General features: G+C 52.4%; 6 protein-coding genes across 15 annotated transcripts; 2 read left to right on the top strand and 4 right to left on the bottom strand.

The window, feature by feature from the left end:
• Positions 1-2,425: 2,425 nt before the first annotated feature.
• LOC122373708 lies at positions 2,426-9,766 on the bottom strand. 5 transcript variants are annotated; one of them, XR_006255095.1, is made up of 3 exons: positions 9,545-9,766; positions 4,806-7,360; positions 2,426-3,523 (listed from the first exon to the last, which is right to left on the bottom strand). XR_006255095.1 is itself a non-coding variant. In XM_043352025.1 (2 exons), the coding sequence occupies exons 1-2, from the start codon at positions 6,347-6,349 to the stop codon at positions 3,376-3,378; spliced, it is 1,692 nt and encodes a 563-aa protein (XP_043207960.1). In that variant the 5' UTR covers positions 6,350-9,766; the 3' UTR covers positions 2,426-3,375. The 5 variants fall into 5 exon arrangements, 4 of the variants coding, with proteins under 4 accessions (XP_043207960.1, XP_043207958.1, XP_043207961.1 ...); XM_043352025.1 differs by having other exon boundaries at positions 4,806-9,766; XM_043352023.1 differs by having other exon boundaries at positions 2,426-8,001.
• A 5,620-nt stretch (positions 9,767-15,386) lies between these two features.
• Positions 15,387-21,196, top strand: LOC122373707 (TWiK family of potassium channels protein 7-like). Its single transcript, XM_043352022.1, has 4 exons — positions 15,387-15,414; positions 16,573-16,962; positions 17,790-17,926; positions 19,873-21,196. The coding sequence occupies exons 1-4, from the start codon at positions 15,387-15,389 to the stop codon at positions 20,089-20,091; spliced, it is 774 nt and encodes a 257-aa protein (XP_043207957.1). The 3' UTR covers positions 20,092-21,196.
• A 43,370-nt stretch (positions 21,197-64,566) lies between these two features.
• Positions 64,567-65,487, bottom strand: LOC122373706. Its single transcript, XM_043352021.1, has one exon. It carries the CDS (start codon positions 65,485-65,487, stop codon positions 64,567-64,569), a length of 921 nt encoding a protein of 306 aa, XP_043207956.1.
• An 8,148-nt stretch (positions 65,488-73,635) lies between these two features.
• LOC122373710 (pre-rRNA-processing protein TSR2 homolog) lies at positions 73,636-78,737 on the top strand. 6 transcript variants are annotated; one of them, XM_043352030.1, is made up of 5 exons: positions 73,636-73,651; positions 74,642-74,763; positions 75,077-75,167; positions 75,496-75,701; positions 78,123-78,737. In XM_043352030.1, exons 2-5 carry the CDS (start codon positions 74,686-74,688, stop codon positions 78,270-78,272), a joined length of 525 nt encoding a protein of 174 aa, XP_043207965.1. In that variant the 5' UTR covers positions 73,636-73,651; positions 74,642-74,685; the 3' UTR covers positions 78,273-78,737. The 6 variants fall into 6 exon arrangements, with proteins under 6 accessions (XP_043207965.1, XP_043207967.1, XP_043207963.1 ...); XM_043352032.1 differs by having other exon boundaries at positions 73,640-73,655; XM_043352028.1 differs by having other exon boundaries at positions 73,640-73,763.
• A 2,600-nt stretch (positions 78,738-81,337) lies between these two features.
• On the bottom strand, positions 81,338-88,853 carry LOC122373704. Its single transcript, XM_043352018.1, has 7 exons — positions 88,252-88,853; positions 87,159-87,216; positions 86,664-86,773; positions 84,714-84,818; positions 84,326-84,420; positions 83,601-83,656; positions 81,338-83,050 (listed from the first exon to the last, which is right to left on the bottom strand). The coding sequence occupies exons 1-6, from the start codon at positions 88,310-88,312 to the stop codon at positions 83,642-83,644; spliced, it is 444 nt and encodes a 147-aa protein (XP_043207953.1). The 5' UTR covers positions 88,313-88,853; the 3' UTR covers positions 81,338-83,050; positions 83,601-83,641.
• Positions 88,854-94,462: 5,609 nt separating this feature from the next.
• On the bottom strand, positions 94,463-138,802 carry LOC122373705 (mucin-5AC-like). The gene is made up of 4 exons (XM_043352020.1): positions 138,678-138,802; positions 118,422-118,609; positions 96,471-102,345; positions 94,463-95,658 (listed from the first exon to the last, which is right to left on the bottom strand). Exons 3-4 carry the CDS (start codon positions 102,310-102,312, stop codon positions 95,342-95,344), a joined length of 6,159 nt encoding a protein of 2,052 aa, XP_043207955.1. The 5' UTR covers positions 102,313-102,345; positions 118,422-118,609; positions 138,678-138,802; the 3' UTR covers positions 94,463-95,341.
• Positions 138,803-142,591: the final 3,789 nt, after the last annotated feature.

The raw sequence follows: 142,591 nt of genomic DNA, 5'->3' as shown, positions 1-142,591 counted from the left end.
GCATCATATTGTGTACAGTAACGGGTAATTTATCAGCTTTATATTAAAGAAATTCACATTTTAAAAATGTCCACTAGTATTGAGGGAAATTGCTGATTTTCCACTCACGGCGCATTTTGGTCAGTATAAGCGCACTTAAAAACATGAGCGAATTTCGACGCTGTGTTTGCTCAAATTTAATGCATTTAAGTCATATTATTACTTTGCCATGTTCCTGAGCATAATACATGCATATTTCATTCAGTGGCATCGAGCGTTTGAAGATTATGCGGCATTTTACTTTCTTTCCAGTCCAGGCGCATTTTCCTGTGCAAAAACGCAGGAAAAGCGCAGTCCAATCTAAGCGCACCGTGTACATCGGCGGCGCACTCGTTTCCTCGTAAAGCGCAATCCGATTCCCGGCCGGCCGGCCGGCCGGCCGGCCGCTCATACTCAGAAATTTCCGTTAATCTAAGGAAAGACTACGCTCGCTTCGCTCGCTCCGTAATAAAAGCTTTGTTTAAAACTCACCAAACACAAGGATCAATGCAAGCGATTCTGAGGCAATACATTTTCTAGATGATTTCATATGCCAATGGTAGTTTGACACCTTTTGAAGTCATCTTCCATGTGAAATCGATGCCTTTGATGATGTGCATAGATAACGGAAGTGCTGCCTAAATAGTGAAGGCTTCCTATTATCTGTGTTGTGATATGTTTTATGTTCAGCATTCATGAATTCGAGACGTCATTATCTTAATCCACTACCACGCAATGCATGGAATTTGGCAACATGATCTATTTTGAACATCACAAGATGCCTTCAGCGTGCGTTTGGGGAGTCGATTGAGGTCTATGGCTGGTATTATGCAAATTTGATACGACTGAATAGAAGCTCCTAATTATGATCACAGGGCTGAGCCTGACATGCGTGGCACCGTCAGTATCCTATTCAGAAATCCAATAGCGATTTGACCGCCATAACCTTCTGATCATATCATCCCGGACGCAGAGATTGCTGATGATTTCATTTAAATTCATGATAATTTCTTTGGAACGTATGGGAGCCATGTTTGATTGCTGCAGGTGATGGTCAGGGAAATGAATGAGAGGAGAGAGAGAGAAAGAGAGAAAGAGAGAGAGAGGGAGGAAGGAGGAGGAGAGAGAGAGGGATGAGAGGTTCACTATTTTCTCTGGGCCGAGAGCGTGACTGGCTTTGGGGCGTTATTGTATCGTACGTGGGCCATGCGACACCCGACAGCCGCGCGCTGTAGCGCTCACCAGCTCCGCCTCTCGGTTCAGTCATCCATCGACACTGTGCCGCCATCGTTTACAGCATCCCAGCCCGGCTGTTGAGCTTATAAAACGCCGGCGTTCCATGCATCTCTGGCTGCTGTCCACCGGCACAGTCTACCGCGCAGACGCGCGGCGCCGCGGTCCCCTGATTGGTAGGCCACCCGCCGTACGTCAGTGTGCTGCGGCACAGCCTACCCAGCGCCGCCGCCACGACTCTGGGCTCTCGGCAAACAGTTTGTGCTGGTTGAGAGGTCTGGCGGGGGCGGAACGGTGTGGCTGCGGCAGCGGTGGCACGACAGGCACCCCGCGGCCGAGTGATAAACACTGGCACCGGGGAATAAACAGCGTGAGGCCGCGGCCAGCTGGCCGGCCGCCGACCGCCGCTTGGGTTACACCTGAGTGCGCGGTCCGACGGGGGACGACCGAACGAGAGCGGCGCGAGCCTCGCAGACCTGTGACGTCATCCGGGGGTGACGTGGGCGGGGTGCTCGGTGGCCGACTACAGCTATCTGTGTTCGTATTAGGAACGTCGTGGTTGCTATGGGTGATCAGGTATAGGGCTTATGAAGTAGAGAACTTTAATTACTGCAGTGCAATGTCAGTTAATTATAATTCATTCCAGCCAGATTTCTAAAGCAGATCCTTTCTTATAAGGCAGATTTCCGTCGCATTGACTCATAATACCTTGTAACTCGACATTTATGACAGATTTTGCGTGGAAATGTCTTTGTCTTGGTTTTCAGGTTTAATCTGATTGAGGCGTGGCTTTCGTGACTAAGGACTAGTTTGGTGGACATTTGCGGTTATTTATGGCGTGTTAATAGCGCCAGTTTGTCTGCACACTCGTGCGATAAGCCACAGATCAGCAAACGTCGCTGCATGCCCTTTCATCAAATCCGTGATGAGTAAAATGTTTCGAGAGCTTTCGTAGATGGATTAAAAGTAAGCTGTCTTCCCTAATGTTGTCGGTTATTAAAAGTTGAACAATATTAATGCAAACAAATGACGAAGCACTCTGGTGAACACTCAGCATTATATGTAATATATTTAATGGAATAGCCTTCTGCTCAAAATTCTAAAAATTGCCAAAAGTTACCAAAAACACTTGAATATATTTATCCGTCGAGCTCGCGCTTGCAACAAAACCAGATGCAGTGTGACAATGGGACTGTATTCACGTCCATCTGGTTTTTTGGTGAGGTGACCACATGGCACACAGGAATACAATCCGGTAGGCGACGCATAATAAACACTCAATACCTAACACCTTAATTAACGGCAGGGCGCATGGGGCCGGTGGTGGGAGAAACCACTCGTGTCCGCTGCGGTTGAGCTCTGAAGCGACAATGGCGGCTAGGCGATGCGCTCGTACGGCGCATGCGCCAACTACGCCTGTCTCCGGTACGGTAGATTTCACTTTACGGTACGGTTAATATATATCGCACTGTACTACGTTGCCGCACGGCTGACCGATAAATGCTTTCCAGGTGCCAGGGCCCCTGAAAGACCATTTATCCGTCGAGCTCGCGCTTGCAACAAAACCAGATGCAGTGTGACAATGGGACTGTATTCACGTCCATCTGGTTTTTTGGTGAGGTGACCACGCCCATACCCCCACCGAACCGCGAGAAGACGTACGGGAGACTGACGTTATTTATGTTGATGATGCTGCGCGAATTGTGTGATGTGATGTGTATTAAAAGGCGCCACACACATTGACAACGCAGGAAAATGCTGAGATACAATGGCACGGAATACGGTGCGACCACGCTCCCGCGGCCGGAGAACAAGAACTATCCGCCGTGTCGGGAACGCGGTTTACATCACGCATGTGGCGCGACCACGCCCCCCGCAGCCGGGTGGCGAACTCAGCGCACCCGCTGTGTCGGGGAAGCGCGGGCAAACGCGCGACTCTTGGATAACATATGAACACAGTGACGACCGCGCAACTATTGCGCGACCACGCCCCTTGTCGTTCCTCCGCGGCCGGATGACTGAGGCCACCCGCCGTGTCGGAGGACGCTCAAGGAAACAGGTCGATGTGAATAAACATAACACAGGAACCAGCGGCAGTAGAACATAAGCACGCAAATGTGGCGACTACGCCACCCGCGGCCGGGGGACGCAAGCCACCCGCCGTGTCGGGGGACGAGGCCAACAACGAAACACAAAACAAAAAACGGAACGCGGCGCTTGGCTAACCATAAACCGCCACACGAAAACCCTGGGACCCGGCGGTGAGCACTGGATGGGTGACGCCAGCTCGCGCGATACGCTGTGCGCGGCTGAGCTTGTGCGGCTGACATACCCGTCTCCGCGGCCGGGCCCGTCCCGGACGCCGCCGTGTCGGAAGGACGGAAATGTCTGTGCGAAGCGGAACTGGCACGACCTCAGTGGGGATGCTGACGAGCGGGGGGAGCGGCCAGCTGCGATAGTGAGACGGGGAGCCGCAGATACCGCCGAACGGCCGATGACGCCCATCGGCCGGCCTCCTTGAGCTGCAACTCGGTCATGCCGAGCTGAGCGCCGTATGAAGCGCCGCCTATGCGGAAGCAATGCCCGGCAAGTCGCCGAACATCTAGCCCCGCCAGGCGCCCCGCCTGTCTCACGACTTGGGTGAGCTGTCGGGTAGTAATGGGACGGCCGCTGCCCGAGAGGAACAGGAAATCGCTGTGGCGGCCGACCGGGCGCACGCTCAGAAATTCCTGCACCGCACGCACAGGGCAACAGGCCAGATCAGGGCGAGCCACAAGCTCGGTAGTGAACGGCACCGGCGACGTTTTGGATGAGGGAATGGTGAGCGACAAGCCGTCCCGGTGCACACTTACGTGGTGCACACGGACGGTGTGGGCGGGGTTGGCACCCAACACGACTTCTCCGGGCCGCAGCATGCCGAAAAAAGCCAGGGAGCATATGGCACGAAAGGCGGCCCTGTCGACAGCGGGCAGCGGCAGTCGGCTCACCGCCGCGCACAGGCGGCCGAGCTCGTCGAGGGTGACGGCAGTACGCGTGTCTCGTGATGGACGCAACCGCCGAGCCCCGGCGAGCAATTTGCGCACCCGAAAATCGGCGGTGGGATCAGCCAAGCCACGGATGCGGTGGCCGTAAGCGATCGCCGAACAATGGCTGGCTAATGCTGAGGCCCCACTGCCAGCCCGGAAACAGGCCCCGATGAAGTCGACCACCGTCGCAGTGGCGATTGGGAAGAGGGGAATGGCCGGGCCGATGCCGATAAAATGGCGGACGCGGTCCCACGTCCCGCGGTAAGCACGCGCTGTTGCCGGTGCCAAGGCCGCTGCCTCCAGTGCAGTCACGTCTGCAGCATAGCGAAGTCGGCCCAGTCCCATGATGTCGGCTCCGCGTCGGCCGACGGCCGCACTTCCCGGAACACCTGCGTGAGACCCCGGGAGAGAGCGTCAGGAGCGACGTTCCGAATACCGGGGACATGGTTAGCACGCACTAGAATATTGTACCGCATGGTGATGAGAAAGAGGTGGCGGAGCCAGCGCATTGCGGCAGGGGACCGCGATGACTGCGAGTTAATGGCCGCGACGACGCCGCTGTTGTCCGATCGGACTATGACGCAGCGGCGGGTCAAGTCTGATGCCCACACGTGCATAGCAACGACGACGGCGACGAGCTCTAGCACTCCGATATCGGCGCCTTGAAGCCATTCGGGCCACGTCCCGAGCAGCCAGCGTGAGCCGCAGATGGCCCCGAGACCCACCCCGGCAGAGGCGTCGGTCTCCAGACACACCGCGGCCGCCTGCGTCCAGCGCCGCTCATCGAGCAGCGAACGCCCGTTGAAGTGCTGCAGGAATAGAAGCCAGGCTGACATGTCGAGGCGCGACGCCCTGGTGAGGGAGACGCGGTGGTGCGGCCGACGGACACCGGCGCAGAGATCGGAGAGACGACGAAGGAACGGCCGGCCGAGCGGCACTGCGAGGCACGCAAAGTTCAACAGCCCAATGCAGGTCTGAACTTGCCGTAGGGGTGCTTTCCGCCGCCGGCTGAGGTCGGCCACGGCATCCCTTGCTCGCTCCACTTTATCGGTGGGCAGGCGCAAAACCCGTTCTGCGACGTCCAGCTCCACCCCTAAAAATGTGAGCCGCTGGCAGGGCAGCACCGTCTTGTCGGGATGGAGGGGGACGTTGAGGAGGTGGCACATGGCCGTGAAGCCCCGCAGGGACGACGCACATGCCGACTTCGACGCGCCGATAAAAAGAAAATCGTCCAGCACGGCGACGATGTGGCCGGCGCCGAAGTGGCGCTGCGCTATCCATACCAGCGCGTCGCTGAAAGTCTGAAAAATCTGAGCACTGCTTGCACACCCCATGGGCAGCGCACGGTCGGCGTAGATCAGCCCGCGCCAGCGGAAGCCGAGTAGCGCAGAATCACGTTCGGTCGTGGGCAGTAGGCGGAAGGCTTGCACGATGTCAGATTTAGCCAAAAATGCGTGGTCAAAATGGGAGATGTACTCCACCGCCTCGTCCAAGGAACCGTATTGCACGGCCGTGAACTCGCGTGGTATGTAGTCATTGATAGACTCACCGGCCGGGAAAGATAGGTGATGGATCACGCGGAAGGAGCCCGGCGACTTTTTTGGCACCAGACCGATGGGTGAGATACGCTTAACCGGGGAGGGCCCGTCAGCGGCAAACGGACCGGCGAGGCGGCCGGCCTTCAGCTCCGAAGATACGTAATCGTCAATAATTTGAGGTGCGAGATCACAGGAAGGAAGGTTGTGTGTTGACCCCCCTGTCCCGGTTATGGCAGAGCCAGTGGAAAATCCAGAGCGAAACCCCGACACTAGATAGTGGCGCAACTCTTCATTGTAGCCGGACAGAAGCTGGTGGAGCGTGTCGGCCGGCACCATCGGCGAAAAGGCGACGGCAGATGTACAAGATGGTTTAGCGGGAGCCGGCTGCACCGGCGGCGGCGCTGCCGGGGCCGGCGCGTCTGTGCACCGGCCGGGCAGGTCGAGTGGCACACTGATGTGCCGGGTGACTGCCGCGGCATGTACGGCAGGCATGAGTGAACCGACAGACGCGGGCCGAGCAGCCCTGTTGGCCATTGTATGCGAAGCATGGCCGAAATCGAGATCCAGCGGCCGCTTGTCGCTGCGGAACCGGAGCGGCTCTGGCCACGCCGCCAACACCCCTGGCTATGGCCATGAGCCATAAGGGGGACGTAGCGGCGGTGGCACCCCAAGGGTGACGAGCGGGGTCTGATTCGCGTGCCCGCCGAAAGGTCTCATCAAAGTCGCGCCATGCGACGCCCAGACCGCTCACGGACAGGGAGCCAACCTGCCGCATGTAAGCGAGAAGGCCCACCGCCGCGTCTGGGTGCGCCTCGGCGTAGATGCCGGCAAACCGCGTAAATGCGATGCTCCACGCACCGAACGAGGTAATTGGGCGTGTCACGCGAGGAGCGGCGCGCAAGGTGCCGTCGACCAGCTGGAAGGAGGGTGGACGCTCGGTAGCGGACCGGTCATAGGAATCGAGTAGTAGAGCTAGATCGACGAATTTGTCCGCCTGGATCCTGCTCCGCAATGCCGGCGCCACCGCCGAGGTATCTTCACACAGCTCTAGCCCCAGCCCGGCGCTTGTACCTGGCAGATGTGGCGGAGAGCCGGTCGGAGGTGTCGCCGATGGTGGTGGTAGAGGCGGCGGCGGCGGTGCCATTGGCGGCGGCAGCGCCGGCGGCGGCGATGGCGAACGTGTAGTGGTCGGCGGCGTATCCTGCTGTGCTGAGGGTCCGGCGGCGTCGCGGCAGCCCGCGAGCCCGGTAGAGCCACAGGCAGCGGTCGGGCCGACGGTCAGCAGCGCGTCCCGCACGACGTCTGCGACGACGGCCCGCAACTGAGCGGCGTCGAGCACGACCGCCTGCCCGGCGACAGCGGGCCGCTGCGTAGCGGCTGGCTCCGACGGCTGTCTGCCGCGGGGCGGCGCGGCTGCTCGCCGCCGGGGCCCGGCGGGGACTGACGCGCCGGACTGGCGCCGCGTGGATTGGCGGCGGGCGCGCGCAGCGCCGTCCGGCTGGCTCACTGCGCGGCCGCGCACCGGCGCGCGCGCCTTCGGCATGGCTCGGTAGTCATGAAACGAGAAACACACGACGGTTAGACGGTCCTGTATTGACATCACAGTGCACACGTGTTATGCCGAACACACCAGTCAGTGGGGCGCCCTCAGATGAGGAGGGTAGAGGCGGCGGTCGCATTTATCAGATCGATGAGGCATGCCCAGCCCTCCCCGGAAGGGTGGACCCCATCGGCGCCCACAAAGCCCATCGCTGGTTGGAAGGGCAGAGGGTCACTGGGAAGTCCTCGCGGTGTTTCCCGCATAGCCGCCGGAGGAGGAGGTTCATCAGCCGCCGCCGACGACGAAACGCCGCCACCGAGACCGGCCCACGCCGGCAGACTGCTCGCGGCGGAATCGGCAGCAGGTGTAACTGACGGGCGCCAGCGGCAAAGATCCCGAGCGCCAGCTCCCGAAAGAGCTGCACGAGCACGCGAGGGCTAAACGGATTGGAGGCGACGTCGTTGCCGCCAGCAACCAGCAGGACCTGCGTGGGACGGAGCTGCCGGACGGTCGCAATTGCCCACCGCCGAAACCCGTCGTCGGCAATACGGGCCCCGCGCCAGCCCGCCGTGCGGACCCGCCCGTGCAGCCCTCTTCGGCGGCCCGCCCAATACGCGAAACTGACGCCGACTACTATTAGCATGACCTGGAACAACAGGGCGAGGACAGCCAAGTCATAGCGTTGTCACGGCTCGGGTAGTTAACACGTAATGTTGCGACATGCGAAGCATGGCCAGTACAAATATATTCGAAAACATACATATGCCGATCCCCGTTACTTTCCGGGACATAATGGAATAACTGAGCCCGTCGGTGCGCCGAGCCGGGTCAAGGGAGCGAAATCCGGGAGCGCTAAGGGCGATGCATGCAACGAATCCCGTGGAGCAGAACCTGCCGTGACGTGCCCCAGGCAGAGACTCCGAACACCTCGCCAGACGAAGTAACAGAGCCGGGACGGATAGCGCTAACCCCGTTTGTATGGGCCAGGAAATCACGGAACAAACGCTGGCCCATTGGTAGTGCACGGGGCCTACCGAGCAGGACCAGGGGAGCGACACGGCGAATAGCCGGGTCAAGCTCACGGATCATCCCAATGAAAGTGACCCACAGGTCACACCGGCGGGAGCGGCGGTCATGTGTTCCGCTGTAGGGTCTCATGCAACACCCCGACGGGTTCCACCTGGCGATGGAAACATAGCTGGCAACAGGCCAGCACGTGCCCCTGGCAGGGACTCCGAACACCGCGCCGGACGGTGGACCGGAGCCAGGACAGACAGCGCATCCCAACCTGCGGGCTGGACACCCCGGCTGCCAGTGCAGCCCACCGGCAGACCGCGCACCGGTGCAACAGCGTCATCACAGACGGCTGCAAACTGCAGGGGTTCGACCACAACATAGAACGGGCCAACAGGCAATGATACACGCCGAGAACATAACGGGAATTGGAGGCTGAAAGTACGACGAAAACCGCCCACACGCGCCAAAGCGGCAATAGAGAATCTGTGAAAAAACTTTGCCATTAACGAGGCTCAAACCAAGCCCTATAAAAGTTTAGGTCCAACCGGGAATCGAACCCGAAATCCCCGCGCTGAACGCGACGACGCTAACCACTACACCACCGGACCGTAGACTAATATGCCGGCGCGCGGGACCTTTCCGCTGCGCGAACGAAAGCTACCCGACCCTATGAAAGACAATGGAAAGCGGCCGGATCATAGGTGGCGCGAGCGGCGCGGGAAGTGCGATGACGTAGCCCCCGAGCCGACCAATCCCGTCCCGTGGAACCACGCCGCCCCGCGGCTGTCCCACCGATGATACCCGCCGCCGTGGAAGGGAAGGGAAGATGCGCCATGTTGGAACCATCTGGCCAGGAAATGGGGGTCGGCCCAGAACAAGCACCATAGAGCACGTTGGGGCCGGACGCCACACGGAACAGACACGGGGCCGGAACGGTGCCGGCAAAAATATATACCATACATAGAGCAGGGGCAGAGCATCTAGCATAGCGCTTGTAAGCAACGGCAACCGCCGATTGACGGACACGATCCGGAAAAATACGGCAGGCGAGGCGTAACTGATACTGTGATTTACTGCCGCAGCCTGGACACGCACCCAACACAGGGAATTCACCGGGCTATAGCTGCTTGTGCTCTCAAGCGTGGCTCATAACGCCCGTAATGTGTACTCACGACAGAAGAAATCACTCGCAGAAACCACTCGTGTCCGCTGCGGTTGAGCTCTGAAGCGACAATGGCGGCTAGGCGATGCGCTCGTACGGCGCATGCGCCAACTACGCCTGTCTCCGGTACGGTAGATTTCACTTTACGGTACGGTTAATATATATCGCACTGTACTACGTTGCCGCACGGCTGACCGATAAATGCTTTCCAGGTGCCAGGGCCCCTGAAAGACCATTTCGGGGGCGTTCCTTCATCGGTTCAAGTGACATGGATGAACTTGATGGATGAACATGGATGAACTTGAACCGATGAAGGAACGCCTCCGAAATATATTCAAGTGTTTTTGGTAACTTTTGGCAATTTTTAGAATTTTGAACAGAAGGTTATTCCATTAAAAATATTAATGCAAATACAAAGTGGTGATCGTGATCTATTTTTGTCTAAGTCTCAAAGAGTATGAGTAAGTGATGAATAATAATTGATTTGTGATTATATTCATTGAACTGTTCATACAAACATTTGATTGAGCAAAGGTTCATTAAAACCACTGGTCACATACATTCTACCAGGGGCGGCGCCACGGGTTTTCGATAGGGGGGGACGGGGACGGGGGCTTGCCTGACTGAGAATCCCAAAAGTAGATACTGATCGTGTATGCAAAAAAAAACGAGGCACGTAACGCCGCGAAACTTGGCAAAGCCCAAAACACATCGAATGGTGCATCCCGTTTCCAAACTTATCATAGGACAACTATAAGATCGATCACCTTTTCAAGCATCCTTGCCTCTAAATCAAAATTTGCAGTCTTGCCAACTCAAAGCTGGTTTCCTACAAGCTGCGAATTGCTTAGGTATGAGTAGCAGTGCCAACTACTTACGTTTCGTACTTTCAAATTTTCGATCTTGCGTCTGGTCAGCTTCATGGCTTCATCATCATATAGTCATGGAGGAAAAGTGGGAATGTTTTCTGCTCTGACAAGTGCGCCAAAACTGCAATATAATTTCAGAATCATGACATCACCACCTGATCCATATGCAACGGGCAGGGTGCAGCTAATGGCTAGCCGTCAGTGGTCATGTCATCGGTGGTCACTCAAAAGGTCATGCTAGGTCATGGAAGGTCACCAGCCGTTATTTGATCACACTTTCTGATGGATTTTACTTACCAAGAGCTTCAAGGGAAAAACGAGCGCATGCCGCATGCACCGTTGAAAAAATTGAGTGAAAGGGTCTCAGGTCCGGCGACCTCTGCAGGTGAAGTGCCCCAGGGTAGGATTCCGGTCCTTGTTGATTAACTTCGTCAAAAATTGCGGTACATAGAGCTGTGATGTCGGCACCATTGTGTTCGTCATGATCGAGCTGTCACGACCTGCATCGTTCTCATATTCACCCTCCAATCGTAACAACTACAGCAGGGATTGGCAAATGGCGTGGCACCCCTTTGGGAGGTAATGAAGGTCTCTTGAAACCTCATCCCTCATCTCTTTAGCATCAGTGGCTCTCCTTATGGAACAGGTTTCTTGACTGGTCTGTTTCACCCCAGAATTCAAAGACTAGTCAAGGTAAAACCGAGCGCACCACAGTGAGCACAATTTGATAAGCTGGTGTATCTCAATTTCATGTAGAACCTTTCACGTATCACGTACCTAAAACCCTTTCGTGCACTCATGCAAAAGCAACTGCCATGTTTCAACAGCTGGTAATGGCATTTTCACAGCCGCTGACGTAAGAAGGGGAGGGAAGGGGGCTTGATTAGACCCCCAGCCGTTCGGCCGCCGACCGAACTTAGTTTTGCAGAAAAAAAAACGAGTGCTATCGAACCCCTTGACGAGAGGGTGCCGATGCTACCCAATTATAAGATCTTGGGCTACGGCGTGCTTTTTTGGTCCTGCCTGTGATCTATCCGAACACTTCTGCCCACAAGTGCTGGGTTAAATGGCATATATTTCAAATGGTTCCTGTGGTAGAGCTGCCATGCTTGAATTTGACTAATTAGGAATGGAAAATATCCATATAGTAACGGAAATCTATGGAATTTCAGTAAACTTGGTTTTGTCGGCAATGTGGTCTGGCAGTGGGGTGGGGGAGGTAATAAACCCTGTCTGGCGCCCCAAAAAGGGGGGGGGGGCACGATCCCCGAGGCCCTGCCGATCACCTTATGACTACAGGCATCACAGCTCCACACCTTTTGCAGATGGCCAGGACCCCCTGCGATACATCCCAACAGCAATTTTTATTCAGAACCTGTCTGGATTAACCAACGATGCATTAAATGCGACGGATAACTCTACAATGCATTATTATCAACTATTGAACGGACCTCGCCGATAGGGGGGTACTGTACCCCCCTAACTTTCGATAGCGGGGGACCTGTCCCCCCCGTCCCCCCCGGTGGCGCCGCCCATGCATTCTACGAGTCAACAATAGCAAACAGAGCTACAACCAAGATATCACAGCTTCTGCCGCTTCTGCATAAGATCACCCTTCCCTTACAGCGATTTTACTTCAGCGACGGAAAGCATCAAACTAACGATGGCAGGTGCATTGTTGACCTTAGACTAGCGAATGTTTCATTACACCCATTCCTGTTGACAGAGCACACATCCGAGCAGCTGGTGGTGACTCATTTCCGCTCAGAAACTGATAAAACTAAACGTCTAGAAACTAGAGATTATAAAAAAAACTAGAGACAACTAACTATGCGTGAACTTGCGTGCATCGTTCAACTGTATTCAGCTTACATATGGAACCCGCAGGACCGTTGGCCGTCTCCCAGAAGCGGGTCCGTCCTCTCCACTCCCTCCCGGCGCTCCCAGACGAGCCCCTCCCCTCCCCAGGACAGCCGTGGTATAGGGATGACATTCTGATGAGTTATAACGACGGCTGAGCCCAATGAAATGCAATGGCCTATCCGCATGCGATTGGGAGATCAGCGTTATGCTCACACAAATCGATACGGCTGGGTCAGGGCCGGTCGAGGACGACCACAGATAGAAGACTGCAGGGTTGTTATAAGCCGTTCGTGGCTGTGATACGACAAACATTCGGCAAATGCATTTAGATCAGTGCACATGTTTTTATTGCTGGCAAGGTCCATGAGCTTTTATTTTCTAAACATTTTTTTAGGAAGATTCAGGATTGACTGAGATGATGCAGCTAATGTTCTGAAGCTGACCACATTCACATTCATCCGTCCAAGCGGTTTTCTGTAGTCAATAAGATATGTTTGATGAAATGAGCACCGACCCTATACCCATAGATAAACAGGTACAGCCAATAGTTTCATTTGTCAACTGCCACGTGATTATCCACACAAATATCCCAACGAATGATCTAACGAATTTGATATGGGTTTGAATACCGTAACCATAGCGAGCTTGAATGGTGATCTGTTACTCGCATCAGTTCAAATATTTGAAGGAGCATGTTTTGCTTATATGCTGGTGACTCATGGTGAGTTCGTTTTTTTATAGATTCATTGTAGTAAGAAGGTCTCGATGCCTGCTCATCTATCTGTTTACAAAGAAAACCAACAGCGTTCGGTCAAGCATAAGCGTACAAAGATATGCTCATCTTAAGGCCGCCCCACACTGGAACTCGCATACGGGTTGCGAGTTTGCGGGTTTTGAGTTTGCGGGCATAATACTAATTCATAGAGTGATTAGACCGCTCCCTTATGGTAAATTCATGAATGCAGTGAAGCCGGTACACCTTCAGAAACTTACATATAGTCGCAATACCAGCACAACGAACCAAAATTCGACTCCAAAGAAAAACCCGCAAACCTCGCAGAACTCGCAGACCTCGCAGCGAGGAAAATCGAAAGTTGACTCAAAATCAACTCTTGGAATGCGATGCAAGGTCGCTCGCAAGCTAAAAATATGCAGACTCGCTTGTTAGACGGTAGTGTGGGTCACTCAGCTTAGATTGTATCATTTGATTTCGAAGAAACCCGAAAATCCAAAAGCTCGCAACCCGCATGCGAGGTCCAGTGTGGGGCGGCCTTTAGCCTAGCAACTGGAAGGGCAGCCTCAAAACTCGGATCAAAGTTTACCGCTTTCTGACGTTGGATCGTGAGTCACGTGATTGCTGACGTCATTCGTTCTGTTTATCGCCCGCGCTGCCGATCAAAGAGCGTCTTGACGTTACAGCAAGATGGCGGCATTCATTCCGAAGATATCGATTAGAATTAACTGTTTTAGCGAGTGCTCTGAGGTTTGTGTTTACAGCCCCCTCCCCCCCCCCCCCAGCAATAAAGACACTTTTAGGATTGAAAGTGAGCTCCATCGACCGAAAGAAAGTCAGGATGCCTCGTCATTGTTAAATATCCCCGCACCTGCAATGGCATAAATAATGAAACCGTGACACACCGGTTAAATTTGTAACTCTCATTTAACACATCGGGCATAATATTAAAACCTCTCCTCCGGGCTCCGCTTAACAAGAACCAGAAACTAGGAAACAGCGGTGTTCTGTTAATGCGTCCAGAGATTTACGTTATCTGTGCGTGACAGTTGACAGCCTCCGTCGTCACGCAACGTTGAAAATATACACTTTACAACGTACTTTAGAGACGCAACCTATATGATGAGCGGGCCACTGACCGTAACGGCACATGACAGACGAAACGCTCCATGGTGAATGCTGCTCCTTCGGCACGCCATCTTAATGGATTTCATGTCAAATGATGGTCGCCGGCGCTCGTCTCCGTGCCGTTTCCAAGCCCGTTTAATTGACGGTTTCTTTGGTGACACAGCTCGAACTGGATCCATTCCGCCTTCAGTCCTCAGCAGTTCCGGGTCATTTAACGACGGTATAGCCCATTTATAACTTGAATAACGACGAGAAATCGGTTAACACTATTATGAGGGTATCAAGACTCCGTGACGTACGTACGCCCCCTGTCAAAAAGTGTAAAACCACGGGTTATGTTGATATTCTACTACGAGTACGAGCACAATGATGTCCTACATACATAGAGTTAAATACATTTGAAGCCATCCCTGCTAACATGTGCCTATATAAACATTAATAATGAAATTTTGACCGAAGCATGCGGTTCTTGCACTGAACTCTAATATATACTGGAAGGAGCATTGGTGACTTGTTTTTGTCTATCGATTTCCGCCATGTTGTGTATACCAGAAATATAAATTGCATGTACGGTAGCAGAGGTGCAGTTTAGTGAGAGGTACACAACTCAAAAGTGCTGCTGCTTCATGCTTGCAGTTTGATTGCAGTGATCAACTTTTCAAGACTTTGGTATACACAACATGGCGGAAATCGTTAGACATTCTGGCCCATATACGGCCAAGGTGAGTGCCTCCCCCTGGGTTCTTGTCATAGTGCTAATACAGCGCCTACATTCGTTACATGATCTGTGTTATGAGGTTATCGGTGGAGCCAACAAATAACTAAAAGTGCACTTATGTACATTTGTTGGCTCCACCGATAACCTCATAACACAAATATGTCCCTAAAAAGAAGTTACATGATCTGTTTATCTTCTCAGTAGAAGTTGATCTTTTCCCAGCTTTGATCACTATCCTCATTGTCTTTAAAACCCATTAGCCCATTATCCTCATTTCATTTTATCATCTTGAATATCCGCACCTTCTCTGTAGTTGGCTATCTTCCTGGTCTTCCTCGTGGGTAAACGTCTAGCCAGCGTGCTTTTCCTAGCGATATGGATGATTGGAGTGGGCCTGCGATCGCTCATCGTTGCCTGGCTATTTTCCTATGACGGATAGGTCCCACGGTAGTGGCCTAATTATATGAGCTGAAGAACAGGCGTCGGCCGAAACCATTACTCTGTTGGCTGCCACCACGTGTCGGTATGCGTCGGACCGAATATGCGTCGTCTCGTCGACATCTGGTGTGGTGCGTCCATTCGGTGCGTCTGCCCATGCGGCCGCCGTTACGTGCGTTCCATATCGGTGTGGCTTGTGTGCTCCGTCTGTGTGTTCGTCTCTATGCGTTCTGTCTTTTTGTATGGATGTGCGTCTGTCTGTGCGTTCCATCCCAATGCGTCTCGTTTCTGTGCGCTCCGTCCATGTGCGTTTGTTCGTTCCGTCTTTATGTGTTGCCGTGCGTCTCTATGGGCGTCCAATTTTTGCGTGTTCCATCTATGTGTGTCCCGTCGTCGGTGCGGTCGGGCGGGGTGCGTCCAATCGCGTAGGTGTGCGGGTCGCATCCAACCAACCTTGTCACCGGTGCCAAACGAACAAACTATAGTGCACAGCCGCATCGACTGACAACTGCAAACAATCGTAAATTGCCCTCCGTGTGCCAGTCTTTCGCCGCCCGGGGCGGATTTTACTGCTTTTGAATGTTGCAGGGCAACTTCTGCAGTGCACTGGAATGTGCTACCGCCACTTAATTCAACAAAACTTTATGCACGTTTTTACTGCTACGGTTGCCGTTCGGTGCAGGTGTTGCAGTTCGCCTGCTGTTATGGTCGGTATACCACGACCGCTGAGCTCCCTCTAGCAGGGACATTGCCGATGCATATTGCCCATATCCAGGAGCCAGCTGGCGCCCTCCCCTGGGGCACCGGGGGTCAGCCGGTATCCCCCGGGTACCGACCGGCGGCTGACCAGGATCGCCACCCTGATGACCTGTCCAAACTATAACCGGAGTGATCCATAACGGCTAGGCCTGGCTGTAGGCCATAAGTTAGTATTTCTGTTGACAGGTGATGATCTTTCACCTGAAACCGTAATGTAAGAAGTGTGTAGGTTTTTACGACTAAAATCAAATGCATCGTGTCCTATAGATCACACACACCTGACATTTCTATCATTTTTATTGGCATCTATGCAGCAATCACTACTTCAATAATAGTCTTGTTTGCATCTTGATGCTCTTTATATAGCAATGCAAACAAACTTTATATTTAAAAACCTCACTCACATGTAAAGCTCGCCTTTCCTTATCTCAGGCACACTATTTGGACCAGCCCGTGGGCTCAGCAACCCACAGTGCTGAAGTTTATCTCCTGTAATACTGACTGACCCCTCGTCCGCCATTGTGCCGCAGGGTACGGCAACATGGCGCCCCGCACGGTGGGCGGCCGCATCTTCTGCATGCTGTTCGCCATGATCGGGATCCCGCTGACGGTGACGGTGATCGCCGACCTGGGCGCCATGTTCGCCAACTCGGTGTCAGCTCTGTACGAGCGCGTCAAGCGCAGCTGGCTGGCGCGCAGAGGCGGCGGCGGCGGCGGCGCAGAGGAGGAGGCCGCCGGTTTTCAGCTCTCGGAGAGGATGGAGCGGGCGCTGACGGTGGTGGTGTCGGTCATCTTCCTGGTGCTGTACATCGCCATCGGCGGCGGGCTGTTTCTGCTGTGGGAGAGCTGGAGCTTCCTCGAGTCGTTCTACTTCTGCTTCATCACCATGACAACCATCGGCTTCGGCGACTTTGTGCCAGGTAGGAACAGCTGGACGGTTGGGGTTGGTGTGTTCTAAGCCCCGTTCTGAGTTGCAACCGTGGTTCAATTTTGCAGGAAGACTGGAAGATGACTTTGTAAAGGTCTGTGTTATGCCTTTCCTGGGAGAGTTGTCCCATCCTCCTTTATTAAAAGTCACTAATAGTGAGACTGAACAAAGTTTCCTTACTGCTTGAGAATCGATTCATGATCGTCTGGTGTCATTGCTGATCTCGAACGCTCCGTTACACGGCTTCCACCAAAATGACAGAGTCCGACTGGTGTCGTTAGATAAAGTTGACCTGTCTCATGACCATTGCTGGCTTTATTTGGCCACATTGCGGGGTCATACAGTAAACGTATACTGTGTCGACAAAGACCGACTGGAGAAATCCAATATCAGGGAGAGCGGTGCTCCGGCAGCCCGTTTGTGTAACACGCTACAGCTCTAATTGTCTGACCAGTCGACTCTAATTTGGCCGCTCCACTTCACTGAGAGTGAGCTCCAATCCCACCTTCCTGCGGGTAACTCCCCAGACGGCATTTCCTCCCATCACCACACTCCGCACCTTTTCCTAAGTGGTATGACGTAGCTTTACAAAAAAATGACTTCTTTGTCTCCTCTGAGTATTTCAGTATGTGCAAAACATTATGATTGATTTCACGTATTCAAACAGAACCTAATTTTTCCTCTAAATTGACCTGACCGTGACCTAGCGCCATCACCTGACCAAGTGACCTGACAGGCTGACCTGACACCATAACCTGACGCTATGACCTGACTCTGTGACCTAGCTCCATGACCTGACCTGGGGTGACCTGCCGACAGCCAACGCCGAGTACATGCTGGTGTGTACCGTGTACATTCTGGTGGGGCTGGCGCTGACCACCACCATCATCGAGATCGTTCGTCGCCAATACGCCCAGTCCTGGCAGCAGATGAAAATGCTGACAGCACGGCTACAGGTCAGTAATTCATATTTGTGGGCTAAGAAGCTTCCATGAGCTCGGAGTGTTTCCCAATCCAGCTACATCCAAGGTATGTAAGATGAATATTTCAAATCATTATTCGTTGGGTGGTGAAGATGATGGATGACTGCCTAATTGCAGATGACTTTATGTTGTCACTTTGCAGAGCAGACCGCAGACTGTGACAAATTATGCATTTAGCGAAATGGCTTTGTGGGGGTGCGGGGGGGATAGCAGAAGGTAATTTTTTAGAAGAATTCATATGCTTGCTCGGGACAAACATTATCGTTGCATTCTACATACTCCAAATTCCAGGAATAGAGCTTTGAAGCTGTCGTCGATTTTGATAATTCATAGACAGCAGTGATAGTATCAGCAGACTGGCCGTTAGCAATTCACTGTGATGTCTCAAGAATGTGACGAAAGGTGCAAACATGGACAATCAACTAAAATATTGCGGTGATGTTGAACAATGAACATATTAATTATTAGTAGCCTTTGGACGTAATTTAATCTCTTTCTTCTATACCTTCAGTTCTTGGTACAGAGAAACAATGGTCATAACTCATAAGTTGCTTTAATTTTGCATTCATGATGTTGAATGATAAGCACATAGATTACTTATCACGGTAGAGTTCATAATTTTCTGACAGGTTCCATGGTCACACATACCTAATCTTACAATAACTTTCACGGAACCTTATGGTGAGCAGCTGGTCACTCTATCACACGAGAACAGAAGTGCCACAACTAAACTGCCCTCCTCTGACCGTGTCGCCGCGCCTGAAATAATAGCTAACTCGGCCGCTGAGCCACCTTATGACGGCCGAGTTAATGTGGTAAACAGTAGTATCCCTAAACTCTGACAGCTGAGGGGCGTCCCGTCACACTATCTGGGACAGATGGACACCGGGTGTGATATCGTGTGAGACTCCGACAGAGGCCACGTGCCGACTCGCAGCTGACCCGTCGTCCCTGACGGAGAGCCAGATAAGCGAGTTATTTGTGAGACTGTATGTTCAGCTCATGATCATTCACTAGACAGATGTATGCGGTCATATTTTCAGCTGTGGTACTATGGGTGCTTGGAGCAGAACGCTACTTTTCATGGTCGTAACCCAAACAAGACATTCAAGGCCATGGGTACGGGCAGATTTTGTTTTGTTTTGCATTTTTGACTGAAGAAAATTGGGCTGTTTTCCGTTTATATGTTTCAAATATGAAATGATTGGTATTATAACGTGACATTTTTTTCTGGGATTTGTGAGGAAAACTCGGCGAACATGTTCACGGCTCAGCTCCGATGTCCATCCTTTGCTCGGATGCAGACATTTTACCGTGATTGCATGTCGAGAATTGGGCTGTTGCGAGAGTTATCAAAGTCGTTTGCGAGAATTAGGCCGCGGCATCATATCATGATGGAGAGTTGTAGCTACCTGTGTGGGTCGCATGTTATCCAAAACTTCGGATTACAAACATAATCTCTGTTAAGTAGCGGTGTTGGTCTGATATTTACTGCTTTTAATCAGCTAAATGGAATCATTATGATTTTAAAAGGGCCTGAGCTACAGATATTTGTAATGATCATCAAATAGGCTACCAATCTGTTTTGCCGAAATACTTCAACTTTATATAACAATATATTTTAGTCATAAGTCTCAGCATCGCTTCGAGAATTTGACGATGTACGATTGAGTCATGTGAACATTTTGTTATTCACTGTCTCACAGCTATAGTAGCTGTGCCTCCTGAAGATAAAGGTGTACTCGTATTTGGCTTGAGAATCTCCTGATCCAGGTCCCTCCCCCCAAAACAAACACGCCCCTGTATTTTCAGGGTGCTACCCCCTCGAAAATGTCAGTCGACACTACATATTTGTATCAGAATTCCCTCTCACCAACAGGCAACAGCGCTAACCGCTGTACTTGCTGCCCTCCTTGCAGAGTTTGTCGGGCCCGCTGACCGACCACCTGAAGAAGCTCGGTGAGCACGGGCACGGCGTCACCATGGACGTCGACCTGCTCCGGGAGATCCGCGAACTCCGCAAAACCATGGCCAACACGAAGATGAAGGACGGCTTCGCCTGGGACGACGCCGAGCTGGACGCGCTGACGCCCCGGCCACCCGTCCTGCAAATCGTCATCTACGAGAGCAATGTGTGATGGTTCGGTGATAGTGAGCGTTATCGCGTCATCTGAGCGTCATCATCGGATGGCGGGCGACGAGACTGAGCCCCTCGAGGACCCAGTCCAGAGCCGGTCCGGACACAGTCCATCGAGAGCCGCGATAGAGGGGAGGACGGACAGTGGTCTGTGTTGGAGACACTGCTTCTCACTGCCTGATGCGTGTATGTGAACTGTTGAATGTGGAAGCGTTGTGGTGGAAGGAGTTTAGTGAGATGCGTCGTTGAGTATTAGTCTGCCGAATAGAGCACGAGATGAGTGAATGTTACCTCAAAGAGACGACACGCTAGGTTGTTGCGCGAAATGGGACGCCAGTCGACAGCGACACTGTACCGTAAAATATCACAAATGTTTTGTTGTGGTTACAAGCGACAACAACTGCTATAAAGAATGCTATACATTTAGCATGCTGTACTTTATACATTAGGAATATGTACATTGTCGCCGTTTGAGAATATCATGAAATGTTAGTTATAGCGTGCATAGTGTACGTTGCACATTGCACAATCCTGCTCGCAAAATGACAATGGTGACAGATATTGTCTGAATGTTGAATGTCACTCACGCTGTTCATATAAGCGCACTGTGCACCGATGGGCTGTCTAATAGCTGGTCACATGCGTCCTGTGTTAGGAATGCGAGGCAGAGTGACATGATTGTGTCATGGTCTAGAGATGACTTCCTCAGTGTTAGAAGTGACAAAATGGCGGTGTCTCCTGTGTCAGAATATGTGTCACGCGCCTGCCTTCACTCACCGCGAGTTGTGTCAGCCGTGTGTCAGGAACGTCACCCGCGTATCACCAGCGTATCAGTTGTGTGTGGGCAGTGCAATGTCTAGCGGTCCTTGGCGCGCGAGAGGTGGTGTTTAGGAGAGGGGTGTCCGTTCCTCATTCTCACATAGCGAGAGTAGCGGACGTGGGTCGGTCGTTCCAACTGCTCTGTTGTCTCGGCGCGACTGTGATCAGACCGTGTCGGATCGGCTGGCGCCCCAAATCACCCAGCACAGCCCTTGTGTGGTAGAAGTGCTTTCAGTGAATGAACTCACACAAATGCGCAATGCATTCAAATACACATTCACTCGTCCTGTATTCATGTCGAGTTTAGCACACGATTCTCTTAGTCCAGGGAACATACTTTGCAGTTAGTTTATTCACAAATCTACAGACTTACCGTCTAAAATCCGAAGAATGGACAAATATGTTCATCTGCCTTTCTTGGAAGTACGACTTGGTTGATCTCACGCCGATTTGCAATGACATGTGCGTTCCAGTGTAAAATGGCGATAAGACCGCGCACTGAACTGAACACACGAATTCGTGGGATCGTCAATAGCACATGGCAGCACGACTCGTGTATGGATGTATGTCGCACGGGTAAGACGTGTATGGGACTTGTATGGTGTGTTCGTATAGCTAAACAACGGAACACGCTAACGAGGTAGATAAAAAGGCACAGAAGTAGAAGAAGTACCTACAGAAGCTAGATTTTGCACAATCTTCAAACTAACTCCTAAGCAACACTGTCAACCAGCTGGGTTTTGCAAACCACTGATTGGAAGTCACCCCAGCATACATCATTGGAAAAACTAAGAAGCGTCAAATTAAGCTCTAAGGTAGGTAGTAATTTGCTGAACTTTGCATTTTTGGCTACCAAAGTTTCTACAGCAACTTCTGAACCTTTACTTGGCACGTGACTGACAGCATCACCTGGCTCTACTTAACAGCCACAGGATAAACATGTATACCTTCTTCTCACTCCATCGGCATGTGTTCGGCGGCAGGCCTGTGCCCAAGTTAGCGCGACGAAAAACAAGCTGCAGTCAGTGCAGCGTCCCGGTGTGGCCCGCGGGGCGTCTGGGGACGGGCCTCCGAGCTCCTGCTAGTCCGATACACGACCGGAGTAAATGGCTACTAACTGGATTAGTGGGAAGATGCCATTAGACAGCGGGGTTAGTAGCCGTTCGGCGCTGCACGGGGCGCATGCCGGAGTGGGAAAAAGCTCCGCCAGCTCAGCCAGCCTCGGTCGTGAGCTGGGTGTTACACAGGGGGGTTTATAAAAAAAAAAAAAAAAACGGAGCGAACCCCACACTTCCTCCTGCAGTTGAGGATGTATGTAGGTCAATGTGCGGCAATCCATTGTGCTCTGAGAAGCTACCAATGAGATAGTGAGGGCAATTCGAATTAGTAATCGCTGGGATCCATATAAAAATTATTTGCAATAGGGCTGCCAATATAATCTAATTTAAAAAGCCATTGATTGCTTAAGCGAAGATCAGTCGTCAAAAAGTTTATGATAGGCACCCGCTCGACTGCTTATAACATCACGCAGCTTCGTTACGGCCTTGTTAGTGCATGCGGTGGAAGTTAGTGGCTCCTTGTTGCGGCTTATTAGCTGATTGGAATAGTTTGTTAGAACCCTTCTAATAAAACAAAAAAGGTTGATCTAGTCTCTAATTTGGCTTGAAATTGATGTCTAACAATAAGCAAATAAAAGGTATCATGAATTGATTCAGTGAAATTATTTTCCCGGTGAGGAACTTTCCTGATTCTGCGTTGCAAGTTTCATCCGCATTATTGGCTGTTTTCTCCCTATCCCCCTTTCACAGTATTTCTAGAATGCATTCTGTGCCAAGTTATATCGCATACCTACATTCAGAGAGCCTCGCTTTTGTGGACCGCTTTCATGCTCGTCAGGCGAAATAATTAGATCAAATCACTTCAGCGTTGTGCTGTGCTCACTTCCAAGGCCCTCACTTCAGAGCCGTGTTATTTGGCTGTCAATACGACAGTGCCGTGACCAGCAGGGTCTGTTTGAGCCTCTGGCGCTGACTGTAATCCCCTGTGCTCCTGTCAGAGAGGGGAGGACGGGTCCGCCCCCACGCTCACCTCAGCGGACACGCGACCCTCCCCGCCCTGCGGACGGGCCGGGCGGAGATGGGCTAATGTGTCCGTCAGTGCGGTCGCCGGCGGGTCGGGGGGCGGGGCGCCGGACCGCCGATCAATCGGTATTCACGGACGGTGTGACCGGAGCGCCGCGACACCACCGAGCCGCTCTAATTAATGGCGCCCCGGCCGGATTCGCGCGCGACTCGGGCGTGCCGGTAAGTGGCGCGGCGCGCCGTATACACCGCCCGTGATGGACGGCCGCCCGGTGCGGCTAATTCGGCGCGGCTCGCCCACTAATTCGCCGCGACTGCGAGTGAGTTGGGCCGCGTCAGTCGTGACGTGCCGCCATCATTACTGAGCTGTTCACCCGCCCGCCGCATCATTAATGTCGCGGAACACCGCGCCGTCTGCCGCAGACCGACGCCCTATTTTGGCACATCTATGGGTCCTGGCGGCACCTTATCTTGGAAATTGGCTGATGCTACCTCATGGCTCATAGTCGCATCACAGCAGACAAAACTTATTTGCCAGTGATTTCTTCTTCTTTTAACACATAAGAGAATGCGATGAATTTCATTTTACTCACCAGTATAGCGCCTTTTGGGGCGACTAACGGAGCGAGCGAGAGGGTGAGCCTTGCACGTGCGAAATTTCGAGAGGGTACCTCCAGCTGACTTGTGCACGGCACCCTACTAACCGGTCTCTAGCGATGTGCCAAATTTGAGCACAATCGGCCCAGCCGTTCTCGAGATCTGGAAGCGGCACCCTGCACGTGCGCACGTGCAAAATGGGTCCCAACTGACTTTTGCACGGCACCCTACTAACCGGTCCCTAACCATGTACCAAATTTGAGCGCCATCGGTCCAGCCGTTCTCGAGATCTGGAAACGACCCCTGCACGTGCGCACGTGCAGCAGCACCCCAACCCTGGCACATGGATATGCAGTGCCTAGTGGGTGCCTACCTACATGCCAACTTTCAGCGCAATCGGCCAAGTAGTTACCGAGATATTGCAACAATTACAAAAGTGACACCTCTTCGTTTTGCACGTGGCACGTGCATAAGGGGTCACCCACATGCATCGAGAATAGTCCAATACTTGGTAGAAGGAATGAAGCTACCCCACAAAAATTACCGCATGTAAATCGGTCAAGTGGTTGCTGAGATATAAGCCTCGCAAAAGCGTGACCACGGCCGGCCGGCCGGCCGCTCATACTCAGAAATTTCCGTTATTCTACGTAAGACTCCGCTCGCTTCGCTCGCTCCGTAAAAAACTTCAAACGGAGGGGTTTCAAAGCGTAGGACAAGCTGCATGCCTGTCCTCATAAACACAGCCTTTTGCATGTCTTTAGTAACTTCAGATGACGGACAGGCATACAAAGCTTCTAATTGACTGACCTAGGCTGGAAAAAGACGCTTCAGACGTAAACATAAAAATACGAGACATTTATTTTGAACAATACCTATTAATTTGAACAATATTGAATGTAACAATGTAAATTGAACAATCTTAATTGGAAGCTCAATTAGTCCTCTGACTCAGACCGCCCTTTCAACATTCAACGATGATTGAGATTCTGCATTGAGAGCATTGAGCATTCTGCATCTGCTGCATTGAGATTTAGGAACTGTAGGTATGTACTTACGTACAGCCCTCAGCAGACTGCGTGGTAGGTATTCTTTTTTTTCGACAAAACCGATAATTACTCAAAGGCTTTGTCAACAGTCGGTCGGAACTCACTTCAAATAACTAGATGCGCCATGCTCCACTCCTTCGATTGGGTCTATCACTAAACAAAGTGTACGGCTTGTGTGGCAACAAAATGCAAAAGTTTGTTTTGGGGGCAAATATAAACTTTTGGGTTTTGTTGCCAAACTGGATGGAAAATGAATAAGGTGATAATGTCAATCTAGGGTGCGGAGTCTCGCGCGTCTTTCTGCTACGATTTCTGAGTGACCGATAGCATAGCATTCGCGTTATTCTCGGTTTTGTCAAAAAAAAGAATACCTACCACGCAGTTTGCAGAGGGCTGTACACCTACGGTGAAATACCTTGTCGGCAAACTACTGACTGGACGAAAGCGATTAATGGTTCACGCCTACACAGCCTTGACATGCTTTTGCTATCCTGAGCGGTTGGAAAATCACTACGTAACGTACGAATGACGGCAGTACATTATACATACACCACCTAATCGCTTTCTGAATGATCCAAAACGTACCAATGCGCCTCGTTGGGTTGTATTAAATGCTGCAATGACAAATCGGATAAACACATGCAACTACCATGTATGTCGTAAATCATGGCAGGCCCGCATTTGGTGCACAGACCAATTGTGCACGACACTTGGCGTGCCAAGGGTCTGACCGCTACCGTCAGGAGTGGACAAAAGTAGGTCAAAATGGAGAGTTTAACCCTCGCCGGCACAGGCCATTTTGCGTCCTTCGACGGCACAAGGGGGGGGGGATCGTTCGCGTTTGGCCCCTGATCGAGCTAGAGCTTCGCAGAAAAATCGAGCGTGTTGCCCGTCACGAGAGGAAGCCGATGGTACCCAATTTTAAGGTCCTAGGTCATCGGGTGACCTTCCAGGTCAGGTCAATGACCCGAAAACCGGGAAAATCGGGACCTGTTAGAAAGTCGTTAACCCGCGCCCCAGTGGCGGTCTCACCCAACTTCGCCCTAGTGAGGGGGGACATATGTTACCACCCACCTCTAACTCAAAAACTAAGAGGGCTAGAAAGACGCGGTAAAAAGCAGTCGATAGCTCTCAATGCGTACGTTTGAAAGTATTTCAGTCATTTTTCACCTTAGAGCAAAATTGGGGTCACCAGAGGTCATCAAAGGTCAAAATTTGCCAATTGTCATTATATTTTTCAGAAAACATGCCGCTATCTCAGGAACTATGGTAGCTAGAAAAACGCATGGAAGAGCAATCGATAGCTTTTGAACTCTTCTTTTGAAAAGGTCATTATCAATATTGACCTCAGGTCAACGGTTTAGCCTCCAGAGGGCAAAAACTCCAAAAATAGCTGTGTTTACGAAAAGTGTTTTTCGACAATAACTTTCGACTACAAAAAGCCACGACATTTTTATTGCCAGAATCGTGTTCCCCTTGGCGAGACGCGTCGAATGAACTATAATTTGACTTTGAAAGGTCAAGTTGAAAATTTGACCTCAGGTCAAGGTCATGACCTGACCGGAATAGGTCATGTTGCATATCAGTCGATGCGTCTCAACAAGACAAACACAATGAGACCATCCCCAGCGTTCTATCTCTTTCCAATCGCGAGTTATTGGCAAAAAACTGTTTGTAGCCTCAAATGACCTCGGATGACCTTTCTAGAGGCTATCAGCAAAAATGACACCTAGGTCATCACGAGTGGAATAAATCATTGTGATTCTGAAATATTTGGACTGTTCCTATGCGTACACACGGATCTAGAGGCATTTTCATTTTTCTCCATTGACTTGTAATGAAAAGGTCACGCCACTGACCTGAACTTAGGTCACGGATATAAAAAATCCGAGATATACAAATTGTAGGCGCTTATAACAGCATGCAATCCACCAAGTTTCAAACCTTTCTGACAAACACTGCAGGCTGGAGAGGATTGCAAACTTTTTTTAGGCTTGGTCAGTTAACTTGACCTGGTGACCTGACCTGACATGACCTGGGGTCAAAAATTTCACACATTGTCCAAAATTAATGTACCAAAAGCTATCCCAAGCGGCGCGGCGCTACGCGCCGCGGTTTTTTATTCACACGCAAAAAACGCGACAGGGTGGTAACATATGCCCCCCCCACTGGGGCGAAGGTTAAGTGTGGCTGTTATGTGGTTTTCCGGGATGCTGCTCACGAATATCGCGTTAGTTTTGATCAGAGATGATGTCTTTAAGCATTCAGACCAGGTCGGGTCAGGTCAGGTCAGGTCAACCGGTAGGAGTTGTGACGGGTATTCGTAATACGTGTCAACCGCCTCTGACAGCTTCGTAACATGTTACGAAGGCACCAAAACTACTTCGTAAATGTTCAGATGGTTGCTAAATTCAAATTCAGCTCCAAAAACTAGCATAGAAACATGTAAAACTCGAAAAAGTGAACTGAGGTCACCCGAGGTCACCAAAGGTCAGTGACCTGACCTGACCTTCATTTGACCTTGACACCCACCCTAATGTATGGGAGCAACATCAAATCACATGTTTGAACGTTTGAAACCACGAAAAGCTTGCAAACGCGCGGCTAATGCGAGCCGACATACGCCGAATCGCGATTCCGGCCAAACATGGTCTCCGAAAAGAGGTCACAGGTCACAGGTCATTTGGGTCAGGGTCATGAAATTTTCAGGGTAGGTGTAAAATTGATCAATGCGAGGGTACTGAAAGTTTCGTCGCAATCGGCCGCTTTTTACGCGAGTTATTCGCGAAAAAAATCTTAGGGGGTTGCATCAACCCCCCCCCCCCCTGTGCCGGCGAGGGTTAACACGCGCAGTGGAAGGGGGGGCGGATTTCGCCCACCCCTCCTGTTTTTCGCCAATAACTCGCGCCGCAAACATAATATTAATGTGAAATTTCGGCTACCTGTCCAGAATTGAATTGCGGATCTTCTCGTGCAAGAAATAAGAAAATGGGTTCACAACTTTTCTAGTAATAGCGTTGTAAAGTCAAACATCCTGCCGCCGCGGCGGCCGGCGCTAGCCGTTACGCGCCGCCTGAATTGTATGTAGACTGTGCCGGGGTGGGACGGTTCCGTCTTTACATCGCGCTCCTTACCGCTGATTATATTAGATTCGCGTCAAATTCGGTGAGAAGACTGAGAAATGTACAGGCAATCATATGGTTAAAGAATTTTGAAAATCGGCCGGTAACAACTTGAGTTATGAGTGTATAAACACAAAATTGTGATTGCGGGTTTTCCCGCGTCGGCCGATCCCGCTTCAGCCGGCGACATCTTACCCTTAGCAGGCTTCTAACTGCCATATTTATTGTTGGATTATCTAGAAATTCACTAAACATACTCACAAATGTTTGTTCTTTTGTATAGTGAAAGAAAAAAGAAAATCGGCCGGTAACTTTTTGAGTTATCGGCGTGTAAACGCAAAAAGTCGCTCATATGGCAGATTTGACCACATTTGACCTCATTTGACCTTGAAGACATTGACCTAGGGTCATGAAATTCACACACAACAGAGTTACCCATTAGGGGTACCCATTTTTCCCGATTTTGGAAATTTGTGGGTGGGGGTGGTTTTTCCCATTATTTCGCGACTTGTGATTCCAATGATGCCAAAAATATTAAAATCAAAGGTGATTTAGGGGTCGCGAATTGAGATTGAAATTTGCGTATTTATCTAGAAATATGCCTATTTGACGCTGATAATAAATCGCACTAAAGGCAAAGTTTTTGTTTTGAAAGTCGGGTAGAGGGGTCATTGAGCGCTCATTTCCTCATCCCGATCGATGTGCTCCATCACGTGGTTCCGGTTAAATGCTTTACTAGCGATCATTACGATGTCGATATTTGTAACATTCGGTGAAAAGCGTCGGGAATCCCGGCGACCAACAACAGGAGCAAAACATCCCGGCCCGGGATGTTTTGCCCCTGTTCTTGGTATCATTCTGGTCAGTGTGCAATCATTTTTGAAAACTTCTGCCTCTTGAAGGTCATGAGTTGTAATGGTGACCTTTGATGACCTGTGAGGTCAAATTAAAATGTGACCTTTCAGTTGCCACGTCTCTGTTCATGACAGGCTCTTTGTGTCCATTTAATTAAAGTTTGTGCAAATGAGCTCAGGATACATCTCACAGATCATGGCTTCGAATGGATTTCAAATCATGTAATTAAAAAACGATCGAACCATTTTGACCGTATGCTTCCACAAGAAACTCCGTCCTGATCGCTCACGGCTACGATGTAATACACGTATAAGACAAGGTAGAATAACTCTGGGTGTTCTACCCAAAAATATCAACTTCTAATCCAAAAACATAAACTCCAAAGCGTCGATTCTTTCCGTGCCTACCAACCATGTACCTACTATTCCATTTCTTCAGTGAGGATACGAGTACACGTCTTAAGTGTAAGAGGTTCCGATACAATGCACATTGCACATCATTTACGACTTTGCATTTTCGACCACGGGCGACTAGTCATGCGCTGATACGTGCATAGCTGATAAGTGACGAAGACCTTTCACTGCTCCTTGCACAGATCACTTGTGATCTGAGGTGATTGGCGTATGAATCTGAAGAACCTACGAGGGGGTATCGAAAAGTTCTGATCATCACCATGAATTAGATGTGATAGAAATTTGATTTTTTTACATGATGTTCATTACTCCTTTACAAGTCACCACACACGACCGCAAACTTATTGCATCGTTTCTTGAGCTGCCTCAGGCGGTCATTGTAGGACCTTCGCACTGTCCCGTAAATCACTGCTCCACCTCATCAATGACGTCATTTCTGTCCTTAAATCACCGGCCATACTGTGGATTCTTCATCTCCCGTAACAATCAAAAGTCAGTTAATACCCGGTCAGGTGAATTTCTTAGATGCGGTAGGATTTAATGTCCACATCATGTTGTTTCTTCAATCGCAGCTCAGGACGAATGGGCGGGGGCGCTGTCGGTGCGGATAAAACATCTTTCTTGGGCTTTTTGGCGGCGATTCTGCTTGAGGCCATCTCGCAACTTCTTCAAAAGTGTGCAGTAGTGCTTGCTTATCATTATCCGACCATAATCAAGACAGTCGGTAATGACTATCCTACGCCAGATCCAGAACACTGATAGCATTTACCTTCCATATCGGCTTCTGCATCTTCGCCTTTTAAGAACAGATGTGCCGTGCTTAAACTTCTTAAGATCGTCTTTTTGTCTCTGGATCATACACATAGACCCAGCATTCGTTACAAGTCATCAAATGATCGAAGATGTCTTACATTTTCTAAAAAAAAAGCCTAAATTTCATTTCGAAAGGCCAAGACGCATTTTTCTCTTGAACAAAGTAGGCACACGAACTTCTAAGCGGCCTGACTCTTTTATCGTACGTAGTTCTTCGCTGATAATATTTTCAGGCACTGCCAGCATTGCGACCTTTCTGTTGCACAATCATCTGAAAGGTCAGACGACGATCTGTAAGGATGAGGTCCTCCACTTCCTTCACAGTCACCACCTTGTCAGTCACTGGTAGTCACCCACTTCTTGAGTCCCCTGCAAGTGCCATGCAACCAAGTTGAAAATTATTTCTTCATTTTCGGTAAGTGCATGAGATGGGCTTTCCTCGACATAAACTAATTTCACGTTTTTGATGTATTGTGTCAGTGTGATACCGTTTCAAATGCGTTAGTTGGATGACGATTCGGTCCTCAATGGGCCCAATACTCATCTTTTTTACTTCTAAGTCTCTCCTACATAAGATAAAACCACTTCTCAGGACTCTCTTTGCGGGAGCATTGTTCTTAAGAACCAAATATAATACCAACCAAAAATCATCAAAATCGGTCTATATCTTCTATGTGATGATCAGGACTTTTCGATACCCCCTCGTAATGAAGCAGAAGATTTTCATCCTGCATGGGCCGTATATGGTGGTAACCAGGACGCGGCGTCATATAAAAGAGTGTGCGTGCAGAGGCTGAAGACGACGAGAACCAGGTCCGCCACCTAAGGTCAATGGCCCACCCACTGTGTCGGCCCCCAGGCAATGCCAGGACTCAGTAAACGGTTCTACCTCGGAGTTGGCTGAGCCGTCTAGACTTTGGCACCTTCCTAATTTCTAGCTTTAGGCAATGACATCTTCATCTTCATCTTCATCTTCGTTTTGCTTCTGTATATCTATACCGAGATAAAAACAACACTAAGCTATGCCGGTATGCCTGAATGATGACCTTTGCCAATTTGCTAGCCGACCTCCCCGAGTCCCGGAGTTGCAGAGACGGTTGACGGATGAGGGAGACGGATGGCATTCGTCGACTTCAGTTCAACATCAGCTGAGGGTTTGGACTGAGCCTGTAGAGTGCAGCGTGCAGTGTAAGGTCCGTTATCTTGAAAGGATACTGCTGGCAGCGGCCGTCACCAGGCACTGGTTCCATGACATGCTATCTGCACCCGTCTCAAGTCATCAGCTGGTATAGAACTGACACATGCCTTGAATTGGAGTCACGAGCAGTCGTGCACGCGTTCGGCCAGGCCAGTGCTGTCCGTCATAAGAAAAATTGCAAACATATTTCTTTCATAATGGGGTGAGGATGGAGTTTCGGTGTTACTGTCCTGTGATGTTCTTGGCCAGCTTCCTTTCCATATGCTCAAACGCACATGCTGTGTGCGGGTTTGGGTGTTTGTGGGGCAGGGGCAAAGCTAAACTCATACAGCAGCCACCCGACGGTGGTGTAAAGCTTGCGCTCCTCCCTCATCCGTCTCTGCAACTCCGGGACTCGGGGAGGTCGGCTAGCAAATTGGCAAAGGTCATCATTCATGCATACCGGCATAGCTTAGTGCTGTTTTATCTCGGTATAGATATACAGAAGCAATTGATAACTTCTTTATCTACTTCATGCCATATTTCTGTTAAAATACGGCATGCGAGTTATATGGTTATACCGTAACGGTTTTTAATGCCCCTTCCACCCAAATTGTATCGATAGGTCAATGTTCATGTCCTGGGGATTGGTCATTTCCTTTGCTGAATGAGACGATTCATTGAAAATTAGGTGGTTCCAATGAGAAAGCCTCGATCGCCGATTTTAACCCCCTGACTACATAGCCATTCGTTCTAAGAGTTGCGGTCTTGTGTAGGTGCTAATGACGGTCTAAGCCAGGGTGAGTGTAAATGAGCATATGCTGTTCATTGACCAAAATGATATTTTTGGTGCTCTGTTTTACCGCTGCACGTCGAATATACCTTCTGGCTACAACTAAAGCAATGTTGCACGGTGTCTAACAACCATTAATACCACTGGAACACGTTGGCTTTGCATATTTATAGTCGTTCAAATGAAGTCATTTTTCCACTAAAATTAAAACTCCAATGCAAGCTTGCAACCCATAAAAGTGATCTAATATCGTTACTTCTGCCACTGCTATAGATCCAGAACAGAGCAAATAATGATAGAATCGACCCCGACCTAGTTAGCATGGTAACCTTGTCCCAACATAAAATAATGGTAATTTGGTCGATTTTCTGCTAAAATTGACATGTTCATTTTGAATTCGTGACCCCCAAAAATCGTTTGCCTTCGTTATTTTTGGCACAGATGGAATCAGAATAGACCAAATAATGGGAAAATTGACCCCAACTTGTTGGCATGGTAACCTTGTTCCAAAATTAAATAGTATTAATATGGCCGATTTCTCGCTAAAATTGGCATTTTCAATTTGAATTCGCGACCCCTAAAAATGGTTTGATTTCGGTATTTTTGGCACAGATGGAATCAGAATAGACCAAATAATGGGAAAATCCACCCCCACCTAAAATTTGAAAAATTGACCCAAAAATGGGTACCCCTATTACCCATGACCATCACCTACCCTCCAAATTTCGTCTTTCTAGCTCCAGTGGGAGCTGAGATCTTAGGGGGGGCGACATCCGCCCCCCCCCCTTCCACTGGGCGTAGTACTCGCAACCCTTCCACTGCGCGTGTTAAGTTTATATTTGATTGCTTTCATTCCTCAATTAACCCTCGCATGTGTAGGGGGGGGGGTCGGATGGACCCCCCCCCATGGTTTTTCGCGAATAACTCGCGTAAAAAGCGGCCGATCGCGACGAAACTTTCAGTACCCTCGCATTGATCAATTTTACACCTACTCTGAAAATTTCATGACCCTGACCCAAATGACCTTTGACCTGTGACCTCTTTTCCGAGACCATGTTTGGCCGGAATCGCGATTTCGCGTATGTCGGCTCGCACTAGCCGCGTGTTTGCAAGCTTTTCGTGGTTTCAAACGTTCAAACATGTGATTTGATGTTACTCCCGTGTGTGTCAAGGTCACCTGAAGGTCAGGTCAGGTCATTGACCTTTGGTGACCTCGGGTGACCTCGGGTCACTTTTTCGAGTTTTACATGTTTCTAGGCTAGTTTTTGGAGCTGAATTCGAATTAAGCAACCATTTGAACATTTACGAAGTAGTTTTGGTGACTTCGTAACATGTTACGAAGCTGTCAGAGGCGGTTGACACGTACTACGAATACCCGTCACGACGCCTACTGGTTGACCTGACCTGACCTGACCCGACCTGGTCTAAATGCTTCAAGACATCATCTGTGATCAAAACTAACACGATATTCGTGATCAGCACCCCGAAAAACCCCTTAGCGGCCACACTTTACGACTTTCTAACAGGTCCCGATTTTCCCGACTTTGGGTCATTGACCTGACCTGGAAGGTCACGCAATGACCTAGGACCTTAAAATTGGGTATCATCGGCTTCCTCTCGTCACGGGCAACACGCTCGTTTTTTCCGCGAAGCTCTAGCTCGATCAGGGGCCAAACGGCAAGGGGGGGGGGTCCAACCGACCCCCCCCCCCCCTACACATTAGAAGCTGGCAAACGCCGCACACATGCGAGGGTTAAACTCTTCAGCCACTATTTCAAACCAAATGTACCACTCCAAGTGAAAGGAATTTCGGCCATTCAGGACCATGCCTTCCGAGTCTTCATAAATAACGTGACGTCTCCCCTTCAGCTGAGTTAGGAAATCGCGACCGTATAGTTATTCTCCGATCGAAGCACGTCAGGACCTTCGTATCGGACCCAATTAAATTCTTTTATCGCTAAACTATGCGCCATATATTTTGGCCCCGTTCGTCTAGTGGACAAAGTCTGATTTAGGCGGCTTGGAATTATCGGGAGTGTTCATTGAGGGCGATAAATCGGAAATAACGAACCGGTCGCTCGCGATGTGTCAATGCTTTTCACTCGGCGCATCGTCACCGAGCGTGAAAGGGGTCCACCAAATGGTGCGCTGTGTCGCAGTTCATCATCGTTACGGGTCCCCGGCCGGCGCGTGGTGTCCATTTGGAGCGCGGTCTGGCTGATGGGACGACGGTCCTGTGTGAGTTACGGGATGGAAAGGCTCAGACCTCTGTCACTCACCTGACCGTATCGTCAGACAAGGACAGGATATACAGCAAAATGGTAGGGCGACGCCACAGTACCCAATCGAAATCGCAACCAACTGATAGATTGACAAAAAGTTTTCATGATTCTTGCTTTAGAAAAATTAGCATGTAGCGTTACACTGCATTGGGACTGGGATACGATGCCAATGCGATATCATTCAAATATTTACACACCAATACAGACGTGCTTGACGATCCAAGTCAGTTGCATGTCAAACCAAGAGCAGCGCACACAGGCTATTAGTTATTTCAGTCACTGGACTGTAACATGTTGTCAAATAAAGCTGTCAGCGAGCGGGCAATGACTGTCAGCGCTACGCCGTGCCAGCTGTGTGAGACATGAAACTCCTCCGCAAGTCTCGGAACTGAGTAGACGGTCGGAATGCTGAAGTGCTGAGCCTGCACCAGGTCTCCCAGCGATTTCTGCTGCACCCGCAGTTCAGTTTGGCGGAATGACTCCCCGGTAAGCACCGCATAGCCGCTTTGAGAGGGCTCCTGCCTCCACTTCGCGACTGGTCGTGACCGCGGGACAATAAACATGCCCGCAGCCGGGCAGTAAAACCACCCCCTCAGAATAATAAACACCCACCAATCTGCAATCAGCCCCCGAGCTCGAAAAAATGGGCCCCCTGTACACCACCCATAGCGTGATCGTATACAGTGTCTTGAAGAAGCCGTCAACAAACATGATAGGAGCTCTATTCTCAGGGGAGCTCTAACAATCGTCTGTCGTAATTATTTTGGGCCTCGTTTCGTGTGGCAGACAGCGCCGGGGGAAGCGCCGGAACTTGGCTGCACAATAACTCACTCAGCCGACCAGCTCGTGATCGACGGCATGCTAATTCGATCGACTAGCCGTTTATTGATAACCTAACGATACACCCAGTCCAGGCGCTGGGAGTTGATTGGCGAAGAAGTGGAAACACTGAGTAATTATCGCCATCGCGTGACGTAATCGGGCCGGCAGTCGCGCTGAAACATGCGTGATTAACCTAACCGGTAATTATCGCCGAAAGTCACCGCAACAGTCGCCGCCCCAGTGTCACATTCTCGTCCGATTCTCGTCACCGGCGCACCTCAGCTGCCGCTCCCCTGATTGGCCCTGTCAGAGTGACGTGGTTGGGACGCGTCTCCTGTCATTCACCCCATCGCACACTGGCCGGAAACGCTCCAGCGAGAGGCCAGCGGCCTTTCCGCAAAAGTTTTTTGCTTGTTATTCCACAACTAGTCAAGCAAACTTCATAAAACTTTGCATACCTTCTCTGTCATATTTAAGCTATCATTTGGATGTCAAGCACTAAATATATGACGTGAATCTGTTAAGTTATGACGTCATAATTGAGTATAATACAGGATCTAGCACCACTTTAAGTCAACAAGGGAAATTGGGAGCTGCTATTCGGGCACCGGGAATGGTTTCATGCACTCCTTGCAAGGTCCAGTGCTTGACTTTAGCATTGTTGACTTTGCGTGACGTCATTTATGACGTCACTAAGGCCATGTAAGTTTTTCGTCAATAACTCCTGATCAGATGGAGCTAGAGAGTCGGGAAAGCCACCATTGGACTCAGGAAGACCTGCCGAATCGAATGATATGCGATATGACCTCCTTCAACCATTTTCGTGACCTGAGGGGCTCCGACCTGACCTTGACCCGAGATTAACACCTTAACCCTCGTCGGCACAGGGGGGGGGGGGGGTTCGCAAATAACTCGCGTAAAAAGCGGCCGATCGCGACGAAACTTTCAGTACCCTCGCATTGATCAATTTTACACCTACCCTGAAAATTTCATGACCCTGACCCCAATGACCTTTGACCTGTGACCTCTTTTCCGTGACCATGTTTGGCCGAAATCTCGATTCGGCGTATGTCGGCTCGCATTAGCCGCGCGTTTGCAAGCTTTTCGTGGTTTCAAACGTTCAAACATGTGATTTGATGTTGCTCTCATACATTAGGATGGGTGTCAAGGTCACCTGAAGGTCAGGTCAGGTCATTGACCTTTGGTGACCTCGGGTGACCTCGGTTCACTTTTTCGAGTTTTACATGTTTCTAGGCTAGTTTTTGGAGCTGAAGTCTAATTTAGCAACCATTTGAACATTTACGAAGTAGTTTTGGTGCCTTCGTAACATGTTACGAAGCTGCCAGAGGCGGTTGACACGTATTACGAATACCCGTCACAACCCCTACCGGTTGACCTGACCTGACCTGAGCCGACCTGGTCTAAATGCTTAAAGACATCATCTCTGATCAAAACTATTACGATATTCGTGATCAGCACCCCGGAAAACCACATAGCAGCCACAATTTACGACTTTCTAACAGGTCCCGATTTTCCCGGTTTTCGGGTCATTGACCTGACCTGGAAGGTCACCCGATGACCTAGGATCTTAAAATTGGGTATCATCGGCTTTCTCTCGTGACGGGCAACACGCTCGTTTTTTCCGCGAGGCTCTAGCTCGATCAGGGGCCAAACGCGAGGGGGGTCGTACCAACCCCCCCCCCCCTTGTGCCGTCGAAGGACGCAAAATGGCCTGTGCCGGCGAGGGTTAAGTTGACTTCACCCGAACACCAAGTGTAGCATTTAACGCGCCTGAGCTAGACAAACACGATTATGCCAAAATCGCGGCAGTGCGACCATTTTTGGCAAAGTAATTAACCTAAAACCGAGCCCGTGCCTTGTGGCACTTACCTGACCTAAGAGGTCACTGGCTGACCTAAGACCTTAAAATCGGGTAGTACCTAATTTTTGCGTCTTATAACGGCACACAAGCTTGTTTTTTCCGCGAGGCTCTAGCTCAATTAGAGGCGAAACGGCGAGGGAGTTGTACCAACCCTCCCCGGTCAATGTAGAAAACCAATCGGTCCGGCCAGGGTTAAATACCGGAATTATGATCTAATGTAAAAAGACGGCCCAAGGTAACCCGACGTCAGTGACAGGTGTCCTATATTTGCAGCGTCTTATATTCACGAAGGTTTCAATTTCCACTTTCTTCAGCCGAGTGATGGTTGTCAATAGCAAGGCTCTTTAAATGCAAGCCGTAATCGCCACGCAATATGTGGAAGGCTTTCGATGTCAATACATACATAAATGCATATATAAAACGCGCTTTTCACAAAATTCATAAACTCAAGTGCATCTGTTTTTAATGACCAGTCAGCTACGCATGGATGCGTGCAGGCCACACAGGTCAGCGTAAGCCGGGCGCGGCGGCCGAGCCGAAACTGGGGCGGGGCGGGCGGTAGTTGGGTAGGAAGAACGGCTCCTGCAAATTTTGCGCAAATATGCGCAGTTAGCTTTTATGTTGCCCTGATGTAAATTTAAATCCTACTTCATCTCACAAAAATCAGAGTGGAACTAGATGGGACTACCTGTTGTTTCCTTACCTAAACTTTGCAGTTATATTCCAGAATCACTGTAGGAGAGCCTTCATAAAAAAGCTATAGTACATCTTAGTTAGGGAAAAAGTATACCAAAAATTTTGCACTGACCAGTCGGCAACTTCATAACGAACATTTTGATGCATAATATGTGGGAATTCAATTTGGTGTCTATCAGTAATAAGACTCTGAATATCTGGCTCAAGAAACCTCTTGCTCCGCGTCAGTTTCCGAGTTCTGGGATACCCCATCTTCGGGGGCTGATTACAGCTATTTTTGGTCACCCGGATTAGCTTTTTTGGCCTAAGTATAATAATTTGACCAATTTCAAATCGATCTATATAAAAAATAATCCGAAACTCCGGAATCGCCCGTGGCCTCTCGTGAGGGCGTTTCCGACCAGTGTGCATCGTGCCGATGTGATTACAACTCGCTGTCAGCGGATTTCACGCGACAACACTCAGACGCTCATTAGCGTCCCAATCGGAGCGGCACGCGCACCTGGGACCGTGAGGGACCCGGTGAGGGGGCGGGTGACAGACGAAATCATACGGCGGTTCGAATTAGAGCCACGGACAGCTCTGACACTCACCTTCATAAACAGCTCACTGGCACAAGTAGATGAGGTGGTTGTTTGGTGTCATTGAATCTCAACCATAGCCCTCGACTGCAGAGCGGAGCAGGAGAAAGAAAAAAGTGTGCATAATTGCATGATGAAGTGCTTAACCCTCGCGGGCCCGGGGGGCGTTTATCGCCCCCCCCCCCCCCTGGCGAATATTTGCGATAGCTCCCGAACGCTTAAGGCTAGGAAAGCGAAACTTTCAGTACCTTTTTTCCTATCAATTTGACATCTTCTGAAGTAAAAAATTTGGACCTAGCCCCCTTGATGACGTCACAAGGTCCATTTTTCTAGACCCCTGCACGGCAAACTTCGGCGTCACAGACGCAAACTTCAAATAGCTGCTAAAATAGAGTTTTAGAGATAAAGACAAATCACGAGCACAGTTGTGTAGCGTTTGACCTAGAGAAAAATAGAAAAATAGTTTTGGTGACCTGAGCCTGAGGTTAGAGGTCAGGTCAACGACCCCGAAATGTGGTTTTAGTTTTTCGCAAATAACTTCGACAAAAATGGTCCTAGAGATACGGCAGTGGTACCATTGCATTTGCCTTGTCAAGCCGCGTCGAATGATATATATTTTGTTCGGAAAAGTTCAAGTTTTATGTTGACCTCATGTGACCTCGAATGACCTCTGGTTGACCTTGACACATGAAAGGTCGTTTATGATGGATTTGTACCCGCTGATCACGAATCTGGCATCAATTTTCCTCTAAGCCTTCATTTAGAGCTTCCGGATGGCAAAATTGTCTTATTTATTATTACTAACTTGAATCAGTGAAATAGCCTCTAGCAGGGATACTCTTCTGTGACCTTGACCTTTGAGCAGCCTTGTGTCGCAAGATGAACCACAAATAGGGAACTGATAAGCCTCAAAACATTTCAAAACATCTTGGAAGTTAGCAGGCAAGATGTGCGAAAAAGTGCCAAGTTTGAGGTCAATTTTGAGCGTTACCTTGACCTTGACCTTTGCTTTGGAGCACATTTTCGGAATCCTCAGATTATCTTCTTTCGTTTGACACCCATTTTTGCCGGTTTGATGCAGTCTGCCGTCCTCTAGAAGGCTTACTTTGAGATCACTACACATGTGCCGTTTTTTGCCTTCGACCTTGACCTCTGACCTTGAAAATTGACCTGAGGTCAAAAATTTTAGGTGCTTTAGAATTGTCTCGTAAGGTACTTTCGTTTGGTATTGCTTTTGTTTCCGTAGCTCCCTGATTTACGGAGTTAGACAGGGGGGGGGGGGGCGAAAAACGCCCCCCGGGCTGCGATGGTTGGGATTACCCCCCCCCCCCCGGGCCCGGCCGGGTTAATCAAGTTCTGCTCTTTCACTTATTCCTCACGATTTGGGAGCGCTTTTAATATTTTTCAAATATTTTCTTAGGTAATCTGTCATTGTTTGTTTTATCGACCGTAGCTGATCGGTACGATTTTTAACTTCCCAAAAGGGAAATGAGAAATTATCAAAAATGCACGTCATAGCGTTCTCCACAAGAAATATTACAGCCTGACATAAGGAATCGTTTCACTCCATGATGTCACGTGTTTCGAGATCTCAAACTCCTGGAGGTCCAGACTCCAGACAGTAACCACTGAGCAGAGGTGGCCGAGATGGTCCCGCCGCGGCCGGTCAGCCGGGCGCGGTCCCCGTCGGTCCGGCCAGAGTCCAGCGGCCGCCTATCGACAAAGCCGGCCGGCCGCGGCGCGCCAGGATGGATGACCGGTCATCGGACGTCCCAAACGCCGTCGATGGCGACGACAATCGGCGCGGCCGCTGTGCGGGGTGTACCCATGGTACGGACCGAACGAGTGGTCGCCAACTGACCGGGATGGACGGGGCTGATCGGGTGGGTCGGCTGTCTGACGGACCGGTCGACCGAGCGATCGGCCAGCCGGCACGTTAGATCATACAATCTCTGTCTATTTTAAAAGCACTCAGGTGTGTGTGTATCCGTTCGCTACAAAGAAGAATAATGGATCTCATAAGCAGATGCTCCCGCTCCAGAAAACCTTTGCCCGGAACCCATATCATGCTATATTTCACTGGATAGAGTTCAATAAGGCACTTCAAAGGGTTCAAAGCACTGTGTCCGTTAATCCCTGGAAGTCCATTTTACTGCGTGCGTAAAATATCTTTTCGTAGATGGCCAATGCTGAACAATGTTCAATTCTTTGGCATCCGGAATCATAAGACGCATCACATTGCATTGGCAGATATAGTTAGGATCTTGTGAGGAGGTTTTGTTCGCCAGCTTCAGAAGTTTGTTGATAAGTAGATTGGAAAAAAATGAATACATAAATTGTTTATCCTTATCTTTAAAACTGCATTGGCTCGGGGACAGAATAAACTGCTGCAGATATCCAGTTGCCTTTCTTGGTTTGGTACAACTGCTGTGCAGTTTCAACGCCATACATTTTCTCAGCTGTTCTGTTCTGTTCTGAGACGGTTGGCTTCCCTGCACGGGTCGCCATTAGCGTCTGGGTTAGTTTTTAGGGCACCTCAGAGCCGCTACAAATGGCTGCAGAGCAAAGGCCAGAGGTTAGACTGAAAGCGGCACCCACTTTCACTGTGTTGTGTCCAAACTACGAGTACCTCAACGAATAAGACTGTGTTGCACTTCATATGTGTTAAGCAAGGCATTGAAACACTCAACTGTTCTCGCATCACATTTATGTACAGTTCTATTGAAAGCAACGCGCCACGGTGCGGCGGTGGCATCAAGCTTGACTATATAGGAAAGTCTGTTAAGTTTGAGAGTCATCGAACCACTTGACCTGCGGGATGGATGAGGATGTCGGAGAGGAAGGGGGAGAGGGAGAGAGAGCCGAACCGATTGAAGCCAATGACAAATTTTGGCTTATCTGGTACTTACATATGTTGCATTGTACACTATATTGCATTGATATGATTACCTATGTATATTGCATCGTATGCTTTATTTCTATTGGTGCCAATCGGAATTTCTTTTCTTGGAATTCCAATTTTTGTCCAATTCCAATTTGGAATTTGGACGGAATTCTTAACATTTTTTGGAAATTAATCGGAACACAAGGCCTTTAAAATTTAAAATTTAAAACGGAGGCCTTTAAAACGCTTTTAAACACTTTTAAAATTTACGCAAAAAATGCAAAAATCGTTAAAAATTGGAATAGCCCCCCGCTTTGGACAAAATTGGAAATTTACTTGGCAATTTCTTGGAATGGGATCGGAATTGGAATTGAAATTTCATGAAATTGGCACCACTATTTATTTCAATGAATCGTAAACAAATGTACAAAGTGAATAATGAGTTTTTACTCAAAACAATTTAATAATAAACAACCCAATTTCCTCCTGTGCAATACTATTGATTGCGCTACTAGCTTACTGCACACTCTAACTCTTAGGTTTGCTCGAAGATGTCCGATAAATGTTTCCATAATGAGTTTAGGACTTCGGTCAGAGGTCATTTAGGGCATTTAAATTTAAGTTGTTCCTATTCAGTGAAAATTTCATTTTCTATTCACAGCTCAGGAGATATTGTGAATATGATTCTGTGGGCGAGTCATTTCTGACTTGGGTCAATAAACGTAAGTCGTATTTCTGGAGGAGATTCAGTATTAACGAAAGTTCAGCGACAGACAAATAGAAGAGGAGCGGCCGGAGCAGGACATTTTCAGTTCTCTGCTATTTCAATTTCGGTGAATACTGAGGAGGTATTTGTCGTCATTGGGCCGCCAGCGACTTTAGTTGGGTGTTGAATTTCAATGGCCTAGAAGTTTCACCGTTGAGTGGTGTCAATACGCTAATCAGAACTTTGCTGAGATACTGTAATTTCTTATACCTAGTCCGTAACCAAGGGCTAGGGAATGAGGTAGAGTTGACAAAACAATCATCCGAAGTTAGAACAAGAAGTTAGAGGAAGCAACTATCACGACCGAACAGGTGCAGCGATGGGTTATTAGTGCTGACAGTGACCAGAGCAGCTCAAACCCATTTCTGACCTTATGCCATCACAGCACCATCGAAAGAGGAAATTTCTACCCAGACACAATTGTCTGCACCACACGAATCGGTGTCTCGCATGCCCGACAGTCGGGGACCGGCCGGAATTATTCAAATGGCCGCGGCGCCTGGGAAATCGGTCCGTATTGATACCGCGGCGACCAGAAGCGGCGGCGCTGGCCGCGTCTCTGCCGGTGCGTCACGAGACCGGCGCCAGTGCCGTGACGAGAGGACCGACCGTGACGCGGCCCCAGCACGCGCTGGCTCGGCGGCCCGCTTATGTTTCTGCCAGTTCCCAATAGTTGAATGGAATCAGGGTTAATTGTATTTCCCGGGCTTAATGCGGGCTAATGTAACGGTGGGTCTGCCGAAAGTCAAAGTTGTTGCAGTGTTCCCGGCTATTTCATGGTAATTGAAATATCAATGATTGAAAACTAGTATGTAGAAGGCAGCAATTCAATTTTAAGTTGGTAAAAACAATCCAAGTTTCGATAAAGGATCCCAAAGACAGCAATGTCATGGTTGACATCACCAGTCATCAGCCCTTATAAAAAACTTTTATTCAGGCTAGTACATACATGGATTGACCAGTGAATGTCGAGTTATTTATCATATGCTGAATTTCATGCGCTTATTGGACAGGGACACGCAATTGATCAGTGATTCTTTGACACACGGCTAAATGATATTTTTCTGCTCCACACTAACACGAGGCAGAATCCCAAATAGCAGAGGCATTATTTTCTGTACATACAGGCTATGCCATCATTAGATCAGTCAGTCGTACTCGTGACACGTCATAATACCAGTAAAACGCCTTTTGGGCGAAGAACGAGCGAGCGAGATAGTGAGCCCTGCACGTGCGGAAGGGCGAAAGGTACTTCCAACGGGCTTGTGCAAAGCACTCTTCTAACCGGTTGCTAGCGGTGTGCCAAATTTGAACGCAATTGGCCCAGCCGTTTCTGAGATCTGGAAGCGGCATTCTGCACGTGCGCACGTGCAAACGGGTCCAAACTGACTTTTGCACGGCACCCTACTAACTGGTCCCCAACCGTGTACCAAATTTGAGCGCAATCGGCCCAGCCGTTTTCGAGATCTGGAAACGCCCCCTGCACGTGCGCACGTGCAGTAGCACCCAAGCCGCAACGCATGGGAATGCATTGCCTGGTGGGTGCCTACCTGTATGCCAAGTTTCAGCTAAATCGCCCCAGTAATTACCGAGTTATTAAAATGGGAACAAATTCGACACCTCTTATTGTTGTATTTTGCACGTGCACTGGGGGTGACCCATATGCATCGAGAGTATCCTATTTTTGGTAGAAGGGATGCATCTACCCTACAAAAATTACCGCAAGACAATCGCCCAAGCGGCTGCTGAGATATGAGCAGGGGCGCCGCCACGGATTTTTGACTGGGGGGGACGGACTGACCGACTGAAACCCCCAAAAGTATACATTCTTACCGTGGCTTTTTCGGTCGGATGCATTCAACGTTCAAAGCAAATATGCCACTTTTAACATAAGGTTTTGAACTGAAGTAACAGTTTTGTAGCTTGAGCTGAGACGAGAACAAATCAGGAGCTTTTATAGCCCAACGATCACCCTAGCCAAATATATCGGTATCGATTTTAGGTTTGAAGACTGAAGTCATTCCCATAGATTACACTTTGTCATTCAAGTAGTCAAGTCGCCTCAAAGTTTTGTGGTCCTGTCAACCGTATAGCTTATTTCTTAGAAGCTGGAAATTTAGTGTAGCTTGACTGCAGAAGTGTGGGGTCGGAGCCGGAATCAGTCGGAGTTGACTGTTTTGGCCAGTTTTGGCCAGAGTCGGAGTTGAAGTCTTCGAAAATATTCGGATTTTGACTTCGAGGTCGGATTCATGGTGTAAAGTCATGCTCTTGGCTGGTTAGACGAAATATACTAGGCCCGTGTTCGGCCAGCCGTGTTATACGACACACGTTGATCACGATATCAAAAATCGGCAGTTCCGCGATGACAGGTCGGATAAGAGCTGGAGATTTTGTTGGCCGAGGTGGCGGGGGTCAGACCAATGCATGTAGGCCCACACCCCATATACTGAGTATCTAAACCTCCTGGACCCTCTCAGATTCGGCACCGGCCGTTCCATCTCTTCCATCCTCAGGACAGTCAAATCCTTCTCCTCCACGCCGCAACCCCCTGCTCCGGGCTGGACGGGCAACTCTATCCCATGCGGGAATGGCTCCACTGGAGCGTCCTTTGCCGGGTGCAGTGAGTGCCAGTGGGCTGGGCTGCCTGTTAAATTGGTCGGGTTCATCCCAAGTGTCTCACTGGGGTGGCTGCCCCGACCAATGTCTCCCACTAATTCTTTCATACTTGCGGCTTTGAAATGGTCTCATTGGACCTAAGGACCTAATCAAATTTCGAGTGGGATAACAACCAGTAAAACGCCTCTTGGGGCGACCAACGGAGCGAGCGAGAGGGTGGGGTGGGCCTTGCACGTGCGAAATTTTCTTTCTTTCTTTCTTTTGTTGGTTAGGTGCTTCGGTCTTTTAGACCATTTCGCAACGTGTGCGAAATTGCGAGGGAATACCTCCAACTAACTTGTGCACTGCACCCTTCTAACCGGTCCCTAACGATGTGCCAAATTTGAGCGCAATCGGCCCCGCCGTTCTCGAGATCTGGAAGCGGCACCCTGCACGTGCGCACGTGCAAAATGGGTCCCATGACTTTTGCACGGCACCCTACTAACCGGTCCCTAACCATGTATCAGATTTCAGCACAATCGGTTCAGCCGTTCTCGAGATCTGGAATCGACCCCTGCATGTGCGCACGTGCAGCAGCACCCCAACTGTGGCACACGGATATGCATTGCCTAGTGGGTATACCTACCTACATGCCAACTTCCAGCGCAATCGGCCCAGTAGTTACCGAGATATTGAAATTGCTACAAAACTGTCACCTCTTCGTTTTTCACGTGGCACGTGCATATGGGGTCACTCACATGCATCGGGAATAGTCCGATGCTCGTTGAAGGAATGAATCTAGTGCTACCCTACAAAAATTACCGCATGTAAATCGGTCAAGTGGTTGCTGAGATATAAGCCTAGCAAAAGCGTGACCACGGCATACTCAGAAAGAAACGAAAGACTACGCTCGCTTCGCTCGCTCCGTAATGAGTTTGGGGGGGACGTCCCCCTTCCATTCTGAGAGTGGGGGGACGCGTCCCCCCCGTCCCCCCGGTGGCGGCGCCCATGGATATGAGCCTCTCAAAATCACTACTTTTGCAAAACAGCTTGAACACCCTTGACTTTTCACGTGGCACGTGCAACGACGGTCACTGAGATGTATCAAAAGTAGTCAATTACGGGGTAGAAGGGATGGGGCTACCCAACAAAAAAGACCGCAGGTCAATCGGTCCAGCGGTTGCTGAGATATAAGCCTCTCAAAAGCGTTACAGGCCGGGCCGGGCCGGGCTGGGCCGGGCCGGGCCGGGCCGGGCCGCTCATACTGAGATTTTTCCGTTATATTGAAAAGACTTCGCTTCGCTCGCTGCGCTCGCTCGCTCGTAATTATGCGTGGCAAATATACGACGTGGCCCAATGATGCACCTGCGACTGGTCTTTAATAGCCAGGGGGCCGTTTTATCGGATGCCACCTATTTGTCACTGGTTATGGTCTGTCAAGACGTCGCAGCAGCTACCACGGCAGTCACCATTTGTCAGCAGTTCAGCGGGTCAAGATGGACAGCAATTAGAGATGTGGTCACGGGGGTGTCCTGCATTGATTGTCATTCTGATTCCCGCCGTGCATCCGAATGGCCCTACTTTCCTGGCATTATGTAGGGTAGTTAAGGCTTTGATAGGAATTCATTACGACTTGCCAGGCGGTGTTAACGGACTAAAGGTGCGCTAAGTAAACAGTCAGGGTACCTATGTTAATTACTTCACCAACACAAGGCGGCCGGCGAATCTTTACCACGCTAAGATAACAACGCACTCTACTGTTTGTGACTAGCGCCTCGTAATTCCCGTGAAAATACAACTATTTAAGGCAATATGATGTGTGCAAAAATATGTATGTTTGACAACTATCAAATTGCATAATCCCCAACTGAAAATAAATAGATAAATGCTACGAGTTAGCTAGCGCAAATGGCGAATCGATATTTTTTCAATGCCACTGAAGGCATGGATTGACTTGCGGTCTTTTTTTTAGTAGCCCCATTCCTTCTACTCCAATATTGACTATTCTTGATGCATCTAAGTGACGGTCGCGTAGCGGCACTTATCGCTTCGAACGTTATTGCCTTTCTTGGGACAAGCCCATCGCCATTCGCACTCCACCTCACGTTTCCTTTCCCAGGCTGGCGGTCATCTCCACGAACCAGACAACTACGGTGGTGAGGCCAGCCTCGTTGGATTTCGCCCTTATCCGGAGCGGGCTTTTGGGCGGCAGGGCGGACTCCGGCTGTCCCATCGGGTCTCGAGACATTCACAACCCATTGCATCGGTCAGCGGAATTTCTCCATAGGATAGGCCATATAGTGTAGCCTTTTGAACAGTCAACCCGGAAGGACATGTTCACACCATGGAACTATCCACATTCCGTTATTCATCCTGTTTCCTGGGTAGTGGATAGATAGATGGGGCCTGGGGAAGGGTGACCGTAGCACGCCTGCGAATGCGTCAGCGCTGAGCAGAAAAGTGAGAAAAAGGATAAGGATGAAATGGTGCTGGTCCGGCCTTGACTCTGAGGGCAAGGAAGAATGAAAACCGTTTGATGTGAAGGTATTATGCAAATTATTAACTCTCGCCGGTCGAGGCGGGGGGAGAGGGGGCGGGTGCCACCCCCATTGTTTTTGTTTTTTTAGCTCCGAACACGCCAGCGATATAGAGAGCTGAAGCTTGACATACCTGGCCTTTGATTCAAGCCAGATCTTGTGATACCAACCGCATCTTCAGGCCAACTCAGGTCGCTGACCTATTGGGTATGTAGTATGTACGTCATAATTGAACCTCTGCAAGGTCTTAAGATGTTGCAGCTTCGCAACGTTCTCTGTGCCACAGGAACTTTTACATGTGGAGATGAAGCTTATAGGATGTAGTACCCATAGCAGGGCCTCCTCTAACATGTTAACTGGGGGGGGCCGCCCCCCCCCCCCCAGTGATGCCGCTGCCCCCCCCCCCCCAGTGGAGCTGAAATCGCGTCACTGGGGGGGGGGGGGGGCACACAGTTAAACCAATAATGTAGAAAAATGAGGAAATTTCACTAAAAGCGTACCACACAAACAATCCAGATTCCAGACTATCTCCACGATCACCACGTTACTAATTTTAGTTTTCTTATACCTACCGTTGTTTTTTATCTACAAAGAACATTTCACATCCGCATGTTGCCTAAGATGAGCCACGGAATGAGGTCAGACAATGCAGTTTTTATAATCGAACACCGACTGAAGCCCGAACGGGGCATGGCCATTGATGAATTCCTTTGAGAAGGAAGCGTCCCGGAAGGTCGCCCTCTCAATCAGTCAAACGCTCACGCTTCTACACGGAGAAGGACTATTTTATTCGGGAGACGGGTTCATTCTTGAAGAGGAAATCTTGCTACGGTCAAATGAGAACGCGGCGGAGCACGGGAAAAGTTTTTATTCCCCGGTGTTTGGGACTGGAAGCAATAAGCCCTCACACTTATTGAGGGGTTAGCCGTTAGATAGACCCACCCCTAGGGTTTTCGTAAATAACTCACGTAAAAAGTGGCCCAGCGTGGCAAAACTTTTAGTATTCTTGTGATTATCAATTGGCTGCACATTTCCTGAAATGACCCTGGTCCCTAGCCTTCATTACCTACTATTGACCTGTGGCCTGTTTCTTAAGTCATTTTCAGGCAGGTAGCTTTTTAGGATAGTGAGCTGTTTTCAGGCAGGTAGCTGTTGGTTAATGGATTCCATGTGTTAGTGGGAAAGATTGACCCTCACACTTTTAGCGGTTGGTTAGATTCCTGACGCACTACGTGCCGTTTAATAGGGGAGAGTGGGGCAATGGCGACACCATAAGCATTTTGCTCAATAGCTTAGCTATTTGAAGCTATTTTATTGTGATTTTGACTGTGGTTATAGCCAAAGGAATAGGCTTTCAGCTAGCACCCAGTTTTAGTATCTCAGATCACTGATGACAGATTCAGAGCCTACGCAAAAATGTGGTGAAAAATGGAGGTGCAAAAAAGCGAGGGGTAATGCCGGCCACTAAGTGCAATAGCACAAAAGTCGAAATATCGTCACTGGTATTCATCCTTAAACCGTTCTTTCGATCAGTGGCGGCGCCACGAATTTTCGCCAGTGGGGGCAAGCTTGAGACTGACCCGACTGTTGTCTGATAACGCCGATCTGCAAAATCCATGAGCACCTTGTCCCTAGATGCTGTCATTCAAAATTATTTTGGTTTCAGGTTTCATGCATAGGCGTATTGAGTTTAACCATTAACCCTCGCGGGGGCGTTTTTCGCCTCCCCCTGGCGAATATTTGCGATACCTCACGAACGCTTAGGGATAGAAAAACGAAACTTGCTGTACCTTATCCCCCATTAATTTGACATCTTTGGAAGCAAAAAATTTGGACCTAGCCTCCTTGACAACGTCTCAGGGACGATTTTTCTAGACTCCTGCACGGCAAACTTCGGCGTCACAGACGTTAACTTCAACCAGCTGCCAAAAATTGAGTTTTAGAGATAAAGACAAATGACGAGCACGGTTGCGTAGCATTTGACCTAGAAAAAAATACTTAAGTAACTTTGGTGACCTGAGGTCAGAGGTCAGGACAACGTCCCCGAGCTGGGGCTTTAGTTTCTTTTTTTTCGCAAATAACTTCAACAAAAATGGACCTGGAGCTACGGCAGTGGTACATACATTCGCATTACTCTTGTCGAGACGCGTCGTATGACATACATATTGTTTGGAAAAGGTTAAGTTTTATGTTGACCTCATGTGACCTCGAATGACATTTGGTTGATTTTTTACACATGGAAGGTCATTTGTGATGATTTCGTAGCCGCTGATCACGATTCTGGGCCTCTGGCATCCATTTTGCTGTAAGCATTCATTTAGAGCCTCAGTATGGCAAAACATGTCTTAATTATTAGGTATGCCTGACTTGAATAGTGAAATAGCCTCTAGCAAGGATACTCTCTTGTGACTTTGACCTTGTAGCAGCCTTGTATCGTAAGCTAAAGCACAAATAGGGGTCCGCTAAGCTTGAAAACATATCAAAACATCTCGGAATTTAGTATACAAGATATAAGAAAAAGTGCAAAGTTTGTGGTCAATTTTGAGCTTGATCGTGACCTTGAATTTGAATGTTATGCACATCATCGGAATCCACGGATTCTCTTCTTTTGTTCAACATACCTTTTAGCCGATTTTATGCACCATGCCGTCCTCTGGAACACGTACTTTGAGACCACTACAAAAATGCCGGTTTTTGCCTTTGACCTTGAATTCTGACCTTGAAAACTGACCTGAGGTCAAAAAGTTTAGGTGCTTTAGAATCTTCTCATAGATACTTTTCGTTTGGTACCATTCTTGTTACCGTAGCTGCTTTATTAACGGAGTTAAAGAGGGGGAGGGCTACCCCCGGGCTGCGGTAGTTAGGATTACCCCCGGGCCCGGCCGAAATAAAACTATAAAACTAGATTGCGAGACACAAACCTGTGAAAACGTTATGCTGTTCGTTGAGATGTAAAATGGTGTGTTCCTCAAAACTATAGTCAGTACCCATTTCTCCTTTTCCCCGTAGTACGTGTATATGTGCGATTCTCTCACATACGATTGATGTAGGTACGAGAATAAGCTCCATTAGGGCGACCCACATGCAATTCCAGGGAACCCGGGATATACCTACATACCTATCACATTTTTGTCATACCTCTCTGAGCTCTGTCTCAGTCTAAGGGTTCCCAAAAGAGGGTGATCTCTTCTCTGGCCGACTTTTGATAAACTGCTTCTCAACCTCCTCGAGATCAAGCTCGAGGGCAGCCTTCTGGTGAATGAAAATGAATAGGAGAATGAGTGGGAGTAGGAGATATGCGACAGACGGTCCGAGAACGAACGTTCTGCTGACGCACTTGATACGAGGACCGTCAAAAACAGGCGTACTATTATAACCGCCTATAATATGAATGTTGCACCGGTCTTCTGTTCCCATACATCAGCCAAATTTTGTGGGGGCAAAAACATAGTATCGCCCAGGGGGGTTCGCTCCCGTGCCTTCAGCATTACGAAAAATGGCAACAGCCCGTGAGCAGCATCAGCGCTCACGCACATGTTCAAGGAAAACAGCGTGTAATTAGCTGCTGACGACGGCCCTCTCCACCAATCAGCGCTCGGTAACTCGAGCGCTGATTGACTGGTAGCAAACGCGTCATATGTGGGTCTCTTTTTTTTGCTATCAGTGAACGCGTTATTTAACCCTCGCCCGTAAACGGCGATCTGCCACCTTCGCCCATGCAAGGGGGGGGTTGGTGCGACCCCCCCCCTTGGCGTTTGAAAACGGAGCGTCGTAGAGCTTAGCGGAAAAGACCAACGGATTGCTCTCGCCGAGATCTCGCGATTGGTGGTATATTTTTTGGTCCTAGGTCAACATTTGACCTACTTTTGACCGGTCAAAGGTCAAATTTTCGGAAAAATAGACTTTTTCAACTTTCCGCGGCGATTGCGGCAAAACGGTGGGAGATATCGACTTGAAACCTTCACTATCGTGTTCCTTGATCAATTCTCTATCGTTTGGTATGTATTTCGTTTCCCTAGCTCTAAAAATGGCGCGTTGGGAGCGCCGGAAGTCGGCAAGGTCACAGTCGGCGGCAGAAATTCGAAAAATCAAAATTTAAATTTTTGAAATCTGATTGTATTTTTAGATTTGGAAGGTCCATTTGCTTCCTATAGAAGCTAATATTGCTGCATATTCCCATTGAGGTGACAAGAATTAGCAAAATAGTGGTTCGGGCGCTTTTCAAAAATAGTACCGGACGCTGTTCCTCTTGTGACGTCATAGCTCCGTGACCTGACCTGACCCGGTCAAGTTTCTTATACCATATGATAGCCAATACTTGCCCCAACATGCATGGGAAGTTTCATCACGATCCATCAACCGATGTCCGTACCACCGGCAGGAAACCTCGGGCGTTGGCACTCAGTTTGTGAAAATCCGGCCGGAGGCTGTTCCCTTTGTGACGTCATAACTCCGTGACCTGACATGACCCGGTCAAATTTTTTTATCAAAAGATGTGCAAGGTTTGCCCCATAAGGTACCCAAAATTTGGCGGCGCTGCGCGCCGCCGTTTTTGCACTATTTCCGAAAAACCTCAGGGGGGGTTGCACCAACCCCCCCCCCCTACATGGGCGAGGGTTAATGCACAGTGGCCTATGGAGAATGGCACGCGGAATTGAAGGTCAGTGTTTTATTGCTTCGTACATGCGAATGGGGGTATTTGAGTGGCATTTGACACCATTGATTTTCGAAATCTACAGTGAATTTCTGATCGACTCATGTATATATTTTTATGAATTTGACAGTAGGTATTAGTGCTACATAGTGACAGTCGGTGTTTTATGTTGGTGTTGTTTCTCTCGACCTTTGTCTTGGACTTTAATCATATCTTTTCTCGAAAGTGCTTGCCATAACCAGGTCTAAACTGTATCTGTACCAGTATAACGCCTTTTGAGGCGACTAACGGAGCGAGCGAGAGGGTGGGCCTTGCACGTGCGAAATTTCGAGGGGGTACCTCCAGCTGACTTGTGCACGGCACCCTACTAATCGGTCTCTAGCGATGTGCCAAATTTGAGCACAATCGGCCCAGCCGTTCTCGAGATCTGGAAGCGGCACCCTGCACGTGCGCACGTGCAAAATGGGTCCCAACTGACTTTTGCACGGCACCCTACTAACCGGTCCCTAACCATGTGCCAAATTTGAGCGCCATCGGTCCAGCCGTTCTCGAGATCTGGAATCGACCCCTGCACGTGCGCACGTGCAGCAGCACCCCAACTCTGGCACATGGATATGCAGTGCCTAATGGGCGCCTACTTACATGCCAACTTTCAGCGCAATCGGCCAAGTAGTTACCGAGATATTGCAACAATTACAAAAGTGACACCTCTTCGTTTTGCACGTGGCACGTGCATAAGGGGTCACCCACATGCATCGGGAATAGTCCAATACTTGGTAGAAGGAATGAAGCTACCCTACAAAAATTACCGCGTGTAAATCGGTCAAGTGGTTGCTGAGATATAAGCCTCGCAAAAGCGTGACCACGGCCGGCCGGCCGGCCGGCCGGCCGCTCATACTCAGAAATTTCCGTTAATCTAAGGAAAGACTACGCTCGCTTCGCTCGCTCCGTAATAAAGGGAATCATCATCATCATCATAGTTTATTAGGCACCAAAGTTGGCAAGAAAGTAAGAAAAAAAAGGCACACACAAAACATCACACAAAGCATGACAGTGGGTGAGCAGGGGCCACACATTGATGTCGCAGGCGACACTCACTCCCGCTCCGGGCATGTCAATAGCCGGAGCAGGCGGCGAGATACTTGGTCCCGGCGACTCATCAGGAAGGCAAGCGAGTCAGCTAGGCCATCGGGAGCCCGTTGGGGGTAGATACGGTCGCTGCACGGCCGCCCTGCTGCCACCCCGAGGAGTGCAGAAAGGTTGCAGTCACACATCTCATGAAGCTGTATCAGTAATGAGCCCACTAGCTCAGTCGGGCACATAGCCAGCTTGGTGATTCCTGACAGCAGCGCCTGCTGCAGCCGGTGCTCTGAGCGCATCGCATCTTTCAAAGTGCGGAAACACGCTGCCCGCAGCAGTTCATGTGCTGGTTGGATGTCGGCAGCAGCGAGAAGCGCCGAATGGTGGGCGGAGCGAGGCAGGCCAAGAACCACCTTGATGGAAGTCGCTTGAGCGGAACAGAGGATCGTCATGTCCCTTGCATTGAGCGGGGCGGCCACGCAGCCATATGTGAGCGCCGGTTGAATGATAGTCTTCCACAAGAAGCACTTGTCGGCTGGGCAGAGGCCGGACGTCAGCATACCAGCAGGCGCGAGACCGTACAGGCTGGCACGAGCTCGAGACGCGCGGTGCTGGACGTGTGGCGCCGCAGATAAACTCCCATCCAGTACGACACCGAGGTGCTCGGACTGCTGGCGGGTGGAGAGCTGCTGGCCCGACAGGCTCCATCTTGGCACTTCGGATAGAAGCTCGGCGCCGAAGACCATGCAGTGGCTTTTGGTGCGGACGGGCTCCGGGTGGACGAACTCCAGCCTCCAGGTCTTCGCAAAGTCATCAACCACATCTAGTAGAGTGCTGAGGTTTCTGGCATTGGTGGACAGGAGTAGCAGATCATCGGCATAGCAGACAGCTGGCACGTGGTGACCATATAGGTCAGCACCGAGATCGCTTACGTCCAAGGCGGCTACGAGCGGGTGTAGGTAGGCGTTGGCTAGGATAGGCGAGAGAATAGCACCTTGCCTGGTGCCCCGGCGGATCCTGAATGAGTCGGATATGGCACCGTCAAAGGCAATGTGAGCCTGAAGTCGGCGGTACCAGGCAAGCATGAGCAGCCATGAGTTCGGACGAAGGTGTTGCGCCAGACGGTGGAATAGCCCGTCATGCCAGATCTTATCAAAACACTTCCTGGCGTCCAAGTTTGCCGCGTAAACTGGCAGATCTCGTTGTCGGCACCACTGAATGGTCTCGAGGGCCAATATGGATGCTTCGCTGGTGCCTCGCTGTTTCACGAATCCCAGCTGAAGGTCGTGCGGACAGAAACTGGCCTCAAGTTCATCCAGCAACAGCATCTCCAGCAGCTTCGACGTGCACGATGTCAGGCTAATAGGCCGGTAGTTGTCCAGATTGTTTGGATCAAGCTGGGATTTCTTCAGAAGAGGCACTACCACGCTCTCTGCAAATGTGGCCGGCACATTGCACGAAGACAAACAGGCCGATAGAAGCTGGGCCAGTGCCGATAGCAGGGGAGGAGAACAGCCATAGATGAGGTGTTCCGCCGTCACGCCGTCCGCACCCGGTACCTTGCGCAGAGGGAGGCGGCGCAACAGGTCGGCAACTTGACTCACGGTGACCGTCCGAGTGGTGGCCAGAGTGGAATAGCGTCGCGCCCTTTCTTCGACTGCAGCAGCAATCTGAGCCTGCTCAGAGTCTAGCAGGGAGGGCTCGTCCGCGTGCACCGCCTCGAAATGTCTTCCGAACTCGCTGGCAGTGCGACCACCCCCAGGAGGGAGAGGGCCGCGCCGAGAGCGCTGAACCCGTCGCCAGAAGGCGTTGGTGTTCCCATTGCGCTTGAGTTGGTGCAACAGACGGGCCTCTTGCTGCACGGGGGCTAAGGCTGCTGTGCGGCGAGCTTTCCGGTACTCTCTTCTAGCTGACTGGTAGCAGGAGTAGACCGTCGAATGAAGAGGTCGACCACAGCTGGTCCAGACATGGAGCCAGAAGCGTACTCGGTCACGTGCAGCTGCTGTGGCAGGGGTCCACCATGGTTTTGGCCGGCGCCGCTGTTTAACACAGCCTGCCTCTCTAGCGGCGGCGAGCAGGCAGCGGGATATTGTTGAGTCCAGCGCATCGAGCGAGGTGCCACAACTAGGGAGTTGAGTCACGAGCATGCCGGTAAGAATATGCTTGTAGTCTTCTAATCTGTCGACGCGGTCCCAGCAAAGTAGATCGGAATCAGGCACAGGAGTGGCCCGAGAGATGGCGCGGTGCGTCGTCTCCGTTGGAGCTGCAGTTGCCACCAACAGCCGACAGACGAGCGGCTGGTGCGGGCTGAGGTTTTCTGGATGTGGAGGCAGAATCTGGCAGCCAGCTACGCGCGGTAGCAGGGAAAACGGTACAGCGATATGGTCGATGTGACTCTTGCAGTCGGCGCGTGCGTATGTGAAATTCACCTGCTGGGGGAATAGAAATTCTGCAGCCACAAGTTCGTACTGGTCGAGCAGCTGCTGCATGGCGACACTGTGCCGAGTGAACCCTCGAAGTCGTTGCCACAGAGGCGGACGTGAAGTTGCTGGGAGACGCGGTAGTGCACAGTTGAAGTCACCGGCTACAACCACCGGAGCAGAGGGACGCAGCGCCATGATTAGAGCGTCCAGCTTGGCAATAACACTGTCGTACTCCTCCGAGTTACCGGCTTGCCCGTCCCAGTACGGCATGTAGCAGCCAATGACGGTCAGCACCGGGCGTCCATCCATCAGCACCGTTACACCGCACAGGCGGGGGTCGTCACAGCTGCAGGATTTGAAGGTCAGTCCGGGTCGGCGGCGACATACGAGAGCAAGGCCTCCGCGTCTTCTGCCCTCACCCACGCCGGGAGGCACCTCCATTGCGAATGACTGGAACACCAGTAGTTCACTGTGTCCAGCAGAAGTGAAAATTCTTGGTGCGTAAACCTCCTCCGCTCGAGACAGCCAGCTTTCTGACAATACTAATATATCGCAGAGTGGCAGAACATATTCATCGATATATTTGAACGCTGACAGCAGACCCTCGCAGTTGTAGGCACCGATGGCGATGGTCGCGTTTTCGGGCAGTTCGCGATTAGCGACGCCGCGGCTGGGGTACCGTGCCGCCGAGCCGTGGCCAGCTGTTGTCGTCTCTGGAGTCCCAGGAGGCAGGTGCGCTGCCAACGTTTCGATGCCGCGTACGGGCATGGCCACGCGCATAGGTCCACTCGCCGTGCTCGTGAGAGTAGCCTGTAGTGGGCGCTGCGTCCCACTGAGTGCGGTTAGCGGCGGGCTGCTCGGTGGGTTGGTGCGGACCTGGATGACTGGACTGGTGCGTCGCGGCTGTGTAGTGGCTGGCTTGGACAGGAGTGGCAGGGACTCGAAATCTCCTTCGTCGCCGTCCGTTGTTATCGGCTTTAGGACGCACGCTGAGTCCCGTCGGCCATCGCGCAGAGTTCATGACGGCATCCGATCGAGACTCGGCGGTCTCGAACATGAAGGCCGCTCCTGGAGCCGACGGGCCGTCTACAGGCAGACGGCGGAAACTGTATACGTCTCCAGCCACCGACTGTACTAGGCCACGCACGGAGCTATCAGACGCGTCGGGGCGAAAACCCCAAACAATGAACTTTTTCTTTGCCGGCTGCTGGGTCACTCCTGGGGATAAGACCAAGTCAGAGGCCGCCCCAGCGCCCGTCACAGCGGCGAGTTCAGCTGGGCGCTGATTATCCGACCTTGGCGCGTTCAGCTGCCGGCTCGCGGTGGAGCCGTGGGTAACTGTTGGCGGAGGCGGAAGGTGTGCTGGTGGGTACTGCGCCCGTCGTGTATCTGTCGCTGGCAGAACCCCAAAATCCCGTCTGGCAAAGCGCTCGTCCCCGCCCAATTCATCGTCATTTTCAGAATCAGAGTCGCCAGCTCGCCAGTGGATTCTGTCTGCGATGGCTTTACCGAGGGCAACGAGGTCAATGGCAGCGGCGATATCCTGGGCGGCCGGCGGGCTCGCCTGGCTCACCTGGGCGTCCGGTGGGCTCACCTGGGCGGTCGGTGGGCTCACCTGGGCGGTCAGTGGGCTCGCCTGGGTCGCCCGGGCGGCCGGTGGGCTCGCCTGGGTCACCTGGGCGGCCGATGGGCTCGCCTGACTGCTCACCTGGGCGGCCGGCGGGCTCGCATGGGACATCTGGGCGGCCGGCGGGCTCGCCTGGCTCACCCGGGCGGCCGGTGGGCTCGCCTGACTGCTCACCTGGGCGGCCGGCGGGCTCGCATGGGACATCTGGGCGGCCGGCGGGCTCGCCTGGCTCACCTGGGCGGCCGGCGGATTCGCCCGCTTTACGTGTGTATTGGTAACCAGATGGTTATATGTCTCTGACCGGTTCGATGACTGGTGGTCCAGCATATCGCGCAGTAGGTCCTCCAGCTGGTCAATCCTGGCGTCCCGATCAGCACACGCACGCTGCAGGTCGTACAGCTGCTCTTCAAGCCGCTGGACATGGACTCGCTGGGCATCGGCGGCGGCAGCACGACGACGAAGGTCCTCAAGCTCTCTGTCCATTCGTAACTGCGAATCGATTACAGAACGCAGAGAAGCCTCCACGGTGGCTGCGTTAACCAGACCTGGCGGTGGTTCGGCGGCGGAACCCGGCGGCGGCAGCGGAGGCCGGCCACCGGGCTTCAAGACGGCAGAATCGACGCGGCGAGTGAGAAGGCGCTGCGCTGCAGAGTAACCGAGCTCCCAGCAGTCGTCGGCCAGGGCGGTGACGTTACCCGCCTGGCGGTTACGCAGCGGACGCCCAGCAGTGGCTGGGATCCCTGACGTAAGGGCGCCGTGAAGCTTACCGCGCAGAGCACGCAGATCACACTCTCCCAAGCTGGCTAGAAAACATCGCACTTCCGCAGGACTGTAGCGGCCGGAGAAGATTGTCTCGCTACGGACCAGCAACTCTATCTTCTCGGCGGAAGAGGCGTCAGCTGGAAACAGCTCCTCCAGTTGCATGTGTTGACTCGGAGCGACGGGTGGCTGCTCCCGCTCCGGGCTGCTGACCGCTGCAGCTGCCATCACCAGCTCCGAGCTGCTTACCGTTGTAGCTGCCACTTCCGGCTCCGGGCTGCTGGCCGCTGTAGCTGCCACCTCCGACAAAGTATCTGATGTGTCAGCGGTGTCGTCCATGTTAGCTTCCAGTGGCCTACAATATCTGTATCCGGCCGTGATATGCCCGACTGTAGAGTACCACGCTCAGCTTGCAGAATATTCGTATAATATATTTCAAGCGGTCAGATTGCACTTCGGTATGTTTTTTAAATCTTCAGGCTGAAGGACCGATTTATAATTGTAGTATCCCAATGTCGTGGTTGGCCACGTCACAACGTCACGTTTTTCGCTGAGAACGAAATCTGGGCTCGGAGGATCAGTTGTCCTCTGGCAGCGTGGCAAACATGACGCAAATTCAGATCAATCCATGGACTCACCCTCGACTCACCTAGATCAAAAGACGCAATAATCTTGGCGAATTCAGAGAATCAAGTCATGAAATATTTAACCACGTATAGAATAAGACTTGGCGCATCGACTGAGCGATGAAACGTCACGGAACTCGTGAAATGTGAAGAATACAAGATAACTATGCGCGGAGCCGCCGTCAAGCCGACCAAACGGCTCTGCGCCTGCCATGTAGCAAGGTGCCCCCCTTAAATTTGATGTATTAGTACCAGGGGCGGATTCGGGAAAACTCCAAGGGGAGGGTCATGAATCGAAGTGGTGCCCCTACCTATGCCCAAAATTAAAACCTCAACGGATTTCGGCCACTTAATTTTGGTGGTGTCCTATTTTCAGTTTTTTTCTTTATTTTTGGTTAGTCATGTGATGACTGGTGCCCCTGCTAGGCCGCTGGTGCCCCTGGAAAGACTGTGGTACCTACCTACCCTGCCCCCTGACAAGCCTACGGTGGGCCCTGACATGACTTAGGTGCCCATGGGCCCTGACAGGCCCGTGGTGCCCCTGACAGGCCTGTGGTGTCCTTGCTAGGCCTGTGGTGTCCCTGGGCCTTGGCAGGTTTGTGGTGCCCCTGTTAGAACGCAGGTGCCCTTGACAGGTTTGTGGTGCCTCTGACAATCTTAAATTGCCAACGACAGGCTTGTGGTGCCCTTGACAGGCCCATGGTGCCCTTGCGAGGCCGGTAGTTCCCCTGCGAAGCCGATAGTGTCCCTGGCAGGCCTCTGGTGCCCCTGGCTATGCTTCACTTTGGCATCATTGGAGTTTTTGTGCCAAAAACTCTCTGTCAAAGCTAGCGAGTCCGGAAAGCCACCAATGGACTCGGCCGGGAACACCTGCCGAATCGAACGATATGCGATGTGACCTTCGACCAGCTTCGTGATCTGGGGGCTCTGATCTGACCTTGACCCGAGGTCAACACCTAAAGTTGACCTCACCCAAACAAAAAGTGTCTATACCATTCGACGTGACTGAGCGAGGCGAACACGATGATGCCAAAATCGCTGCGCTGCAACCGTTTTTTTCGAAGTTATTTATCAAAAACGTAGCGCGTGGCGTAGTTCACTTAGTGAACCTCAGAGATAATCGGTTGACTTGAGACCAATCGGGTACCAGTCGCTGCGTCTCGTAACCGTAACGGCGCACACGCTCGTTTTTTTTCCGCGACGCTCTAGCTTCATCAGGGGCGAAACGGCGGGGTGGGCAGTAGCGGCGGAACACCCTCAATTAAGGGGGGGGGGGCACTGCCGACTTTTGGTCCCCGTCTTTCCATGCAACGCCCATAGGGCTAATGTTAAAATGCCAAAATCAAAGGGGGCACGGTGCCCCGGTGCCCTCCCCGTTCCGCCGCCTATGGGGGTGGGGGTGGGGGTGGGGGGTGGGGGGAAGAGTACCAATTCCCCATCCCCCTCGGCCGGCGCGTATGTAGAAAACCAGTAGGTCCGGCGAGCGTTATGAACAAACACAGCCGGACTTTGTCAATATGACGTTTGTCCATCTGAGAATGGCTCGTATTTGGACCCCATTTATTTCTCGGCAGCCTACCTACTTGCCAACTGCCACTCGTCAACAAGGTCCGAAATGGCACGAATTTGTAATGCATCCCTCGACACGGGAAAAATCAAGGCTTCCGTAGACCGTATTACTACCTACATAAATTTACAACATTCCTAGGTATTGCCATTTGCCAAGATTCCTAACCATTCCTAACATTCCTAATTCCTATAGAAACTATCAAGATTAGGTACTTCAACGTACAAGGATGGTAGTAAATTTTAGGTAGATTCTGCGGGCATATGAACGACAAACCCTGCGCGGCTGCGGCGTAATTTTTCCAGAAATAATGTTCTTTCTTTGGGATTTATGCTGATTATTTAGGGACATATGTCTTCGGATGAAAAGTCATACTACTCGCTCATTGGTTCAAAAATCCATCATCAGCACTAGCGATCAATCGGACACATTGCGCTGAGAACAACTTCGAGAATACACTTTGCCACCTTCACTTATACTCACAGGGGAGCAATGCCGCTTGAACCCTATTGGCCGTAGTGTCTAACGGTGGCGGCCATATTGCGCAGACCAAGAAACGGCTGCCGCCTGTGTTGAGGAATAGGGAATTCGGGACCTCGATTTACGTTTGCGGCCGCCGCATCCGTTACGTTCAAGTTACGTAGATACGGAACCCGGCATCTTACGCAGAATTGAGTGGGGAACACGATCGTATCTTCAGAATTCCTCAAATTCACTCGCCGGACCTACATTTGCCCCGGCCGAGGGGGTTGATTGAACTCACCTCGCTAATGCGCCGCTAATTTAACTAGAATTAAGCGGTAAATTGGTCGTTTGCGACAAAGGATAATGCAGAGTGACTGGTAGGAACCCACTGTAAAGGTCCCGGGTCAACCGGTGACCTCTGAGGTCAGGTCAAGTGATCTAAGGCACGGGTTCGGTTTTTGGTAAATAACTTCGCCAAAAATGGCCGTAGAGCCACGATTTTGGCATCATCGTGTTCAGCTAGCTCAGGCGCATCGAATGATATACTTTTTGTTCGGGTCAGGTCAACTTAGGGTGTTGACCTCAGGTCAAGGTCAGGTCAGCACCGCCAGGTCACGAAGATGGTCGAAAGATGTCATGTCGCATATCATTCGATTCGGCAGGTCTTCCTGAGTCCGTTGGTGGCTTTCCCGTGTGGCTGGTGCCGTGGCGAGTCGTGCTCTAAGCCGGATGAAGCCGTTCCAGTGTTTGGGATTCGCAACTTGGGATTCCACACAACGACGGGCTGGGAAGTTCCCTGATGTGGAGCCGTCTCCCCCAAACACTTAGATCGGCCAAGGATAGCGATGTATTTGAAACAGCATGAGCAAGCTATGTAGTGAACACAACGATGAAACCATAGTTCGTTTTGGCAAAGTTAAGGACAGTACAAAGCAGTGAGAAAACGTATATCAGAGCGAGAGATACTTTCTAGTAGAGTGCATGAATGGCCACACGACGATGAACATTATGATACATACACACGAACATACATTTCTAAAACATTAATAAATCGGACATAGAAATGAACAAGTGGAGCAGAGCCATCTGGCGGATATCGCTGAACCTGCGCCTCGCGTCAGTTGCGACAGCAGCGCCACGTTGAGGTCGACGGTGGCGCCGCCCCGCGTCGGAGCGCTCGCCAGTCGCCAGCGGCGGTAGTGCCGCGCCGCGTCGGAGAACGTGCGGCGATGCACTACATCACCCTCCCCCTAGAGACGGCACTGCGAACGTGACGTTAAGAAAACGCGTTGGTGGCCGTACAGCACGGCCGGAGCGGGTCGTCCGTAGGCACGGCGGTGGGGGCGCGGGCGGAGGCGGCGGCTGTAGCGGCAGGTCGCCACGCGGTGGCGGAAGCGGTGGCTTCGGTGCGCGAGGCGCTGGCAGGAGGAGCTCTGGGCCGGAGGCCGGTGTTGCCGAGTCGGCGGAACGCGCCGTGTCCTGGACCGCAGACGGCGATGCTGTCGGAGTTGGAGCAGGCGGGGGCCGTTCCAAGTGCGCCGGTTTGACTCGGTCGATGGAGATAACGTCTGAGCGACCGCCTCGGTCCACAGTAACCGTCTTCGCTGATCTGTGTAGCACCTTGTATGGTCCGTCATAACGCGGGGCAAGCGGCGGCTTCACTGCGTCGTGACGCACGAACACGTGCGAGGCGTGGTCCAGCGCGCGCGGCACGTACGACGGCGCGCTTGGTGCTGGTCGTGGTGCCGTCGGGCGCAGTGCCGCCATGGTGCGCTGAAGCTCGGCGGCGAATGATTCCGGCGTAGGAGGCGCGGTGGCGGACGGGGTGATGAGTTCACCAGGTAGGCGGAGAGGTGCTCCGTACACCAGCTCGGCAGTGCTGCAGCCCAGGTCTTGTTTGAGCGCCGAGCGGATTCCGAGCAGCGCCAAAGGAAGAGCCTCCGTCCAGCGGGCGGGCGCGGCGGCGCGCAGCGCGGCCTTAAGCTGCCGGTGCAGGCGCTCCACCATCCCGTTGGCCTGGGGGTGGTACGCGGTGGTCCGGCGCCGCGCGCAGCCCAGGAGAGTGGACAGCTCAGCCCAGAGCGCCGACTCGAATTGGCTGCCCCGGTCGGTGATGATCTCGTCCGGGACGCCGAACCGAGAGATCCAGCCGGAGATCAGCGCCCGGGCGACCTCTCGCGCCGTGATGCCACGCAGCGGGATCGCCTCCGGCCAGCGGCTGTACCGGTCCACCACCGTCAGAAGATACGAGTAGCCCTCAGACGGCGGCAGCGGGCCGACCAGGTCGGCGTGCACTTGTCGAAACCTGTCGGCAGGTGGCGGGAACGAGGCGGGCGGCGTTGTCGTGTGCCGGTGGACTTTGGTGCGCTGGCACGGGACGCAGGTGCGCGCCCAGAGTGCGGCGTCCTTCTTCACCGACGGCCACACGAAACGCCGCGTGACCAGGTCGACGGTGGCGCGCACTCCCGGGTGGGCCAGATCGTGCACGTGCCGGAAGTAGGCGCGCCGGAGCGGTGCCGGGATCCACGGCCGCGGTACACCCTGGGACTCGTCGATGACCAGCGTGCGGCCGCTGGGGAGCCGGGCGTCTCTGAGTTTGAGCCCGTGCTCTGTCGAGCGGAAGCGCGCCAGCTCCTCGTCCTCTTGCTGGCAGGCTGCGAGCTCGTCGAAGTCGTCGACTGGCGGGCACGGTGCTGAGAGCATCGCCACTGTTCGACTCAGAGCGTCCGCAGCTGCGTTTTCTTTCCCAGGCACGTGCCTGATGTCGGTGGTGAACTGGGAGATGAAGTCCAGGTGCCGGATCTCCCTCGGCGAGTAGCTGGCTGACCCGGACGAGACTGCCGACACGAGGGCCTTGTGGTCGGTGAAGATGGCGAACTGGCGGCCTTCCAGAGTGTGCCGGAAGTGCTTGACCGCCAGATACGCCCCGAGCAGTTCGCGGCCGAAGGTGCTGTAGCGTGTCTCTGCTGGTTGGAGTGACTTCGAGAAGAAAGCCAGCGGCGTCCAGGTCCCGTGCGAGTGTTGCTGCAGGACAGCGCCGACGCCGGTGTCAGAGGCATCGACCTGCAGACTCAGCGCTGCGCCGGGAGTGGGGTGCGCGAGCTGCGTGGCCTGAGCCAGGGCAGCCTTCACGCGTTGGAAGGCGTCCTCAGCGGTTGGCGTCCACTCCACCGGCGCCGCGCGTTTGCGTTTCTGGTCCAGCAGGTGGTGAAGTGGTCGGAGGAGGCCGGCAGCACCAGGCAGGAACCGGTGATAGTAGGTCACCAGGCCGATGAACCTACGCAGTTGGCGTTGCGTGGTCGGCTGCGGAAACTCCTGGACTGCGGCGACCTTCTCCGGCAGCGGGGCGATGCCGTCCGGGGACACATCGTGACCGAGGAAGCTGATACGGTTGACGCCCAGCACGCACTTCTTTGGGTTGATCGTGACGCCGAACTTGTCGAGACGTTCCAGTACCTGACGGAGGTGACGGCGGTGCTGCTCGACGGACGTGCTGGCGATGAGGATGTCGTCGATGTACACGTAGCAGCACGTCAGCCCGCGCATCACCTCGTCTATAAAGCGCTGGAATGTCTGACTGGCGTTGCGAAGACCGAAGCTCATCCGCTGCATCTCGAATAGCCCGAACGGTGTGACGATGGCCGTCTTCGGGATGTCAGCGGGTTCGACCGGGATCTGATGGTACGCGCGGACGAGGTCGATCTTCGAGAAGATGGTACAGCCGTGCAGGTTCGCGGAGAAGTCCTGCAGGAACGGTATGGGATACCGGTCCGGGACGGTGGCGGCGTTCAGGGCGCGGTAGTCGCCGCACGGGCGCCACTGTCCGGGCTCCTTCTTAGGCTCCATGTGGAGGGGCGACGCCCAGCTGCTCTTGGATGGGCGGGCGACCCCGAGGCTGATCAGCTTGTCGAACTCCTGACGGGCGATGCGGAGGCGGTCGGGCGGCAAACGCCGAGGGTGCCCCACACGAGGAGGTCCACGTGTCACGATGTGGTGAGTGACGTTATGGCGCACGGGCAGGAGTTGCGCAGATGTGGCCGTCACTCGAGGGAACTCTCTAAACAAGTCTGCGAGAGTGGGCGCCGCGCACATACGCACTCCGACGGAGCCGATGTCGGCTCGGGTGCCCACGGCGCACGTTGTGCCGTGTTCAGCCTGGAGGAGCTGACGGCGCATGTCCACCAGCAGACGATGATGGGCGAGAAAGTCCGCTCCCAAGATCGGCATCGATACGTCGGCGACCATGAATGTCCACGGGTAGTCCACAGTTCCGAAACGCACCGAAGTCGAAATAACGCCATGGAGCTTGATCTCTGTGCCGTTGGCTGCTTCCAGTCGAGGCGCGTCGGGCGGCTGCACAGTGGTGCCGTCGGCCACGACTCGCGGTGGGACGACACTCACCTGTGCGCCGGTGTCGACGAGGAACCGCCAGTTCCGGGCAAGGTCGGTGACATAGAAGAGGGGCGCCAGTGTTGGCCGGCCCGTCTCCGCTGGCGCTAGCGCGGACAGGCGGGCTAGTTTCCCGACCAGGAGCACGGCGGTCTGCAGCGGTGGGCCTCCGCGCCGTACTTCTGGTGGTACCAGCAGTACCCTTCATCAGGTGTCACCGATGCCGGTTGAGAGCTGCCAGACGAGGCAGGTGCGGGTCGGCGCGGACGGGAGCGGGAGCGGCCACGCCGAGGAGCGTCGGCACCGCCCCGCTGGAACACGGCTTCGATTCGTGCTACCGCAGCGGTGAGGGCGGTGACGGCAGCGGCCATGCCGGAGTTACCGCACCCGCAGGCGGCGGGCGGTCCGGTGGCGGCCACCGCGCTGGCCGGCGGGGCGAGCGTGACCCCAGGGCCGGCCGGCGGGCCACAGGCGGCAGCGACGCCGGCCGTCGGCGTGCAAACAGCAGTCACGGCGGCACCGCCAGAGGCCTCCTGGAATCGGTCGGCCGCGCTGGCCAGGTCGTCAATACCAGTGTCCTCCGGCAGCAGCGCGAGGGCGGCGCGGGTCGTCGGCGGCAGGCGCTGCAGGAACAGCGTCCTGAGAAGGCCGAGGTCGTGGCCCGCGCTGCCCAGCATGTGCTGCATGCTGCGCAACAGCTGCGTGGGCCTCCTGTCGCCCAGCTGGTGGTCGCGGAGGAGTGCCTCGAGGCGTGAGGCGCGCGACTGGGCCAGGCGCGTGCTCAGGGCCCCTTTTAGTTCTGAGAACGAGCCGGTCTCGGCTGTTATCACGTCTCGAACTTGTGAAGCGACATGCACAGGCAGGTTGGCCACCAGCAGCCGGAACTTGTCGTGGTCATCCGTGATGCCGGCGACGGCGAAGGCACACTCGACCTGCACCAGCCAGAGCTCGGCTTCTTCAGGTGCGTAGGCCGGCAGCCGGAACGACGCGAATGGCCGCGTCGGCGCGTCCTGGGCGGCACTCTCCGGCTCGATGGGTGACGGCATAGTCACTATATACAGCAAACACTAACACTAGAGGCACACTGAAAGACTGTCGGTAATCACTAGGCGCTCGCCGCGCTCACTGTGCTGGCGCTCGCTGCGCTGCACTGCGTTGGCGCTCGCTGCGCTGCACTGCGTTGGCGCTCGTTGCGCTGAGGCTAGGCCACGTCACCAGCGCACTATTCACTGTTCGCGGCAGCGGAAGCCGGGTGAAGGTCACCCATTCTTGCCGAGGCGATGGGGAGGCCAGGTCAAAGATGACCTCTTCTTGCCGAGGCGGAGACGATGACTTCTTGAGCTACCGATCACGTCGGGGTCACCATTTGTGGCTGGTGCCGTGGCGAGTCGTGCTCTAAGCCGGATGAAGCCGTTCCAGTGTTTGGGATTCGCAACTTGGGATTCCACACAACGACGGGCTGGGAAGTTCCCTGATGTGGAGCCGTCTCCCCCAAACACTTAGATCGGCCAAGGATAGCGATGTATTTGAAACAGCATGAGCAAGCTATGTAGTGAACACAACGATGAAACCATAGTTCGTTTTGGCAAAGTTAAGGACAGTACAAAGCAGTGAGAAAACGTATATCAGAGCGAGAGATACTTTCTAGTAGAGTGCATGAATGGCCACACGACGATGAACATTATGATACATACACACGAACATACATTTCTAAAACATTAATAAATCGGACATAGAAATGAACAAGTGGAGCAGAGCCATCTGGCGGATATCGCTGAACCTGCGCCTCGCGTCAGTTGCGACAGCAGCGCCACGTTGAGGTCGACGGTGGCGCCGCCCCGCGTCGGAGCGCTCGCCAGTCGCCAGCGGCGGTAGTGCCGCGCCGCGTCGGAGAACGTGCGGCGATGCACTACACCCGACTCGCTAGCTCAATTTGATCGGGAGTTATTGAAGAAAAACTGTGACCCTTGTGACGTCACAAATGACGTCACGCAAGGGCAACAATGCAAATATGAAGCATAGAACCTTGCAAGGAGTGCATGAAATCATGATTTTATATGCTTGAGATAGTTTCAGATCATTCTCGGCGCCAAAATAGCAATTTCCGTATTTCCCCATTGACTTATAAGGGCTTAACGTACTAGTTCCTTGTATCTGAGAAGTTTTTAGGATTTCATCTTATTCTCCACTCAATTCTGCGTAAGATGCCGGGTTCCGTGGCCACATAGCTTGAACGTAACGGATGCAGCGACCGCAAACGTAAATCGAGGTCCCGAATTCCCTATTCCCCAACACAGGCGGCGGCCGCTTTCTGGTCTGCGCAACATGGCGGCACCGTTGGACACCATCTGGCGGCCGATGCGCATTCCGCGTATTTACAAATTGCAACCGAGCTCCGCCGTAGGGTATTTTTTTCCGCCGTAGTGTATTTCACTTGGAGGATTTTCTACCATACATCTGCCTGAGCTTAGGGTAATTACAATTTGTCCGCGACGTTCAAAAATGATGCACCTTTTTTCGCAGTATAGGATATCGCATGTGCATATTTCTGCCTATTTGGGTGCGCTTTAACGGTTTTTCGTGAGTAACTCGCGTAAAAACCGTCCGATCGCGACGAAACTTTCAATACCCCCGAGTTTATCAATTTTACACCTACCCTGAAAATTTCATGACCCTGACCCAAACGACCTTTGACCTGTGACCTATTTCTCGAGACCATGTTTGGCCCGAATACTCGGTTATGGCGATTCGGCGTATGTCGGCTCGCATTAGCCGCGCGGTTGCAGTCTTCACGTGGTTTCGAGCCTTGAAACATGTGATATGATGCTGGTCCCATGCATTAGGGTGGGTGTCAAGGTCACCTGAAGGTCAGGTCAGCTCAATGACCTTTGATGACCTCGGTTCACTTTTTCGAGTTTTACATGTTTCTAGGCTAGTTTTTGGAGCTGATTTCGAATTTAGCAACCATTTGAACATCACAGGGGGTGTAACGAAATTATCCGGACACCTTTCTTCCCGCTGTAAAAGCAAAACAATCTGGTACTTTTTCTTTTAACTGAGCTTGTAGCCACCTTTCATAAAAAACACACTTTACTCACCTCGTTTACTCACCTCGTTGGTTTCTGCATATCTTTGGAGTGGTTTCAAGGGACAGTCAGAGAGGAAGTGAGGAACCCACACAGTGGCGAATGTTCTGGAGCATTTCAGCCAATGGATTTTCCAGCACACTGGCTTTGATGCGGACCAACGCCGTCTAAACCTGTGCCTGCGGTTGAGCAGTAGCGGGTGGCTCTTCATTACCTCCTGCTAAACAAGAGCCCACAGGTTTTCGATTGAAATGGGATCGCGACTTTTTCCAAGTAATAAGCGTTAGCCCAGAATGATTGAAGGTTCTATCGGCATCACTTCCCGTTCTTTTAGGGACTTTTAACCCTCGCCCGCACATGCCATTTTCCCATCCTAGAACGCACATGGGGGGGGGGGGTGGTTGCCACCCCCCCGCGCCATTTCGTTCCTGTTGGAGATAGAGCTTAGCAGTAAAGACCAAAAAGATTCTTTGGGAAGAGACAAATCCAATGATACCCAGTTTTACCTTCTCAGGTCAGTCATTGACCTTCCAGGTCAGGTCAAACTAAAAAATGTTGCTGTTTTGGGTCACCGTTGGATATCAAGTGCGCTGCTTATCAAATACCGATGACGATGCTGTTTTCTGGTGCCAAGCCAGCTAGAACCTCTTTGTCACACTATCCGACCAGAATTTTGCTGCTGAGGTCATTTCAGGTCAAGTTAGGTCAAGGTCAATTATATGTGTTTGTATGTGTGTGAGTGTCTGTGTGTATACTGATGTGTGCACCGATTGTTTTTGGGTCCATATCACATGAAATCATGATCTGAGGTTTTACCAAAAATGCAGTCAAAAAACTTCACAAAAAGTAAATTCAGCTTGCCTAAAACGCAATTATCTTAGATGACCTAGGTTGACCTTAACCCTGACCTTGACCCCTGTACATCGTCGAACAACATGTTCCATGATAGGTGGGAGGTAAGACTGGCAAAAAAGGCCGAAATCAGGGTGTCAAAAGCTCACAAGGCCCATGGCAAACGCAAGATGTTGAGAATTGCCCCTTTGGGTCATGACATGACCTGAAAAACAAGGTCATATCTCCGAAACAAAAAATCACAGAAACTTGAAATTTTCAGTGGACATCAAGAAAGGATAGACGAGCAGCTATACGAAAAATCAGCCTTCTAGCTCTAAAAATGTTGAGTGCAGAGCAGAAAGACTGCCTGGGGGGGGTGGCAACCCCCCCATGTGCGGGCGAGGGTTAAGTAGCGCGCCGCCACGCATGAAGACAGCGTGGCTTGAATCAGGCATCAGTGCGCGTTCAGAAACCGTGCCCTCCTATGCCGTCTGGTGGAGCGCCTCCAATCATGCTCCACCACGGACCACCTTCCCTGGAAAAGCTCCACCCTTGCCTATGGGGCAAAATATAAGGGACAAAAACACAAAACAAGACAGATAAGAACAAAGCAAAATTAACTCATTATCTAATGAAATTCAGGCTGGAGCAAAAACATAGGTAATAGGTATCTATGTCAAATTAGAATGAAAGATTAAAATCAACCTGACCAGGCCTTACGGTCTGACCGGGTCATAACCACCTTACTTCGCCTAACTTGGCCCAATTCAACCTAGGCCTACCACAACACCTGCAGAGGTACCAGCATCTGCGATGCTGGGCTCCGCATCGCGGGACCGCAGGTTGTTTGAGCAAGCACCTTTGTAAAGTACCTGAACGTGTCGGTCATAAAATGGTGTGCAGCAAACCATACCTTGTTCCGCGATTTTTTCCGCTATTCGCGATCGCGCAAAAAGTGTTCAAAACCCTATTGACTTAACATGGGGAAAATGGAATCGCACGTGCCACGTGCCACGAGGTTTTAAGCGAGTAGCGACCGGTGCCATCAGGTAGATCGCCTCCGGGAGCCCATACCCTGAACTTTTTACGAAGATTGAGCGATTCGTCTAGGCCCCGCTCAAGTTGCCCCAATTCGCGGCCAGACTTGCAAAACATAGCCCGGAGAACGACCGCTCCGGTTGTTTTTCAATAGAAAAACACAATTCTAACGAATAGTGTTTGTCTTTTCAAACAACCTGCGGTTACGCAGCAAAAACGCCCGCCGCCAAACGAGAGGATGAGCCTTGCACGTGCAGACCGGAGTCGGTGTGCTAACCGGAGTCGGTGTGCTATCTTGAATCTAATGAAACAACAACCTGCGGTTAAGACAAATATGGCGCCTTGCGGCAAGTGTGGTGTATTCATATCTGCCGTTTAAGCAGCCAGCCCTCAATCAAAGCGCATCCTAATCGTCCCATGTTCGATAAAGTTACGCACATTCTGTGATTTGTGGCAAAAATGGCGCTTTGAGACAAACGTGGCGCACTGCGACAAACGTGGCGCATTTGTTCCTGTCGCTTAACAATTTTATCCACCCACCAAAGTCTAGCCCAATTGGACTTAAACTGACAAAGTTATGTTCATTTGAATATTTCACTATAAAATATCTCCGCAACGGAGGTGCCCAAATTTGCACGTGTGCCACGTGACCGCCGTTAGTGTAAGCAGGACTTGTCCCCTCACTGATTGCACTATTTCAGTGTTCCTGGCTTGTGCTGTTTTCGTGCTATAAGGCCACAAATCGGCAAACACACGATAATCTGGGAGGTACGCGACTCAAACACGTGGCCACGTGGCACGTGCCGGACCTCTGATAGCTTTACCGTTCACGCCACGTGATGACCCATCGACGTGGCCATCAGCATGTAAAAGATGACCCCGGCCGGTGTCAACGTCTCTGAACAGTGGACGGCTAAACTCGAAAAACGGGAAAATTTTAGGAAATTTCACCTTTCGAACATATAATTTCCCCAGAATTTTAAATTTTTCATTTTACAAAAAATCCGAGATAGCAGTTTTTTAGCCCCCTTCATTCTGTGCCTAAACCCGTTTTCAGATCGACCCTATCACAAAAACTGACGGCCTGACGGCTATTTCCCCCACTCCTTGCATTTCACAATGCTAGTATACTTAAGCACCAAAATTGACCCCGTGCCACGGCACGTGCAATAGCACGTGCGACACGTGACCACTAGTGCGACAAGCTGGACTCATCTGCTCACCGGCTGCACTGATTTGGTGTCGCTAGTTGAAGTCGTTTCCACGCCATAGGACCCCAAGTAGGCCAATGTCGGATTTTCCCGGAGGTTACCCCATCAAACACGTTTGCACGTGGCACGTGCTTTTCAATCGCCTCATATCTGACCCATACCTTGTGGTAGCCGAAACCCCGGGGCACAACATATTGGAACATTTTCAAAATCTAACGTGGAAATTTTTCACAAAATCGATTTGAAAATAATATTTCGAAATCGCCATAGGCTCAACATGGGGTAACTGTTTGTGACGATTACCCGAAATTTTGTCAATTATATTTTAAGTAATTACCACCGTCAGTTGGGGTGCCAGCCCGAGATCCGACCCTAAAAATATCAGCAAATATAATTGACGAAATTTTTCGCAAATCGCATTTTAATTTTTCCCATGTTAACCCTATGGGAAAATGCACGTGCCGATTACCCCAAAACGGGCCATTATATTTCAAAACGAAGCAAAACAACATGTTCTATGGTCGTTTCTCAACAGGTCCTGCAAGTTTAAACAAAATCGTATCATATAATTTTGTGCAATGAACGAATGAAAATGTCTCTGCAAAAACGTCCATTGACTTAACATGGGGAGCGAAAAAAGTTCAACTTTGACCTCGTTCAAAGGCACGTTACGAAATTCTGAGGGGTATACGGCGCACACTAGCGTGTACCCAAACATGTTTGCCATAAAATTCTAGAAAGAAAACCACCGCCTTCTTGGCTCGTTTTTCCGCCATTCGCGATCGCGCAAAAAGTGTCCAAAACCCCGTTGACTTAACATGGGCGAAAATTGAAACGCACGTGCCACGTGCCACGAGGTTTTAAGCGAGTAGCGACCAGTGCCATCAGGTAGATCGCCTGCTGGAGCCCATACCCTGACATTTTTACGAAGATTGAGCGATTCGTTTAGGCCCCGGTCAAGTTGTACTGATTCGCGGCCAGACTTGCAAAACATAGCCCGGAGAAGGACCGCTCCGGTTGTTTTTCAATAGAAAAACACAATTCTAACGAATAGTGTTTGTCTTTTCAAACAACCTGCGGTTACCTTCCTGGAAAAAAATGACGCCCAGGGAGATGGCTGTCCAACTTATTGGAATACTACCATGATTGCTTGTCAAAATGTGTGTCATCAATCATCATGCTCTTGTTTGACAAGTGATGTATAATAAATGTGATATTTAATAGTTATCTCCTGACTGTTGACTGTTGAGTGATCAAAATATTCAAATTATCAGGGTACAATCCTGTGCATAGTGCACACTAATCATGTTGTTTTTGTGTAGGCCCTCTGCACATTGTTGTGTGCACTGCTATGTGCACTATAAAAAAGTGACTGGTGTTACATGACAAAAGGTTGAGCAACTGTGAAGTTCATGCCCTTGGTCTTGCTGGTGCCAAATGCCTATAGCTATAGCAGGATCAGTGAGGGTTGTAGACATGCTACATACATTGTGCATTGAAGATATTGGCACAAAGTTCATCCGTAATTACTATGCTTAACACCTAATGTAAGAAGCGACATAAATGCCCAGATGATAAAGCTCTCTGGCAGGGATGCGGAGCCGGAGCCGGAGCCGGAGCCGGAGCCGGAGCCGGAGCCGTCAAAAAAGGGGGCGACTCCGGCTCCTTTTCTTACGAGGGAACAATTATTTACCTAGTTCGGTTTGACAGTACAAGGCGTAAAACAATGTGGTATTCAAAATAGCCTTGTTATACAAATACAGAAGCAACGTGTACCAATCCCATCGCCTTTTTTCTTCAACCCGTATTTAATTGATCGCATAGTGGATGTACTGAGTAGAAGCCGGAGCCGGAGCCGCCGGAGCCGGATCATTTTACTCGGAGCCGGAGCCGGAGCCGGAGCCGCCATGACATTTCACCCGGAGCCGGAGCCGGAGCCGGAGCCGATTTTTTTCTCCGGAGCCGGAACCGGAGCCGGAGCCGTCTGAAATTTCCACGGCTCCGCATCCCTGCTCTCTGGTCAACATCACACAAATTTATTAACATACTTTGCAGGTACATATTAACATTCATGGCAAACACTTTCGATTTGATTCAGAAACTAGTTGCTAGTAAGCTTGCATTTTTGTAGGTACAACAACGACCATATATTAAATCATAAAAAAACCTTCTCATGGCATTCATCACATACCTTTTTACCGAACAAGTACCTTATACCTAGCTACCATGCAATGATTCTAAAATTTGTCCGCAATCCATCTATATCTCAACTGACACAATGAATTTTAAATACCCTAGCAAAACCTATAACTGTACATAAGAAGAATGCAATACTACAAGAATTATGAATTTCTGAAGTTATTCTCACATGCTGGAATGTTGAAACTCTACTTTTGTTGTCCATTTCCATGTTTGATTGAGCCATCATATTGAACTGTTTTCATTCTTCAGTCACAAGCTTTCCCACAAATCTTGAATTTTTACACATCATCTTGAACCATGCTCCAGTCTTTCCAACAAGGTACTACGTAACATCAAAGCAATTTTGATTTGTTACAACAGCTTCAGATCATGATAGGCTTGAGGTTTGTTACACCATTTGCCAGACAAATCTATAAAATGTGTATCAATTCCCAAACTGCGTTTGCCAGACAAATCTATAAAATGTGTATCAATTCCCAAACTAAGTAATTGATCATATCAGTATTTGCAGTTTCCACACAATGTTTCATAATACTATTCTATGTTTATATAAAGAAACTCAAATAATCCACAAATTGTTATTGAAACACTCCCACTTCAAGAATTCACAGCAATAACAGTACAAGTTCGGAAGCAAACAAACATTGCGCCACATTTCGTATGAAACGCGCCATCGTCCTGAAGTTTCTACCACAGACGGTAGTTCAACCGCAGCCGTAGTGTGAAAACCCCTGCCCACCTTACCCCACGGCGGAGCTCGGTTGCAATTTGTAAATACGCGCGCATTCCACATTATAGAGTTCAGTGCTTATACTTGTGCAGCTGCACGGCGCACGTGTGTCAGTGTGTAAAGTGGTGTCGTATGTCCAAGTGAACCAAGTGTTTATCAATTATCATAACTTGATTCGACTTTATATTCCTAATTGCATTTTATTGGGATTTTATTTCTAGGTAATTCACCTCGTTCTAGCCAGGAATGAGTGGACGGCCAAGGGGATAAGGTGGGGATAAGCTAGCAGTAGCGTCAGCCTGCATCAGGGAACAAGGGCTTACCAACTTGAAAAGTTTGTGCTTGCAAAAGTAAAATGTTTCAACCTACCTAGTAGAAATTGTTCATGTCCACTTGTTGAATATAGCCCAGTTTCTATGGGCACCTATGCTTCGGATCAGCAAAAGTGGATTAGCTAATCCATTATAGCAGCCAATAGGTATACCTATGAAAATTGAAATAAGGAATTCACTGATCGTATGAGCCTAATCCACTCTGAATTATAGCCTGTGAAAAGAGTTTTAGAAATATTATAAGATTTAAATTTGCTGATCCGGATCATGAGTGGCCATGGAAACAGGAAAGTGGCCATGGAAACAGGAAAGGTGGTCTATGTTTCCTATCAACCATTTATCTTGCCAGAATTGTGCATCATACCACAACAGTTGAGCATGTCCTTAGGTATAGACTATAGAGGGCATTGTGGGCTGCGCCAATCTGATCTGTGCAAAATCTGTGTGCACGGCACAATGTCATTTTCATGTGCATCGTGCTGGAAATCTGTATTCTGCAATACCACAAATTAAGCACCAGCTGAGTTACCTACCCCATTAATATGCTAAAGACATAAGCTTTATCACAGTGTGACTGTGAGTGCCCAGTTCTGGTTGACCCAACTTTCATAAGATTGAGATCTCATCAAATGGCCATTCTTTGTTGCCAGGTGCCATGCCTGGCCAGGCCAGTGGTGTTTGACACATAAGTTTAGTCTGACTTTGATTTTTCTTACAATTAGCTTTTTTTACCTTCCTTGCTGAAACTTTTCACTGACACGTTTCAGGTAAATCTTTGCCTGAACAAGTCACTGAAATTCAAGACTTGAGGATGGCATCAGGTTCTGCCAGACATCCTGTATTCAGGGAATGTGTGGAGAGACACTTCAAGACTTGGTCTTCACTTCAGGTACTTCCTAATGATATCCCAGTTTTCAAAAAGTATTGTTTGAATCCAGAGTGGACATTGTTAGAGAGCTTCTGCTTGGTACATCTTTTTATAATATGTGCTGTTTCAAAATTCATGCAGTTCTTTCTGTTTTGGGTGTTTTGGTACTTAAGGTGCAAAATATGTATATTGTATCAGTATATTAGACCTAACTTATGTACTGCTTATATGTAGTCACTACTCACTAACCATTAGTCATCAATGTTTTAGAATTTTCCTTATTTGCTATGAATTATCAAAGTTATTCATCACCTATTATTCTTTTTATTTGCAGCTTGCCTTGCGAGAAGTTATGCCTGGTCCCATTGGATTAGAGTTCTTCTCCTGGCTCATAGATTCAACAGAAACCTTCTTTTATGAGAATGGTGAGTTTTTCCACCATGTTATCTTACCGTTCCCACCTAGTGAGTAACTCAGTAAACGATTTAATAAGATTAACAATTTTTATTTATGTAACTCTGTGTCAGACTTAAAATGGAAATATTTTATTCGCACCTCATAATTATGAAAGTGCTTGCAGTCACATTGTTCTTTCCTCTGCAGAACTGTGCTTCTTCATGCAGAATAGATTTAAAAGTTTACTTGTAATTCCTCTGAGTATATCTGCTGTTATGTACCCCACACAGAAACTGAATGTCTATCTATTCCCTCCTGCACCGACGCCCCCAACTGACCTACCCCTCCCTCCCCCAGCGGACCTATACCCGGACGAAGTGACCGACTTTCTGGCGGAGATTCTGAACACGGAGCTGGACACGTGGATCCAGGACGGCTCTCTGGAGCTGGTGTGCGGCGCCCTGTGCAGCGGCTTCCGCGCCTGTGCCGCCGGCAGGGCCGAGGAGGTGACTGCCGAGCTGGCCAAGCTGCCGGCGCCCGCCGACCTCAGTGGACATAGACAGGTACGGGGCGGGAGAACGCAAACCTGGGAGGAGCCTTACACATACAGATAGTAACTACCCACTCTGACCGACCTCAGTGGACATAGACAGGTACGGGGCGGGAGAACGCAAACCTGGGAGGAGCCTTACACACACAGATAGTAACTACCCACTCTGGCCGACCTCAGCGGGCACAGACAGGTACGGGACGGGACTGGGAAGCCGGGAGTCGCGTGAGATGTCCCAGCGGGCACAGACAGGTTAGGTGTCTCAGGAGTCACAAACCGGCACGGGAGGGGAGAGGTGAACACTGAACAGACAGGTACGGGTTAGAGTGGTGTCCCAGTGAACACAGACAGGCATGGGGGCCGGGTGATGCACCCAGCCCCCGTTCACGAGCTCCAGAATCCCTTTATCGTGACGTCACCACGGTGGTAGAATCTCCCTTCACCCATAGGCATGCATGCAAATTTCATCATCTTTCGAGCGAGGTGGAGAAAGAAAAAAAACGACTATGAGTCATCAAAAGCTGCACCAATGTAACAATGAGTTTGCCTCATTACGATAAATGGGGCTGAAACTAAAAAAAGGACTATATCGAGCCAAAATCAGCGATTCAAATGACCCCTTCATTTGAACGTGAATGATTTCCTCTGATGACGTCACCACGGCGCCTTTATTTCCCTAGTGAACCAACCTGAGTAGTAAAGGAATTTTGGATGCACCAGCGGCCAGTGTCTTAGCTCAGACTGGTACACTTCAGATACAGACAGGGAGAACGCAGTGCTGGGAGGAGCATGAGTACACACACAGAGGGTAACTACTAATTACCCGTGTTGGCCGACCCAAGCAGTCACGTGCCTGGTTGGGAAGCCAGGAGTTATGTGAGATGTCCCAGCGGGCACATCTCGGGTGCGGTGTCACAGCCGTCACAGACAGGTACCTATGGGCGGGAGGGGTGATCAGACAGGCACGGGAAGGAGTGGTGTCCTTCTCAGTGGACCACGGGGTGATGTACCAGCGGTGCCAGCGGCCAGTCGGAGTCTCAGACAGGTACTTGACTAACACAGACAGGGAGAACGCACTGCTGGTAGGAGCATGAGTAGCGAATACACACATAGAGGGTACTTAACGAGTAACTACCCAAGCCGGGCGACCTCATCGGGCACAGACAAGCACCTACATGACGAGGAAGCCGGGAGTTTGTGAGATGTCCCAGCGGGCAAAGACAGGTGCGAGGTGGAAAGCTGCTAGCTGATGTGCACACTGCATAGCAATGTCTTGAAAGTTCGAACTCTTTGTTTATGATAATTTTTTAGATGAAAACCTAGTCGCACATCAGGACTTGTTGGCAGGGCGCAGGCGCTTGTAAGAATAGTGTTTGATATATCCCGGAGATACTGGAAAAATTGGGATCGAATGCCTTTCTCTAATAATCGTAGTTGGTCAATCTCGTTAATTATGCCTCAATCTGGCCTAGAATACGACCAATTGACCGTAAATTATGCTCGTCGCAATTGATTATAGAGTTCGTCTCGTACCGGCTCTCACCACTGTATAGCTGGGAGGTCCGACTTTCTCACTACTGAGATGCCCGACTCTCCCACAACTGGGATTCGGAAGCTCGTGCATGTCATCCCCCCGTGGCAGAATCTTCGGAAAGGCGTGATGATATATGGCCTCCTTAATAAACATTGGCGGCCAGAGCGGTTAGTGTTGTTTTCAGCGCGGCGCTGGTTTATCGGTCCCAGCTGTTGCTGTTATCCACATAACTCACTTTTCTGAAAGCTCATTTCCATTATCGCGTAGCTCGGAACATAATTCTAAAATGTCCCACTTCAAGTGGTGCCGGTCTCTAGAAACTGTGTGGTGCCATTCATTGGTCAATTATTGTCAATAACAATAATGGACGCTCACATGATGTGTATGTAGCAATCGCTCTACCAAAGTTGACAATGTCAAGTAATTTCAGCTCTGAAATATACAATAACTCATTGGTCAGCTCAAATCATATCATTCTTGTTTGTCTGTCTGTTTGTTTGTTTGTTTGTTTACTTGTTTTTGTGTTAGGCCCTTTCGGTCTGACAAGACCATTTCAGAGCTGGAAGGATGATAGGAATTAGGGGGAGACATTGGTCTGAGCAGGCACCCTAGTGAGTCACCGAGGCTCAGCCCGTCCCGAAGGACAGGCCGACCAGCCCCCCAAGCACTCTCTGCACCTGGCTACGGGTGTGCTTCCCTGGGAGTAGCGGTGCCGCTCCAAGGGAGCAGCCCGCCTGAGATAAAGCTGCTTGTCCAGCCCGGACCGAGGGTTGCGGCGTGGAGAAGGATATAAATGTCCTGAGAATGGAAACGACGGACGGGTGAACTTTCTTGTCATTGTATGGTACGTTTTGTTCGCCATTCCATGTCAATAACATATCATTTGGCTTCTTCCGGCAGGCCCCAGCTGTGAACCCTGACGACGACGATGAGTCCCCTGCGGCGCCGGTGACACCAGGGCCGTCCCGACCCGCCGCGCGCGACCCTCCACAGTCTGAGTCAATGCAAACAGACGAGGATGGCTGGACGGTGGCCCGGAAACGACGGTAGCGCTGCCCGGCGGACTCTAGGAAGGTAAGCTTTCGGCCCTGCCGCCGGATGGCGCTGTTTATCACCCTGTGAGGGAGATATCTTCTGGGAACAGGGAAGGTCGCCGTTCGGCTCGGATGGCCAGAGGTGGTCAGCGGCGTCAGGCTTCAGTGGATTCGTGGCGTCGTCACCGAACTGTTACAAAAGTACTGAAGCACCAAATGACTTCAGCAAACGTGCGGGCGAGCGGTGACCGTTGCGTCAACGCGCGTGCGGCTCGTACTTTCATCGTGAAGCGAGTGCCGGGGACAGATTGTTCTCGATGCGGTTGGTAATCGTGTTTGGATTGCCTTTGATGTGAAACGTGACTTGCTTGTTGGTGCCCTCTGAATGCTGTGTTTGTCGTGTGCCGGGTACATTGAGATGCACGCGTGCGTGCGATGTTGGCGTTGCAATGCTTGAAATAGGGCCCGTGTTGTAATATTCTCTGAATGTGTTGTGGTTCCATGCCAACGGGACGATTTGTTTTTGTTTTTACGAGAATACGGACTAGGAGTTAGAATACCAGGCAAATGCTGGAGGTTTCTATCGTTTGTAGCTATGTTCCAGTGACGTCCAACATATTTGCTTTAAAACTTGGCTATTTCTATCCCTAAAACATGGCGGTATAAGTCTCAGGTGGCAGTATAAAGCTTTATAGTTGATACTGCAGCGCAAACAGTTTGAGGCGCTAAAAGAGCGCGCAACATTGGTTTGTATGCATCGCGATGGTATTCCTCCAACTTGCTTCGTGGAACGTGCTTCGTCTTAGGCCCCGTGGAATATGCCGATTGAAATGTGCTCGTTGAAATTTACTCGTGGAATGTGCTCGGTGGAATGTGTTCTGTGGAATGTGCTCCGTAGGATGGGCTCTGTGAAATTTTGTAATACCAACTACCGCCAATCATGAATATACGATAACAGAACAGAGAAACGTCTGCGTGACGGAAGGTGGTGCATAAGTTCAAAACGTTACGTCAACCTGTCGTTGTGTTGGATATTTATTTTAATTGCGGGAACCATTTTTTAAGCCTGAAAGTGTTAATTCAGATGAAGGTGGAACGCATACGTGGTTTCGTGGCGGTGCAGGCGACACAATAGGTGCGGGGAGTAGTAGAATCCGAAACGCATTATGCACTATGCAGAATGCGGATACGCTTTTGCATGCGCTGTGACTCTATTTTCCATTCATGGGTGTGTTTAGTGTATATGCAAATACTCTTACAAGTATTTGTACAATGTGCAATAATTGTGTGACAGTTGTTTCATGTCAACCTCGGCAAAAGTTATCAATCACATGGGCAGAAGATATAACCTTACTGGGGTTAAAAATGTCAGCGATTTTGCCTCTCTTTTCCTCTGACGCTAAAACGTTATGGCTAGATTTTCTCTAGGTTAACGCAACAGCGCGGCGGCTGAACTGTGTGAAGTGCTTTTTGACATATCCGTGGTCTTGTGTAGGTAATACCTACAGGGTGACACAAAAAAAAAACGGTCATCACCAAATTTCGAATAACTTCGGAAGTTTTATTCAGATCATCACCAAACTTCGGCCACTTAAGGTCACACCTATGTAGCATACATCCACCAAGTTTCAAGTCTTCACTACGAATACTTTTAATACAGTGTGTGTTTTACTGACGCTCCACAATGTGCTCCAGGTGAGCGCCACGGCGCTGCAGGGCGTAGGCACACTTGCATCCGGCGGGCAAAGTTGTCGATAACCCGATGGCTGTGCACTTTACAGAGTGCAATGGCCTCTGGAGACAGTGCTCAGGGGGTGTGCTACCCCTGAAACGTTATTCTTATCGGGTTATCGGCAACTTTGCCCGCCGGATGCAGGTGTGCCTACGCCCTGCAGCGCCGGGGCGCTCACCTGGAGCACATTGTGGAGCGTCCGTAAAACACACACTGTACTAAAAGTATTCGTAGTGAAGACTTGAAACCTGGTGGATGTCTGCTACATAGGTGTGACCTAAAGTGGCCGAAGTTTGGTGATGATCTGAATAAAACTTCCGAAGTTATTCGAATTTTGGTGATGACCGCTTTTTTGTGTCACCCTGTATAACGCGTGTTGTATTGCCGGAATAAAGAGGAAGTATTGGACCTTTCAAGATCGCCGGACGCGGCTGTTTGCGCTCATCGATTTCATCTGACTTGAAGCGGCCATATTCATTGGCCGCAGAATATCTAGTCGGGAGCTCAAGCAGCGAAGCGACCCTAATGGAACTCTCACTACTGGATGGCTACGCGCATGAACGCTCTTCTAAGGGGCTTCGAGAACCTGTAGTACCCGTACAACCATTAGTAAGATCATAGCTTCGACAAGTGCCATGAATGGTAAGACTTCCTAGAAGCAGGATGAGAATCATGCATACATGACTGGTGCTCATTGGTATTGTAGCCCGGTTTCTACAGATTGGCCAAATAATTAGTGGCTTTTTACCGTCTCGATGTTATGTCGCCGTGTTATTAATTGATTTGTGGGCGAGGGCTGATACAGAAAGCTTTCGATTTTTTTCTGTCGTTCTGAAGAGAATTGCTATGTTCGGAGCTTCGTTACCTCATGGACCTTTACATGGACCTTTACCATGGACCTCATCGAACCTTATTTGGCCCCAAAATTTACGAATGTTGTGGCTAAATTAGAGGAGTTTGTCACAATATGCTAGCATTGCTCAATTGTAGTGGAAGGCGCTCTTGTTTATGGGTATGTCAGTCTGGTTTTACTCAGGCGTTCCCGTTCTCCCAAAGTATCATGGTTGTGTGTTAACTGATGCGAATGCGAATTAACGTTTGTGCGATAAAGTGATTTGGCTTTACAAACAATGCATAGAAGTAGGTAGTTTAGACTCCAGCTATCTCAGATAGATGGTACGTTTTGATTGGTGTGCGATTGTTAATGGCCGATAACCACTATTTCAATCGACATTCTCTATATTCGCAACATTATTCGTTCCTTTTCAACCGTGATCCATTGTTTCTCATTTTGCAACTCATTTATCTCGAGAGTTGTTTGTTCTGTGTGTCTTGTCCAAAACCTGTGGTGCGTTTTCAAGATGTATTTTGATAGCAAGAATACCATCCAAACGCTCTCAATCATTGACAACTTGCATCACAATCAACCAAAAATACGATTCGTTGTACAAGGCTGAGTACCAGCAGATCACTAGCGGGCATGTACTACTTGGCATAACAGTAACTAATTCGAAGAGAAACCTGCTGACAATACTGTAATTATTCCGCCACGCTACGTAACATTTCCGCTCAGCTTACACCAATACGTAACAACAATGAAAGACATGGAGTGGTGGTAAAGGACCTCTGGTGCCGCTGGACAAGACGCACCCCGGACCTCCCTCCCTGGGGAGGTCTCCTCTGCCCTGTGCCGGCGTCCCCCACACTACTCCCATGTCCTCCAGTCCCTGAAATACGTCCCCCTCGTAACTCGGCCGACGTTTACCGGAGGCCGGTGCCGCTCTCTCGGCGCCAGTACCGGATCGTCGACACGGGCCGCTTTTTGTACAGACCGGTGCGCGACCGAGCGTGACTCGTGCCCGGATGGCCCGACCGGCGTCACTTTTCCCCGTCTGAGAGTGAAAGTCGGGCGGCAGCGGCGGCGGCGGCCGGCGCTGGACTGGACTTTCTCCGACAGCCCCTGAACAGGGACGGTCGATCTGATGGGCCAGGCCGAGGGAGACAAAGAGTTACAGGAGAAACTCGCTGATGAATGGAGGTGACGGCGGCGCGGCCGCGGCGCCCGGACGCTATGATCATGACGATGCTTGAGCGGGGTCAGATGGGCCGGGCGGCCGGAGCTCAGAAGGTTGCCACCATTGGATCCTCGGGTTCCGGCTCGGTTGACAGCCGGCTCTCCAGACTCGCCTCTTTCTGGCGCTGACGGCGTAGCCTCAGACGCTTGTCTTTCAACACGCGTTTCTTGACATGGCTGGTGCCGTGATCGGGCAGTCGGTCGGCCTGAACGTCGTTGGAGATATCAGACAAGATCTCCTGAATGTTGGCCGCCTGGCGAGGTCGATTCTCACCTTCCCCGCTCAGTTCAACCTCACTCTCTTCCTCTATCTCCACTCCGTCCGCTGTGCTCTGGATCTCGGCAGTATCGGCCTCCGTGCTGTTCTCAGCAGATGCTCTGACAACGTCCGTACTCGTCTCTGACGTGCTCATACGTCTCTCGGGCACCGCCAGGCTGTAGGCCGGCTCGGAGCCGTGCGCGAACTCGGCAAAGTCCCTGAAGTTGTCGATGATGTCCGGCCGCCGGTCGGGGTACGGCCGCGCCGACAGGTGGTTGTCGAGGTAGCTGTAGTCGTCGACGAACGATCCGCCACGGAGGATGATGTAATTACCGGAGCCGAGCAGGCTGGAGCGCTCCTGGGCCGGGAAGGGCTCCCGGAATCCCTCCAGGAAGCCGGGCCGGGGCGAGGTGGGAGAGGGGGCCCGCGCCGGGTGCCGCGGCGGCGGCGGCGGCAGCACCGGGTGACGAGCCTCGTCGAACGGCGCGCGGTACGGCACAGGGCTGAGCGGCAGCTGGTAGCGCCCGCCGCTCGGGCCGGGGCCGGGGTCGTGCCGCTCGTGCACCGGGTACGCCGGGTACGTCGGGCCGTGGTGGGAGTGGCGGCGGGCGTCCCGCCAGCCGCCGCCGCGAGGGAACGGCGCCGAGCGGCGCCGCCGCCGGGTCAGCTGAAAGGGGCGCTCGGTCACTGGAGTAGTGTGGGGGAGGGGCGCAGCGCCGGCTCTGGCACCTGAAACAGACAGAGAAACGACGGGTCAGATCATTCTGATTCTCTGGCCGAAATACCTATACCTAACTTATTGACTGCCCCTGCAGTTACGCTCTTGACTAACGCCACTACACTTTTTGTCTGCGTCCGCCATCCGTTTTCATTCAATGGCATGGTGTGTGAACTGTGAGTCACCCCTCCGTCCGCTCACGTGACCGTCCGATGCGGCCGTTTCTCCGGCCCATTACCTCCCTCCCGGGTGATACTCTCACTTTTAGCGGCGCCGGTGGACAGCCGCCGCCGGCGACGGCTTGAGAGAGCTACTGGGTAGCGTGTATCCCGACACCGAGGAAAACTTCGATGTAACTAGTTATACAATTACATAACACTGGTGTCCCGTCATTTCCTGCCAGTTATTATAATTAATGGTCGGTAATTATTATTCATGTTTTAATCGTCAGATATAAGAAATTTCATATCCTAGTTAACTGTCATGCAATACATTATACATTTATGAAACATACAATTATGAAAAATGAAAATTGAAAAGTGATGCATAAAATCGACTTACCTATGTGCTAGAGTCCGCGCGGGCACATTTAGAACTCGAGTTTAGTTGCTGCCGGCCTGGAACGAAAAACAAGTATACTGAGCTGGAAAAGTGCTCTTTGGCATGATATATCATACGATCACAGTCGCCTACGAAATGTAAGGAACGGTCTGAGTTATCGCTGACTCAGATATACTGTACTAATGGTATTGAATCCCTCACCTAGCGACTTGGGCTCATTGTTTTGAATGCCGTTTTTAAATGAACTCAGCTGAATAGATGATCACAGGTTTCGTTCATTATCATCACCATTCGAGTGGAGCCACTTTCGCCGCCGTGGTGCGGTCGCTGACAGTGTATCGGCCAGTGTACCACGTTTCTCTCCCTAACGCCTGGAGAAGGCGGCCGGGCGCGACCAACACATCCTCCTCGGCCGCTCGTGAAAGTCTGTTTCATCTCGATACCGGGGTCAACCGCCCACTGATTGACTGGGAGTTCATCGAGGCGCGACGCGGCATCTATTTTAGGATGTGTGCGGTGTTCGAGTGAGCGTTTCGGAGTGCCGGTGAGTGAGTGAGCGAGCGAGCGAGCGAGCGAGTGAGTGAACGTCCCAGAGCAGAAGAGTAATTGTATGAGTGAATTTGTGAATTTGGAGTGAGTGAATGAGCGCTTGTGAATGAGTGGGTGAGTGAGCTAGTGTGACTGAGTGACTACATAGGAGGAGTGTGAGGCGGCGGGAGACTCACTGGCGTGTCCTGGAACACAGGCTGCGGCTCGTCGTCGAAGCGCGACTGGAACGGCGAGGCCGGGAACTGGATGCCCGGCACGTCGATGTTGTTCACTGGCGACAAACATGGGTTCGAGGGGTCAAACGACGATGTCGACCGCCTCGCCAGTCACAAACAAAAGACATGGATCAGCCGTGGAACGCCGGATAGAGCTCGCACAAAGTAGTTATCGATCTCTCAACGATTGAGTAGATAATCAGCTTTCAGTGATCATTGCTGCATCTGCGGTGGTCATTGATCCCACGGAAGGGTTGTATTGTATTTCTTTGAACACCAAAAATTGTTTGATTGTCAAATGTAATTCCTTTTTGCGGATTTCATACATTTGCATGGTGTGCGCACTCACCAGCGTTGGGCGAGTCCTGGAACTGGTCGGCGAATCCGCTCAGGGACGCCATGTTGGGGAAGCCCGGCGGCATCTGGAAGAAACCTGCGCTGTTCTCGTCGGCGGCTGCGGAAGAGGAAAAGGCCACCGTTAGTTCATGGAGACAGGGGAAGCGTAGTTTAAAAATAGATACACTTTCAGACCTTCTGCAGTGTGATATGCCGACCTATTTGGTGTTATTTGTCACGTAAATTAGAATTCCATTCAATTCTGCGTTCTTTATCCGCACCTGTCCTGTCAGGGTTTGACTTTTATTTAACTTCCCTAGTTTGTCCGTTGTTATGGTTTTGTCTCAACTAATGCGCTTTGTGGCCCGTCCCACTTTGAACTGCATTTCCGCAGCACCATGTCCATCGCATATCGCTACAGCGCAAGAACCGGAGCCAAAACTGTCGGGGCTGCATTGTTTGTCAACGCACCTGGCCCGTTGTCTGCTGGCCTTTCGTCAAACAACTGCCGAGGTGTCAGTCTCGAGACGTCGCTGGTCTGTTCAACACTTCTCTTCCGGCGGTTCTGCGCCTGGCCTCCAAAGAACGTCCTCCGAATCTGGCTGAAGAGGCGGCTGGACAGACCGCCGTTGTCCGGCACAAAGCCTGAGTTCTGTGGCCTGCGAGCCGGGCGCGGCCGACGACGGATGTCGTGCTCCGGGCTAAAGTTGAACTCGTGGCTTGGGTCGAAGTCCTGCTCCGGCCTGAAGCCTTGATCCCGGCGGAAGTCGTCCTCCGGACGGAAGTCCTGCTGGTGGAAGTCCTGTTGGTCACGGAACTCCTGGTGAGGCCGGAACTCATCGTGAGGTCGGAAGTCGTCCTGGGGTCGGAACTCCTGCTGGGGCCGGAACTCGTCCTGATTTCTGAAGTCCTGCTGAGGCCGGAAGTCGTCCTGAGGTCTAAAGTCCTGCTGGGGCCGGAACTCGTCCTGAGGTCTAAAGTCCTGCTGAGACCGAAAGTCCTGCTGGCCGCCGAACTGCTGTCCGAATCCCTGTTCGGGACGCCGCTCCTCCGACTCGTCTCTCTCGGGGAAGAGGCTCGGCAGCGCCAACCGGTCGATCTGCGGGCTGGGCTGCGGGCCCGGCTGGAAGGCGGGTCGGCTGCGCAGGTCCTCCTGCTGCCCGCCACTGCGCCGGATGGCGTTGAATTGCTGGACGTGCCGCCGTCGCTCCAGGCTCTGATGCATCAGCGGCTGCAGGTCGGTGGGCAGCCGGCCGCTGTACGGCGCGTTCAGCATGTCCTGCAGCTTCTGCGCGATCTGACGTCTCCGCCGCCGCCCGTGGGTGGTCGGCTCTTCACCTGCAAAGGTGTCCCGGCTTCAGGCGTGACGTCAGAGCAACGGCAGGTGCTCGTGCGGGCTCGGTAGGCAAGGTGGCATGATAAAGACCAACGACGCGGCAGTTTTTCGTGATAATTTCACGCTGGAAGCCGTGATTTTATGCTTTCTAGAGTGTGGGTGACGGCATCTGCGTCACGCGTGCATGCCTCCGTGCATCGTCTTGCATGATGGGTGCTCTCCTGCGCAATGGTTACAACACAGCTGCCTCTCGTAATGGCCACATAACGCAATTATCTCATGCGAGCTATTCTTCGCTAATTATCCACTGTTGGTAACAACATCTACCGTTCGTAACACCAAACTCATGGTGACTGTGCAACATTCATTTCAGTCACCGTGCTTCCAGAGCGGTTGCCGTAAGAAACGGTTGCCGACATCGTATCCGGAATGTTTGTGCATAATCGCTGAAAGAAAACTGCGTCGGCTGTATGTCGATGCATTTTTTTCTAGGATGCCGTCCTAATAGGTATTCGACTCAACACAGTGCCAGTATGATATTATCAATTCAACAAATCACTAAAACTCGCAAACGTTTTCATAAGATTCACGAGACTGCTGTGAGTGTTTTGTTAGTTTTCTACTCACGCGGGAGTGAGCTGCCGGCCTGGAAGTTGGGGATCTGCGGGCTGAAGCCGCCCTCCGATTGGCGGTTCTCGGCGCCGGCAGGGTCAGCCAGCGCCGGTGGCTCCTGGGGGCTGAATAAGACGGCGAGTTACATCGGGTCACAGAGGTCACAACAGGTCACATAGGGCATACAAGATGACAAAGACCTTATCATTTCACACCTCTTCCAGTTTTTTAATAGTTTTTTTGCGCTTTTTTTGCTTTGCGTCGACACAACAAACCTGAAAGCCTTAGATATATTTTTTTCTATATGAGAACGTTCTCTGCGTGCCGCCCTTGAAAACAGCAATTATCTTACATTAGTTGTCAAATTTTGCGACCAATATACACTTACACATTTATAGACAGCCCACTGTCTATAGATGGATAAAATCCTCATAAGCCCTTATCAATAGATAGATCACCAAACGTTGTTTGTCAGGAACACGAAACATTTTTAGAGGAGTAAATACCCACACAAAGGCCTGCAGCAGGGCTCCAGACGTGTCCAGCTGTCTCCTCCTCAGCATCGAACCTGGGGAAGGGATAACAGATATGTTACTTTACGGCTCGTCACGTCAGGTGACTGGTCGCTCTCTGTGGGAGGGAAGTATCGAAGAAATGCTGAATTGCTTTCGAAAGATACGCGAAAATATTATGGTACAAGTTATAAAAATAAATGTCAAAATCTTATATTTTATCTATTGTATTTGTTTACGTCAAGCCCTGATTACGGAGCGAGCGAAGCGAGCGGAGTCTTACGTAGAATAACGGAAATTTCTGAGTATGAGCGGCCGGCCGGCCGGCCGGCCGGCCGTGGTCACGCTTTTGCGAGGCTTATATCTCAGCAACCACTTGACCGATTTACATGCGGTAATTTTTGTGGGGTAGCTTCATTCCTTCTACCAAGTATTGGACTATTCCCGATGCATGTGGGTGACCCCTTATGCACGTGCCACGTGCAAAACGAAGAGGTGTCACTTTTGTAATTGTTGCAATATCTCGGTAACTACTTGGCCGATTGCGCTGAAAGTTGGCATGTAGGTAGGCACCCACTAGGCACTGCATATCCATGTGCCAGAGTTGGGGTGCTGCTGCACGTGCGCACGTGCAGGGGTCGTTTCCAGATCTCGAGAACGGCTGGACCGATGGCGCTCAAATTTGGTACATGGTTAGGGACCGGTTAGTAGGGTGCCGTGCAAAAGTCAGTTGGGACCCATTTTGCACGTGCGCACGTGCAGGGTGCCGCTTCCAGATCTCGAAAACGGCTGGGCCGATTGTGCTCAAATTTGGCACATCGCTAGAGACCGGTTAGTAGGGTGCCGTGCACAAGTCAGCTGGAGGTACCCCCTCGAAATTTCGCACGTGCAAGGCTCACCCTCTCGCTCGCTCCGTTAGTCGCCCCAAAAGGCGCTATACTGGTGTTAAACATAAACATCAGGCTACAGACACTTAGAATAATGAGTTGGAACAAAATCATGGTTGAAACAAAAACGCTTGGTCTAAAAAAAGCTGCTGTAAACACGAACTACAAAACCAAGGCAAGGTGGCTAGGATGATGAAACCTTACCGGCTGAGGCGGCGTCGGCCAGGGCCAGGAGCACGAGGCAGGCAGCGCGTGCAGACGCCATGGTGATGCGCGACCGACTGGCCCGCCGCCGGCGCCCACCGAGCCTTTATAGTGAGCGGTTTCTCCGGAGCTGTGGGCGCCCTCCCGGCCGAGCTCTGATCATCGGCGCATGTCCATTGTTTGGCAGATATGGTGGAGATACAGTGGTATTCGGGGTGGTAGACTTATGTTTATTGAATGCAAAACAATCGGCTGATGAATGATATAAAGGGGCCACTTCTCATGTATCACAAAGCTGCTCGCCAACAATAAAAACCCACTTTTATCATTCATCTGACCCAGGGCTGCGGTTTCGATGGATTGTTGGTAACTTCTACTCCGACTCCGACTGCAACTCTGAGTCCGGACATCTCTCTTTAAGCCAGCGTTGTAATGGTAAAGTTTATATCGAAGATGCTTTTAGCTTGCCTGAAACAATTCCTGGCGCGTCCCAAGATGTTAATTTGCAAAATACCTCTCAAGTTAGCCCTAATGAACTGAAAACAGGCTCTGGTGCATCTTTTGATTTTCATTCTAAAATTGTTCGTTCAAAACGGCAGTATGGTCTTATCTTCGACAAAACCAGTCCTGTGTAATATTTTCCGAGGACCAGGTGTCGAGCATGACTTTGAGCATTACAAAGTCAATTCCGACTCCGGACAGAACTGTCGACTCCGACTCCTACTCTGACTCCACAGTCCTGATCCGACCTGTGACATCACCTATCGACCTGAGGCCTTAAAATTGGTTACTATTAGCTTACTCTTGCGTAGAACAATGCACTCATCTATTTCGCAAAGTTCTAGCTCGGGAAGGGGTCACACGCGACAGCGGGTTGTGTCGCCCTTGTGCGGTCGAAGGATGCAAAATGCTGGCGAGGGTGAAGATGCATTTGGACTCTTACAGACATTTTTGTTTACTCTCGCAAGCCAACATTCTATTCCAATTTCAATTCTAACTAAACTTTTCAACTTTTTTACACATCGGCTCAAAGCTTTGTGCTTCATCGATAAGCATGATGCTCATCTCTCCATCTTTTACGGTACAGTGAAGGAATGATTTTCTGCTCCGGTGACAACACACGCCTTGGTCGTTTTCACGTATGCTGACGATACCCTGACAGGCATGGCTGGCCTTTGTTGGACTAACTATGTGCGGCTGTTGACCCGACACCGAATAATGGTAGCGGCGATCAGCTTTCTAGTGACCGGGTCAGCACTCGTTTCTCTCCGATGATGCTGAAGATGCCGGAAGGGAAGGTGGAGATGGGGAGAAAAGAGAGAGAGAGAGAGGGGGGAGGAGATTAAAATAGACAGGTGAATACAGAAACAGAGATATAGGTAGGCAGAGAAATATTGACAGCGACAGGGTGAGAGGGGGTAAGAACATTTTCTTGACATAGTTGCACGCCAGGACACGGCCAGCCAGCATACAAAGTTTCAGTGAATATCGCACTCCCCTGAAATAGCCAAAAATACTCGTAAACCGCATTATGCGAGACCATCACCATCAGCCCGGCTTTGAAGAAGTTAAGCTGTGTTGTGATAGTGAATTATGCCAATCATGGACCGTGTTTTCATCAGCGTCGGACACAACTTCCCATTAGAAGTCTTGACCACTGGTAACACAATTAGAAAGGTAGGATAGTGTGAAGCAGAAGTCCAAACATCAACTCGACGCGAATCTTACTCAATACAGGTCGGCTGACTCCCTCTCACATGACCAGCGATCCTCCTCTGCAACCATCCATTCAACCATTAGTCAGCCGACCAGCACTGGTCAGTGGTCAGTGGTCAGTGGGCAGCCATTCAACAGCCGCGGTATCCAACTCATGTAGTGCGGAACAGCATACCACTCCAGGCGTTCGGCCGGCGCGGCTGTCATGTTTCTACGCAGGGAGACTGCACGAATGTACAAAAGACTAGCACCTAAACTAGCCCGAAAAGGAGACTGCAGTGGCGCATATAACACCACGAAGTGTAACAAATGCGAATATTTCTGGATGACATAATCAATTCTCTGCAAGTATTTACATGCATCAAAGTCACATTCACGTATTTAAAATGCTCTTTTTTAGACTCTTGCTGTGTGGCATATCGATCTTTAGTAAAATGAACAGGAAGGGGAGGACCTGGAAATAAACACGAATACCTATATCGTTAGAAGAACGTGTCCGGCTTCCGAGAAATAAAAGGAAATGTTATGAAAAAATCGTGACATCTTGAGAAACCGTGTTTTTTAGCAATGATAAGCACGTTTGGCTTTCGTTCTTTAACTGGCTTTAGGTAACTACTTGCTTACATTGCTAGCAGCTGTGTTAGCAGCTCTACTGACTACTGTTGTGATGCCTCCTTCCCTCCAGCGTTTAACTGCAAATCAGCTTTGCTTTTATTGTGTGGTTTTATTGCCCAATGAAAATACCATCTGGATTTCTTGTTGGGACATCCTAGAAAGAATCATTCGTTGATGAACCAACCATCCATTCGTCATCACTACTCTCGTTATGACTCGGTTCAAACGGCTCCACGGCAGTTTGCCAACGCCCGCCATCGCGTAACATATCACACTCTCACGTTGAGCTGATATCATTTCTCGATGTTCTGTGGGAATACACGTTATGAAATGTTCGTAATGTCTTCCTGACTGCAGGCGACACAGCGTGTTCCAGCGATTAAACATGAGAGTGTGCACAGCAGCGTGCAAAGTCGACTTTCCGTGACGCTCCGTCAGTCGGAATCTCGATCTTTCTCAAAACAATGGAGCAGTGCAAATTTAGTAGTGCATAAAATTAACACCATTCGGTATATGAATGTGTTATGGTGGCGAAAGTAAGATCGAAGAAGTGTGACAAAGTTAACCCTCGCCGAAGCTATGGTTTTCTGCTACGCTCCGTCCGAGGGGGAGGGTACGCCCCCCCTCATCGTTTCGCCCTAATTGAGCTAAAGCCTCGCGGAAAAATGAGTGTGTGTCGTTACGAGACGCAGCGGCAGGTACTCGATTTTAACCCTAGAACGCCTAGGGGGGGTTGTATCAACCCCCCCCCCCTGAGGTTTTTTCGAAGTGCACGCTAAACGGCTTGTCGTAGCGGGCTGAAATTTTCAATACCCTCTGGGGCAACCTTTGCGCATCTTTTGCCGAAAAAAAATTGATCGGGTCATGTCAGGTCACGGAGTTATGACGTCATAAGAGGTACAGCCTCCGGCCGACAGTTACCAAACGTGTGCGCCGAATCCCTAGGTTTTCTGCCGGTGATACCCACATTGTTTGATGGATCATGATGAAACTTCCTATGCATGTTGGGGCAAGCATTGGCTATCGTGTGGTGCAAGAAAATTGACCGGGTCAGGTCAGGTCACGGAGTTATGACGTCATAAGAGGTACAGCCTCCGGCCGGATTTTCACGAAGTGTGTACCGAGTCCCGAGGTTTTCTGCTGATGCTATCCACATTGCAGTGGATATCCACATATCTTTTCTGAGTCGTTACCTACAGTATTTATAGCGGAGCAGTGGTCAACAGCCGACGAATCGGGACAAACACCGGAGGGTGATGTGACACCATATCACTCATCAGCAATAGGCCTCTTACTTTTATAGGGTAAATACAACAAAAACACCATATATGATGCAGAATTGAGTGGGGAATACGTTGTTGAAGGTTTGAAGTTAATATCTCTCACCGTTTTGCCGCAATCGTTGCGCAAAGTTGAAAAAGTTTGATTTTTTCGGAAAATTTGACCTTTGACCGGTCATAAGTAGGTCAAATGTTGACCTAGGACCAAAAAATATACCACCAATCGCGAGATCTCGTTGAGAGCAATCCGTTGGTTTTTTTCCGCTAGGCTCTACGACCTTCCGTTTCGAAACGCCAGGGGGGGGGTCGTAACAACCCCCCCCCCCCTGGTCGTTCGTGTTATGAGAAATGGCCTGGTCGTGCGAGGGTTAAGGTCTCAGGTCAACCGGTAACCTAAGCAGTCACTGGCCAGTTCAAGCGCCCTAAGGTACGTCGTACGCGTTAGGTTTTTGTTTAATAGCATTGCTAAAATTGGTCACAGAGCCGGGATTTGGGCAGCATCGTGATCTTCGTGCTGAGGCGCGTCGAATGATATACTTTTTGTTTCGGTAAGGACAGGTAAAGGTCACCTCGGGGACAAAGTCAGCTCAGGCCCACTCAGGTCATAAAGATGGCCGAAGGAGGTCGTATCGCTAATCATTCAATTCGGTAGGCCTTTTTCAGTCAATTGGTGGCTTTCCTGGTAGGCTAGCTCAATATGATCGGGAGCTATTGACGAAAAACTGCTATGACTTTAGTGACGTCATTAATGACGTCACGCAAGGTCAACAATGTAGAAGTTAAACATGGGGCCGTGCAAGGAGTGCATGAGATTACGATTCCATGTGTTTTAGCTAGTTGTATGCCAATCCCGGGGCAAAAAAAAAACAGATTCCATTTATTTGCCCATTGACGTATAATCACATGACCGACCTGACCTCAGGTGACCCTTAGAAAAAAATCCGAGGCATACAAGTAAGGGGCCTATGATGGATACTACGCACTGTAAGTTTCACCCACTCGAAAACTTCTCTGGCACTGAGGGCGTTACGAAATTGCAACCTCTTAGCTTAGGACAGTGCAGAGGCTCACTTATGACGCCATAGGTCAGTGACCTGAGTTGACCTGCAAATGCGATTGGTGCCACAAGATTGGGTTTGAATCAAAAGTCTGGCGTGCGAAATTTCAGCTCTTTATCACCAGCGTCTTCCGAGCTATCGTGTAAAAACGTATGAGGGCGGCATCCCCCCTCCCCCTCGGCCGGCGAGGGTTTAAGTGCTTGTTTTTTATACGTTGGAAACACGTAAGATTATATCGCACTTCATTCATAAAAAAATACACTGCATTCACATGCCAGAGCCGTTCTCACTGATGTCTCAGTTTTCAGTCCTCCTTCGGACTTGTCACGCCTCACCAACGCCTTACCGTCTCAGACTTCCATCCGTCCACACTATTTTTGCTGACATCCGTGTCAAACTATTTTCCTATGCATGACACTCGCCATTCGCACCACCCTCTATTCACGCTCGGCTGGATTTCAACCCTGAGAGGTAAGGAGAAAAGTAGGAAGGGACAATGACAAGAAAAGAGACAGAGACATACGGAGACAGACAGACAGAGACAAACGACAGAGACAGATTCAGATACAGAGACACATGAGACACATACAGAGACAGAGTGACGAAAGACGGAGAGACTGAGAGACGGAGAGACTGAGAGACTGAGAGACGGAGAGACGGAGAGACTGAGAGACTGAGAGACGGAGAGACGGAGAGGCGGAGAGACGGAGAGGCGGAGAGACGGAGAGACAGAGAGACAGAGAGACAGAGAGACGGAGAGACGGAGAGACGGAGAGACGGAGAGACGGAGAGAGAGAGAGAGAGAGAGAGAGAGAGAGAGAGAGAGAGAGAGAGAGAGAGAGAGAGAGAGAGAGAGAGAGAGAGAGAGAGAGAGAGAGAGAGAGAGAGAGAGAGAGAGAGATCGGCCGATCTTCTTGGGGCATTGACACCCGGCACCTGACGATCCGCCACTCCACACACGCTGACGGTGCGATCGGCTCCTCGTGAGTTCACGACTAGCGCGCCTTGGCGTGACACCGCAATTCTGTGCCATGAAACCAACCGCCGTCACTGCTGAGCTGGAAGCACAGGGCCGGCCCCGCGCATGACATCCCGGGGGCATCGAACAGACTGCGACAGTCGCAGTTCGGGCGCCGAGCGACTTTCTCTAACAGACTGCTGAGAGCACGTGAGTTGTGAGTTTTGTTGATGTTGTGAGCGATCGGTGGCGAGCGGTAATTGGATATACCTACTGGCCTATGCAAATTGCAATGAAAAAAGCGAAAAAAGTATAGTGACTTCCGCGATGTTTACTATGAGTACATGCCTGCCTCGTCATCGTTATCAATTATGTCTTGTATCACGTAACGCTATAGAATGTCGTTAGATGCTGACCCAAGAGCCCGGTCCCAGAGAGGGGATTGTCGGTCTCGACATATGTCTGTCCCACGATCGACAAAGCTCGGTAGGTGTTCTCAATATTATACTCAGTTTTATTTGAAGGTACTATATGTAAGCACATCCATACAGCTGATTGATTCTTCGACTCGAACTAATACAAAATGAAGAAAACTAGGAAGATTTATTGTGCCTTGCAATAATAATCATAATAAAACACACAGAGAATGTCTGGCGCGGGCTGGCCGACGTGCGGCGCCGGTCAGAGTAAGTATATGCAGAGCAGCCCTCCCCGTGTGACGGCGGGTCCGCGCCCGCCGATCGGCAGGTCGGACGGACAGACAGAAACACAAACACGACCGGCCGCAGGATAAAACAGGCCAAGCAGCTCGGAACGGAAGGGCAGCGAGCGGCCAGAAGCCGCACACTGACCTGACCTGACCTGACCGAAAGGTGGACGTGCCGACAACCCTGCTCGGGCCACCGGCAGCGCCCCTCCCTCACATCCCTCCCCCGCCCCGAACCGAGACTCGACAACAATCTAAAAATACAGTCTAATCTGAGAGGCGCTCCGCGGCGCCATTCGTAAAGAATGCAGGAACGATAAGCTCCGCGCATACAGGGCAGGCACGCCCCATCGCTCGCTATATGACAGGCGTCAATCCGCCGGCGGATTCGTGGCTCTGGCGCCGGTTTGCTCACTCGCTCACCCATCCATATAGGTGACACACTCAGACGCTCTTCGGCTGCCCCGAATGGGGCTCGCCGCACAATAAATTACCAAAATAAACTAAAAGTAAGCGCTTCAAGCCTCGTGTCCCTCAGTTCGTTGCGTGCTTATATCACAATGCAGGGCGGCCGGTGGCACCCAGAGGGCGCCACCCGGCTCGCCAGGCCTCGCCCGGTGCCGCTGCCGCTCGTGGCGACCTCTGCACGCTACTGTCGCCGCTCGTGGCGACCTCTACCACTCGGAACACTCCCGTCACGCGATCATCGCTCGCGTCCGCCACCAGTCTATCACATGCTCCGTGTCGTTTCGGGGATTTACGACAGCTCCTCCGCGTGGTGATCGATGCCGTTTCCGTTTCCTAAGCTGGCCAGCTCGGTGTGGTGGCCGTTGGTCTCGCCGGCCAGCTTGTCAGCCACCTCTATCACCACATCCTCGGAGGTGAACTTCTCCAGTCCGCCGCCATTGTCGACCGGCGCTGCTGTCTCGGCCACGATCGGGGATGCCCCCTTCTTGATGGGCGCCGCCTTGCCCGGCGTGGTCTTGGAAGCCGGCTTGGTTCGGCTGCCGCTGATCGGGGCCCGCGGGGACGTCTTAGTGGCAGTGGTGCCAGGAGCAGCCTTTTTCACCGCGTCTGAGGGCACACGGGGGCAGAGTTAGTGGTGAACATTTGCGAGGAGGCCAATTCTTCTTCATATGCGACTCCCCACTAGAGGACCTCCCAGTGTAACGGCTGCTCAGCTGGGCTACCGACAGAAGACGACAAAGCTAGAAGTTAGAATGTTGTAGCATGGCTTCCGGTCCACACAATTCATACAAGTTTTGTTCATTCACAATGCATCGTATGTCGGGAGGGTACCAGCATTCACTTGTCTTCATGTGGGTACTTAAAGACCATACCTACGTCCTTTGATTTCTTATTGGGCCTGTGGCGTATGTCAGCTATCTCAGAACGTTAAATGTTAAATGTGATGAGAGCTATAGCTACCTCTCATCACCTCTCATCTCTTAGAGGTGAGAAGAGTTTGAGAGTTGTCAACGTGACCATTGATTGTTTTAAAAGCACATTAGGCGCATTATTGAATAGGCATTGAATAAAGGCGTTTTGATATCAATATCGATACAGCTCGTGTCAATTATGTGTGACGTTTTTAATGAAAATTTACTGTATGAATTAATGTATTGAATGAATGAATGAATGAATGAGTGAATGAATGAATGAATGAATGAATGAGTGAATGAATGAATGAATGAATGAATATAATGCATGGACTGAAAATCTTTTCTTTTAGAAAAAAAATCATAATATAGATTAAAGCCTCGTGAAACGCCTATTCCATTCCCAAGACCAAGCAATAGCCCCATCAGTCATCACCCGTCCTGACACTACCTCTCTGGTCAAACGGCCGGCGGTACGAACGGAGCCCCCCTCTCCCGATATCTCACCTCTGGGAACTCTGGTGCCGAACCCGACTCCTCCTGTCTTGGTGCTGCTGGCGGCCGTCGGACGGTGGCTCAGCGTAGCAGAGATCTTGCTGTTGACCGCCTCCTTAGCCGTCTTGGTGCCGTTCGTGGGCCGAGTGGTGCTGGTTCCCGTTCGGCTGGTGGCCGTGGTGCCGGTGCGGCCCGCGGCAGTGGTGCCGGTGCGGCTGGTGCTGCTGCCGGTGGTGGAGCTCGACTTGGTGGTCGAGGTGCGACTGGCGACCGGCCGGGTGCTCAGCGTGCTCGGACGGGTCGGCTTGGTCGCCGGCTTGGCGTCAGCCGTCTTGCCGTCGGCGCTCTTGGTCGGCGAGGTGGGCGTCTTCTTGAGAAGGGTGGTGCGCGCTGAGGTGGTGGTGCGAGCCGTGGTCGGTGTGGTGCGGGCGCTGGTAGTTGTCGGCTTGGGCTTGGTCGGCGTCTTGGTGGTGCCAGTAGTCGGCGCGGTGGCAGAGGCGCTCTTAGTCGGCGATGTGGTTCGGTGACTGAGGGGCGTACGAGCCGCCGTCTTGGCCGAGGCCGGCCGGGCAGAGCTGGTGGTGGACGCTGTAGTCTTATGCGCAGTGGGCGTGGTGGACGTCTTGGCCGCCCCCAGGGAGGTCCTGGCAGACGCGGTGGTGGATGGCTTGGTGGTGGCTGTGGCCGGGCGCGGGCGGGCCGCGGCGGTCGTCTTGGCGGCGGTAGTGGCTGCGGTGGCCGGACGGCTCGACGGAGCCGTGGTGGGACGAGAGGTGGTCGTCTTCGTGGCCGGCTTGGTGGTCGTCTTCGCCGCGGTCGGCCTTCCGGTGGTGGTCGTCGAAGGCTTGGCGGTTGGCTTGCCGGTGTCGGTCTTACCAGCAACAGTTTTCTTCAGTGGCTCTTTGCCGGTCTTCTTGACGGTCGGCGCCTTCTTGTCAGCCTTGGCGTCTGGCTTGGTGGCCTTCTTTGCAGCCCCGGTGACAGCGGCGACGGCTGCGGCTCCGGCGGCGGCAATAGCAGTACCGGCGGCGGCCAACAAAGACGAGTCCTCCGCAGCGGGCTCCGGCTCCGGCTCCTTGGGAGCAGGGGGAGCCGACTCCTGGTCGGCAGCGACTGCGGCCGCCTCGACAGGAGCCTCGGGCTCCGGCACTGGGGAGGCCTCACGGGCTGGCTCGGGCTCTGGGGTCGGCTCTGGTGTCGGCTCAGGTTCAGCGACTGGCTCAGGCGCCGACTCAACCACCGGCTCCGGCTCGACGACAGGCTCCTTCTCAGGCTCAGCGGCGGGCTCCGGAGTCGGCTGAGGTTCCGGCTCGGAGGCCGGGACAGCCGGCTCAGACATCTCTGGCAGCAGTGGCTCAGTGGGCTTGCGCACGGGCGTGTGGTAGACAAAGCCTCCCGGGACAACCTCCTCGTCTCCCTGCTCCAGCGCCCTCTCCATGGCATCGAAATGCTCCTGCTCGGGGCTGAGGATGTCCGCGCTGTGGTGCGAGAACGTCTGCATGTCCTCGTGGAAGGAGGCCTGCAGCAGCTCGTTGGACTCAATCGGGTCCATCTGAGGCTCCTCTTCCTCCTCCTGAGCCATCTCGCGGCGCACTGCCTCCACCTCGCTCTGCTCGATCGTCTCGAACTCCTCAGTCACGTCACCTTCAGCCGGGCTTCCTGCCGTCCCCAGCAGCTCACCAGCCTTCTCCACTGCCGGAGAAACAGCTTCAGCAGCCTTTTCAGCAGCCTCTTCAGCAGCGTCCACTGCCGCCGCCACCTTCTCCCGAACCAAGTCTCCAAGCTGGGCAGGCGGCTCCTCTGCCGCCGGTGAGCTGTGTACATCCACAGCCACCTCTTGTTCGAACCGCTCGCCCGCCTCGGCAGCAGTCTCCTTCAGTTCATCGGTGACATCATCGGCAACAGAGCTGAGCTCTTCGGCGGGTGACAGCGGGGTGACGGAGGAGACATCCTCCTCCTCCATCCGTCGGACGGCCTCGCGTGCCTCCTCAGAGTCGTCCTGCAGCGTCTCGGCGGCGTGCTCGACGAACTTCTCGATATCGTCAGCAGCGCGCTGGATGTCGTGCGACAGCTCCTCGGTGTCTTGTTCGATCACCTTCTCTGCCTCCTTCTCTGCCTCGTCGTCATCGGACTCGGCCTTCTTGTCAGACTTCTGCTCGGGCTGTTCGTCCTCCTGTGTGTCCTGGGACAGAGGAAGGACGGATGCTGCCGTCTCGTACGCAGAGCTGATACCCTGGGACAAGAAGTCGGCCGCGGACGTGGCCGTCTCGGCGGCAGAGTCGGCCGCCGACTGCAGACCGTCCTTCAGCTGCTCCATCACAGACTCTCCCTTGACCTCCAGCTCTCGGTCGACGTCCACGTCCTCTGTGTCCGGCACGCTACCCGACACAGACTCTACAGAGTCGGTGATCACCTTGCTGAACTGTTCGCCGTTATCACGCACCGCCTGTAGCGGGTCGGACAGGTCGTCAACGAGCGCCTGCGTCTCCTGCTGGGCAGTCTCCGCACCACCAGACACGGTATCGTACGCCGAGTGGGCGGCCTCGGCTGATTTATCGAAGGCTGACTGGGCGAACTCGGCTGAAGTGTCGTAAGCAGATTTAGCAGTCTCGGCAGAGGTATCGAAGCCAGACTGGACAGCCTCAGCGGAGGCATCGTAAGCCGACTTGGCAGTCTCAGCAGATGTATCGTAGGCCGACTGGGCAAACTCGGCTGATGTATCGTAAGCAGATTTGGCGGTCTCGGCAGAGGTGTCGAAGCCAGACTGGATAGCCTCAGCGGAGGCATCGTAAGCCGACTTGGCAGTCTCAGCAGATGTATCGTAGGCCGACTGAGCGAACTCAGCTGACGTATCGTAAGCAGATTTAGCAGTCTCGGCAGAGGTGTCGAAGCCAGACTGGATAGCCTCAGCGGAGGCATCGTAAGCAGACTTGGCAGTCTCAGCAGATGTATCGTAGGCTGACTGAGCGAACTCAGCTGACGTATCGTAAGCAGATTTAGTAGTCTCGGCAGAGGTGTCGTAGGCAGACTGAACGGCCTCAGCGGAGGTATCGTAAGCCGACTGCAGTCCGCCTGAGAGGTAGTCGACTCCAGCCGACAGCAGGGAAGAGGTGTTCTCGACGGCGGCATCCACTCCAGACTGGATGCTTCCCGACACCTGTTCGCCGGCGTCGGCCGCCTGGTCGTAGGCCGCCTCCAGTGTCGAAGCCGCCTCGGTGGTCACCGTCTCCGCCTCAGCGGCGGCCGAGTCGAGCGTCCGCTCCGTCGCCTCGGCAGCGTCCTCCGCGGCGCCGGCCGCCTCGTCGTAGCAGGTCTCCATCTTGCTTGCGGCTGAGTCAAGCAGGGTTTCGCCCGCGACGGCAGCGGACTCGAGCGTTTCCGCAGCCTCCTTTGTCACACTGTGGTAGGCGTCCTCGGCGTCGCCCGCGGCCGTGTCAAACACAGAGCGTCCGTGGTCGGCTGCCGACTCCATCGCCGCCGCTGACTCACTGGCAGCCGTATCGAGCGCCGCCGTGACGCCACCGACTGCGGAATCGATGTTAGCGCCGGCCAGTACCGCACTCGACTCCAAGGTCGCGTCAGCGTCCACTGTGGCGTCCAGTGTAGCGTCCAGCGTGTCGTCCATCTGTCCCGCGGCCGAGTCAAGCGCTGCGGCGGTCTTGTCGACAGCAGTCTCCACCTGGCTGGTGACGGTGTCATCAGCCTTCTCCAGCTCTGTCTCGGCTGAGGTGGCCACCGATCCAAACCCATCAGCCACGGCAGAGTAGGCGGCAGTCGCGGTGTCGAAGGCGGACTCAACGGCAGACTGCACGCCTCCGGTGACTACTTCGGTCGCCGATCCGAGCTCGGCGGCGGCAGCGTCATACGACGAGCTGACGAAGTCGCCGGCCGCCTCCAGCGCACTGCCGAGCCGCTCCTGGACAGGCTCAAACGAAGAGCCGGCACGCTCGGCCAGTGGCTCTTCGTCCACGTGCTGCTGCACCTCTTCGGCAGCTTCATCGGCATACTCGCTCACCTTGCCGGCACCCACGTCAAACGCTTCAGTCGCTGACGCGGCGGCAGATTCGACCTTCCGTTCCACGGTCTCTGTCGCGTCAGCTGCAGCGTCGGCAGCCTCATCGGCGAAGGAAGCCGACTTGTCGACGGCAGTCTGGGCGGAGTCGGTGCCGAACTCGACCGCCGATCCGAGAGTGGACGAGGCTGTGTCGAAGGCAGAGCCGAATCCCGAGCTGACCGCCTCGAACGCGGACCCGGCGCTCTCGGCGGCGGTAGAGTAGGCTGAGGTCGCCGTCTCGGCGGCCGTGTCGAAGGCCGACGTGGCAGCCTGGCCGGCAGCGTCCAGCGCCGAGCCAGTGGTGTCGGCAACCGTGTCGAACGCAGACGATGCCTTCTCGGCGGCCGTGTTGTACGCAGACGTCGCAGTCTCGGCGAGAGAGCCCAGCACGCCGCTAGTCGCTGCTTCGGCCTCGTCGGCGGTCTCCTGGGCCTTCTCGGCCGTCGTCTCGAGGGCGCCTTCGACGTCCTTCTCCACCTTCTCCACCACGTCCTCGGTCTTGCCGTAGGCGGCATCAAGCTCCTCGGCCGTCATACCGATGTCAAACGGAGCGCCCACCGACCGCGCCGGTGCGTCAAACGCCTCCTGTGCGAACTGAGAGGCGTGTTCCAGCGCAGAATCGGCGCCTCGTGCCATGGTGTCGAAGGCCTCCTCGCCATACTCCGCAGCTCGGTTGTAGCCCGTATCAGCAGCGTCGGCCGTTTTCTCCAGGGTAGAGCTCAGTCCCTGTGCTGCTCGGTCATATTCTTCCTCCAGTCCGCTGGCCGCGTTCTGAGCCAGCTCGGCGGTCTGCTCGTAGGCCGCGCTGGTGCCCTCTGACGCTGCACCGAGCGCTGTCTCAGCCGCCTCTGTGGTGCTGTCAAACGCAGTCTCAGCGCCCGTCTTGGCGCTGTCGTATGCGCCCCGAGCGAACTCAGCAGTCGCGTCGAATGCGTTGTCCGCAGTTTCAGACACTTTCCCGAGAGCGTCGCTAGTGACAGCTGCGGTGCTGTCGAAAGCGTGCTCAGCAAAGTCACTTGTCTTGTGGAAGGCGTCTTCGGTCGATTCACTCGTTTTGTGGTATGCATCATCGGCCAGTTCACCAGTCTTATTGAATGCGTCTTCGGTAAAGTCACTCGTCTTCTTATATGCGTCCTCGGCAAAGTCACTCGTCTTTTGATAAGCATCTTCAGCAAATTCACCTGTCTTGTCGTAGGCATCCTGGGTTACCTCGGCCGTCTTGCCGAAGGCGGCCTCGACTCCCTGTGCTGCGTGGTCCGCCGCGCCCTGAAGCTGCTGGGCGGCGCTGTCGTAGGCCGTCTCCACACCGTCTGCCGTTCTGTCGGCAGCACTCGGCGCCAGCTCGGTGGTCGAGTCGAGCGCCGTCTGCGCTCCCTCTCCGGCGTCAGAGGTGAACTGGTTGAACGAGTCGACTGCTGACCCGGCCGCCGAGGACAGGCCAGCGGCGGCCGAGTTCAGTCCGTCGCTGAGCTGGCTAAACAGGCCGCCACCAGTCGACTGCTCGGGCACCTCTGTCTCGAACACGGCGCCGCCCGAGGGCACGAACTCGGCCGCGCTCGGGTCGAGGTGGGCCGAGTCACCGCCGCCGAAGGACGCCTTCAGCTGGCCCGGGGTGAACTCGGGGGCCTGCGGGTTCAGCGGCGAGTCGGGATCGGCGCTGGCCTGGCCCGAGCCGAAGCCGAGCTTCGCGCCGAAGGCCTCCACGCCGAAGGTGTGCGAGTCGCTGGAGCCATTGGCACCGTCGGCAGCGCCGGAGCCGTTGGTGCCGTGGTGACCGTTGCCGAACGGATTGAAGTCCATGGCCGGGTCGCGGACGACTGTCTGCGTGGGCCCCTGGAACGACGAGGACGGGGTCAGCAGAGCGCGACCAGTGCCGTCGGCCATCGGCGCGGTTCGGTCTGGTGGCGCCGAAGGCCGTCGGCCGGGGAAATCGGGTCACAGACAGCGTAGGTGGCTTGTTTTGGTGGCGTTCTGGTGTGTCACACGTATTTTGCGGTTTGGGGTAAGTGTGATGGATTCAGTGAAGGTATTGTACAAGGCGCGTACGACTTTGCTTAATTGTTTGGAGGCTGCTTACCGTCACTTTGTTCCACTATCTAAGGAGCCAGCGGACATTCCTAGTTAATTGCGATTCGAATAAACGCCATTGTCAATTGACGTCAGAACCTACAAATAAGTAGATAAGAAATTAATTACTTATCACATCGTAAAAAACAACGCCAAGTTGAACCCACATAAGCTCACTGACGCTGGATGAGTTGCATCATGCTCAATGCTCATTTATCATAGGCGTTTTCAATTTGTTCAAAGCACGCACACTGCTAGCAAGACTGCTAGGTGCTTTTGGGTGCTTGTAGACGTTCGTGGCTTGTTATCGCCGCAAATGTCTAAAAACTCGCCGCTTCTGTGAGGCCACCTCCCGCTTGCAAGGCTTTTCTAATTAGCCAAGCGATTAGCCAGCCGAACGAAAGATAAAACGTGGCGGAAACAGCCCAGTACTTCCGTGTTGGGTACGTCAAGGAACACGACATTTTTCGTGATAAGTCGTGAGAAGATGCGCACGACCTTATGTAACATGAAAATTGGAACGTGTTGTGCATTGTGTGTTCCTCGCATAATTACCTATAGTCATGGGTGTAGTTTTCCAAAAATCATTGGGGGTGCTCAATAGCTTTCAGAAAGGCATGCCATAGTTTTTGTAGTTTTTTTAGCTGTTCTTTTTTACTGTAGCCATCAGGCATCATGCAAGAAATGATGTTTAATCGGTTCGAGAGCATGTTTTAATAGCGCCACTGTAAAACAATTTTGGCTCACCCAATGCATTAACTCGCGCGGGGCTGGGGTCTCCAGCCGAACGCGCGGGGCTGGGGGGATAAATTTTACCCCCCTGTTATCTCCCGAACTAATGGTCCGATTTGGAAAATTCAAACGCCAATCGAAAGATCTCATCACGAATAACTAAAAACATGTACTTAATTTAAAGTTTGAGGTCAATGTCAAGGTCAGGTCAAGGGTACAAATTGCAAGTTTCTACAGTATCGGCCTTGCACCGTATAGTTGCCGAAGAATGGAGTCATGGACTGAGACTGATTGCCCAAAACGTGTTTGGGCCTGACCTTGGCCATAAGTTTGGCAGGCCAGATTTGGTACTGGACCATTTTGAGTCAACTTTGAGAAATACATAATGTACAACGGTGGTAAAATCGTTGCTATAGGTATAACACAGTTTACCCGCTCCGGGTGTGAGGGAGGGATGTGGGGCAATGAGTGCACTGACGTGGCGCCCTCGGAGGGCCGGTATGGGATTAAAGCTCAGCTACACTAAGGGCTTGTGTGGTGCTTTCAGTTATCGGTGGCACCCTCAGAATCACCGGCGTAAGGCCCTCAGAGCCGCCGGTAAGGGAGGCACCGGTGTGGGGCCGCCATGCAGGTGCCGGTGTGGACGATCAGAGGTGCTAGTGTGATTCTCTCAGAGGCGCCGATGAGGGTCCTTACAGGCGTTGCTCCGGGCCCTCATAGACGCTGGTGTAGAGCCGTTACAGACGGGTGTGGGGCCTTTAGAGCTGCTGACGCGAACTCTCTACAAGCCGGCAGGGGGTCTCAGTGACCGGCAAGGGGTCCTTAGGGCTTAGGCCGGCAGAAGAAGTCCTGCGGGGTCCTAAGAGACCGGCATGGTACTGTCAGACGCCGGTGGGGCCCTCAAGTCATCAGTGGGTGGCCTTTAGATGCACAGGTGTTGGGTGAGTCCTCAGAGCCGCCGAAATAGGGCTTTACTAGGCACTGGTGAGGCACTCAGATTTGGGGGTGTGAAACCCTCAGACACCAGTGTGGGCCCTCATAGGCACCGACGAGGGCCCAACAGTTGCCGTTATGGGGCCCTTAGAAAAATAAGTGTGGGACCATCACAGGTAGGAAATGCCCCTAGAACTGTCCCCTCAAAGGCCGGTAAGACCTCTCAGAGGCCAGTAAAGGCTGAAGCAGACTCTTTCCGCGTTCAGGAAATCGCATGCGAGAGCCTCTTCAAATACATTGTAATTCCTCTCGCATCAATCGCTCGCGGGAGGTGCGTGCGATTGATGCGAGCGTGCTTCCATGTATTTGAATAGGCTCTCGCATGCGATTTCCTGACTGCGGGAAGAGTCTGTTTCAGGCTTAACAGGCCTTTGAAGACCACCGAGGTGTCCTTAAAAGCCGCAAGAGGCCCTCAGAAGTCGGCGTGGGGCCCTTATGGAGACCTTAGTGTGGCTATTTAGGGCCCATGAGGTGCTCTAACGAGCGGGCCCTTCTGAGTAGAAATATGGCCATCGTTAACCCTCAGCGGTCAAATGGCGCCGCAGGGCCTCTCGGACCCGAGGGTCCCTTTGAACTCGATGGGGGGGGGAGGGGGTACGTGTCCCCTTAGACCCCTAGCTATGCCACTGTTTCATATGCATCATGTCAGGTATTTTAGGCTCCCCCCCAACTTGAAAATGGTTCCCGGGCCCCTGATAATATCAGATGTAATGTTAACACAAATGTCATGTATCTTAATTTGTGGTGATTTATTCAATGTATATTCTCTTAGTCACTGAATTGAGTAAGCATAGTATTTGCATGATTCACTGGGCTCATTACAGTACTAGGAGATGGACATTCTGATTATTGAGGGCCTTGAGTCAGCTGGGAATGTTTTGAGGAGGCTGGGGGTGCTTTGAGAAGGCAGGGGGTGCTGAGCTCAGGATTGGGGGTGCTTGAGCACCCACAAAGAGATATAAAGTTACGCTTATGCCTATAGTGTCAAAAATGGGTTGAAAGATGCCTAGAAACTGACACGACCCTTCAAAAGGGCACAATTCCGAAAACACTGCGTAGAGATATTAGAAATGATGTGCCGGTTCGTGGTCAATGCTGTCCAATAGGTAGGTCTCTTGTGACATAGCTGACTTTTGTTTTTTTTTTCCTATTACCTATTACACTAATAGCAAGCTATTGTTATAGGTATGTAATAGGCATCATCAATAGCGGAAGAAGTCATGTTATCTTGCTTTATTATGTTTTCCTAATTATGTTATGCATGCAGTTTTTGTTATGTATTGAATATCTTAAACTACATGTTTAATATAGGTTGAGGTGCCAGATAGTAGGTAGTGATGGAGCTAATGCTTTAACCCTCACCGGCACAGGGGGGTTGATGCCACCCCCCCCCCTAAGGTTTTTCGCGAATAACTCGCGTAAAAAGCGGCTGATCGCGACGAAGCTTTCAGCACCCTCGCATTGATCAATTTTACACCTACCCTGAAAATTTCATGACCCTGACCCCAATGACCTTTGACCCGTGACCTCTTTTCCGTGACCATGTTTGGCCGAAATCGCGATTCGGCGTATGTCGGCTCGCATTAGCCGCGCGTTTGCAAGCTTTTCGTGGTTTCAAACGTTGAAACATGTGATTTGATGTTGCTCCCATGCATTAGGGTGGGTGTTAAGGTCACCCGAAGGTCAGGTAAGGTCATTGACCTTTGGTGACCTCGGTTCACTTTTTCGAGTTTTACATGTTTCTAGGCTAGTTTTTGGAGCTGAATTCGAATTATTTAGCAAGCATTTGAACACTTACGAAGTAGTTTTGGTGCCTTCGTAACATGTTACGAAGCTGTCAGAGGCGGATGACAGGTACTACGAATACCCGCCACGACCCCTACCGGTTGACCTGACCTGACCTGACCTGACCCGACCTAGTCTAAACGCTTAGCGAAATCATCTGTGATCAAAACTAACACGATATTCGTGATCAGCACCCCGGAAAACCCCTTAGCAGCCACGCTTTACGACTTTCTAACAGGTCCCGATATTCCCGATTTTTGGGTCATTGACCTGACCTGGAAGGTCAACCGATGACCTAGGACCTTAAAATTGGGTATCATTGGCTTCCTATTGTGACGGGCAACACGCTCGTTTTTCCGCGAAGCTCTAGCTCCATCAGGGGCCAAACGCGAGGGGGGTCGTACCACCCCCCCCCCCCCTTGTGCCGTCGAAGGACTCAAAATGGCCTGTGCCGGCGAGGGTTAATGGTTCATCTGTACAGCCGACGCGTGCCTAAACATTCCCTTTCGTTCTGGACATAAAAAGGTATTTGAATGAGCTGATGGGAGTGCTGCCCATTATAACACGCCTGACACGAGTTATGTTCTACCGTGATCAGGCACGTCCCCATAGACGAAAGAGCCTCTCGAGCTCCTAGGACCAACTGAGAACAGACGATCGTGCCCATTTTAGCCTGCTGAGTGAGCGACTGACGTTTCACTGTTCAGTGTTCTGTATCCCTCAGCACCTCCACTCGAGCCGTGCCGCGCCTTTGCGGCGAAAGGGACGCTCCAGCGCCGTTCTCTGGCGCTCCTGCTGCGTTTTCCAGCGCGTCTCGCCGCCGCGGTGACTCCGTTAGGCTCCACCGATCGCCACCGGAGCGCCATTCCATTTCCATGTAAATGTCGCGCTCGCTGCCGCCGCCGCCGCCGCTCCCGTCTCTCGGCGGTCGGAGCGGTGAAACAGACGGCCGTCTGCCACGTCACCGTCACGTGACTCACGTTCCGCCACACGGACACCGACCACGTGACCGGCAGAGGTCAGCGCGGTCACTCAACCGAGCAAATGCCAAAGGGGCGATATGAAATCGCATACTTTGGAATGGAAAGAGATCGGCCTTCTGTAACAACAAAACAAGAAGACTTCCAGCACCAATCGAGGTTAGAAGCCAGAGGATGAGACGTTTCCCATTCTAATCCATCAACCTGCCTCTGATCCTAGGTCTCACTTCCGGAGAAGTTAAAAGGCCAAAGTTTCCGAGCAGCCGCTGCGGCTCCGGTCACCCCTGGATACGGCTCCGCAGAGTGCAGAGCTCCGCTCCACTACCGGCAGAGCGCGCTTTGACGATGCCGGTGGCCAGTCCAATCACGGTAAGAGCTGGACCCGCCCCCACTCCGCCCCCGCCGCCGCCCCCGCCGCTGCCCAGCACTCTGTCCGAGCCCGGGTATCGATCGCGGGTGTTTTCTCGGTCCCCGTTAAACCCACGAGGGACGGCAGCCATTCCGCGCCTGTCAGCTGCTATTACCGAGCTGACCTCGCCGCCACAGGAGCGGGAGGTTTGTGCACGTATTGGCGGGCCAGGGGTCGTGCTGGCGATAAAACAGGAGAGTTGTGCTAAAAACTGGGTTAGCTATGTCTAGGTGTTATTCAGGTGGCAGTTATGGCTTCTAACTCCTGTTTCAAACACGACCGGGGTCTGCTGTCGGCAGTTCATGCCACGATTAAATACATTGACGCCTCTCGGTATTGTGTTCATTCATAACTGAAGGGCGGGTTTCTGAAGTCATTTTTCAGTGCCTCTGCTCATTATGCTATGGACGTATTCATTAGACGACTGATGGTCGACGTCAGCACAGCGATAGAGATTGAACGCTTTGCAGCTCGAGGCGAGGAGAGGCGCTAGGTCGCCTCAGGAGATGCATTTTGTCGTTGAACTATGGTTGTTTTGACGCTGAAAGTGGTTGTTTTAGTGTGAGGACTGCGTGTGCGTCGATATTCCAGTCTGTTTTATGTGTTCTTATTCCCGCTAACTGTCCTTAACTGACACCAAGAGCTCTCTGTTGCGTTGTCCATTATTGATGGGCTGTCCGCTGTTCGGACGGTGGCCGTTATGATGTCAACCATTATGAAATAACGCCACTGTCCAGTGTCATGTCATTTTGACGCTGACTATAAACCATTATCTAGTGGCGCTGCTGCCGGGAGTCTGGCCATGTTGTTATCAACCACTATCCTTCATCCGAGGCTCTGCCGTCCGGTTGGTATCTTGTCAGGCTGATGCTCACCATTACCCATTATCCAGTAGCGCGGCTGCCACACTCGGGTCGTGTCGACCATCACTAAGCGCTAGCGGTCTTCGTTACCGGCAGCAGTGAAGCGTGGTTGACCATTGCGAGAGTCGTGGCGACGCCCGGGAGGCCATTAAAATGGGATGCATGAGCGGACTGGCAGAGGAAGCGCGGTCAGAGGGGCCGCCGACAGCCGCCGAGCATGTCCAGCCCGCGCGGTCCAACGGGCGTGGCCGACGGGCTGGACACTGGACACGGTCGCTGGGTCGAAGACAGATAACATTGTAGGAAACGTCTGACAGCGGGCGGCAGACGCGTCATCCGTCAGACGCAGGTTGTATTACAGATCGGTGATAGGTGTCATTTAAATGGCAGCATCACCGCTGACACAGTAACGAGCGAAACGGCAAAACAGATGTGAAATGTAAAAAAATTGCAACGCAAATTGCTGATAATCACCCGATTACGTCAGATGTTCGATGATTAAATAAACAAGGCAAAATAAGCCTGTTTGACGCTAGCCACGAAACAGCGCCTTTGAAGCTAAACCGTTCGCGCACTTAGCTGAGCGAGATATTAGCAATCGCGCGATGTGCTCCAAAAGTGGGCTTAATCGCTCCCTTGGCGGCCATACTGTAAATGAGGTCGGACCATCTCTATACCCGGGAGGTCCGGTTAGACAGCGTCACCAGGGATGGAACCTACTTCGTGCGGGAGCCGCGCCATCAGGCTGTGTCATCGAATCCTCCTGTTTTCCCGAAAAAGGAAGCTGCCAGGAGCCTGCCCCAAATACTGGTGCAGTCGGGTCAGACCGGGGCGCAATGCAGCTCTCGGGCCGGCTGCTCTGGCTCAGAGTCTACCCTGCACAGTGGCGCAATGTGCAGCTCTCGGGCTGCCCTGGCTTGCGGTCTGCCCACAGTGGCGCGATGTGCGGTGCTCAGACCGTTCTGGGCCGGCGGGCTCCCCGAGCGCCAGACGAAGACGACGGGCCGTCGGTTACGGACTATTTATCGCCATCGGACGTGGTCTGCATCAGCGGCGCTAGACACGCGCCGCGGCACTCACTCACCTCCCGTCACTCTGTCTGCAGCAGACACCCTCTTGTCGGCACTCTATGTGCAGCAGACACCCTGAGCTCGGCACCCTGCGTCATGTCCGGCACTGCCGTGTGTCATCTCCATCACTCCTGTGCAGCATCTGCAGCGCCCAGGCGAGTGCCATCACCAGCACTCCGATGTGCAACCCCTGGCACTCTGCAACATGTCCGGCATTTCCCGCTCCTCTCTGGTTCCGACAAACCGTGTGGTGCCTCACGGCAAAGCAATCATCAGCGCCCGTCACAGGAGGACTCGAGAAAATTGATGGTGTCTGTTCGGAGACAATTTTGTCCGCCCAGCGAGCAGTGCAGAGCGGCCATCGATCTCGGGCAGCCAAAGGTTGGAAGCTGGACGACCCGCAGACGGCAGCTCGGCAGCCGCCAGCTGGGGAACGGATCGATCCACAGCCGAGCAGCCGAAGCTGCTTCAGCTACTTAGAAGTCGCACCGGCCCCATCATTTCCAACGGGGCGGCTCGGCCTCACGGGGCGCCCCGTGTGCCAGCTCAGCGGAATATTCATGACAGCAGGTGATGTCGGGAAGCTCGGGCACGGGGCCAGCTCGCCCCGGGCTCGGTTGGAGGGCAGGAGGCCAACTGCCGACTCACGGGGTCAGGGCGGCCGGCCAGCTGGCGCGCCACGGTCAGGTCACGGCGAGAGACTCCGGAGTAGGTGTGTACGCATAGAGCCGGCGGGCGGGACTACACCGATGACTTTCAGCGGTTTAAAACAATTGAGCCGCGCCCGGGATATCATCTTCTCCTTTTGATTGCCCGGGCGCACTCCGCCCCCGCAGAGGGTGCCGCGCCCCGTCGAGGCGGAGTCCGCACGTGTCGGCACGTGGCACGCTCAGTCGGCGGCGGGGAGCAGCTGCAGCGTCGGCCAGCTGCAGAAAAACACACCCCGCTTCGGCAATTAGCGCCCCAAGACGGCGGCCGCTGACAGGTCGGCGCCAGACGCCGCGCCGCGCCGACGGCGCGGCGAACCTGACGCCGGCGAGACGGGCAGTGACGCATCGAGTGATGATGTGCCGCGAGACGACATGAGCTGAGTAAGCGGGCTGAGCTGAGCTGAGCTGAGCTGAGCTGAGCTGAGCTGAGCTGAGCTGAGCAGGCCGGCTTCGCAGCTCGATCTGTCTCCGAGTGACCGGTGAGAAGCGCCATCAGTACCGCGCTGTCAGAGGTGGACGCCCTGTCCGGCACGCGGGGTCAGTGGAGTCAAAGAGGGAGCGACTGAGGCCCAGTTGACGACTGTCAGGGATGACAGCCTGAACAGTCAGAGTGTCGGCACTCCGGAGGAGGCTGCGACAGCTTCTGTCACAGCTCTTGTCACAGCTCTGCTCTGTTTTCGAACAAGCTGCGATACGAAGATAAATCAACAACAGATGTCATCCTGAGGACGTCAGAGTGTTTGCGCCTCCGGTGGAATAACCAACGTAATAATCTATGCACAAACATCGGCTAACATGCGGCCGCGGTGGTCAGCGAAGCGTCACATCTGCTGTCGGCAGCTGACGTAGCCAGGACCCACCCAGGGCCCTGATGCTTGGCTGGCTGGTCCGCTGCTCGCCCGGTCCCGTGCTCATGCCATGTGCTCCAGTGCTCGTCTGGCTAGTCCGGCCTTTGCTCCGGCCTTTCACCGTCTTGTGCACCGTGTTCCGATGCTCCGCAAGCCTATCTGGTGGGCCGTGCCCGTTCTGTCCAGTGTTCCTGTTCCTCGGTGCTCCTGCGCTCTGGTGCTCCGCGGGCCGGCCGCAGACCGTGCGGGCTCGTGAGCAGCCGAGCGGGCGATTTTCCGGCCGATTTCGCCGTCCGGTCGACGCTCCCGGCGCGCCTGCGACGGACACGCCCCGGCCAGCGGCGTATTTAGAAAATCGCGAAGGGGGGGGGCCAAGGGTTTGGAGGGCGCCACCTTACCCAAGGAGGGCGCCATACGGTCGCGAGATAAAAAATCACTCAACGGGGGGGGGGGGGGGGTTGGGAGGCGTTTTTTACCATGCCACCAGTTTTTTTTTTGCGTAACCTCGTATAGGTCGTGCTGCATTGATTTTGCATCGTGTGTATTCTTTATACTCCAGGTCACAAAAGGTCAAGTGGTCTTGAAATGCTGCGCCGAAGGCGCGCGAAATTTTTGAAAACAACCTTGTCCTCCGCTTTTTAGGCACGCCTTTTATACGATCACTGTTCAAAGCTCCTCTCGCTCTTTTACCAAATTTGAAGGTATAAAAAATACCTAAGGTTTGGTCGGGCCGCTGCCACACAAACTGTATAGAAAGCTTGGCTCATGGGTTTCGATGTACCTATAAAAGTTTATTGGCGGTGGCATATCTACGCACCAGATCACCGTATCGGATTGATACCGGAGCGCGAGATGCGTAAACATCATCCAAATTACCTCAGACCAGCCTTCATAGCCTTCTCACAGGTGCATACAGTGTACCCACATAACCAGTTTCAATCACCGAAACTTCAGATGCCTGCTGTTGCGGCCGAACCTGTTGACAATACTTAATCGTAATACATATAGATGCCATGATGCACGTAAAGTAGGATCAATCCGTTAAGACCAAAGACGTGTTTTATGCATCGTAGAGCGTAGATAGTTTTGGTAGGTATAGGTACTTCATTCATTGTGCTGAATGCACGTTCATTTGTGGCAGTTTTCACAGGCAAGACATCAACTATGTGCAATAGAACGACTAAGTTGAAGAACATGCCAAAGGAGTAAATAAATGATAGGAGGGCAGCGATCAACGGATGTTGCCAATAGGTAGAAGGGCTGCGATCCACAGGAGGGCGCTAATAGGTAGAAGAGCCCCGATCAACATCCCGAGTTTCGACAGTAGGGCACCGATAGGTAGGAAGTTGGCGAGCAGCAGGAGGGCGCCAATGGATAGAAGGGCAGCGATCAACAGGAGGGCACCAATAGGTAGGAGGGCCCCGATCAACAATCAACAGGAGGGCGCCACCAGGTAAGAGGGTGGCGAGGAACAGGAGAGCACCAATAGGAGGGTGGCGATCAACAAGAGGTCGCCAATAGGTGGGAGGGCGGTCATCAACTGCAAGTCGCCAATGAGCGGAAGGGTGACGATTAAAATGGGGGTGGCAATGGTGAGGAGGGCGCCTTTGCTCAAGAGGATGACACGAACAGGACGGCGTCTGTGCGGAGGGCGCTGGTCAACAGGAAGGTGCCAGTAGATAGGAGGGCGGTGATCAACAGGAGGGTGCCAGTGGTTAGGAGGGCGGCGATCAACACGAGGGCGCCAATAGGAGAAGGGCCCCGATTAGCATTCAACAGGAAGGACTAGGGAACCAATAGGTAGGAGGGCGGCACTGAACAAGAGGGTGCCAAAAGGGAGAAAGGCGGCCTTCAAAATTTCACATGAGGGCGCAATAGGTAGAAGAGCGCCAATAATTATGAGGACGCCGATCAGCAGAAGGGCGGCAATGTGTAGCAGGGTAGCGACCTACAGGAGGGCGCCTTCGGGTGAGAGGGCGCTTATTTACAGGACAGCGGCTTACATAGGCGACCACCGTTACGCTTAGAGAGCTACAGCCTACAAATGTGGTTGGAGGGCGCCCGAGGGAGCCCTCCAACCGTATTTGGAGGGCGTATTTGGAATGGGCGTCCTCCGAGGGCGCCCTCCATCCGTATTTTCCCTGTAAACACATTCGCGATTGGAGGGCGCCCTCCAGTCGCGATTGTTTTTCGATTCGATTATATCACAATTGCATTTGCGATTGGAGGGCGCCTTCGGCGCCCTCCAATCGCAAAGGGCGCCTTCGGCGCCCAAGGGGGGGGCCATGGCCCAGTGCCCCCCCCCCTGCCTACGCCCCTGGCCCCGGCCACGCTGCCGCCGCCGTCGATACGCGCCACCGACTCCACCGGGACTCCGGCGACTCCGAATCAGGTGACTCCGACTTCGACTCAGACTAGGCGGGTTTAGAAGGGTCCGCACTCCGTAGCCTTCGACTTCAGCGGCTTCTGACTCTATATGTATGTCGGGTCCAGAAAGATCCACAGCCTTCTGGACGATTCGGGCATCTACTCCAGCAGAAAGTCGACTGGTTTGGATGGGTCCGCAGCCCCTGAGACTCAAAGTTTGCAGAGAGTTCGCTGCTTACCAGCTTCTAGCGAGCACAAAGTATCATCATTTGTTACCTTTAGTCTTGAAACGCCGGACGGTCGAGCCAAGTTTATCCATAGAAGCGTATCAAACGAAAAAGAAGAGAGGGAGAAAGCTACGGATATCTGAAAACATGGAAAAGTAGGATGAGAATTGAGAACAGAGATGAGGAGGGTACTGAGTGGTGAATACAATAAAGAAAAATAAAGATGGCGTAAGGATTGCGGCGAACACGAGAGACAAGGAAAAGAGAAGAGAGAGGAAAATAAGGGAACAGCTGGGTGAGAAATCAGGAGCTGAGAAGTCAGGAGGATGAGAGAAGAGAAGCTGCGATAGGGCGTTGATACCGATCGGATCGCGACGCGGCCGGACGGCGGACGTCCGGTGGAGACGCGGCCATTACAGCGTGCCGACGTAACGGTCGCACCGCGCTGGATACCGTGGGAACGACCAGCCATTACCGGGGACGGGCGGGAAGGGACGCAACGGAACGGGACGGATGGTATCGTCTGCGGACGACGGCGACGGGAGGCATGGAGACTGTGAACGGGAGACGGGAGACGGGAGACGAGAGACAGGAGACGAGAGACGGAGTCGGCGTGGACGCCAAGTCGGCCGGCACCGCACGGATGGTGAAAATCGGCCCGTTGGATCGCGAAATATGAACTTTTAAAAGCGAACAATGGCAGAACACGTTTGCGCTAAAGTTAACATCGTGTTCCTGTCCGTGTGCTATTCATAGGAAAAAATGTCACACGCTCTGTCATTTGCAAGGAAAGATAAACCAAGGGTGTGAACTACAAACCGATAGCCACGCTCAACCCAATCTCACGAGTTTCCCATTATGATTTCTCCGTATCGCACGATAACCATCAAAGTGGCCGCACGGCGCGCCCTGCCACAGCGGTCCGTGAACCCAACACGGTTAGAGCTCGACCGTCGCCACCATACGACACGGCTGAGGAGGCACATGTTTTGCCTCACTCTTGCTGAGGTGACAACGGCGTGGAATGTCACCACTGCCCAGACGTCTCGGCGGAGGCCAGCGGCGGCGACGCTCACCTACCCCAGGCCACCCCGCGCCGTCAGGCCTCAGGGCACAGATGTTTATTTGGGCCGCGATGACGACGGCCCGGTGCTGCCGACTGGAATTCCAGCGGCGGCGACCTTGAGCGGCGTCCGGTAGCCATCCGGTAACCGCCCAGTAACCATCGGTAACCGCTCGGTTCCCAGCGGACGCCAAAGGCCCGGCCGGCCGGCGTCGGCGAGCGCCACATCCGCCTTATGGCTCGGTCCGGTGCACGCGGGTTAAAAGGAAAGGGTTCGGACGGCGTGCAGGTGACATTTACAGCAATTGTAGCAGCTCGACATTGTTGAATTGTAGCAGAATTGTAGCGACATTGTAGCAGCAGTTGCTCATAAAACTGCGCGTATGAATATCATTTGTTAAGAAGAGTCATTCATTTTTGGTCACTGCAAGCCATCCACTCAAGTTTCGAGCACCTGTAAACAATTTCTATTGTCGCCTTTACTTGGTGTCTTAAAAATGTCACCAATAAATAAAATACTGTCTCCCTGCCCTGCGACATATAAACAGCCGCTTCTGCGCCTACGACACTTTTTAATCCATTGAAATCTTCTTCATGGTTATGAACAATGCATTACCACCCGTATACATGTTGAGTCACATCCGGTAATAAGCGCAGCAAACGAGCCCTGAAATCAGCTGCTCGCTTAGAGCGTCATGTGTCAACCCGACTAACTGGATGATGCACCCATACCAACCCGTCATCTGCCTCGGCTGAGGGACTGATAACCCACTGACTCGGACTCGGAATAAGCCGAATTCTGACCCAGCTTCTCAGCCGTAGAGGTTACGTCAGAGTGCTAAACTCTGACAAGCCGGTGACCTGGTGAGGTCCTCGCAGCGTCCACAGGTTTTGCCCGCCGCCGGCGAGCCTGCACGCAGCGGTGCGTATGTGCCACTGCCGCCCTCCTCCCCCCCGCGGCTGAACTCACGTCACGTGTGTGCCGTGACGCTCAGGCGGTACCGTTGACAGCGCGACCCACGCGGGTGGGTGGCGTGGACGGCGACCAGTGGTCACCTCACCCTCCGGGCCGGCCGACGGGCGGCGAGGAGGCGGATGAGTCGGCCGGAGTTCCGCTGATGTCACGCTACCTTCCCACTGGCCGCTCGGGGCGCCAACAAAAACATCCGACCGAGGTGACTGCGCCACTAGGGAGGCGAGTCACACCCACTGACCAGTGACCAGTGAGCTACCACTGACCAATGACCGGTGACGGCGCGGTGCCGGCGAGACAGACCAATTGACTTCTTCGCTCAGTCGGAACGCGCCTGCTCTTCTCCGAAATTCGTTTACCGTGCGTCACGCTGGGGGACTCGACTGACGCTCCGCAGCGTTTGTGAACTACACTTGATTGTTTTACGACCTGGTCAGCCACTCACTAATTGAGTCCATTCTCTGTACGGCGCGTCGTCAAACAGCTAATAAAACTAGCCGACGTGTCGTCCCAGACTACGAGGAGGCAGGGAGCGTGACGGTGCTATAGGCTGGACTCTGCTTGTATTCTGACAGAGCTGCACACACATATTTCGTGTGCTTTGACGTGCTAACGCTGACAGAGCGGAGGATGTTGCAGCGAATAAATTTGACCTGTGATTATATTTAGCATCTTGGAGCGCCTCAATCGGGACTAGAGTCCTCACGTCAGTCGTTATCATACCACGCGACCGGTCAACGTATTGATAACTCGGTACAGTGAAACTATACCCAGAATAGAACGGGATTGATATAGCGACACTCCGGAAGCCCGGTGTTAGAAACCACTCGTATAGTCAGCAGTCAGCGGCTATCAGGCTAGCCTGGTGAGTAGCTTATACCCCGGTGACGCTGGCAGTCACAGCTTTGCCAGTGTGACACAGGTCCAATATAGTCACTCGTAACGTCAGAAGGTGTGAGCCAGCAAATCTGGCGGTGAGGTAACACTGAGAAAACGGCATATGTGAAGGGAGATTTGCAATGACATGTCATTTAGCGGATGACCCCTGGCCCTAGACAGGCTAGACCTGGATTTGATGACCACGTTAAATGGTCGCTATTAGGTTTTGTTTACGTAATGATTGACCAAAAAGATATCAAGCGATAACTCGCTAGACAACCAACAGCGGTATATAATGCTTTCAACATCTACACAAACGCCTTCGAAGCGTTGGTTTAAGCTAATTTCCCAAATGTCTGTACCTAGCTGACTTACACACATGGCATTTAGCGCGTCAAATGTCTTGAGTTGATAAGCGACTGAAAAGGCTGTGAATACCTTGCAATTATTGTGAATGAATTTGGCACGTAATTTTCATAATCATACGCTAATGTTCAAATTAGCGTTAAAATTCTCACATTCGACATTTGACTAGCAGTGAAAATTAAGCCGCTTCGACATACACATTCCATACGAAATGCCCTTTCACGTCATTGCCGCCATTGCACGTCCTAAAGAAATGTGATATTTGCTCTCTGCTGCTCTGAAGCTGCAGATTGATTTGCGATATATCGAGATTTCGAGGTGTAAACTGTAATCTAGACAATAACGGCGCACATTTCAATTGCGATAAACTGGAGAGATAAGACGATTCATTTGGCGCCGAGTCGACAGCAGACTCGCTGCGTCAGACTGAACCTGACTCGGTCGTCTCGGGTGCAGCGCCGGTCTGGGGGGGGGACTCGAGGGGGCGGCGCGGCCGGGGAGGGGGCGTTTCGTCACTCCCAGTGGCTAACCAAACACAAACAGAACCGCCTCCCTCCCCGTGAGTCAGCCGCGGGGCCGTGCAGCCGAGGGCAGCAGCGCATGTGCACCCCGCGGTCGGCGCCGGCCGCGTCAGGCCGTTTTTGTAGATGGCAGGTTCTATTCACCCCGTCCGCTGCACCGTGCCCTCAGAATGACCGCACGAGACGCGGCGGAATGCAAATTGGTGAAACGAGAACTGAGGTGAGCTATTGCGCTGGAACTACCGTATAAGGAGGACGTTCAGGTGAAGCAATAAATGTGTTGTATGATGACGCATTATACCTTTGCTTTGGACGCTACATACGAATCCACAATAAAAATCATGAACTTAAAAATAATTACAACTCGGTGAAAGCCGGGTATTACTGTTTGAGGAGAAAGTGTGGATGATTCAACAGTGGCTCCCATTGTTGTCATTCGAAAATATGTGTCACGTGTGGTGTGCCTAATAAATAGCGAAATGGTTATCGACAAACTGCGAACACTTGCACCCGAGAACAGGGAATATGTAACAGATTGAACATGTTTAAGGCAGGGACACGGCCATAGAAGTGAGGAAAACATGTCAAATGATCATATACCTATATAGTTTCATTATTTTGGACCAAGGCGTCAGTCATTGCAAATGTGCTAAGACACTGTCGCCAAGTACAACTTTGCTCCCGTAAAAGTTCGTATCCTGCCTTCGAAGAATTAAATTGAAAAATTGACGTTTGATAACGGTGTATGGAGGCGGAAATTAAGAAAATTAACAACAATGCTGGCACAACAAGAGAACAGAGTTTAAACACACCTTAGATGAGGCTCATGTATGTCAAAATGGTCGACAACTGTTGATGGTTGATAAATGTACACTTTTGAACCCGTACGCCAATGTACCTGTCATTTATTTATTATAATGGCCAAATAAACTTTCCTTATTAAATGCCTCAACCTATAATTTAGGCCTGACTATCACAATATCGCCATAAAGCTACGCTGTACAGCACACTTTATCAAATCCTCTGAACTCCTGCGGCCCAGTGCGTCTCGCTCACCTGTTCTCCGAGTGGTCGCGGAGCGCCGGTGTCGGGGTCGATGTGTTTATCGTTGTCGGTATCGGCGCAGCCCCAGGTCTCCGCCGTCTGCCGCCGGTGCCGGCCGACGCCGTTCGGGTCGCCCTCTTCGTCCGAGATGTCGCCCTCACTGCGCCGTTTGTCGGCTGATTTGGGCGAGAAGCAGCTCACTGGAACAGACAGACAGTGCTGTGAGCAGTCCACCCGCCACAAGACTCCGCTTGCCACCCATTCCATGGGAAGCAGGTGCACCTCAGCCGGTCGAAACGCTCAGCTAGCACCGCGGCCCCGGCGTGGACAGTGCGTTATTTTTACCGATGATAAAGCGCACGGTTACACCTGTCCGTGTTCAAGGTGGTTCCGAGCGCGGCTGTTTCGTCAAACTCCACTGAACTGTAGCGGGGGGGGGAGGGGACGGAGTACAGTCAGCGGCCAGCCCCGACAATCAGACCAGAGACCCTGGACGACCAAGGGCGCCCAATTACAGCGACAGCAGCGGAAGAGCCGTTCGGTGCAGACCGATCTGTACTCATTCCTTCCGAGATGACGTCACCCGATGCGTCACGGATCACTCACGAACACCGTCACGGGCGGCACCACGGGAAAACACGGGCTGCTGGGGACGGGTGTCCCTGAGAGCCGCCACTACCGAGCCGACAGACCACGGCGAGAGGCGTGACGGCAGCCCACGGCTGTCCTTCCTGCGCGGCCGTGACAAACCCGGCGCACCGTACACGGTGGTGGCGCGGCGCTTACCACGCTCCCACCGAACTGGGCCACGGCTGCGCGTGCGGTGTGATGGCGGGGCGGGGCGACGGGCACGACACCGCGCGACGCGACGCGACACGGCACGGCACGGCACGGCACGCGTCCTCGCTCTCCCGTCGGACGGTCGACAGTCTGACGCCGCCGCCGACGACACGCGAGAGCCTCGTGTCGGCGCCGACGCTGGCCGTCAGCCAAGCTCATCAGGGAGCGTGTCAGCCGGAGAGTCGCACGGGACTGTCACCAACGGTACCTGTCGCGGGCCCTCACGGCGATGCACACTGCACCGGTGTGCTCCGCGGAGAGGCTGAACACTCATCCCCGGGCCGAATGAAGAGGCGTTGGCCGTCACAGCCGGCCAGACGCACTCCCGAGCACACGACGATCTGTCCCGGCACCGTAAAACCGCAGCTGTGGGCTCACGGCGCGGGACACGCCCAATGTGCATCGACCAGACAGGAAATCCCACCCGGCCACGGATCGGCGACTTCTGTAAATCCCAGCACGACATTTGGCCGAGGGAGACAGCGGCACGGCCGTTCCGTGAGTTCACGGCTCCGTTATGTTGCCGTCTCTTGGTTCGTGAACCGGAGACAGAAGGTCTTATGGGACAGGCCACGAACTGCAGCTGCAGCAGAACTGGCCCGGCCCGGGCTCGGTTTCACATTAGTGGTACAGTCACGGAGTTTCGTGAGTTGCCGCGGGCGAGACTCACGAGTCACGAACTGCATGTTATGTTCACGGGAAGCTCACTCCATCTGTGGAAGCCCATAGACTCCATCTCATTTGTTAGGTCGTACGATAATACGCCATTTTTTATTTTGCCACCTCCTGCCTCAACGATTAACCATCAGCCACCGCCAGAATTCGAAAAATTACACCCTCATTTCTAACCCAAGCAGCCAGTTTCGATGTGACCCGCATGACCGCTATGCTGACCTCGCCGGGCGGCGTGGAGCCCGGTCCGTGTCGGTCAGGGGTCTCCGGCATGTCGTCCGTGAATTGAGAGCGATGACCCTGCCGACTGTCCGGCGCCGTGACCGTGTGTCGAGTCTGCAGGCCGGAGCGGCGTGCTGACCGGCGCTGGACCACTGAACGGCCGGACTGCCGGAAAACCGAGCCAGCGGACCATCGAACCAGCGTACCAGACGACCCAACCATCGGACCATTGAACGGCCGGGCTAGCTGACGACCGTACTGAACGAACGGCTCGCCCGACCATTCGACGTACGAAAGATCAGACCACCGGACGACCGGACAACTGCGGTCATTCGCTCCGCACTAGTGCACGATGCATCTCGCGAGTCAGTTCAGCTGCAATCTCTATCTCAGAACGCGCTGCCAGACCACTGGGGGATCCCGACGCATCCCGCACTCCGGAGAAAACAAGACATTACGGCAGAAGAATTGCGATCCTAAAATACCCCGCGGTCATACTGTCATACTAAAAAAAAAAGACTATAGAATAATAGAAACGATTGCATAAGTCGAAAATTTCTGAACAACAGATCATCACTGGAAGACCATAGGGGAAGTTGGGGGAACGCCGAATACTTTTTTCTGACGCCCGTAGCACGCAAGGTAGACAACATAAACTATTCTTGTTGGCATCATTCGAGAGGCCAGTCTTTTGCCTTTCAAACATACCAGGCGCATCTGATGAATTCGCATACCGTTATGCACACAAACTAAAAATATCAAAGAAGTGACTTTTTCGGCGTTGCCCCGGACTGCGGGGAAAGCCGAAAATGGGAGAAATGATCTACGGGGAATGCCGACATTGATGTTTTGCCACTTTATCTCAAACTTTATCCAGAATTTATCAAAGCTGACACGCGTTTTAAGAGCTTGAGGACGCTTGGTGCACACTGGAAGTTACAATTGTGTGATATAATAAGAAAATGCCAGGTAAATAATTCCTTATAGGTAACAGGCCGTTGTGTCGGTTGAAAGTGTAATTTGTGTGACTAAAAATTCGCGTTGCTATTCTACAGCAGTAAAGTGCACGTAGCGTGCTTTAACGTGCGTAATTGCACGTTTTCGGCATTACCCCAGCCAGCCATACTTTCATTTGCAGGCCCATAACTTTTCAACGTGTCGTATAAATTTCAAATAGGCAGCACACTAATGCAAAGACATGCTGAAGATTACTTGACCGAATTGGCCAGACAAACGGTAGCATAATGAGTAAGAAATGCAGCTTCAAAGGCGCATGTAGTACAAGGAACGCGTACCTTGAAAACGCTCTTGGCGCCCTCACAGCCGAAGTATTCCGAATGACGACTCGTAACAAACATGCGATAATTGTAGTCACTTAAGCTTCAGAGCATCACTGACAGGTGGCATCCATGTCTTACGGTTTTCGAAATATCTCGAATTTCGGCTTTGCCCCAACTCCGGCATTGCCCCAACTTCCCCTAGCGGGAGGCCTAACTGGGAGACCCAGTCCACGTCACAAAGTCACAGTGGCCCAAGGTAACACATTTCACCAAACAGAGCCCGCAATTAGGTATATGCCGACGTCTGTTTTACTCCAGACAAACCAAACCCTTGGGACCGCCCTGTCGCCACGGGCAGAGATCAAACGACTATCATTTGTCCGATGGTCTTCCGGTCATGCCAGTCTCTGGGGACAGGGCACGGACATTAGTGTCTCCGTCTCCGACCGGACAATCATTCACTCGGGTCGTGATACGAGCTGCAGTCTGGGCCGGGGTCGGGGCTGGGGCTGGTGCAGAGCTGGACCTCAACATGTCCGCTGCCGTATCTCCGGGCTCGTGTTCCCTAGGGATACTGGTTTGCACCGCGATGGAGACATGTATGTTGCAATGCAGCGGCCGAAATCTGCTAAGGCCGGCGCCAGAGGCAGATTCGGGGAGCACAGATGGCTTGCACAAACTGCAGAGCCGCGGTCTCGTGAGGCGAAGTTGTCGGTAGTTCTCCCGTCGATCATACAGATTTATACTTTGACAGCTTGGTGCGGGCATGCAGGCGTCATGGACCGTGTTTCGAGCAGGAAGAGCGGTGTCAGATAAAGACGGGAGTGCACGTTTTCTGCAGAGTCGAAAACAGGCGCGTCGAAGCGGAAAACAAGCGTGCTTCCCTAGCGACGGACAATACACAATGCGGGCGCCGTATGAGTGCATTTGAAAGCTAAAATTGAACAAATTCTGATAGACAATACACAATCATACCAGAGCTCACGAATTGTTGAAGTGAAATGAGAGACTACCAGAAAACGAATGAATGAAATTTGAAACAATGGCAATAGAATGGGGCTTATTATTGTTGTCAGACAGGCCATGACGAGCTAGTTACCGTTGCCTACACTTGAAACCAAATTTAGCTGGTTCCACTTTCTAGTGGAGCAGGCTACAATGTTCCAAGACAAGCAAAAGTAGGGATACCAGTTTGGCAATCATGTAGGTCACCACATTTTATGAATGGTGACATAAATTTAGTTAACTAATAAGCGCTAACAGAAGTTATATTTTAATGGCAGTGTGCAATGCATGATATTAATTTCGCCCGTTTCACCTTAAATAAAACATTGAATATCACAAAGCTAACATAAAACTCCTAAAAGAATAAGATGGCTATCACTTATCAGCACCATCAATAGAATAATATTCCAAACGTGTATTGGTAAGCGCTAACAAAAAGTGGAACACATCACCAAAGATCCCCAGGTCGCATGCTAATCTGATGGCGACATCAGACGATCAGAGACACCACATCACCAGTTCCATCACCGATCGGGCGATAGTTGCGGCAGGCTGCACCTCTTCCCCCAGCACCATCCAGCGGACGCTCCTCGGTCGTGTCCAGCCGAGCGTCTCGGTCACACAGCAGAGAACCGCCACCCTCGAGCTCCTCCACCGGACGGGGGGCGACGGTCGGCGGACGCACTACACCTAGCCACCTCTAAACCAGCCGCACGCCATCTTCATCACCTCCTGACGCCGCGTGACGGCGTCGTCTGTGCCGGCGCCGCGCCGCCGCCGACGCGACGGTCATCTGTCCTTCATGCTGGCTGCACAGCCCTTCATGGAGGCCGGGCATCAGCCGCCGAGGTTCCCAGGAGCCGCGGCGCCGCCAATCAGCGGTGGTTATGGGCACGTGACACGCCCCTGACCGCTACCCATACTGGCGTCGGTATGCCGTGCGGCGTGCACCCACACTGCAGCACCGGAACAGCCACATTCCCTGGCGCGGGCGGTGCGGCCGGGTAGGGTCAGGTCAGGGTGGGTCGGACGGACCAGAGTGCCGCTCTACAGCCTGTGTGTTCTGTGATCCGTGTTCCCCGTGTTCGCCTGTGTTACCCTGTCATCCAGCGGTGCCGACCTACCTGAGCACGGCTCCAGTGAAACACAAACAGCCGCCAGCGCGGCGCCGGGGCAAAGATACAATAAACATGGACCGAGACGGGGCGGGCGGCGCTCGGCCAGCCCCCTGACCGGACGCGTTCCGAGGCAGTACCGCAGGGCTGAGGTCACCGTCCGAGCGGTGCGGAAATCGTCATCGCTGGCTAGTCATGACGCTGCAGACCACCGGGACTGTCAGTGGAACGGTGGTAGTGACTGGATAATGTTTGTCTTGCCTCACCAGCCACATAACGACTGAAGCCCACACGCAGATGAACGGTTACGAATATGACCTGTTGTTTTGGTTGATGGTCCGAACGCTATAGTGTAAAGTGTTTCGCTTGATCGGCAGTCTTCAGTCCCTTCGTGACTCTGGAGTTTTCAAGCCGAAATGGTTCAGGAGGCCGAGACAACCGTTACTTATTGTTATGTCATGTCATGTTCACGACGACAAAATGATGTCGATGTGAAAGAGGTTTTAGGAGTAAATGGAAAATTCCCGCTCTTCTCTTGGTGTCATCCCTTTCCAACGCGACCGTGACGGCGCAGACCAGCAAGGACAAGAGCCTAGACACGGACAGGAGGCGGAAGAAAATTCAGTAGGCCAGACTGAGATGACGCGACTGGCGCTTCCTTTGGCCCATCTCCACTGACACTTCTGGCACGTTCTGACACCGCCGGCTGCAGTACATCTGCCCACCTATCACAGCCGAGCCGCTGCATTATGTTTGTCTTCGCGTCTATCGGGCAGCACAGACTCTGATCTTAGCCACAGGAACGCCGGCGCTCGGAATATCGTTGCTGCTGGCCTCGGCGGCTGACCGCGTTTGTAGCACTTGTTCAACTCCCCAGCAGGCCTCGGCGTGACGGCTAACCCACTGACCCGACTAGTCCCAGTTCATTAGCCTTGTAGCCCCGATTTGCACCAAATCCAACAGACCTTGCAGCCCCAAATTCACAGTTGGTGCCCCTATCGGCCGCTTGGCTGACCCTTTGATATAATTGATTTCAAAATAAACAAATGTGATGGCTCATAAGAAAAGCGGAAGATGATTACTGTTCTAACTTGAGCGTTAAATGACGCACGTAAATTTATGCATGCATTTCCTGAAACATTAACTTTTGTGTATGATTACTTATTCCTTGGTGCATTAGTAAGCCATGCATCACTGGAGCTAAATCAAATACCGAACGAGATAAAAGTTCGTTAGCGGCTCATAACGCTGAAATGGTTACACAGAACGTAACGTAACCGAAATGAACTTCTGCTTTATCAGAAGAAAAGACAAACACGCAGCTATCATCTACCTGGCCCATCCACTGTATTACCATTTGAGGTCAAACCGAACTTCTGTTGCGCCATTGCAGCTGCTGACTGGCCCCATTTGTCAACCGAGCAACTGATAGCTTCCGATCTATCCATTTGCCTATCAGTCGTCGGTTTGTCGTGGATAAATGGGTTGAATTTTGAGTACCTGTCGAGCTGCCCGAGTCTCCGTCCGTTTCCGTTTGGAGATGTAGCTCGGTTTCAGCCGGCAGCACGTAGTCGGCCGTATACGACTGCCGACATTCTCTCGACTGCGTTCATTCGATTTGTTTCCACCATTGTCCACACTCCACCGGTGTCCACACTCCACCGGTGTCCACCGACATCCAGCCGGCACCCACGCCTCTCCCAACGGTGTCCACGCCGGAATGTAACGGCCAGTGATGACCAGCGCAGCGGAGACAACAGACGGTACATAGGAGACACAGACACCGTGCAGACGATAAAAACCGACTCCGAGTCGCGAGGCACGCATGATGGCTGTCGTGTCGCGAGAACCGTACGACAGCCAACCGGCACGAAACGCAGGCAGTGCCATTAATAGAGCACACCGTACGGAGCTCGAGGGTGAGCGAATCGAAATGATTTTAGCTGGCTCGCTCTCAGCGTGTGTTATAAGAGATCCATACCGTTAGATTAGAAATCCTTGGCGATCCAGTGAATAGTAATCCATGAAATTCTTGGAGGAGAGTGCGTAAAAATAAATACACCGACGCAGCTTCTGCTCATCTTTTCAAAGCATAAGATCCATATAACAGGATTGGCCATCAATCAAACATCTACCAGGGCGTCGTCAAGACAGGAGACGTCCAGTGGCGTTTTTCGTCAGCCGGCCGTAGGGCGGAGGGCGGTCCTGGGAGGGTCGGCAGCTCGGAACTGCCAATCTCCACCTGCTGGTTAGGCTCGCCCCGTGTCCGGTGTGCCGGCGTGGGCGACGGACCGGTGGACCAATGGACCATCGGACCGGCGGACCGGCGGACCGGCGTCCGGCGCGCGAGGACCACCTGGCGCGGACCACTGACGCCGAGTGCTGATTGGCTCTGAGCTCCGCTCCCGGCACGCGTCTGCTCCCCTCTCTCCCCCTCTGCAGCGGCGCGCGGTCAGTTACACCGGGGGACGGGGAGGGGACATCGACCGGGCCATTTAAACAGCCGGCCGGTAGAGCAGGGGAGGGAGGGAGAGAGGGGACGGACGCACGACACACAACGGCTGAGCTGTCTGCTGTCCAGCGCCAGACAGATCGGAACTATACGCTGGGACAATAGACAGACACTGATCTAATCATGGCACTGAATGGGCCCAAATGCGACCACCAACAGAGACAAATTGTTTGCCGGACCTAACTGTCGGGAGACAGGGCGTACGACAGTCCGGTGACAGGGTGTGAAAGGCAGCGGACACGGACGGACGAGGGAAGCCAACAGGCCGCCAAGCGGTGAGGTGGGATTGTGTTTAGAAAGGCCGGTGACGCCAAGTTTGGTTAATGTGATGTCACACCGACTCCAGAATGGGCTGCCGGTGGGAAACGCATCGGCAGCCAGACAGCTACGGCCGGCCACTTTCTCTGACAAACCGCCGTCTGGCTCCCGCGTGATGCCACGATTGCGTGCGCTGATTTAATTCGGAAACAATAGACGAACAGAATGAAAAGTGATGAGGCAACAAACAGATATGCGAATCGGAATCCTATCAGCCGGCCCACTTCAGCTCGCTGGCGCGAACATCCGCCGGGACGGGAGATTGATGAAGATCAGCATTTGCAAGGGTACGACGCCGCCCCTGCATAGGATTTCAATATGCGGTCGGCCGACTGGAAAACTCTGATACGGCAGACGGAAGCGTGCCACGATGGACAACATCGGGGGCTGTCCCACAAAAAGTCTCGCTCAGCTTGCGGAGACAACCAAAAACGACTACGAAGTACGAACGTCCGGAAACATCCGGAGACCGTCACAGACGAACGGAGACATCGACAGATGAAAAGTCGGTCGGTGTCGGTGCAGAAATTCTTCCAGATTGGCGGCTCCGAGTAGGCGCCCTGCAGTAGCGCCGTGGGAGACGTGTCACTCATACGGTCCCCTGGAGTCCAGCCGGCGGCACAGATCTCATTTCAACGCTCGGTCCCTCACCACCTACCCCCTCCCCACACCCCACCCCACGCGCCGCTCCACAGCCCAGCAGCGCTGAGTCACATTCCGGCCCAGTCGGCGGTTTTGTCCCTAGATGGAGCCGCTGCAGTGCAGACCAACTGACTGGTCCACCGGTCTGGGGGGAGTAGCGGCACGGGGGGGGGCGGTGAGTCACCGTGATCGGCCGATCGTGCGCGGGGGGAGGGGCTGAGGGGGCACGCCGGTCAACGCCTGGTGGTGTCTCTCCATGTCAGCGAGACTGATGACCCACGGAGAGCCAGGGGGAGATAGGAGGGCGGGGCCGGCCGGTGGGCGGACAGGCAACACGACAGAGACGGAGAGAATGTTTACAGAGACGCCGCCAGTTGCATCACGCCTCTTCCAACGACAGCGCTGTCGGAGCCGTGCCAAAGCGATGCACAGTGCATGCACAGCGCATGGGCCCCACGATAAACATTGGTGCCTCGGCTGAGCTGCTGACTTCGACCCACTGGGGGCTGGTCAGTTAGGAATTCGGTCAACATTCCTATCTGCTCAGGGTCAAAGGTTTCTGACGAAAGCAAGCAAGCACATCACTAAGTTACCGAGTCCTCAGTTAAGTTCAAAATCTACTGAGAGCTACTCTCGCTCAGCTTTGGCTCCTCAGCGCCGCGATACCGACAGCCGCGTCAGCTCAGCGCCGCGATAGCAGCGGCTCGACGTCGTGCCGTCACGGAGCGGGCCGCGCCGGACCGGAAGTGGCCGCCGCCGGCCGTCGTCGCCGGGACGAGCCCGACAGACGCGCGTCCATCACGCGGCGCGGCGCGGGCGCATCGTGTAACGACGGCCATCACCGCCGCGTCACGACCGGGCCGCGTCACGAGCGGTCACGGCCCGATAGCACGAGCCGGCACGCCCCGCCCTCCGTCGACCGGTCCGCTGCTCCTCCGTCCGCGGGCAGAGTCGTCGGCCGGCTCCATCACCGCTAATGTGGTGTGTCGGGCGCCGCCGCCGCCGCCGCCGCCGCCGCCGCTGCTAATACCGACACCGTTTCGCAAAGATCGGTCACTCCTGGAAATGGAATGTAGGCCGCCGGGAGAGGCCGGGTTGGTGCAGCGAGGGAGATAGCGGAGCGCCTGCAACTCGGCGAAAGGGCTCCACCGCCGCCGAGTCGCATGCCTGTCCGCCTTTCCAGCTGCGCCCGTCGCGGCTGCAGTTTCTCACCACACGGGCGGTGGATATACCACAGCGGGTTCGCTGGCCGCGTCGGTGCTGTGCTAGGAATGTCGTCCACACCCCCGCCGCGCCGCGGTCGGCTGGGCTGTGACCTCAGAGGCAGACTGAGTGTCACCCCGCCGCCGTTACCGTCGCCGCCAGACCGAGCTCTAAGGGCAGCTAGTTCCAGGCAGTGAAATGTGTCGTCACCAGTCACACCCTGTCCGGTGACAGTCGCCGTGACGTGCCCAGTTTTCCTCCCTGGGCTGGGCAGGCGAGGCCAGGCGCGGCGGCGCGGTTGGGCTGGGCTGGGAGGGGCGGGTGAAGACGACGGCGGCGCGTGCGGCGACTGGGGTGTGACGCACATTCCGCGGCCGTGCGGGGGCGGCGGGTGAGGAGCCGCTCCCGACTGAGCACGCGACGTCGCGTCGGCGCCGCTCGCGGAGACGGCCGCCGACTCCCGCGGGGCGGCGGTCGGCCGGCGCGGCGCGGCGCGGTAGACCGATGAGTCACTGCACCGTATCTCCGGCGCGGCGGTTTGCCATGGCTGCCGCTGGGCGGCGCTGGGGTCGCCGCGCACCGGCTCGCTGGCTTGCTACCCTGCTCAGGGACTCGCTGCCTGACTCACGTAGTGCTCGTGCGTCGCAGAGAGCGGGCAGGCAGCGCCGGTATCGCCCCCCCCCCCCCCCGCCAGCTGCGCAGGCCACCGCAGGAGACATGTGGCCCGGCACGGTTCGGCGTGATTGATGTTGGCTCAATGAACGCTGCACACCTGTGCAATATGCTCCAGTTGTATCGATCGATACCGGGAACTCCAATGCACAGATGTGACGCCTGTGGGAATCGCAGTCCCATCTTCTCTAATAATGGCAGATTGAAATACTGGAACCTCTCTACGCTTGTAAATATCATCGGCCGTGCTGGGCGGTACAGCATACCTACAGGCGTAGACCACTGCTGCCATCTAGGGACGATTATGTAAGCTACTGAGACGTAGCTTCATCCGACGTTGCCGCGCTGGAAGTTTCGAGAAAACGTTCAACGTTGTGACGCACATGTCAAATTATATAAGCGATCACAAGGATTTAGGAGAGCAGTTTAATCAGTACTTTAGTCGCAAGGGGCTCCGATACTACGCAAAGATTTTCGGATTGAAAATGTTGATTCAAACAATCAACATTTTCGGAGGAGCATTATGGCGGTGAGCGTTCCTGCGCCGAGGTAATTTTAGACCAACGAGCATGGCTTACAGAATTGCACCAAGCTCAGTTCCAATAACATCTCCCGTCGACCATTCCTGAGAGTACGGTTCTAACATGACAAACGCAGTCCTACATCGTGCAGCCGTGCTGCATGGAAGGAAAGGGAAACATTCGCGATATATTATGACAGAACAGGATTACCTTTCGTTCTTTGTATTAATTGAGGTATTACTTTGATCCGTGATCGTACGACTTCTGTTAGGAGAGCCTTGCTGTTAAATGCATTGAAAGGCTATACCACGTTGTGTAGCTTGCAGCTTGATATTGAAGTTTCGAAAGAACAGTTAATTAAACGGTGGGAAAGTGCATTAAGTGGACTGCAAATTAATTGCATTTCGCTACGAAATTGATGTCATGCTGTTGCAGGTGACCACGAGTTACCATTTCCTGTTCACACAATTATATAAATAAAGAACTTATTCAAATCAATGCATTGATATCAGTGAAAGTGCCTCCGACAGTGTAAGCAATCAGCTTGTCGAGACTTAAAGTTTTGCAGCTTTCAAGGAATAATTAAATTGGGTATCAATTCAATTTTAGCAGGGGACTCAGTCAATAACAGAATCCACTAAGAAGAGGGATTGTCAGTTCCTGGAGGGATTTGCCAGTGGAGCATGCTTGCCTGCCACGCCTGACTCTTTCGCTTGCGGGGCTCTTTGGCTGGTTTTTAAAGCTGGGCTGCCACTCCAGAAAATTTGTGTGCATTGAGCCATTTGAAGTTTTAATGCAAGTCCAGCGTCTAGACCAGTGGAAAACAGAACGAAACAAGTTCGAAGAAAAACATCGCTTTTAAGTTGGAAACGTGTCAGAGGCTGAGGCGCCATCGAGAATAGAACAGAAAACCGAAACAAAGGCTTGGCTATTGTCGAAAGATTTTCGCTGGAAACGAGGCTGCCGCTGTTTGAGATTTTAGAGGAGGGAATAGAAATGCAATCCAGAGGGCGGGACCGAAGGTCAGAGCCAACCAATCTTGGTCTTCTGTATGTAGGTGTGAGTCTGTCGGGCGGCGCTCAGTCTATGTGTCTGTGTGAGAGTATGTCATACTTCGCCAGGGCGGTCGGCGTCAGCCGGGCGCCATCCGGGCCTTTTTTAGCCACCGCGGCACCGACAGACTGTTCTCCTGTGACTGTAACAGGATCGGCGAGCTGTCAAGACCGAGCGGCGGCGGCGCCACCACGGCGACCTGCCGCGCCCAGACGTGCTCCGCCGTGCTCTGGCCGTGCCCTGGCGTGCTCTGGCCGTGCTCTGGCCGTGCTCTGACCGTGCCCTGGTGTGCTCCACCGTACCCTGGCCGTGCCCTGGTCGTGCTCTGACCGTGCTCGGGCCGTCGACAGTGGGAGCGGGGCACTGACCAAGGTCAGCATTGAGCTGTCCAGCCATGTGAAAACGCCGCAGATCGTTCGACCGGCACAGTGACCCTGAGAATGCTGCCGGCACTCTATCACGACACAGACGGCTCGGTTAGACCGTGAACCGATCGTCATCCCCTGCGAGCTAAAGGAAGACTTATAATCGCCACCTCTAGACACGGCTTATTGGTACTGCAGTTGGGAAGCGGCCATTTGATGCCGGTTAATTTATAAAAGAAACCATATAAATCAAAGTGGTGCGTCGAGACATGAAAATGGCACGTTACGGCCGGTGTTTTTGGCGCTTCGTTCCACACCAAGAGCGCGGAAGTTGATGTCCGGGCTGGAATGTTACGACTTCCTCTGGATGCAGTGACACGTTAGCGGCGTTTCGGGGAGACCACCCAAGCGCTGATCAATGCTGCTTTCCATCCGATGCTAACCAATTTCCTCTCCACCTGCGCAGTTCGAGGATAGCTATCGAGGACTGGTCATGACTCATGATATTCTGCTACTGTTGGAAATTTCGAACCTAAATAACAACATTCTAAACAAACGCCCCTGGGTGTTCGTTAAATTTGCATACATGCACGTTTATTTTCGTGGCCTCTACACACTCTCAGCCGCTTCTAAGACAATATTAGGCTTGGGGGCCTTAAGACATCCCTTGGGTACTTTCAAAACACTCCTGTCACTCCCAAGTCGCTCCTTCGACACTCCTCTGTCGTTTCCAGTCGCTCATTTGACACTCCTTGGTAGCTCCATGGAACCGGGCAGTGTGGTTACTTGGAGCCGCTCCCAGCCTCTGCCACGCAGTGTGTTCTATCCCCATACGGCCACACGGGCTGCCGATGACGCGACCGGCAGTGGCGCAAGCCGTGCCGCCGAACTCGAGCGGCCAGTAAAAAACAGCCGGCGTGAAACATTCCGGTGAACTTTACCGCCTCAGTGGTTATTAACTGGTAGCGAGTAGCGACCGAGACTGCGCCACTACTGGTAGTTAAAAAGAGGGATTGCTTAACCCACGAGCGGCTGGGGGGGGGGGCATAAAGTTGCCCCCCCCCCTTTACGTTTTGTGAAATATCTCCGAAACCTGATGAGCTACGAGCGTGAAACTTGGCATAGCTTCAAATGAATACCTAGGCAATGTTTGAGGAAAGTTTGGTGGTTGTAGCACCTAAGATGACGTCACAGTGACGTCATAAAGTTTTGTCGTTTTCCGATATGGACCGTTTCTGATGACGCTCAGCATGAAACTCAACTGTTAATGAACTAGACAGCACCTGCTGTCATCCTAAAACATCTAACTACACTTCCATCTAGTTTCTGACCAATAATCGGCCCTTTATATTCGGTCCCATATATCCGATGTATCGTGAGGAATATGAGAGTCGCAAATCTGTAATTTCACTTATGACGTCACTGTGACGTCATTTCAAATGGGATCGACACCAAATTTGGACACGACCTCGGCTAGGTATTCAGGAAGATGTTTGCAAAGTTTCGCTTCTCTATCTCTTCGCGTTGCGACGATATCGTCGCAGAAGTAAAGGGGGGGCAACTATATGCCCCCCCCCCAGCGGCCGGCGGGTGGCGCGGAGGCCCAGCGGCCGCCGGGTTAAATAAATTAACGACTCGCAATCATTTATTAGATTGTTTGGATACAAATTTAGTTACATATGCGCTGAACGAGTTATACGTAAATAGCTATCCGTATCCATTATCCAGGAATATGTCGTCGTCTAGTAGCATTGCGTTTATGCAATTCAATTTTGGGTTTCTGTTGCACTGAAAGGTTTCCGGTGAGTCAAAGACCCAGCAGCACACGTTACAATCAAAGCATCAAAGTTTGCCCTCAGAGCCTTGAAAGGTCACGTGCCCATAAATTCCATTCAAGATTGTCGCTCTGGTGCGGGTAGGTTTCCGTCGCGAAATCCCACAGCAGATAAGTTGCTGAAGACCTGCACTGTAATCTTCTCGGGGCGATCGATTCAAAGGTCTCTGCAACATTTGGCAAAATTTGTGGGGCTTCCTTTCTGCTACTGAAACCTTGTCGGCGGAATTCTGTCTTCTGGGGTCAGAGAGTTCGTCCACATGGCTCGACAATGTCACTCGACAGTGGAGGAAGCGTGCGCCACCCTGCCCGTCGCTGACAGGGATGCGCGATGACAGTGTGTGTGACATCATAGCCACGAATGACGTCACGCTACGACGACATGTTACGGGGCTACATCACTGGTTACTGATGTGATCGATATTTGCATATGGTATCGGGGCGCGTGAGGAAGGTTCGAAAGACATGGCTAGAAATGTAATGAACATCGGACACTGACTATTTCGACACCCGAGACCAGAAAGTCGGCATGGTCAAAGCGAATATCCGATTAGGTATCTTCAAACACAATGGGCTATCCGATCCCAGGACGCTCAATACGAATTTAGCTTGTGTCGCAAATGGTAGGAATATCGTGTCTCAACCCTAAATAAGGCTAAGATGCAAATCGCAGATAAGTCACCATGCCAAACCCCTCGACGTCAATGAACAGGCCATTCCATGACCTCAGGTGAAAGGTGAGCCCCGCATATCTCAAGTGACACACATGATTACCATCGCTGATTTAATTTACAATTCATGCCCAGAGTTGATGCAATAAGTGCCTCAAAAGGCCGGCAATTTTCGGCCACTGTGAGCCGGGAGCGCAATGTCACGCCGATTGGGCCACAATGGATTCGACATGAAGGTATCGCGCCACGCTATCCGGCGCATTGGCCCGAAGCTTACCGGACAGGCTGGCGTTCCCCTGCAGCCACACGAGGTAAAGTCACGCACGGGACACAGTCAAAGCGGTGCAGTTTTTACCACCGCCCTGCTCCGGCGGCACGGTGGAAAATGCGGCGTTTGCACTAAACTGCAGCCAATGGACCAGCGCAGCGTTAGATATAGCGAGCGACCCTCTCCCTTCCCTACTAGCCACGCCCCTAGACGCAAGAGACACGCACCTCTCTCCCTCCCCCTCGTGCAGACCGCACGCACGCATCCAGTAGTGCGTGCGGCTCGACCCCACGTTTTTGTGCCGCTGGCGTTATTATCCAGATGGAGTGGGAACGCGGACAGAGGTAGGGAGAGTGGCAGCCTGCTGGTCTGGACCAGAGGCATGGCCTGCAGAGGCCTGCGCTGGGCTGAACGAGAGATCTGGCGAGCAGCAGCCCGGCCTGGCCGTGCCGACAGACAGGCGTCATGATCGGTCAGAACCACAAAACAGCAATGGAGGAGTACCTCACGGACTGCAGTGCTGTTGACCGATACTTCTTTCAAGGACAGCCACTTAAAGTTTTCAATGTAAAGAAACACACAGCTCTTCTGCGGTGCTTCTGCTAATCTGTCATGATACGGTCCGTTCACAGCATAGCCCATGACGACGTCTTTAGCACGGCCGGCGGCGGCGGCAGTGCAGTTTTATGACTCGTTTATCGCATAAGTGGCTGACGGGGAGCAGCATGACACGCTAGATAACTCATCCGGGTGCAACGACGCGAGGGAGGGGCAGACTAAGTGTCACCTCAAGATAGCAGTCATGAGAGTTGAGTGAGAGCACAGTCTGCGCAAGGGTCGGTTGTGCAGAGCGACCGGGGAAGACAGACAAGACCACCAACCCCTACTCTGCCGCTCATTGTCTGCGGGAAATTGGCGACTCCGCGAGCTTCGCATTGTCTGTGAGCGGGACGGGGGCGGGGACGGGGTGACCGTGAGGTTGCGAGATCCGCCCAGCGGAAGGGGCTGCCATGAGTAGCTATTGTTCAGCCGGGTCGGCCACCAGCTCCGCTACTTGTGTCACCAAAGATCCACCGTGAAACAGAGACGCGCTATTCGTGGGTGGCATTGTTCGCGACGCGGCTGGCCGAGAGCCCGAACTGCAGTTCCGTCTAAACGCAGATCCGGTGATGAAGTCAGCGGAAATAGACGACCGCTCCCGCTGCGTAGAACATCCCACCGGCTCAACTCCCGTCGCCACCTGCCTCAGGCGTCGACCCCCGCTCGGCGCCGGGGGCGGTTGGTGCACCCCTCTGTCGACAGCTGGCGTCTGCACCGTGCACCGTGCACTGTGCAGGGTATGGTGACGGGCCGTGACTGATGGCGGCGGGCCGACCACGTGTCCGGGGTACCGCTCACGGCGTGTCGTCACGTCACGTCACACCCCCAGGGGGAGGGGCGCGCTCCTCGGGTGCCGTCACCTACGACGGACGGCCGGAGCAGCGGCGGCGGCTGACCGCAGGCCCGCCCCGCCCCTGTCTCGGGGTCAATGTCACCGGACGCCGTGCCAGAATGTCATCGACTGCGATGTTGGAATGATAGTCGCATGTCGCAGTTGTACACTCGGGGGCAGATTGATGTTCCACAACTCTTTATCCACCGGGTTCCTATGGCTCAGCATTGGCAGCAGCCGCCTGGTACCGGTAGACTGTGCCGCTTCACTTACTTGTCAAGCGGCACAGCCTACCCACACCGTATGCCACCGGTCTGGGTCGGTGGCTGAAAGGCGATGTGGGCCGCCTGTGACGTCAGCGCAGCGGTGAGGGCCGAGCCCGGAGGCATGGCTCGGGTCGGCGCGGCGCGGCGGCTGGCGAGGGCTGGGGAGTGAGGTGGGGTGGGAGCACGGACCATCGCGCGGCTGAGCGAGTGTAGTTAACTTTCGCGTCTCAAGGCGCCAATTATTCTACCTAACAATTGTGCTAAAGCAGTTGTTAAAATGTCCTATCCCCAAGACAGCGCCTATCAACATACTTGCCATGCACATTACGACACACTTAAACGTGACATTGGGACAGCCGATAGAATTTATATCACACGTGCATCGAGTTGCGGAGCTACATTGTTTTTAACAGATATGTAGTAAGGCCTTGATTGAGCTCATTGGTGTCTATTATTTCGCACAGCAATCGTCCAGAGACGTGGGAACTGGGGTTTTTGGATAGCGCGGCGTCCCAACTCTTATGTTCCTCTAATGTGTGGTCGCAGCCACCAATAGCAAACCGTTCCATCTAGGAACAAATAAGTCGCGCACCTGGGACGGTTCGAACCGGGTTTCTCCAACCGGTCACCCCACGACGCTAGCCTGTATCCACTGAGCTGCCGAAACCAGCGACCACCCGCCGCGGTCAAACGCGATCAAATGTCACAATACTGTCATTGGCGGTCAGCGGGTGAATGTCATTTTGTTTTGTGCAGACGAGGACCATTCTCGGTAGCTCAGTGGATGAACGCTCGTGTCGTGAATTGGCCGGTGGGAGAAGCCCGGTTCGAATCCCCCTGAATGGCCGACTTTTTGGCTCCTAGTTGGAACGGTTTGCTATTGGAGGCTGCGACCACATATTAGAGCAACAGTAATAATCGCTTTAAATTGGAGCGTTGGCTGCGGCACTACTCATAACCCCCAGTTCCCACGTCTCTGGACGATTGCCGTGCGAAACAATAGACACCAATCTGCTCAATCAAAGCCTTAATACTAATATGTTATACAAAATATAGCTCCGCACCTCGATGCACGAGTGACATAAGTTCTATCGGCTGTCCCATTGCCACGCTTAAGTGTGTCGTAATGTGCATTGCAAGTATGATGATAGGCGCTGTCTTGGGGATAGGACATTTTAACAACTGCTTTAGCACAATTGTTAGGTAGAATAATTGGCGCCTTGAGATGCGAAAGTTAACTACACTCGCCCAGCCACGCGATGTCCGTGCTCCCACCCCACCTCACTCCCCAGTCCTCGCCAGCCGCCGCGCCGCGCCGACCCGAGCCATGCCTCCGGGCTCGGCCCTCACCGCTGCGCTGACGTCACAGGCGGCCCACATCGCCTTCCAGCCACCGACTCAGACCGGTGTCATACAGGTGGGTAGGCTGTGCCGCTTGACAAGTAAGTGAAGCGGCACAGTCTACCGGTACCAGGCGGCTGCTGCCAATGCTGAGCCATAGGAACCCGGTGGATAAAGAGTTGTGGAACATCAATCTGCCCCCGAGTGTACATTGCAGTCTCATGAATATTGCGGCAGAGGAGAGATAGACGAGCGACTAACGAGTGACAGTTGACAGTGGACGGCCAGAGGACCTTCAGTCCGTCACAACAGACACCTCTGAGTCACGTTTCTGGAGTCAGGGTCAAATGCAGCCTCACGATTCCTACGGTTCAAAATCATATCGAAATATGCAGCTGCACTGTGCACGAATCTCATCCTACATCTCTCATCATTCCTGCAAGCATCTCGTAGAACTTTCTGCAGCTTTCCGTCAGCACAAAAACGTTCAATGTTTTCCAGCAGATCAGAACTGTCTCACAGATACGGGACGCGGCCGGCCGCGGCGGGGTGCGTCGGCTGATTTCCGACGTAATTACCGGCAGGGTGACTCGGCACGTCCCTAATGAGCTGACTCGTGATGGAGTAGTTACCGCGACTGGGGAGAGCGAATAGGATCGCCGAGCGTTGCAGAGGAGTATCAGGGACTCATGATTGGATCGTGTTGTGTTGCACATATCTCTACTGCAGGATGTATCTGGTTGCGTTGCAAAGAAGCCCGGGGGACAGCAGAGGCAGGGTCGTTTGCAGCTACTTGAAGCTGCCTAAGCAATAGCCAATTATAGCCACCTTATGGTCAATGAGTTCGCTAAATCAAGCATCGCTCGTAACATAGGCACAGAGTCACTTCCGTTTTTAGATACATCGATCAGGATAAAAGTCGAGTATTATGACACCTCAGACCGCCAGAATCGGTTTCCTTCCGTTGACCCCACCAGACGATGCACCGGATACATATTCCATCAGATCTAATATTTATCCCTCTCCTCTTACAAATGTAAGCTTGCATTGCTCTCTTTGTTCCACGTTCACGAATCTCTCATCCTTCCCATGCTCTTTTCAGAAGCCTCATGCTTCTTTAGCTTCATCGCTTACCCACGAGTACCTCGCGACATTTCCTTAAAATTGCAGGTAATAACCGCGCCTCTACCTGCGCCGTCGTCACACCTGGTCAAAACACCACAACAACAGTCACTTTCCTGACCTTCGTGCACGTCACGACCTTCCGTGTCCCCTCGGTCGGCGTTGGGGACAGGAGGGTCCCGGACCGACCCCGGGCCGCAGTCCCCTCGCGTCGCGTGAGTCAGCTGAGCAGCGCTCGATAGAGCGGCGGCGACCACGCCCGACGACCGCCGCCGCCGCCGCCGCCGACGGGGCTAAAAACAGCCCCGCTCTGCCGACGGCGGCGGCGCCGAAGGGCCCCTCGCGGCGCCGCCGGCCGTCCGAGACGCAGGAGGATGTGGCGAGCCGCAGAGACAGGAAGGACGTACCGGGTGACGTCATGCTGCGAGGGCGCAGCGCGGCGACGCTCGACGTCGAAAACCAGACCGAATTAAACCGGAGCATTTCAGAGAAATGGGGAAAAGAGAAGGATCCGCTTAAATGTGTTCCCTAGGGCAGCCAAGCGAGATGAAATGCTGAGAAAATGAGTTGTTCAACCTTCAAGGCGAGACTTTCCTTGCCGGAAGTCACCAAGCAGCCACACCCACGACAGTCGCGATTTTCTCACGGTTTCCGGAAATGGCTCATAATCGAAATGGCGCGACAACTTTATAGGGTAATTGCCCTGGATCGAATATACTCCCTGGGAAACACTCTGTGAACTAACTTAGGAGCAGTTTATCGCCTTGAAGACCCGGGATACGTTTCAAAAATGAAGATGTTCAATGTTCATACCTCATCATCATGGATCAGGGGTAAATCACAACTCCCAGAACCACCAAAAACAGGTCACAATACGCGAGGGCCAGCCAGAGCTCCCCACATCCATCACTTACCTTATGTCCAGCGCGTGTCTATGACTCTCTGTGCCGGCTGGTGGCGGCTGGCGACCGCTCTCCGCACTGTGTGTGCCCGGGGCGCGGCGGGGCGAGGAACTGGCGAGCCGGCCGGCCGACCCGTCAGCTGACGGAGGGGCGGTGGCCGCTGCGCCGCCGCCGCTGCCGCCGGGACCTGCAGCGCCATCTCGGGTCCGGCAGCACGGCGGCCCGCGGGCCGAGGATGGCCGCGCAGACAGACAGTCTGACAGACCGATGAGCCGTGCCGACTGAGACAGGATGACGGCGCCGAAATGCGGCAGGGTGATTCTGACTGTGTGGAAGAGAAATGAGTCAAAGGTGAACTGACCACCGTTAAAAAAAAAACGAGGGAATGCATGTTTTCAGAAAAATGAATGGCTTTAGGTCGGAAAGGTTTCTTCTACAAAATATATTTGGTCATTGGTAGCATCTCATTTATAATAAGTAGAGAGTTAAACCTCTATGCTGTCGTTTCCATCCTCAGGATGCTAAAATCCTTCTCCTCCACACCTCAACCCCCTGGCCCGGGCTGGACGGTCACCAGTATAGTTTATACCATGCGGGTAGCTCCACCCCAGGAGCAGGCCTGTAGGCGTAATGCTGTGACCGTTAGCGAGGCTCCTGTCCACGTGATGAGCTCTGCCACGGCGGGTCACCAGGGTGCTCGCCCAGACCAATGTCGCCCCTCCTCCCTAATTCCTATCATCCTTCCGGCGCTGAAGTGATCTCGTTAGACTGAGTGAGCCTAAACCAACAAAATGATAATAGTAATTAATAATAAAGAGTTAAACTAAATAGAGTTATAGAGACATGATCAATTATTTTATACCTTTCTCACAGCATTATCCCTTATATGGAAGCCGGCTCAGCTAATTTCTGAGGAAGCATTTGCAATAGGTAGGGATTTATATTTTGTATTTACTTTACATTAATTTAAACCTTTCGAACGACGCTCTAGATTTGAAGACGATGATAACGGGTGCGTATTATTTAGGCCAGGGTTCATAATGTCCAGGGCACAATGTGTCCAGTGCTCGAATTGGCCAGTGCCTTGAATTGGCCAGTGTTCACATTGTCCAGGGATTACATGGTCCAAAAGTGGCCAACTGGCTGCAGATAGGGTAAATACAAAGAGGCCAGGGTTCATAATGTCCAGGGCACGATGTGTCCAGTGTTCAAAATGGCCAGGGTTCATAATGTCCAGGGTACGATGTGTCCAGTGTTTGAAATGGCCAGGGTTCATAATGTCCAGGGCACGATGTGTCCAGTGTTCAAAATGGCCAGTGCCTTGAATGGGCCAGAGTTCATAGTGTCCAGGGATTACATAGTCAACCCAACCCAACCAAACCTAACCTAACCTAACCTAACCTAACCTAACCTAACCTAACCTAACCTAACCTAACCTAACCTAACCTAACCTAACCTAACCTAACCTAACCTAACCTGACCTAACCTAACCTAACCTAACCTAACCTAACCTAAGGTAATGAAGTTTGCCTTCCAGGGATAAGGAAATAGTTTCTCGCATGAATAGATTGCAAGCAATAGTAAATCAAATATTTTTAGGTTAAGTGGTTATGCATCAGGCTTCAGGCCTTCGGCCTGAAGCCAGATACATAACCACTTAACCTAAAAATATTTGATTTACTATTGCCTGTAATCTCTCCTAAGGCATTGCCTTCGGCACTGCACTGCTTTGCATTGAGCTGATTCCGTGTTTTTTACATAATGACGTCACTTTCAGTGACTATGTAATCCCTGGACATTATGAACTCTGGCCCATTCAAGGCACTGGCCATTTTGAACACTGGACACATCGTGCCCTGGACATTATGAACGCTGGCCATTTCGAATACTGGACACATCGTGCCCTGGACATTATGAACCCTGGCCATTTTGAACACTGGACACATCGTGTCCTGGACATTATGAACCCTGGCCTCTTTGAATATACCCTATCTGCAGCCAGTTGGCCACATTTGGACCATGCAATCCCTGGACATTATGAACTCTGGCCCATTCAAAGCACTGGCCATTTTGACACTGGGCATAGCGTACCCTGGACATTATGAACCCTGGCCAGAATGAATGCTCCCCATGATAACCACGGCTGAGGGCGGCGACTCTGGGCGGAGGCTCTGACCGCCAGCCCCGGCGGCGGCGGCGGCGGGGTCGTGTCGGCGTCACGGTCCACTCCGCCGCGTCGGCGCCCATCTGTGGCCGCCTGATGAGACCGTCATTTCGCGGCTGCACTGGACAGAGACTAACAGCACACAGACACTGGCGCTCGGCACGACCATGCCACTGATACCGCCCGACCGCGCCGGCAGAAACGCTCCATTTCCCAACACTCAAACGGTAACAGCATGCTCTGCAGAACAACTAACTAAGGCGTAAATATTATCAGAATAATCCGCATTGTTGTAATATATTTAAGTTTCGATTCCTATCACATGTGCCATGTAAAATTAGATGGAAAGTATGAATATTATAATTAAAAGAAGCACGCGGCTGACTTCCCGACTTACAAAGATCTTGACCCGCCTGAACGTCTCAGTTTCGACTGGCTCGACTACGACGGGGATCGACCAAACACCGAGAGCCCCACTCGTCCCATCGTCAACACTCGATGCTCCTTGCGCCATGTTGGTCCAAGGCCGGAGCCGAGCTCGTCGATTGTTGGGTCTGCTCCGAGTGCAAATAGCGGAGCTCCAATATTGGCCATATGAGACACCAAACCGCGACACTCACTCCGAGGAAACGTATTATCAGGGCACACAAACAGACGGCTCAGAAAGTCAAACGAAAGCTGGCTCCGTTTACGGAATAAGGAGTTATTTGATTTGGATTTCATTGTTAATGTTCTGATTGTGCTGATTGGTGTCATGTGTAGTTGCTGCAATGTCTACTCTAGGGAATAAATTCTGGTAATGCGATGTTCTCAAGGAAAGTGAGGACATCTAAAATGTCTTTTATGTTGTATAGGTACTTAAAGCTCTAAAGTGGGTCTTTTTCTCCCTAAAAAAATGAAAAATAATTCAACTGATATATTTGTCTCTTTTTACTCGCAGTGCTCGGTTTTAATAAATAATAACTTCGAATCGTATCAAGAAATGACCGCTGCTTAAAATGTCAGGAAAGCTCTAACTACCTTAATGAAAATATCTTCATGACTTGACATCTGCTTAACAGATATACATAAAATATTTCTACATAACTATTTGCCTTCACCGGTCACTGATTCGAGGTGCCATTGAAACGAATGTCAGTTTCCTCTATGTTAAGAGCGCGACGATTTTTTTTTCGGCGAAAGTTTTTGCGATTTGGCTGCAAACGGAATGTATAGTCGCTCTGCTTTCAGAGCTGATGTCCATTGACATTGAACCACCGTGACCGCATATCCGCGTTACTTCAATGATAAGCTTTCCGTGGAAGGCTTAGCCAGATAGCAAACGTGAAGTGGAGTTATTATTGACAATTGGATTGGCAATCAGTGTGTATTTAACGTACAGAAGTAGGTCCAACTGGCAAGCATTGAGCAACAGCACTTCTGCTTGAAAACATTTCTGACTCAGTGGAGCATGCAGTGGGCATTGGGGTGTCGTCTTCTCTTTACCGTGTGGCGCAAACAATCACACTGCCCTAAAAGGTCCTCCCCTTTCTTTCTTCTCTGCTTTCCCCTCTGCTGTGTCTCTGTTCTGTATCTGCCTCTCCTCTCTCTCTCTCTCTCTCCTCTCTCTCTCTCTCTCTCTCTCTCTCTCTCTCTCTCTCTCTCCTCCTCTCTCTCTCTCTCTCTCTCTCCTCTCTCCTCTCTCTCTCTCTCTCTCTCTCTCTCTCTCTCTCTCTCTCTCGCTCTCTCTCTCTCTCTCTCTCTCTCTCTCTCTCTCTCCTCT

This window comes from Amphibalanus amphitrite, unplaced genomic scaffold (assembly GCF_019059575.1).
Source record: "Amphibalanus amphitrite isolate SeventyFive unplaced genomic scaffold, NRLGWU_Aamphi_draft 001539F_arrow, whole genome shotgun sequence".
Taxonomy (NCBI): domain Eukaryota; kingdom Metazoa; phylum Arthropoda; class Thecostraca; order Balanomorpha; family Balanidae; genus Amphibalanus; species Amphibalanus amphitrite.
This window is presented reverse-complemented; position numbering and strand designations above follow the sequence as displayed.

Bases quoted from the DNA above. Each gene is read 5' to 3' on its own strand.
- LOC122373705 (XM_043352020.1), bottom strand. From the start codon at position 102,312: ATGGACTTCAATCCGTTCGGCAACGGTCACCACGGCACCAACGGCTCC. The intron at 95,659-96,470 runs GTGAGATATCGG...GTGTGCCCTCAG, and splicing joins CGGCACCAGAGTTCCCAGAG to ACGCGGTGAAAAAGGCTGCT.
- LOC122373708 (XM_043352023.1), bottom strand. From the start codon at position 6,349: ATGGCCAACAGGGCTGCTCGGCCCGCGTCTGTCGGTTCACTCATGCCT.
- LOC122373706 (XM_043352021.1), bottom strand. From the start codon at position 65,487: ATGCCGTCACCCATCGAGCCGGAGAGTGCCGCCCAGGACGCGCCGACG.
- LOC122373710 (XM_043352030.1), top strand. From the start codon at position 74,686: ATGGCATCAGGTTCTGCCAGACATCCTGTATTCAGGGAATGTGTGGAG. The intron at 75,168-75,495 runs GTGAGTTTTTCC...TCCCTCCCCCAG, and splicing joins AACCTTCTTTTATGAGAATG to CGGACCTATACCCGGACGAA. The intron at 75,702-78,122 runs GTACGGGGCGGG...TTCTTCCGGCAG, and splicing joins ACCTCAGTGGACATAGACAG to GCCCCAGCTGTGAACCCTGA.
- LOC122373704 (XM_043352018.1), bottom strand. From the start codon at position 88,312: ATGGCGTCTGCACGCGCTGCCTGCCTCGTGCTCCTGGCCCTGGCCGAC. The intron at 87,217-88,251 runs GTAAGGTTTCAT...TCCCTTCCCCAG, and splicing joins GGCCGACGCCGCCTCAGCCG to GTTCGATGCTGAGGAGGAGA. The intron at 84,421-84,713 runs GTGAGTGCGCAC...GTTTGTCGCCAG, and splicing joins CCAGGACTCGCCCAACGCTG to TGAACAACATCGACGTGCCG.
- LOC122373707 (XM_043352022.1), top strand. From the start codon at position 15,387: ATGCGTCGTCTCGTCGACATCTGGTGTG. The intron at 15,415-16,572 runs GTGCGTCCATTC...ATTGTGCCGCAG, and splicing joins TCTCGTCGACATCTGGTGTG to GGTACGGCAACATGGCGCCC. The intron at 16,963-17,789 runs GTAGGAACAGCT...ACCTGCCGACAG, and splicing joins CTTCGGCGACTTTGTGCCAG to CCAACGCCGAGTACATGCTG.